Source organism: Artibeus jamaicensis, unplaced genomic scaffold, assembly GCF_021234435.1.
Source record: "Artibeus jamaicensis isolate MK-2021 breed Jamaican fruit bat unplaced genomic scaffold, CSHL_Jam_final scaffold_916, whole genome shotgun sequence".
Taxonomy (NCBI): Eukaryota; Metazoa; Chordata; class Mammalia; order Chiroptera; family Phyllostomidae; genus Artibeus; species Artibeus jamaicensis.
The window spans coordinates 19,543,060-19,687,238 of NW_026522059.1; positions in this window are offsets into that span (position 1 = coordinate 19,543,060).

Genomic DNA, 144,179 nt, shown 5'->3' on the forward strand with positions numbered 1-144,179 from the left:
AAGTCTTGTGCTTAGCAAAGCAAGCGTATGCAAATTCACAGGCAATATGACACCCAGGAGACAATATGGGATATAGAGCAAAAACAAAACAGACTTATGACTGCAACCCGACTGTTTTTAGCTGTGTGTGACTTTTGGGAGGCAATTTTAGATATGTGGGCTATATATGTGTATGTTTACGTATGTATACAGATATCAAATATGTGTATGTATAAAATATATGCATATAATTAAATGAGTTCGGGGATATAAAACACTAGCTTTTCGCAAAGAAAGCATTCAAGTGAAGTCAGAGGTAAATGGAAAATACGTGCTTCATTCATTAAATAGCAATTTGAACTGACATGAGAGTAAGTTAGTGCATATGAGTCATTTCTGTACTTACTGCATAGCCTCAGGCACTCTAAATGCTAAACTTATTTTCATGACACTGTATCTTCTTGTTACCCATCACTTTAAAAGGAAAACATGAACAAATTTTCTTTAATTATATGTGTATTCCATAAGGAGAAATCAATGAATACCTGGAAGTTTGGAAGTGTGGCGTTTGAGTACTAACCCTCATGTGCTAGTGAGCAGGGCATAGTTTGGCTCTGAACATTAATTTCTTCATATGTAAAATAAGGAAAATTGCAAGAATTTGTATCTGGAATAACTTACATCTATTATCATACTAATTTTCATTGAAGCTAGCTTTATATTTCTAGAAATTCTTTATTTACTTGATTTGTTAGAAGAATCAGGTGACTTTAGATTTTCTTTATTGGTAATGTTTCAATCCTATCCCAAATCCCATCAGGCCAATGTGAGGACATGAACCTACATTATCAGAACAGTCTTTAGAAAACATTTTTCTTGTAGCTTAACGTTAACAGACTATTAAGAGGTCACATGATACAACTTATAATGCAATCACATCAGTTTTGAAGAGCAAGGTGAAATTGAGCTTTTCCATTCCAAAATAAGATTTTTAGAATTAATTATGCTCACACTTTACTAAAAATTCTTGCTGCACTTGCTATTGTAATTCTGCTTCGTGCATTTTGCTTTCACGTTTGTTCTCAAAATGCTTGTCATCTCTCAATCCATTCACATTTCCTTCAGGAATTCTTTCATTCCACAAGTATTTATGCCTGCATTTCAAGCTCTTCACCAGTGTTCACTTTACCTTGTAAGTGGTACTTACATTTTTGTACTTGTAAACTCTTTCTTTTAATTTCAAGTGAAACAGTACCCTAACTCCTAGCACTTGGGACTAGTGCTGTTACCTGCCATGTATGGCTTGCTCTCTCCATTTCCCAGTTCTGATTACTAAGCAGTATTTCTGTTTATGGTTCATCACAATAAAAAACAAGCATCATTAATTATTTTTATATTCGATGATTCCAGATAAGACACTTCCCTGACAGTTTCATGAAGTGACTTTAATTAATCAAAGCTATGTGGGAAGAAATATTTGTTTAAAGTTAAAAAGCCACAAGCAGTTTATCTGGGTGGAGGTCCGCTTAAATGAATTTTGTGTCTCAATACCAAGACTATAACTTTCAAATATCAGTTCTTCCTATATTTAAGTCCTCAGATCCTTGGACACCTTCATTCTCTCAGGCTTGTTATTAGGCAACTTTCTTCAAAATTTTTCATCATCTAATATTTAGTGCCCCATGCTAACCTAACTCTAGAATTTCTTTTAATTAATTTTTTTAATGCATATATCAGTTTCCAGATCTGGAACTATATCTAAAGTACATGGAATAAAAAGTTTCCTCCCTTAGAACAACTCTGCTACCAAGTGTTTAGAATTTTTCCTTTTGTCTTCTGATAATTGTCTTACATTTAACACTTATTTACATAAAGGCTGATCATGTAAGCACCTACAATATTCCCATATAAACACTGTGCTCCACTGATACTCAGCAGTTCAAGTCATGCTTTTTACAAAAGAACATACTCTTTACAAGTATATGCTTTTTACTCTTATAAGTCATTAGTTGCCTAAATAAATTCAAAATCACTTGGAGAAATTAATTTGTGCTTAAATTGAAGTATATAGGCACATGAATGTTATATTTTAGGTTGATATCTGAACTTAACATGGTAATTTCATCATTAAATGTAATAGTATGGCAATTGTTATACTAACATAAATTGTTAATTTATGTTATTTTATTAAGGTACTAAAACATATCAAGCAGCTGAGTGTAATGAATAGAAAGATAGTAATGGAAACACATTTCTCTGCTCTTTTCCCCTCTTACTCCTGGGTAGGACAACTCAGCAGCTAAATTAACCATTACAAAATTTTGGAGTCCGAAAATCATTACAAGTTTAGAGATCATACATCTCTAAACTTGAATTCTCAGCTGAAAAAGATACACAAGTGTAGGTGGTTAATATTTTTGGCACTGCGAAAACTACTAAGACTTGGGAAGAGCCTGGGATAAATCCCAACTGATCCATTGATGTTCTGAGCGTATCCAAATGAATGATATTGGCAGATCCATAGCCACTTGTAACTGTAGGAAAGTTATGGTGTTTAAATAAATTGCTTTAGCACTGGGGGAGATTGCATTTTATTGATGGTAACCTATTACAACTTATACTAGAGAAGAAAGAGGTCTAAACAAACAGACTGCCCTAAAAGGTTACAACAGAAATGTTAATAGATGGAAGAGAAATAACAAGGATGAGGATAAATAAAGAAAACTTGTTAAACCAAAGAGATCATTGGTCTTTCAGCTTGAAAATGTTTGCACAAATCATAAATAGTAATTTTGAAAGATAAATAACATACTAGTAAAATTTTTGAAATTTAAAGATAAATTTTGAAATCCTAGACAGAATAAAAAAACAAAAACTGAAATAATATTTTTTTCATTTATTCTATCTGAATCTAGCAAAATTATTAAGATGTCTATTTTTTAGTTAAATGATAAAAGTAAAATAATGTTTTTGGAGAGAAATATGTATGGTTCAAGCCCAAACTTAAAATGATGCCTATCTATTGATGCATGTATGGAAAGAGGCACACCAAAATACTAATCTTGATTTCTTCAGAGAATGTGATGTGAGAAGAGGTACAAAAGATTATTACAAGTAATGAGTTGTTTCAAACCATGTTGCAGAACAAGTCTCTTGTGGAGACAATATTTAGACTCCCTTCTTTTTCTTGCAGGATCAAAACTAACACAGATTGTAACCTTCAGCAATTTAGCTATAGAGGTCAGTTCATTGCTCATCCTTGTCTGATTAAAATTATAACAGGCAACATATAAATTTCCATGAAGATTGTGATTCATTTTAAAATAAATATTAGAGGGTGTATTGTTTTTATCCCTGATGGTTCATTTTATTTCTACTGATTATTTTTCTTAGAAGTGGATGATATGTCATCACAGAAAGCTGTTATACTTATTGCTAATATAGTAATTTCATTTAACTGTCTTGTGTTTAACTTTCTAATGTCTCTAATTTTGTTAAATTATCCTGTTATAAAACTTTGCTTTGTAATCACCTCATTGTATTTGATAAGAAGGAACATTGAGAAATCTATCAAAACAAGCAGAAAGAAATTATAACGAATAATTATAACTGGAAAACAGTAAACCCAGAAGTGCTACATGTATTCTAGATAGAATTTTTTAAATCCTCCCAATCTTTTTGTTTATAAAGAATAAATAAGGAAGAAAATACTCTCAGAAAGAAATATTGGCTATTTCTTTTGCCATGGTAAAAGAGAAAAATACGCAATGGACTGACGTTGACATGTGACATTTTAACAACTTACATATGGTATTTTTGTTCACTTAAGAAATTATAATGGTATAGGAAATGACATCCCTGTCTGGGAAAGCAGCAGTCAGTGAACTTAAAGTACTTTCACTCTGAATCTAATTGAACTAGTATGGACCATTACTCTCATCATAAAATATTCCTGAAATTATTTTTATAAAATACACTAATTCTAGTAAATTATACATTTAGGATGTATTTGACCATATCATTACAAAATAGGGCAAAAGTAAGCTTATAGTCGTTTGTATAGAAAATTATACAATAATTAACAAACAATAATACAAGAATAAACTTTTATGTACTCACAACTATAAATGTACTTTCACCACACCCTGTATTTCTGAGCTATTTCATTAACATCTTAATTTATGTAAATTATGCATTTTATCCCAGACTAGAGTCATAGTTAACTTCGATTATTTTGCCAATTTTAAGAGGAGAAAATCTGAATTGCATTGAATTTTGGCATAAATGTAAAAAGGAAGTTATTGTGTGAAAGGTAATCATATACTAAATTTTGTCATGACTAACAGGTAGATAAACAAACACACATATAACAGCTAATAGTATTGAATATGTAGTAGTTGGTAAACATTTACGTTTTAGTCTACTAGGTCCCAGGACCATTAATAATAAAGATCTCTTTCATTCTTAGAAGTGTCCCATCTGGGGTAATAAATTACATTGCCATTCTGTGTTTAGAAAACCAAGTTTGTGCTTCTATATAGTCCGCCACCCAGTCTTACAACAATACTTATTGATGTACTGCTTAGAGAACTCTCGGAAACCAGGAATCAGTGTTTGAGACGTATTAAGTGTTCAATTTGATGTATTAAAGTTGTGTTTCCCTGGAGACCAACATGTCATCACAGTGCTACCACATACCACGTGAACCTTCTGAAATAGACCTTAATCTCATTTTACAAATAAGATAAGCCATGTTAATTATGCTAATTTAAGTAATACAAAAAATAAATACTGGTGTCTGGGATATTTAATAATTTTATAAATTTACATATTAAATATCAGTGCAAATTACCCATATACTGAAATTATGAAGATGAGTGACACAAAATTCACATACACAGAAAATTTAGTATCTTAATAGTGGTAATATGAATTGAACTGAAGCTTCTAATTGTTTTAAGCTTTATCAAAATAAAATTAATATACAAAGGATTCATATATTAAATGTATACATTTTGATGATTTGGATATATGCAAATGATACATACTATTACCATAATCAACTTTGTAAAAATGTTCATCCACATCCAAAAAACTTTTTGTATTCTTTTTGAGTTTCTTATTTTTGTGATAAGAACACTTAACATGAAAACTATCCTCTTAATATAGTTGAAAGTCACAATACCATATTATTAGTACATGTGCTATGCTATATACATCCCTAGAACTTTTCTGCATTGCATAAGTGAAACTCAGTACCCACTGAGTCCCCATCTCCTCTTCCCCCTTGTCCGTGGTAACCACCATTCCAGTGTCTGCTTCTGTGACTTTGATGATTTCAGATGCCTCATGTAAGTGGAACCATGCAGTACCTGTCCTTCAGAGACTGGCTAATGTCACCCAGCAAATGTCCTTTAGAGTCATTCATGTTGTTGCAAATGATGGCATTTCCTTCATTTTTCAGCTGAATAATATTTTTTATAGACACATGCCACACTTTCTTTATCCCTTTGTCTGTGGATGAATATTTGGGCTTCCCCCCATGTCTCGGATATTGAGAACAATGCTGCAGTGCACATGGGCATGCAGTACCCCTCAAAATCATGATTTTAATTCCTGTGGATATATACCCAGAAATGGAATTGCTGGATTATATGATAGTTCAAGTTTTACTTTTCTTAAAGAACCTGCACAATATTTTTCATAGTGGATGCATCAACAGTGTATTAAGGCTCCAATTTGCCCACATCTTCTCCAAAACTTTAAAAAAATAACAGTCATCCAAATGAGTGGGGGGTATTATCTCATTGGTTTTTATCCATATTTTTATGATGATTAGTGATGTGGAGTATTCTGTCATATACCTAGTGGCCATTCGTGTATCTTCTTTGGAAAAAATTTTTATTCAAGTCCTTTGCCTATTTTTGGATCAGGTTGTTTATTTTTGTTTGTTTGTTTGTTTGTTATATCTACTTAGTTTTAGTACACTCATATTTTAGATTAAACCTTTTATCCAATAAATAGTGACCAAAACAGAAAATCAATAGGAAAACAGGAAACTTGAACAACAGTATAAACCAAAAAGCTCTAGCAGATACACACAGAACATTTTTTCTAATAGAAGCATAATTAACATTCTTCTCATGCCCAGAATATTATTTAGAATAGACCACACTGAGCAAAAAATAAGTTGCAAGACATTTAAGAACATGGAAATCAAGTCATGTATCTTATTCTACTGCAATGATATAAAACAGAAACTAAGAACAGCTGGGAAATTGGAAAAGTCAAGCTTCTCTCTCTTTATTTAGTGCTCTTGTCACCATAAACCTAGCTTCTTGCATTTCTTGCAACATTAATACAATATACACTACTGTTTTTCATTAGTGATAATGTATCTCCATAGGTTTATGAGGTTTAATATCTCCATTTTCTCTCCTCTTATAATGTAGTAATTTCTTCACCTCAGAGTATAAGTCCCTGAAGTGTTTTCAGAAACATATTCATTAAAACTGTGTGTATCATAATGTACCATTATTGAAATATGTACATATTTTTATGATATTTATAAGCTAACTCTCTTTTTAAGGGCTTTATTTATTGATTTTTAGACAAAGGGGAAGGGGGGAGAAAAAGATGGAGAGAGACATCAGTGTGTGGTTGCCTATCCACACCCTCTACTGGGGATGTGCCTGCAACCCAGGCATGAGCCCTGAGTGGAAATTGAACTGGCAGTCCTTTGGTTTGTGAGGTCAGTGCTCAATCCACTGAGCCACACCAGCCATGGCTTTATAAGCTAACTCTTATGCACTTACATGTATGGTGTACATTTTTTACATGAAAAGTGATATTGATTATATATGATAATAATATTTTAAAGTAATCACAATTAGCACTAAAAGAAAAATATGAGACTTGTAATATATAATCTGCAGGATTTATTTTTGTTCTTTCAACTAAGTCACTGATAGCAACGAACACTTATCATTATTTATAAATAAAATATAATTCGACTCTGAGAAATATAGAACTTTTAAATTTCATCTTTTCAAGAGAGGAGCTTTCCTCCAAAATTACTCTTATAGCACTTTTGCACTTTTATTAAGATAGTGAATCACAGTTAATGCATATTTTTCCCCAGAGAAAAGTGTTAAAATTGCTTTAACCAATTCTGGAAATCTAAAATTTTGATCATCCATAACTTTTTGTATTATATGTATTTTTTGTTGTTCAAGTACAGTTCTCTCCATGTCCCCCTCCACTCTTCCCCACCCCACCCACCCCCACCTCCCACCTTCAATCCTACCCGTCTTTGGCTTTGTCTATGAAAAATGCAATTTCTTTGCCTTATTTACATTTAATGGCAAAGACATTAACTACTCATATAAATAACTAATATTGGGCATAAGGTAGAATTCCAAATGGAGAGTATGCATTATTTATAATAGAATGCTATACTGTAACACATGTATAAAGTTGCCTGCAGAATCTTCTCTGAGAAGAATGTATACTCCTCCGCTGATGAATGGACTGCTTGACCTGTACCTTTAGGTCCATTCCACTAAAGCAGTGTTCAGACTCCATGTTTCTCTGCTGATTTACTGCTGGAAGATCTGCCCATTGTTGAGAGTGGAGTTCTAAAGTCACCTACTGTTATTGCTTTGCTTTCTATTGGTGCCTTCAGCTCTCTGTCAGTATTTGCTTAATATATTGAGATGCTCTGATGTCAGGTACATAGATATAGTTGTTATGTTCTATTAATCTATTGGCCTCTTTTTATAATACAATGATCTTGTTTTTTCCTGTTACCACTTTCATTAAAGCCCATTATGTCCAATAGAAATATAGTTCTCACTGTTGCCTTTTGATTTCCATTTGTGTGGATCATCTTTTTTCTGTCCGTTCACTTGGAGGTGATGTGTGTCTTTGAAGCTGAAGCGAATCTCTTGTAGGCATAGAGTTGGGTCTTGTTTTGTTTTGTTTTAATTTTTAACTTTATTTTTATTGTTTACACTATTACAGATGTTCCCCATTTCTCCCTTTTACCCACGTCCACCCAGCCCTGCCCCCCCTTTCCTCTGGTGATCACCTCACTGTTTATCTGTGTCTGCAGGACATGCAGATATAACTTTGGCTCATCCCATCTCTTTCTTTCATCCATCCCCTCCTCCCCACTTCCCTCTGACAGCTGTCAGTCTGTTCCATGGTTTTTTTCTCTCTTCATGAGTTTATTTTGTCCATTAGATTTCACACATAAGTGAGATCGTAATGGTATTTGTACTTCACAGTCTGGTTTATTTCAGCCATTTTATACCTTTTGATTGTAGAGCCCAGGCCCACAGGCAGCTTTGGGGTTCTTGGCTATCTATCAGCATGTACATCTGAGGCTGCAAGATCCTTCCAGGTGTCTGCCCATGATTTCCATTTGCGTGGAGCACCGGCAATAGAGGCCGGTGACAGGTGGCAGGCCAGCAGCGTACAAGTGCGTAAGTGGAGGGGTTGGCCCAGACCACATGCACAGCGGCGGGGGTTAGCTGTGGGGTACAGCCTGGTATTTTGCACTTGCGCATCTCAGAGTCCCGTTATGGCCTCTGGTACAGGTCCAGGGCTCCAGTGAGGATTAGAAAGAGAACAGGGAGGGACTCAGGGGGCTGGCATGAATACAGGTACCTGTGGGGTGAAAACCTGTGCAATTCTCAGGGGCTCTTAAAGCACAGTGCTGGCTGTTGGTTTCTTCAGTTGTGAAAGCCACAGATACCATCTTCCGCAGAACAGGTCACTAGCAAACGTGGCTGATCCTGTCATGTGGCTGCCCTTGGTAGCCTCTGCTTTTCTTCCTTGTCTCTAGTCATCTCTGTATGTCTCAGCTTGCAGGTCTCTAGGAAGAGAGAGATCAAAGCAGGTTTTTCATGCAGGGACCAAAAAGGCTGGGAAAACTAGTTGCTCAGCCCACGATTCCTTCCCTGGTGAGCCCAACTCTTTTTTTCCTTAACAGCCAGCCTCCTTGTAGCTCTGAGCAACGACTTAGGGAATGATATGACACAAGTGGTTATTTTTGAGGTTTTTTCCTACTGCTGAAATTTCTTACTGAAACTCGGAGCTCTCCTGACTCATTTTCGTTAACGCGTGTCTAATTGTTGACTTTGTTGGGGGGTGGACGCTGGGGTCTCCTAATTCACCATGTTGGTGGCATCACTTCCCATCATATATTGAACAACAGCATATCCTTTGAAACGACAAATCTGAATACCAGATTCGTCTTTAATGCTCAGAGAAAATGAGTAAATATTAGATTTTCTTATTATAGAGACATCAATATGATAACATATCTTGGAAAAAGAAGACTAGAAACATATTTTATATTCTATATTCAAGTTATCATGAAAAACATAATTGATTACTAAATATTTTGAATGTTACAGAATGTTACTAATAATACCTCAGTATTTTTATAACAAACAAAATTGGCTGGGGGTATGAAGCTTTTTGAGTATGCCAGCCCTGTCTGATCACCTCTATTGTGGAATTTTGTGACTGTAAAAAATGTTGTGTCCAATCTTGAACCTCTAAATGACAATAAAAATTCATTGAAGCACAACTAGCCAATAACCTGTTATATTCTGTATTTCCCATACAGCCATTGCAGCATTGAAATCACTGCATATATGAGGTCTGCCACCAAAAGTCCAGCCTTTGTTGATACAATGAGAATGATGATCTGTACAACATTGATGTAACCTGGCATCCAAAAAGGGTAGACTGGAGATGCATGCTTGAACAATGACAACTTCACTGTACTAGTCAGTGGGGGTGGTAGACACTGTTGAGTAAGCATGTGTACTGTGTGGCCATCACATTCAAAATGACTAAGCAAGCAGAGCAACAAATCTGCATCAAATTTTGCATTAGGCTTGGCATTCCTTCACAGAACCTATTCAGATGTTTCCAAAGGCCACAGCTATGGGCAACTAGTGATTGGCAGCTTCATCATGACAATGCTCACAGTCTTGCATCATGTCTTGTGCAGGGTTTTTTGGTGAAACATCAAATCACTCAGGTGACTCAGGCCCCCTATAACTCAGATTTGGTGACTTTTGGCTTTTCCCAAAACTAAAATCATGCTTGAAAAGGAAGAGATTATAGACTGTAGTTGAGATTCAGGAAAACATGGAGCAGGTGATAGTGACTGGGACAACTGTGTGAGGCCCCAAGATATCTACCTTGAAGGGAACTTAGGTATCTTTGTCCTTCTACATAGTATCCTGTATCTTCTTCAGTAATTGTCTACTTTTCATATCACATGGTTTGATACTTTCTGGACAGATTTTGCCTTTGCACCCTCAAGTAATCATTGACTTCTAGTGTATATAGAACAGTATGGGTTCATGTATTTCCAAGTGTTAAAATAATGCACTACCTCATATGATACACACACTTTATAGCTGTCATGAATGATTATACTTCAAAAATTGTTGTTAATAGTTGTTTTTAGGGCTTGGTTTTTTATTCAGAAAACTGTTCTGGCCTTGCTCGTATGAATAGGCTCTGTGTGCTGTAGTTCTCCCTTACCTGCCGGTTTGCTTTCTAAAGTAGCAGGTACCTGCAGCTTGAGTTACCTGCAGTCAACCATGGTCCAAAATATTAAATGGAAAATTCCAGAAATAATTCATGAGTGGTAAATTACACACTGTTCTGAGTATTGTGATGAGATCTTGCACCATCTCACTCTGTCCTGCCCCAGTCGTGAAGCACCATCCTTTGTCCAGTCTACCCACATTTTATACACATGCCACCCACCCTGTCACTTAGTAGTCAATCATCTGGGTCATCAGACCAACTGTACACAGGGCAAAGTGCTGGTGTTCAAGTAGCTTATATTTTACTCAATGCTACACTCACCAAATTTTAATTATTGTATATTTTATGGATGTTCTGTTTTATTGTAAGTTGTTAATCTCTTACTTTGGTTATTTTAGAAATTAATCTTCATTGTATGTCTGTGTAGGATAAAACATAGCCTAAAAATGGTAGCATTAGAGCGTGGTGAGTATACTTAATGGGTTCTATACTTCATTCTTGGATATAGGAAGTTTTATTCCATTATCCTACTTTTAATTAATAAATATACTCAAATATACTTGAAACACAGAGACTATGTCGGCAAAATTTTGAAACAGAAATTAAGTGAATATTCTTATTTAAATTTAACAAGCATCAGTATCCAATTATTAATTTTACATATAAATGCTTCTCTTTTTTTGGCAATCCTCAAGGGAAATAAAATGTGTGACCCATCTAAGCTGTGAATTGATTCAGTTTTAGAAGAAGATTATAATATTCATTAATTTATACTTATTTATACTTATTATTATTTTAAAGATAAAATAATAATACATACTCTGGGTATGTATTAATACTCTTGAGAAAAGGATAATTTTTTAAAGATTTTATTTATTTATCTTTAGAGGGGAAGGGAAGGAGAGAAGGAGAGAAACATCAATGTATGGTTGCCTTTCATGCGTCCCCTGCTGGGAGCTGGCCTGCAGGGAACCGGCCTGCAACCCCAGTATGTGTCCTGACTGGGAATCGAACCTCGATTGTCTGGTTCACAGGCCCGCGCTCAATCCACTGAGCTACACCAGCCAGGGCGAGAAAAAGCATAATTTTAAATTTACTTATTCATTTATTTTTTTTAAGTTTGATTTGATGTAGGCCAGACCTTTACCTGGGCTGGTCCATACTGAGACAGATTTTATATGAATTATTCACCAATGTGTTTTTGAACATTCTTCTTATTCCCAAAATTATAAATAAATTTTACTTTTTGCAACAACAAATAACGAGGTTTAATATTTTCCTCATTGAATTTAGATAAAATTCTAACAAGTAAGTCTTCAAGGAGGACATATGAGGGCCCATAGACACAGGAAAGAATGCTCATCACTAGTTGTCAGGGAGATGCAAATGAAAACCACAATGAGATGCCACTTCAAATCTATCAGAATGGCTGTCATTAATAAATCAACAAACAGTAAGTGCTGGCGAGGTTGTGGAGAAAAGGGAACCCTAGGTGTACTGTTAGTGAAAAAACAGACTGGGTAGCCACTGTGGAAAACAAAATATAATTTCCTCAAAAAACTACAAATGGAACTGCCTTTTGATCCAGTGATCCTACTGCTGGGGTTATACTTGAAGAATCCTGAAATACCAATTCAAAAGAACTTGTGCACCCCAATGTGCATAGCAATGTTATTTACAGTAGTCAAGTGCTGGGAACAGCCTAAGTGCCCATCAGTAAAGGATAGGATCAAAAAGCTGTGGTGCATTTACGCAATGGAATACTACACAGCAGAAAGAAAGAACTTCTACCCTTCACCACAGCATAGATGGAACTGGAAAATATTGTGACAAGTGAAATAAGCCAGATGGCGAAAGACAAATACCCTATGACCTCACACATAAATGGAACATAATCAACAAAACAAACAAGCAAGCAAAATAGAACCAGAGAAATGGAAATAAAGAACAAACTGACAGTAACCAGAGGGAAGGGAGGAGGGAGATAACAGGAAAAAAGAGGAAGGATCTAGTCAAGGAACAACTATAAAGGACTTATGAACATGGTGGGGATTGACTATAGAAACAAGGGTGGGGCACAGGGTGGGGAAGGTCAACAGGAAAAAACTGGGACAACTGTAATTTCACAACAATGTAAAAAGGAAAAATTTCCAACTTATTGAATAATTAAATGTTGTAGACAGAAAGCATGTCTCTGGAATGGAAGCAATAACAGTTTAACATAACTGAGATGGTTTGCCAATTTGGTATACTTCATTTCCCCCAAACTACCAACATCTGTGAAAAGTGAAATGGCAGCCGTCTTGTATTAGTAATGCATGGATTCATCACATTCTTAAATATGTCCTAAAATAAGTCTTCACACTTTTCCGGAAAGTCTGCACATTCTGATATTCTTGAGTTATGTTTATTGGAAATTTACATTTATAAAATTTATTGATTGAACGTATATTTGCTCCAAAACATTGTACCTTATTTTCAAAAGAAAATAAAAGCAATGTGAACCTTAGTGAGTAATTCATGGAAAAGGCATGCATTCTATTCTTCTAGAAAATGACTAACTTTGCTTTCTCTTTTTAAGTAAAATATCTACGTGCACAATGTTAAACTAAGCAAATGATACTTATGGAAGTAGAAAAGAATAATGAGAAAAATATATACACACATTTAACTTATAAACATTTATAAAATTTCCTAAATAAAATATAAGCTTTCTGAAAATAATAGTATATTTATAGTCATAGCACATAGAGGGTAAGGTGTTAGAAGAAAAAAACCCTAAAAAGCAGTGGTTAAGCAATACATATCTTTATTTACCTTGCACATAATAATAAAAATGATGTTCCAGCCCTGGCTGGAGTGTTGGGAACCTTACACCTGGCTTCTAGCTAAAAACATTGCATTGATTACAGGAACCTGTGCGCTCCACAAAGCCAATCGGCTACAGGTACATGAGGTGTGCATGCGCTCCCCAAGCCAATCGGCTACAGGCACATGAGGTGTCCACGAGTACCAGTTGCACCCAAGTAATCAATAAGCGGGCCCTTCTTTGTCTCAAGCTAGCCAATAGCAAGCAACCTAATCTCCTTCCTCTCCCTCCCCCCTATATATATACCCAGTTCGGAAAAATAAAGTTTGCAGCTTGATCAGAATCTTTTGTCTTGCTGCCATTCTTCGCGCCTCTTGTCCCCCCAACTCATTTGTTCTAGGTAGGTGGTCGAGCCCCAGTTGATTGCTCCGCGGGCCGGAGCACTGGAGTAGCTCAGTGGATTGAGCGCGGGCCTGTGAGCCAGAGTTTCGAGGTTCGATTCCCAGTCAGGGCACATGCCTGGGTTGCAGGCCAGTTCCCAGCAGGGGACTCACAAGAGGCAACCACACATTGATGTTTCTCTTCCACTCTTTCTCCTTCCCTTCCCCTCTCTCGAAAAATAAATAAAATATTTTTTAAAAATTTTTAAAAAAATTTTTAAAAAAATGATGTTCCAGCTGATGGGGTGTTCATGCCATCCTAACATGTTGATTCCAAGGATGTTCTAAGCATAAGAGACCTGTGGGGAGGCTCTGCCCACAGCACCCCCCCCCCGCCCTGCCCCCAGCTGCCACAGATGAGAATAAGTCTACCAAGACATGATCTGCTTGGAGAGGAAAGGTGGTCAATCTCTCAAAAAGAAGGGTCAAGAGCCTTTTCCTCAACAGGCTTTTATTAGGTATTTTTTCACAGGAGTACAGGTAAAGCTCATTAATCATTCTCAGGCAATAAGGATCAAACAATAGATAACAAAGAACTCTGAGGGCCTATTTTGAGTCAGGGACAGATAGTTAAAGAGCTATAAAACTTTGAGGAACAAACTCACTTTTTGCTTGGACCCTCATTTAATTGAGAGCATTCTAAACAAAGCAGGTTTCACGGGATTTACATATTCTTTCTTAGGCCTGATTGCCCTAGGGAACTGGCCCTTCCCAGCACAGGGCAGTACCTACCACCAGCATTGTTTCAGGCCGAAGTCAAGCAGGGGTAAGTAAGACAGCCAAGAGATTAGAAGACTTCTCACAGAGAATGAGGACTCACAGGTTATGTCATAGCTTAGGGACCATCACCCCCTTTTGCTATAGCCCCCCAAGTCCTTTCTTGGGGCCTCCACATGATTGTGTCTGTCTTAGGTTGTTCCCCCCTTGGGGAATCTTACCCGTCATTAGATAACTGATCAAACATTGGGGGCCAGTTATAAATGAAGAAAAAGGAGCAGAAGCAGCGCTCCTGCCAGGGAGATAAGCCTTGTCTCCTTAGTGGCTTATGGTCTGAAGGTCACTCACTCAGCCTTAGCCATTGGGGGTTACAGCTCCTGAAACCAGGCAGGCAGTACAGGCCCTGCAATAGAACCATTTGAGGAAATAATCAAGACTTTGCTCACATCATTTCTATTAATGTCCTTTGACTTGAACTAGGCCACATGGCTGAACTGAGCTGCAAGAAAAATAAGGAAATATAGTCTTTTGTTGATGATGCAGAGAGGATGGCCCAGAGAGGGAGGAAGAGAGAGATAGAGGGATCCATATGGACCATGTAGATACGAGGCACGAGGACCAAGGTGGGAGTCACTGCTATAAAGAGCACTGTCATTGCCCATTTGAGTGTGACTATTGTAGTTTACTTTTTACAGAACAAATATTCAATTCCTTTCCATGGAAGAAACTCAATAGTGCTATCAGTTATGGCATCCGACTGACAACCAAGGGAAGCTGTGATGCAAAGTTCTTTCCATCATGCCTAGCCATGACTGTGTACGGCCTGGTGTTGTTTAACTGAAAGAAAAATTCTTCTTCTGTCTCCGTCTCCCTCACAGACCAAATGCACGATGTGTGATTAAAAGAAGAAAATTACACTTAAATCTCATATTCGGAACACAAAGAATAAAACCCATATCAGTCAGTTGACCCTATGAACCACGGGGAAAGGCTTATGGAGTCTCCTTGCCCTAGTAATTGAATACATTCCTTGTTTAGCATATAAGGCATCTCAATATTCAGCAATATTAAAGTATTTTTGTCATTATTTTCCATGGTCCATAGCATTAATTTGGGGTCCTTTTCTCTCTTTCTTGTTGTTTTTCAAAACACAAAATGCAGCGCCTTCTCCTAGGCATCTTCCTGAAGGAACAAGTTTGAGAATCTGAAGGTAGCCTTGGGAATGGAAGTTACGCGGGCAAAAATTTGTGATTTACTCATGAAATACAATTATCCTAAAATTTTTGAAAGATTCAAGAATTGTTAGTAAATTCCATGTGAAAGTAAAGTACATAATGTTTTCTTTTCAGCAATTGTTCATGAAGTTGTCAAATGATGTGATAGCTTTAAAGTATGTCTGGACGACCCTTTAGAGAAATAGGAAAAATTGGCTATATGTTTATAAGGCTTTAAAAATGCTATCCAAGTCACTTGGTTTTCATGAGGGAAATAAATATTTCTCTCCCTCTGCCTATGGAGAAAATTTCAGAACTATGACAATATATAAATTTCAAATGCCTGGGATTTTAGAAGTCAGCAAAGTAGGAGGAAGTAAGCTAATTAGTGGTATGGGAATTAGATGGCTTAGTATTAGTATGACATGCAAGCTGTTTATGTTGTAAAGAGTAAAAGCCTGACAGAAAAGAAATGAAAAAACCCACTAGGTTTCCACCGCTCATAGTAACTCTATACCACTCTGAAATTCTTAATAAACCAAACATATTTCTTATATTTTCCAAAATTGTCAAATTTTTATTGAGCTATAAACATGTACTAAAGGCTGATAATGGCAGCATTGTTATATTTGATGGCATTCTCAATTTTTATCAGCATTTCCAAAATTATATTCAGAGGAAATTATGCTCATGTTTCTATATGGACAGAGATTGTAAAATAATATCTAAGCACACAAATTTGACTAACCTTGACTTAGGTTTTGTAAAAAGTAAAGCAGTAAATAGTATAGAGTACATTTTCATTTATTAAAATAAACCTCTCATAAGTTAAGCTTCAACGGCAGGTAAAAACCTGGAATGTGGAACTCAGGTAGGCACACTTAAACTCAACTCTGAAAAATCTCTATTTCAGCATCAGTTAAAAACAGGAGAAACAATGATGAATCTCACTAATGTTAGCACAAACCACTAATTAGAAGACAGTCAATAGACATGTTCAGAAAGAAGATAACTGTACATTGCAAATTAAACTTTTTAGGAATTATAAGAAGAGGAAATAAGAGACATAAGATTTTTACCTTTCATTACAATGGCATGCAGATTGGAGGTATTCATAACACAAGAGGACATTTTTGTATTGATTGCATATTCTTCCTCTATATTTCAAGGCTGAGTTTGGTCTTTCATTACCTGATGGGATTTTTTTCCTATAAATACTTTACACAACATTATTGAGTTACTTTATACAGTATTCTTATATTTCTATGGTAAAACTTAAGCCATAGAGGCATTTTGAAACACTTTAAGAAAAGAGCCAGACAATATGTAAGATGTATGTAACATAAATCTCTGATAGGGGCTTTTTACAAATTTTTGTTTTAGTTTTTTTTTAATAGCAGGCAAAATATGGTTTGAAAGAAGTTTAAAATAATGTCAAGGAACATTGTCAATCTAATAACATTTTAGCTATGGCAGTAACAGCAATACTTTCCAGACTGACAGGAAAGTCTCTCCCACGGAAATGTAACTTTCCTTTGCTATTTCAACTGTAGAGAACAAAGCATGTGTGGTATGTATCTCCCAAGCTATACTGAATTATTTCATATATAAGCATTCTCTAATCGGAGAATGGAGTAAAGAATGAAGAATGTTCTTAGTTGCCACAACATAAATGGTTGTCACAGTGCAAGGGAGGTGTCTAACTGTACACAGTATGTATGACCTGAGGTTGCCCGGAATTTTCCCCCAAGTCTTCCTTTCTTAGAGCAGACCATGTCTAGACACCACAGGCTCAGATCAGTACTTCCAATATGATATGAACAAGTGTAAAGAGCCAGCACTTAAGGCAATATGTATGTGTGGAATTGATCAAGAATATGTTCGATTTTGTATTCTGTGATATAAAAAAGAATGAGAAGAAAAACCAAGTCAAGTGTATCTCCCAACAATTCAATATTTGTCACCATGCTCCAAGCCTATCAGATATGGCATCCTAAAGTTAAACAACGGGATATCAAAAATTCTAACGTAGATGATAGATAATAGATAGATACTTACACAATGCAAAGTAAAAAGCAATTTATGCTCCTAAGTTCTCTATAGTCTACTGATAAAAGCATATATTAAACAGAGAATCACAGAAATGTATAACTACTTAGTACAACAATGACTTAAGAAAAATGATTATATGAAGAAAAAATTTTAGGAACAGAGTTGGGGTAGAATAGATCTACTGGAGGACACAGCATTTATTCTCTAATCAATTTTCTAAATCAAAGTTAACTTTTATTTTGCGGCAGAAATGGCTAAGTGAATTATCGGGGGTTTTTTTCAGCATTCTACATAGACATTTAATTAAACAATTACTGAACTTTTCAGTCAGTGCCCTGAGTTGCAGCAGAGATGCCTTCTAGCAGTCACTGCGGGTGCTGAGAGCTGGGTGGAGGATCTACAGCCAGGTGCTGCTTCTCTGTGATTACCCAGTCAGTACCCCGGGCTGAACCAACTCAGGACAGTGTCGCATTCCAAGCAGTCTGGCTCTGAGTGGAATCTGTTTCTCTTGAAGGCCCTTAATAATCTTTCATCCACCTCAGTTTTCCAGAATCCAGTAAGAAAATTCCTTACTTTGTTACCACAAGGCAGCCCTGATGTATGTACTGTTAGTATATGGATATTGAGACATCTGAACACAAATAATTTGTGTTGCAACTACGAATGGTTGTAAGCATGTGATTAATTATATTTTTCTTCATTTTCTTGTAGTATGAAGTTTTGACATCTTAAAAAAAAACTTTCAGTTTGTGGAGAGATTGCCCCCTTTCTGGGCTAACCAACTGGCCAATTCTTAGATATAGCGCAAGATTCAGAAATCATATCTTCAATATGCAAACTAACCAATAAATAACCCTACCTTCTCTCTCTGGCCTGTGTACCCTAGAAGGCAGTATTCTTCTGCCGTAATTATCTCAGAGCCAGGTAAAAGACAACTAGGGAATGCCCTTGTACTGTTGAAGCTGAGAAATTGTTCAAACAAACCAGCCACAGGTGTTTGGCTGCCCTATCTTACCTGTCCTGTGTAAACCCTAATGAGACCTAAACCTATTGCTCAATCTAGTGTCTGTACCCTGAGCAAAACCTGGAGTTCCTCCTCTGACCCTGAACAAGCTGTGCCTCTTGTTTCTAGGTGAACTGTGAATAACATTAAACTTTTCTTTTAATGCACTGACCTCTCTGTGTTATCACTCAGTCACCTTTATAAATTTAGACCCAGTCACAAAACAGCAGGTTTCAGAGAAAAGTGTTTAGAGAAACTCATTTGTCACATATATTGCATTAAATGAACTTACCAAAATTTCTCCCTGCAAATTTTTTTAAATGGAACTTAGATTTCGCCAAAAAGCACTTTTTCTGACCACAGAAAACTCCAAACTGTTATTGATATAGACAATAGATTTGCATATTTGTACAAACTCTGCAAAGAATTCCCTCAGTGTGGACACACTGAGACTTGGAGACTAGCTCATCCTTCCTAGTTATCAACAATCATGTAAGTTCCATACACAACTGCACAAGTTTTCTTCAATCAGAGTAAACACTACCTACATCAAGGCCCATGGAACAGAATGTGAAAGACAAAGTATTATGCTGTCTGTCATATCATAGATTAAAAGATTTCTATTTTGTTTTCAAAGTCTCCTCTGAATGTAAGAGTATATAAATTTTTGAATGGTTATTAAGGAACTGAGAAGTGTTTGAAAATTTCCATCAAATCTATGGCAGATGCTTGATGAACACAATGCACACATCAGTTTAGAATCTAGTTGACTTCTTTTACTCGAGTACTTCAAGGCCAGGAGAACTTACCGTATCCATAGTTACCTTTAATTTTTGGAAACTGCATTGCTTTCCCTATTAAGCTAAGAGCACATAGATAAAAAGTCATACTGGGCCATATTTGAGACATTTTATGTCATTATTTCACATAATTGGTGACTTAAAGAAGAGTAGTTTGGTGAATGCTGGAGACAAAGGCCAGACTGAGGCAGATTTAAGAGGATATGGGAAGAAATGAGTAGGGAAAAGAGGTAGAAAGTATAGACATCTTTTTGGAGAGGCTTTTCTCTGAAGTGGAGCAAGATAGAACTAAGAAAACATTTGTGTTTATTTTTAAACACAGTGCAGACTTAGTAATGGTCTGTGTCCATATGCAGAGGGTCTGAAATCTGCTATGTGGACCTGGTCACATCAAGGGCGAACATCATGAATACAGCTAAGAGCACTTACTAAGTATGCAGTAAGTGCTTTTCTGGGGGCTTTACATGCATTATCATTTACATTGCACACCAGAAATATACGATAGAAATACCATTGCTTTATTTTTATAGCGAGAAAACAATCTGTAGACAAGGAGGGGATTTACTGAAGATTACAAAGATACATAGTTGGAGACAAAAGGTCAAAGATCACATTGTTACCATAATCTGTATCATTTCTCTATGTGAATGTCTTTCTCCTTTGGGGACTGAGAGAAGAAAAACCCAGAGACCAAATTGGAACACATTGTATAGGATCTAAAATGACTTAAAAGGAGGCTGTGAAGAGGATGTGGTGGATTTTGGAACTTACATGTGATATGAGTGTGGCTTTCACTTAGAAAGCAGCAGTGGTTCCTAAGGAGGATTTGGGCACGTGGAAGGGATATTGATAGTGAAATGGCCAGAATGCACACTCTTGCAATGGTTGATGAAATAAAGGAGTAAGATCTTATTCTTTGAATTATCACATGCATAGTGAAGGGAGAACAAATTCCAGGAAAATGAGTCATGAAATCCAGAAAATGGGAGACAAAATTGTATGAGGGGAGAGAAAAAGGTCCATCTAACTTTCAATTCTAGCTGCTGAAACTGGGTGGCTTAGGAAATATGTTACCAAGAGGCAAAAAAAAACAGAGTTAATTTGGGTAAAAAAAAAATGGTGGGATTGTCTTAAATGAGGTTAACAAAATGGAAAAACAAGTATTTTAAAATATGAGAATGGAACACAGGACTCAGATCCTAGTGGTAATTGCAGCTCTGGGCATCAGGTACATAGAACTGATATTTACCAATTCATTCAGAAACATTTCATCACCTACTCTAGTTTGAGCACCGAGTTAGGTGTTGCAAGTATAGCACTGAAGTAGAAACCTTGTCTGCTCTTAGCAGTTTTACTGCAAAACAAGCAATTACAAACTTACCTAAAGAGATGCTGTTAAGATAAAATCATTATAAAAAGGAAAACACACTGCATAGTGAATCCTTAGGATTAGAAAATCACATTTGCTATTGAATCTTGGAAAGCACAGGCCTGTTGGCCCCAATTTCAACTATATTGACAATTATTCTGCTTCAGCTCCCTTATCTCTAGCATAGAATAATTTGTGTTAAACTTATATATAGATGCAGACAGAACCAAAACAAGAATGCGATTTTTAAAAATCTTCCATTAAGCCTGAAGTTTGAATGGAACCAGCTAAAGAAAATCCTAGCTTATTATTCTATCAGTAATTTGTAAGGATAGAAACCAAGTTTGGATTTAGAGTGAAAAGAATATTGAGACTATTGGAATGTTGGACATATTGGCTATATTTTTCATAATCATTTCCCTCTAGCTTTGGAAATGCGCTCCCAAACAACATTTTGCACTCTCCAAACAACAAGTTATTCATTCAACAGGAATTGATTGGTCATCTGTTCATTGTCGGGCACTCTTCTAGGTAATAGGAGACAGCGAGGACTAAAATCAGACAAAGTCCCTGCTCTTATGGAATGTGCATTCCCGAAGAGATACACAGCAGCAAACGTAAATACACCTGTACGCACACACTCACATAGACAGAGTGGTGGCTGAACGCAACCAGGGACCATAATTCTGAGTGTACCATAGTATAAGCTATGTGAAACTGGGTATCATCTGACTGTAGGTGGAAACTCATGGAAAGATTCAGGGTACAACTTGTTTTCACTTGCAGTTTACTGAAGGTTAAAGGGTCTACACTTGAAACCTATATAATCTTATTACCCAATGACAACTCAATAAATTTAGTTAAAATTAATTTAAAGGGATACAAAGCTGGCATTGAGGAACTTAGTCAAAGAGCAGTCATACTAGGAGGTCTGGGGACATGACAAGCAGATCTTCCATCCCCTCCTCCTGCAATAGAATGACTTTCTCGATAACATTTCACAAAATAATGATAAAGTTTAGGAAGATAGTGTTGATAGAGTAAAAGAAAAAAAGTTGCCTTAGTTTGTCCATCACATAATCTTTAGAGCAGTTATGGCATAAAAAATTATTGAATAAGCATTTTCTAAATTTTACTACTAAAAGAAATTGGACTCCAAGTCTCTTACTACCAAAATCTCTTTGTTTCCACCTTTCATGATAACCATTTTGTTTAAAATATGTATTATTGTTGAAATAGAATGCATATTATTTTACTCATATTCAATTTTACTAGTAATACATCTGTATCTCAACAGTAAGGAATAATCAAATATCATCAACCAAGAAAAAGTATAAATAAATAAAATGTCCGTTTGGTTTTGGTTCACTATCCTCCTGGCACAAAATGTGCCTTTTGAACTATTTATTTTATCAAGAGTATAAAGTAATTTGCCAGTATGACACTCTGTATATGTGGTTATAAGAATATGGTATAAATACTGGAAGCTAGGCATTGCTTATACTGATATGTTTATCTGATACAATAAAGTGGAGTGAAATGAGTTGGAAATGGAATACGCACAAGTACATGCATATGTAGTATCAACATAAGATATATATCACAATCTGTATTTTAGTAGATACCAACACGATTCACCTACATATTAAAGTTGAACAGGCACCTCCCTAGATTATTCATAAATGACTACAAAAGGTCCCCTTCATTCAAGAGCTCACAGGTACTGGGGCTTTTAACCAGGCCTTATGTAGCCTTGGGGCTCGGGGAGCCTTATGTACATGGGGCTCGGGGAGTTTCCCACTTTTGCCTTAACAGTTGACATGGCATGGATAACAGAAGCTGTATGTTATTTTCTCTCTTTTTCAGAAACGCGACAAACGTGTGCCCCAATTTGTTCAGTCGTGCTTTGCCCAATGCCCCTTGTATCCAAGTGATGTATCATCGAGCTTACCAGAGAGTTTAAAAACTGGCTGCATCCCTGGAATACTAAAGTTTACAGATGCACAAGGGGGTGCTTTTCTACTTAATTACTCTATTATAATCAATCGTACTGAGCTTAGGCTTCTGGATGTTACAGTGCCTGACAATCAGCCCTCACATACTTGTTTTATGTGAGTGAGTTCTCTCACCCACAGCGACTTTTAGTTCAGCCAGGAATTGAATTACCACCCACTGCTGCCCTTTATAATCACGCTGCTTTGGGATGAAGTTAAATACTAAACATCACAAACAGAACTTTCTCATAAAAATACTACATCCCTTGCTGTTATTACTTTAGAATGCATACAACCTATACATCAGTGACACATAACTGAAATTTTCTTAGATGTTATCTCTAAAGGCAAATGTGAAATGAGAGAGAGACAAAACCCAACCTAGCACCATAGATTAAGCTTTATTTATAGTGCAGCCTATCTTATGGTTCCACTATCAAAGTAACTCCTTGTGCCAGTCACAGGTCCCTCTGAATTTTGGACATATGACACAGCTGGGTGTCCTGCTCTTACTTGTTCCCTGAGTAACACGTAAGGCTGCTAAAACTGGGGGATGCCCAGAACAGAAAAGCCTCTGCTGCATGTTCATACAGCAGTGAAAGCCCCCATGACGCACAGGCCACATAAGTCTCAGTGTGTCTCAGTGGGTCCCAGGAAAATCAGGATGCTGTGTAGAGACTAAGGGAAGCCTGCACTGCAGAATCGCAGCACAAAGCCTTGGGGTTTTGTGGCCAATTTATGTTCTTCTCCATGGATCGATATTTTCTCCTGGGAATTAGCTCAGCCTGGTACTGAACCCTGTTAAAGATTGAATGTTTCATAATGGAGCATAAAGTGATCCTAAAACCTGAGCTGCCATTACGAGGCACCAAGCCATACTGCATGGCAGGAATTCTCTATCAAATGAACAATGAATGCATATATACACAATAAGGCTAGAGGAGGTTGGGGAGGAATAAACAAGTGGTTTGAACTGGCTCAGGCTCTCAGGACACATCCTCTTGCTGTATCACCCCTCATCTTCTGTACATTCGTGATGCCTAATGAGGAGTTCCCTAAGACCGGTTTTCAGAGGAGGGAAAATAATCGAGCCTGTTTTATGTGGTGTGCTAGCACCAATGGGAAATGGACTGTTGGAACAGCCCAGCTGCTCTCTGCAGCAGCACCGAAGGAGAGAAGGGTAACGTGCAGCCCTCCTAATGGGCAGAACTTTGTCAACTACATTCTAATGACCATTCTTCCTAGAAGGAGGGATACTGAGATTGGCAGAGTGATGCTCCCCAGAGACAGAAACCTGTGACTATGCTAACTTGCATAGAGACTTGGTAAAAGAGACTTTGGAGATGTGTTTAAGGATCTCAAGATGGGAAAATTATCCTGGAGTTTCTGGGGGAGCCCAGTGTAATCCCAAAGTTCTTAAAGGTAAGAGGATGAAGATCAACGTGGGGAGAAGGTGCTGCAGAGGTGGATATGAAGATGGGGGAATGGTCTACAAGTATCTTCTAGAAACTAGAAAAGTAAAAAAAAAAATAATCCTCCACTAGATTGTCTAGAAGAAAAAGAGCCTTTTCAACACCTTGACGTTAGCTCCACAAGAGTCATTTCAGACTTCTGCCATCCAGAACAGTAAGAAAATAAACTTGTGTTTCTTGAAACCACTAAATTTGAGGTGATCTGTTAAAGAAGCCATTGGGAAACTAATGCAGATACTGAATACTTGGCAATGGCTAATGGCTTGATTGGTTGGTCAGATACTTGGGAAAAACAAACAAAAAATGGTTATCTACTATCATATCATCTCTGACTCGTGCACTGGCTTGAGGTGCCTGTGGCATCATGGATGAGGTACGAGACAAACTCACGTGGACTGAGGAGTCCTGTGGAGGAACATGGAGGGCATGGCTACTCCCTCAAGTGGGGAGTGCCTCAGAACAGCCTGGCCACCCTCTAAAGAGGAGAGTGTGCTGACCCTCACCTAGATAGGCTTTTATTGGGTTTAATTTGCTCAGGAACACAGGTACAGCTCATTAATCATTGTCAGGCAGTCAGGATCAAACAGTAGATAGCATACAAAAAACTATTAGGTCTTCTCCTGAGTCAGCTAACAGGCTACAAAACTTTGGGAAACAAACTCATTTCCTGCTCGGACCTTTATCATTTAACTAAGACCATTCTTAACAAAGCAGGCTTCACAGGATTTTACGTATCCTTTCTCAGGCCTGATCACCTGGGGAGCCAGCCCTTTCCAGCACAGGGCTGCACCGCCCTCTGTCATTGTTTCAGGCATAAGTCAGGCAGAGGAGGCAGATAGCCAAGAAGTTTTCTGAGACTTCTGGGGGACTCAGAGGAGTCAGGCTTCATCAAAGCCTAGGGGTGAGGGTCCATCACCCCCTTTCTCCATAGCCCCCAAGTCCTTCCCTGGGGCCTCCATGTGATCATGCCTGTCTTAGGTCGTTTCCCCCTTAAGGAATCTTACCCATCATTGGCTAACTGATCAAGCATTGGGGGCCAGTTATGAAAAAAGGAGCAGAAGCAGAGCTCCTGCCAGGGAAATAAGCTTTGTCTCCTTGGTGGCTTAGGGTCTGAAGATTACTCACTCAGCCTTAGCCATGGGGGGAGTTACAGCTCCTGAAACTAGGCAGGGTGGTTCCCAACATATCTCTATTATTTCTCACCTAATTTTATAATTTGAATTTTCTCCCTATTATACATTGTATTTTCTTTTAATGCTATATTAGCATGTTCTTAAATGTGACTTCAGCATTGTGTATTTTACCTTGCAGAGTGCTGGTTGATTTTTATTGTTCTATTTGTGTTCATAATCTTTGCTGTGAGATGTGGTTACTTAAAATAGTTCAGTCCTCCTCAGGTTTGCTCACAAGGTCTTTAAGTAGGGACAGCCTTTCATTTAGGGCTCATTTTGAATCACCACGGAAGGCGTACCTTTCTGAGAACTCCACTCATTGACTGTGGGATTATGAGATGAGTTATTGTGGATGGTGAAACAGAAACTATTTCAAAACCAGTGCAAAGCACCTGGTATTATTCCCTCTACTCATTTTAGGTAGTGTTTTCCCCTCTCCAGCATTTCATCACAAGTATTTGCTGATTGGTATGTAAATAAGCACTGGTAAGGACTCTGTGATCTCCTGGGCTCTCTCTGTGCAGGTCTGTCCTCTCAGGAACCAGGTCCTGCAGCACAAGCTGACTTAGCCTCCAATCGCTGGGCCAGGCTCTGTACCCCAGCAAAACCACCAGGCTCCACCTTGGTTCCCATCTTTCCCCAGTGACCGGGAACTCTTTGCAGAGAGTAAGATGAGATGAGGACTGGTCTTAACGAATTTGCTTAGTCTCACATTACCTTGCACAATTTGATGTCTAATGACTGAAAACTGATGTTTAATCTATTTTATCCATTTTCAGATGTTCTGGTATTTATGCAGGAGAATTCCATTTATGTTCTTCACCTTTAATAAGAGCAGATAATTTCAAATAATTATTTTGAAATCCTTTCTAATACCTCACAAAAAGGTATTGGAAGTTCTCTTTTTAACAAAACCATCTCATTGCCTTGTTATATACTGTGTTAATAATTCATTTGTCATTTTAATATGTGTGACTACAACTTTATGAAACTGTGCTTATTTTAATAAATTTAAATTCAAGACATTGGTTATCGAAATACATTTTTTCTACATTAAATGCTTTTAGTCCACTGAATAACAGTATTTTAAGTTTGATTTAACATTCTTTCTGTACAGTTTTATTAGTAAATCACTCAAGTAGATTGATTGTAAAAATGGCCCCAATTCTCTCCCTTTTCTCATACTCTCACCTTTTGAGTTATAACTTTCAGTTCCCCCACTACAGAGAGCTGGGGTCTGTTTATCACCCCTTAATTCCGGTTAGTCTTTCATTGAGTTGTGTTGACGAGATATGCATTAGCCCAAAGATTGATGTGGGAATGATATGTTTCCCGCCTATTAGCCACCAAAGGCCTTACATATTTTTGCTCTCTCTCCTTCTCCTCTCCCATTATCATGAAAACAGGTCTAAGCTGTTTGGCCAGCAGATAAAACAACTGGTGCAGAGACAAGTCAGAAAAGTTTTCTTAGCTGGTGTCCCAGGCATGGGAGAGAGCCCAGCCTAGAACGCAGCACACACTGTCCAGCCTGCGGCTTACCACATGTGCATGGCTGACCCTTCAAAGGGCACTGGTTCATGTCAGCAGAAGCACCCAGCTCACCCCACGGTTATGAGAAGTATTGTTTTATACACTACATTTTGGTTGTTGTTATATCACAATAGGTGACTCAATCTCCAACTTCTTCCTACCAGTGCCCCTCTCTCTGTAGTGTGAGTTCTATGAGAAAAGCTTATGAATTCTAATATGTGGGACTTATATTTTCTAACTGGGCTCTTCAGAGATCTAATTGGTATAAAGGAAATTAATTACTATATCAGCAGAGTTGTATAATACATATTATATAATACAAATATTTATAACAAAATATAACTATATAAATATATAGAACATATATTTACATGTTAGTTATATATGTGTATATGTAATTAGCATATGTATGACATGAATTCTGAGCTTCTGCTAAAAGCTGTAGAAATAGGTCAGAATCAGAATTATAAGCATGGACAATACTTTAGTTTAGGGATCTAAACTCAGAAGAAAGAAGAACAATTTTTTGAGTAAACAATAATAATTCAGGAACTCAAATAGACTGTATGTGTCCTCTCATGAAATATTTATAACATGATATACTATTAATATTTGCCTTTTACAGAGTTCAAAAAGATGTTTGATTTCAAACAATAAGTGGTTAAACAGGAGCATAAACTCCATTGTATTTGATTTAAACACTTACCTAGAGGTATTCTAGATACACACACACATTTTGTCAATCAGGAAACTGAAGCAAAGCCTTGTGAAGTGACTATGCAAAAAAGCACAGTTGTATTTTAAATCCCAGGACTGGAGCATGCCCTGATTCCTGTTCTAGTGATGCTGTACTCCTGCTGCCAAGCTGTCAACTGATGGAGGTAAAAAACAAATGATCTAAAAGACATCATGTAGGTGGTGTAATAAATGCACTCTCGATTGATCATCTGAAATTCTCAGATATAGAAACATAGAATTATCTCAATAATATATTATTTATATTTTCATTATGAAATAGCATAAATGGTGGTAAAAATATTTAGTATATTCATATATGAGAGTCAAATCAAGGGTAGGAATGACTTGCTTTGAAGGTTAGCTTTCATAGTTTTTATTTGCCTGCTTATTTTAAGTTTCAGACTGTTATTGAGCTAAAAGAAATAGTATGCAATAAGTAAACTTTTATGATAACTATTTTGGAATATGGCTCTCTCCCCATTTAAGACTTACAAGAATACTGGACATCATTTTAAAAATGAACTAAGAATGAAAAAGCATTTTTTCATTCTTAGTATATGAAGAGACTATATAGGTTAGTTGGGAGCCAGTAGGTAAATATATTCTGTACCACATACAGTCATTTTGACTGGTCTTGGTGAGTGGGAAGAAGATGTGTTGAACAGTGTCACAGAAATAGAGGAGCATAACTTGGACGATACTCAGCTCTCACATTAGGGAGCATGGTCTTCAGGGCACGCAGTGAACAGCTCAGTGTTGTTCTGAATGTGGTGATGATGTCTCTCTCCAATTACTTTTCCAGTTAAGGGTTTTACTTGCCCTTGGGCTACTTTTCACTGGTCCATTTTGATTTGGAAAATATATAACTTTACACATTTCAAAACCAAAGCTAGGAAAACTTGGCAGGTTTTGCTGACTTATATTCTGCATTTGGGGAATCAGTCCAACCACAATTTCAAACAAAATGCAAGAATTGCAAATCTGTCCAAGCTGAAACAGTAACATAATAGTTCACAAGTAGTGAATGACTCCAGGACAGAAAAATGATGAATTTTGCCCATCTTTGGACAAAGTCAAAACTGACAAGTAAACATAAGGAAAAAGGAATGCCTTTAGGCTTTCTATGACAGCAAGGCTTAAAATCATATAATAAATGGCCATTCTAATGGTTACACTGTTACTCTGTAGTGACATACATCTCAGAAACGTTAATAAATGGAGTGTAAGCATAATTATTCACCCCTTTCTATATTATTTAACTGTAATAAAACTTGTGCTTTTAAACCACCCAGATTAAAATGTTTTCTCAGTGACCTAAAATACCATATAACGCCTATTCATCAGTGTTGTAAAAATTACAGAGAATGTAAAAATTAAGGCCTGTAGAATTTTAGGCAATATTTCAGAGTATATAATCAGAGATAAACAGTTTACCCAGGTTTTAGCTGCAAAATTTTATGGACTAAAAAGGTACAACTGTAATCAGAATAAATATGCATAGTATCACTCTATACTTAGAATAAAGTGTGACTTCCACCTTGGATTGGTGACATCATTATCGAATCGCTGCATGTTATTCCAAATAATGTATGAATACATTTTCTGAAGACTTGGAGGCTTCAGAAAATTTTAGAGGCTTTACAATTCAACGCACACTCAGGGAGATTATTTTTCTGATTGCCCTTGAGTAAAGACAAAGAGCTCTGTCACCCTTTCCTGTATAACTAACTGTGTGACAGCATGAACTGAGTCTATTTTCAACTGAGAGAATGACACAAAGCCCTGTATCTCCCTGTTCTGGAAGGACAACCAGTTCAAACAAACCAGAATTGTTTGGGGCCCAGGAGGACCCTCTCAGATTGTGTGTCAAAAGGTAAAGCGATAATACTGAAATCATAATTGTTTGGTAAAGAATATTATGTGAATGCTGGAGGATTTCTTCTGGGTTTTTGGTTTTGGGTTATTTTCATCAAAAGGGTGTTTCTTAGACAAATGAGCATCTGAATATTATGAAGGGATTGGTCACTAAAAGTAATTCACATCAGCCCAAGTTCTAATTTGTCCTTGAAAGCAGTATTTCTTGAATTTTGTGTGCTGAGTCACCTATCATTCATTGTTAGGATTCATATCCTGGTTCAGTAAATATTGGATCGGGTCTGATATTCTGCTTTTCTAATGAACACCCAGCTGATATAGAGCTGCTGGTCTTTATACCATATTTTGAGTAGCAAGTTTGTAAAAGATTTCCCTTCTTTTAAATCTTTTCCTATTTCCCATTAAGTTAACTGTAAGTCTTTTTATACTTGATCTGAAATTCAGAGATGTTTTTAGATTTTTATAGTTCCCATTAAATTAACTATAAACCTTTTTATAGTTGATCTGAAATTCAAAGATTAAAATCAGAAAGAAATATCCCAAAGCAGGAAGAAGTCTAGGTGTCATTCTGAATAGAATGAAAAGTTGATTCTCTCCAAGCCCTGACGATATATATTGTTCTAATAATTCCTAAGAAATAAATCACGTTGTGTTGAAACTATGTAAGACCATTCTTATCTACAACAAGTCCACTTGGAGAAATTTTACTCTATGCAGAACTATAAAGATATTTATGCCAGAATCAAGTATCTTATCTATTTATCAATCTATCAACCACCTGCCATCTGTGTTTACCAAGAACCAGTGAGTGTTTATCCCAGCTATATTCATAATTCTTAAAAACTAGAAACAAGTCATATATCCTTGAACTACTCAAATGTTAGATTATCTCTGGTAGAATCATACAATGGGATACTACTTAGCAATTTTAAAAAATTGATTAATTCACCTAAATACATAGATGAGATTTTAATGCATTTTTAAATTATAAGACAGATACACAAGGCCACATATTGTGTGATCACATTATATGACATTTTGAAATAGGAAAATATAATATTAAAAAGTGAATAGTTGGAGGAGAAGTTGCCTTTAAATGTACATCATGCATGAGTTTTCTGAAACTATTCTACATGGCTTTGTGCTGGGACATACATAATCATATGCACTCACAAAACCCATAAAACTGCACACTACACAGATTAAGTTTTATTAGATATAACTTTTAAATCAACTGGGATGGAATAAAAATTATTAAAAATGAATCTCAATAGATTAAAAATTTGTTAATGATGTTGATGGGCTGAAAAGAAAAAACATGATCCAAGTAATTTGAAAATAATGTTCTGTCTAGATCCTGTAGGCTGGAAGAAAAATAGTCTACTGTTGTGTGTGTTACCCATAAAACAATAACGAGGTCCTATAACAAAAATACTTAGATATAAGAAATATATCTTTGTTGTTAAAAATTGTACAGCACAACAAAAATTTAATAGAAAAATAGTAGAAAATTATAGCGTTTTCTCTGAACTAAGAAAGTAAAAAAAGAAAAGGAAAAGAAGAGACAAAAATAAGATATTTGAGGGACAAACATATATTTCAACATATAAGTTTTAGACCACCTCTTGAGTTTATTTTCCAGGATTCATGCCCTTTCCCACTGCCTATTCTTATTCCAGTCCCTTGCTTCTACTGTGCATTTTTTCAGCCCTGGGGATTTAGTGCTGGATATGCTCTTCCTAAGCCTAGAGCACTAATCCTATTACTTTGCTGTTGCATTTTTTTCTTCATGCAAGTATAATCTCAAACATGTAATTCAAAACAAGTTAATGCAGCATTCTTTCTTTTCTTCCAGTAACTGTTTGTAATATTGGTTTAATTTATTTCCACCATAGCATTGTTCATTCTCTGAAATAAATCTGCTATAATATGTTTGAGGTTAGTCTTGCAAATAGCTATAACACCAATACCTAGAAGAATTCTTGACAATTCCCCCTCAAAAAAAAAAAAAAAGAGAGAAGGGGGAGAGAGAGGTAATGAAGAGGAGTGGGAAGAGGAAGGTGAAGAAAAAAGGAAAAGGAGAAGAAAATAAAGGAGGGGGGAAGAAGAAAGAGAAGGAACAAAGACAGGAGAAAAGGAGAATGGGGGAGTGAAAGAAGGAAGCTGACATTACAGCAATTGCAAGAGACATACACAATGACATACTAGATATTCAGAAATTCTGTCATGTCATCATTGCTTCTTAATGACTCTATTCATTATTTGTAGGCTGTTTTGAATATAATACACTTCCTTGTGCTTTGTCATTATTCCATGTATAAAAGGTATATTTCTATTTTGTAATTAAATCAAAGTTGTTAAGCATATAAAGTACTTTGAGTGCAATAACTAATTAATTTGCTCTTCCCTTTTAAATTCAGTGATTCAGTTTCTCTCTTTGACCACACCCTACATACTTAGAAATGCTCATCTCATGCATGGTTTTCTTCTCCATGGGCTTATTCAACACTATAGTAATGTATTCAAGCTTGGCTATCTTGAAAAGTATAATAAAATAACTGCCCTTCGAACCTGCATTCTTATGTAACCATTGCTTAGTATGTATCATCACTGTCAAACCTAAAATTTTCAAGAGTAGATTTATTCACCGTAATGATTTCTCATACAACACTCACTGATTAGTCCTGCTTATGCAATCTGTTTTTTTCCACAAGATATTCATTGATAGTTTCCTGATTAAGGTCATTTATAACATATCAAATTCCAAGTAAAAAGAATATTTTAAGCCCTGGCTGGCGTAGCTCAGTGGATTGAGCGCGGGCCTGCGAACCAGAGTATCGCGGTTCGGTTCCCAGTCAGGGCACATGCCTGGGTTGCAGGCCAGTTCCCCTCTCTCGAAAAATAAATAAAGAAAATATTTTAAATAAAAAAAATAAAATAAAAAAAAGAATATTTTAAAAAGTTGTTTACTTGGCCATTGCCAAGCTTTTGCCACTTTAGCCAGCGTATCTACCCCTTCTGTAATACATTTGATGAGACACTAATATATCCCACCAAACTAATATCTCCTAGCTTATAATTAGTTTCTAAATAAGAACTTGATTTGTGAAGTTAGCATGAAGGAACTGAAACAGCCTTAGAGATCCAGCATTGGAACAGGGTTAAGAGAATACAGCCGCCCTTTAAAGAGCTTTATATACACTCAGTGAGTATGAGAAGACCATAGTATTTTAAACACAATAAACACAGGTAGTAGGAATGGGATACTTTCTCTCCCGTTTCCTTTTTAAGAAGATGGAAAAGAAGATAAATTAGATGAAAAAATCAGAAAAATTATTCTTTCAAGCCAAGTCACTCAAAGGATATCCACTTCCACTCAAAGTTGAGTCTTTGGAAATAAACTGATCATGCCCCTGACTTCTAAACCACAACGGGAAACTGGATTCTCTACCTGGCATTGAACTTAGTTCCTGCCAGACTGCTAGTGTGTTCACTAATTGTGGTTCAGATGAAGGCTCAAATTGGGAAAGAAAGAAGGAAATGTCAAACATGAAATAAAAGCCATGGACACAAACATAATAAATTAAATCCACAAGAAGTAATCTAAAATTTTAAAATATGAATGTGGCTTTCAGTCTTTCTATGACAATTCTGAAAGTGTATTATGAGATATTGACAATGTTTTGAAATATTTATGTTGCTCCCTCAGAAATGCTATGTAGTCTCACATTTAATTTATCTTGTATGTGTTCAGCTTGTTTTTCAACCATATTATGTGGTTCTTGATGATGCAAAGCATTTTTATTATTTATTTCTTTATTCATGCATCCATCCATTTATTTATTTTCACTGCTTTTGCTTTTGTTTACCACTTAACCTTTGTTTGCATATGAAATGGATCCTTTGTAAATTGATTTGTAATAACTTAATTAAATGTATATGATATTGAAACATACATTAATGAAGTCTTACATTTAGGATACTCATGCTTGTGAGGTTTGCAAATAATATTTCTAAAGTTATGTTTATCTAAGTGTATTTCATGTGTACAGCTATATGTATTTTAGATTCTTGTGCTATTCTTGGCAGCACTAGCTAAAGAAACACTGTGGATATTTATTTTTACTAAAGCTTCCCTTTTTAAAATGTTTTATCTACACTTAATATTTTATATCTTTTCTGCAACAGTTTCCTTATTTTTATTTGTTTTAATATATATATGCAAGGGATTTTATGCCCCACTAAATAAAAGCTCTAGCAAATTCTTACCTACTTTAAAAATGAAATAAAGCATTTCATATTGAGTTTATTTTTATACATCAAATAAAATTTATTTATTTTATCAAGTTACAAATGAGAACCACATTATTATAAAAACATAAACAAAAAACATAATGGAATGTAGAATTTCTCTAGAAAACAATATTAAGTTGCAAAACATCACTATTAATGAAAAGGAAACAGAATTTAGTACCAGACTTAATTTAAGTTCATTACTTAAAAAAATTGTATATAAAACTGTGTAATTTTACTTGGGGAGGTCAATTGATTGAAATATATAGTTCTAGGTATATATTTTCTTGTTGTAATTTTCCCTTTAAGTGCTGGCAAGAATGTGAAGAAAAGGGAACTCTTTTGCACTGTTGGTGGGAATGCAGATTGGTGCAAGCGCTGTGGAAAACAATATGAAGACACCTCAAAAAACTAAAAATGGATCTGCCTTATAACTCAGCAATTCCACTTCTGGGAATATATCCGAAAGAACCCAAAACACTAATTTGAAAGAATATAAGCAACCCTGTGTTCATCTCAGAGTTATTTACAATAGCCAAGATATGGAAGTAGCTCAAGTGTTCATTGATAGATAAGTGACTAAAAGAACTATGGAACACTTATAATGGAATACTACTCAACCATAAAAAAGAAGAACATTTTGCCTTTTGAGACAGTATGATGGATCTGGAAAACATTATGCTAAGTGAAATAAGCCAGTCAGAAAAAGACAAATACCATGTAGTTTCATTCATATGGAATCTAATGAACAAACTGAACAGGGAAAATGGGAACAGATTCATAGATGGAGAGCAGGTGAAATATGGGATGGGAGATGTTAGAGGGTGGAGGGATTGAGAAAAAAAAAGGACTCATGAACATGGACATCTGTCTGGTGATTTCTGAAGGGAGGGGGTTATAATGGTACTAAGGGTAATGTAAAAATAAAATAGAGGAAGAAAGATTTAAATATATATGTACTATATATTAAATATTATATATATACACACATATATGGTACCAGGGCATAACCTATGTTTTGTTACCTTATTAGTTCATATTCTTTTGGTTGTGTATAATTAAGAACTACCTTCAGCTATATCTTGTTATTTGGAAAGTACATTCATTACAATTTATAAATGTTAAATTACTAAGAAATGACTATGACTTTATACATTCTTTATACCCTGGGTATTTTTGCATAAATAGCAAACACTTTCCAATACAGTACCCAGTGGCATATTTCTGCCATTTGGCTTCCCTTAATCCTTGAGAAACTTGGGAAGTTTAAACAGATATCACAATGACATGATGTACTTTAGAATTTGGGTATTAATCACATTCAGTTTTGCATTTACAAAGAGAATCTAATGAAGAGAAACAAAACTAGCTGGAGAAGAGCCAGTATTCTTGAGGCCAGCAGCCTGGGACTTGTCCTTGTGTCAGGATCGTCCGCTGTGGTGATGCAGAGTCAGCACGACACAGGTTATGCAAACAGAGCTGTCACAGGTGAGATGCTTAAAATAGAATCTGAGTTGAAGATGAATCAGGTTTTCCCTTATTGTGGGAAAATGCAAGAGCAGATCTACTTGAGAAGAAGACTTAAATTACTACCAATAAAACATGGAGAAAAGTGGTTCAGAGGGCATTTAAAAATGTCTTACTTATAACGCTAATTTAGTAGTGTTAATGTACTACCTATAGGCAGTCCATTAATGTGGACAATTAAAAAACTCTAAGAAAACTTTTTTAAATGCTCATAATTAACTAATTGAATAAACAATGTAAACGTTGTAAAGGTATATATTGAGTCACAAAAAAATCCAAACTAAAAACAAACAAATATATATTTTATATATTTAATAAAATATCATTTTATTAAAAATGGTAGTTTGTATATAATTTCTATTATTATAATACTTGCCATTATTTTTGTTCCTTATTCACTTGGACTGTACAGTCAAACCTGGGTTTTAAACGTTTCCCATCCCAAATAATTTGGTTCTTGACCAAGTTGTTCATGGGATAAATTGTCTCAGTGTCTAATAAAACTTTGGTTCTTGACCTGACAATGCTTTGCTGATGCTGTATTTTTATTTGGGAAAAATGATTTTGTTTTCAGACAAATCACTTCTTGAACAGCCCTCCAGAATGGATTAGGTCTAGAACAAAGGTTCCATTATAGTGATAATCAAGGAAAATTTCTCTTAGTCAAATTAGAAGTCCAAATTATAGGAGCAAAGAGATAGTAGTGAACTACTTTGAACTTGAACTAATTTCTTATGAAGATAGTAATTCTAAATTCAATACACACTTCATTCCTAGATCAAGTTTATTTTGTCAAATTTTTATTTTCAAGTTGCCAATTTTACCTTCATTGTTTATTGTGACTTTGGAAAAATAATTTAAAATTTCTGAATTTGTATTTATTTTTGTAATGAGAATGTAACATCTTTTTAACTCAAATGATTATTTTGCAGTGCAAATAAAATGCAATAAATAAGGTTCTGCTGATTAATATAAAAATCACCCAATTATCATTACTATGATTATTAATATTATTATTACCATTGGTTGTTTTTCCTTCTTAAGCTATATATAACTACTGTGTTTTGAAATACCAATTCAAGGCATAGTAATTGCTCATTATATCAGGTAACATGTGGGAAAGAATAAGACACAGATGGAATTGCAGGGTCTGACTACTCAAGAGAAACCACCAAGTGGGTAGGTTATAGTAAGTAAGTCAAGAAAGTCACGATCAGTCATAAATCACATCACAGTCAACTCAGAAATCAGTAAATTTGATCTGCTTTTTACTTTTATCACAACTAATTTAGAAACTGAGAAAATTGTGATACAATAAATTAAGGAACCTTGTCAGTCTTGCTCATGGCAATGTGCCTAGTTTACAGCACATTACTTGGTATATAAAAGGTTGTCAATAAGAAATATTGACTAAGTAAATAAAAGAATCAATGAATGAATGACTGAGGGTACATATAAACCCATAGATGCAAGTAAAAACAATTGTGTAATGCGGAACCTGAGAAAACTATCCTTAGCTCCTCTTTCTGCTGTCCTACTCACATGCAATCAAAAATTCCTAATTATTCTTCTTTATGTATCAAGAATCCATTAATTTATTTCCTTTCTCAATCATCCTGATTAAGACATAATTATTTTTCACTATATCATGGCAATGATTTTCTAATTGATTTTATTTTTGGCTCCCTGTTCTAGTTAACCTCTAACATGCACTTCCCAGAGTGTTAATAAAATGTTCTTAATATAATATTCATCATTTGGGTTATGCCTATGCATAAAATCTCCCAACAACTCATCATAAGGAATCCCAAATTACTGTACCTTTCACTCATCCATTCAAACATTATCTCAGCCTTTACTCTCAATCTTCCTGGCACCAATTTTCTATCAGATCTAGATCAGCTTCTTGCAGATTTGCAAGTCAACTCTTCTGTTCATTTCTTTTGCCAAGCTATCTTTCTCTTCATCTTACCTTTATCTTTTCTAGAGTATCTTCAAGCCATTCTTTAAAAATTAAGGTAAAGAAGGGAAAGGGACTAGATAAAAAAACATGCATGAATGACTCAGGATATGCTCAACAGTGAGGGAATTGGCTGTGGGAGTGGGGGGATGAGATGGGATGAGAAGGGCAAAGGGGGGAGAATTGGGACAAGTGTAATAGAACAATAAACAAATGGTAAAAAAATTCCATTTTTACATCTATGGGTACATCCATGGGTAACAATTATAGTCTTAAAACAGTTCCCAAATATTCTACAAACTTTATTTTTTAAATGGTAAATGATAGTAACAATTACCAATTTATAATATCTTTTGACTTTTCTCTTAATTGTAGGGATAGATTAACTAAAAAATACTAAATACTGTTCAATCAGTAAAGTGTCACTTAAACAAAAAATGCATTTCAAATAACAAATAATTTCATATGTAATTTCTAAAATAAACTAGTCCCAATTTTTCATGTATAGTCCTCCGGATATAAGTGAACAATCAAATATTTCTAGCAAGCTCCAAATCCTAGTTGGTACCAACTATTATGTCACTCTGCAGGGTAGGACAGACTAGTGACCTGATCTATTACAAACTCACACTTTCCAGCACTTCGAAATCCCTAATTCTCATTTTAAAATCATGCTTAGTTACTGGTTTTATAATTTTATCCAAAGAATATTTCTAGTTTCTTTTCTGTCTTTTTCATCTATCCTGATTTAAGAATGAGACCAATTGTACTTCTGAAGGTATGTGATGTATCCATAAATAATGAAGAATTTCAAATAAAGTGAACATATTTTATGGTCATCATTTTATTGATGTCCATATGTATGGTATTTGTGCTAATTTGATGGGGATGATAACCACATTAGTAGTAAGAAGCTATCAATGGCGTTTTCTGAAGGGGTGGATTATGTACCTTCTAGGATATTAATATGCACAAGTCAAAGAGAAGGAGGTGCAAAAAAATAATGGCTACGGTTGGACATGGTGCATGACTAAAGAGAATCACGTGATTATTTTTAATCAAAGACAATGATTTATCCTCATAAAGGAAAACAAAAATGTCATAAACAATTAAAAAGCTTCCCAATGACACATTTATGGGAAGAAAAGAGTTCAAATAAATAGGATACGAAGGTACAAGACCTTGTCTACAGACTCCTGACAACTAATGTGGACACGTTAAATATAAAATAATGCAATAATAATATCATCAGCTTCTTTAACATATATCACTGGTCTCATAAACAAAAAGAGTGGAAATAAAAAAGATGAATAAACAAAACAAGAATTGTAATTTAAAGCGCCAGATATCTAAAGAAAACAAATTCAAAATTAAACCTGTTTTCTGTTTGGAATTTAAAGATCTAAAAGAGCAAAAAGTTACTTGAGAAAGGTCAAGGAAATGGCATACAAACTTAAAATCATTTCACTGATAACACAAAACACTTTAAAACGCCGTGGTAAAACAGGCATTAAAAGACAAATTGTCAAAAACGCATAAAATATAATGTGGTGAAGATGATACCTACCAGAATTGATACATTAGCTGTGGAGTAAGAATTATATATATGTTATACAATTTCATTACCATGTTAGAATTATAGTGAATAATTGAAATATAGTGAGAAAAACAGGATTCAAGTTTCTTTAATGCAGGTAAAACATATAGGAGCTTATCTGCTTAGAGAAGACTACAAAATAATGAAATAAATACAAGACACTTTTAGGCAGACACCGGTCTGACTGGCCCTAATATCCCTGCACCGATAAACAGTTACTGATTATATGGTATGAAGTTTAACCAGGGATCTTGAAGACTGAGGTCCTATCTTATAAGGGCTCTTCAAACCTTCCTGGAACCTCCTGATTCTTCTAGAAACCCCTATCCATCATTCTGCCTACATGTCAGGGATAAATAAGAATATAAGTTTTCTCCATATTTCTAAGAGTTTACTATCAGATTAGATGACTCATAGATCAGACCAAGAATTAAGACCAAGCCTCAGGCTTGCTTGCTTGTTTGTTTGTTATCACAAACATTATCACTGCGCTTATCATTAAAGTACCAGTATATTGCCTTCAAAGAAAATGCTTGGTTTTTTTAATATTAAAAAAATGTAAAAAGTATTGGGAAACAGTTTTTTCTTTATTTGGGTAAGTTGAAGTTATAGAGTGATTTTTTAAAAGGCTTTATCTAATCATTTTTAGAGAGAGGGTAAGGGAGGGAGAGAAACTGATATCAGAGTGGGGTTGCCTCTCCCCTTACTGGGGACCTGGCCTGCAACCCAGGAATGTGCCCTGACTGGGAATCAAACTTGGAACCCTTTGGTTCGCAGCCCAGGCTCAATCCAGTGAGCTATACCAGCAATGGCTGGTTTTGGGGTTTTTTTAAAACTTTTATTATATTAACTCATTTAATAAACTTTTACACATTTTGATTACAGTATATTTTGTGGTAGCAATATTACATTTATAATTAATATTATGTTAATAACAATGTTCAAAAACCAAGGCTCATGTTTTTCTTTTTTAGACTATTTAATATTTACTTATGGAGTAATTAAAAATAATTTTAAAATTTTATTTTAAACCTTTTTTCCAATTAAACATAAACAGATTCTCAAAACTTATAAGTGATATACTAAAAATAAGTAATTTTTTAAAAAGTAATTTTGACATTTTATTTCAGTTAGGATACTACTATTTTAAAGCTTTTTTCAAATAAAAGTTATAAATAGTATGCTAAAAACTTATACTTATTTATGTCTTATTTGAAAAATGAAAAATGGTTTTATGTAGGTTTCTTCTTGATAGACTTGTATAGTTTTTAAACATATTCTCTCTATTTAAAGTAGGAAATTATGTTACTTATAATCCTATTAGTCTTATGTAACCAGTGACTATGCCTGAAGGTACTTCCTTCCTCTCTTCCACTAACTTAAATCTTTTCATTGTACGAGAATATGGTGTATAACCTTCAGCCAGTATTACAACCCACAGGTGCCTGCAAATGTATCCAATTTATCAACAAAAAGCATATATTGTGATTTATCTAAGAGCATATATTAGCATATATGCAATGCCGATGTCTGATTTTTTGTCACTTCCAAAACCTCTGAAAATAATTGTACTGTTATTGAAACTTTCCATTAGTGTGTCATATGATATCATGGAGTTCATAGATTATGAATGTTTAAGCTTAAAATAGATAATATGAATGGAAAGTATTTTAAAAATTAAGAATACTGTAATTAAATTAGGTGCCCAGTGAGTAAGACAACAGTATGTTCATGGATATCCAACTGGCAAACGGCAGGTGAGTTTTGCTCTGGCTGGTAGGCTGGGTGGAATGTGAAGGATTGGGAATCAGTGACTGTCCATGTGTGTAGTTTATGAAATTATAACTCTTACTAGATTGGGTTAACATTTTGTATTTAGTGTGATTTGAATACAGATTTCTGACTTGACAACTTTTATGCTAGTTCCTTTTTAAAATTTATGACATTTAAAACAATGTTGTTGAATAGAGTTCCTTTACCTATTCTGAAACACTCATCTGTTAATTTGTCAAATACAATGATTGATTGGGGGCAAATTTATGATCTATGGATACATTTGCGTATAGTTTGCCATGAAGGCAGATTGTAACATTGTTCAGGCTCTCATTTCCATTCCAAAAGTATTTTAATTAGTTCCTTAATGGAAAGGCTATAAAAGTACACGACACTTAGTCTAAGGAAACTGACATTTTTGCAAGAAAATGCACAAAGCACAAAATGTATAAGCATGCCAAAAAGTTATACATGATAGTTGCATGTCATCATAAGTTTGTCTGAATCAAATAAATGTACAGCATGGAGAGTGATGAGTAATGCCAACTTTGGAACTTAGATGAATAGGATCATGTCAATTGGAACAAATGTACGATGCAGTAGGTGGTGAGAGGTATCGGGGGGCTCTCACCTATGGAGCAGAGGTCAGTCATATGGAAAATCTCTGAACATTCTTCTCAACTTGCTGCAAATCCAAAACTGCTGTAAAATGTTTGTCTTTCAAAATATAATTTTTGCAAATAATAAATTTGAACACTCTGAGATTTCAGTTCACTAAAAGTGCCAACACACAGAGCCATGGCTTACACTCCACATGACTCAGAAGTCCCCTATTTTGGAAATTATACTCCCACACCATGCCTGCCAGGTTTACCTAATGTTTCATCAAAATGCAGATATCTCTGACCATCCAGTGTGAGGCTATACAAAAAAGGTATTTTTCAGAAGTATTTTTCAATATGAGATTGTGTGAAAAGAATGATACATTGAAGTCCAAAAAATGTTTCTGTTGACTATTTTGGACCAGATGGAATTTGAGATTTTTATTTGAACATCTGTGGTATAAAAATAACAACATACAGAGATAACCACTGTCCAGAATTTTTTAAAAGTATGAACTTCTTTTCAATTTTTATTCACATAGTAATAAAAGTGTGTACCTTAGATTATTTGGTTTTTCGATTTTTATTCCTTTGTGTGTACTACATGTGAAATACACAGTTCTAGATAAAATATATTTCTTTTATTTCCTAAAAAAAGCACATGTAGTCTATTTGTGTGACTTTCACTTCAGCTTCACTGGAAGTGTGTGATTTTTTTTCTTTGAAATCTCATTCTTTCTTCATTTTGTAATTACTTGGGTTCAGGACACATAAGTTGAATTATTTGATTCTCTCTCAAAAGAGAAGAAACATTTTTAATCTTAAGAAAGATAGCCACGTAACTACATAGAACATTTTATTCGCAGTCTATGGAATCCACAGTCTCTGGTGTCCCTTTCAAGCCTTGGCTTTCTGTAATGATCTCTCGTATCTTATCACAACTTTCCACTAACTGACTTTATTTTTCCTTGTTGTGCTTGCAACTCAACTAATGTAAATTTTATCATTTAAAGTAAATGTCAAGCATTAGCTTTTTTGAATTATCAGCTATGCCAGGCAAATATGAGGGCTAGGAACTGAACTTTTGTTGTAGAAATAGACTATGACCCCCTTAGCACCTTGCCTAAGTTAGTCTTTCCACCTGTGTTACACATGATTTAAAACCTAAATTTAAATGCTAAGACAGACACATAAACACAATGTATGTATTATTGCATATATCTACTTGTTTTTAACCTAACTTTACCAATATAAAAATATTGACATCATGTTTGCATTACTTAAATTTAATTTCAAAAATAGATTAAGAAACATCATTTGAAAATGTAAATATATACAAATTCTTATATGTACAAGAACTATATAATTGTAAAAGGGCTAAATTTTATCTTGAAATATTATGGGTTGAATCGTGTCTCCTAAATGATATACTAATCTTATCACCTGTGAATATAAGCTTAATTTTAAAATAGGGGCCTTGTAGATGATCAAGATAAAATGAGGTTATTACATAGGACTTAACCTAATGGTGTTATTAAAGAGAAAGGTTGGACACAGATATAGAAATAAGAAGGGGAAGCTGATGTGAAGATACTTTGAGAATGCCATCTAATGCCAAGAATATCTAAGACTACCAGAAACGATCAGAGAAGCATGGGACAGAGTCTCCCTCAGAGCTCTCACAAGGAACCAACTCGACTTACACCTTGACTTCAGACCCAGCCTCAGTAACTGTGAGATAGTAAAGTTTTGCTGTTCACACCACCCAGTTTGTAGTGGTTTGTTATGGCAGCTCCAGGAAGCTCATGTATGTTCTAATGTTAAATAAATTTCCTATGGATGAGATGTAGACATACAAAGCCTAAGAGAAAAAATTATATTATCTATAATTTGCATGTGTATTTAGTGTATGTTATTTAATAAATTATATATAGTATGTATGTGTATTATACATATATGTGGATGTATATGTGTATATATAATATAATGTAATATAGTATATAATGTAATCATGTAGAAATTGAAGCATTAAAAAAAACCTTAATCTTTTCACAATAACTTAGCTAATATTAATTGGCAAAGCTCTTATTGTCTTCATGTGGTATAGTTTCAAAGGTTTCCTTCTCAGTCACCAAATTATCCCTGACCCATTTCACTCCTTAAGTGATCCATCATTTAACCAGTTACTGTGCAGGAGGAAATTTGTAAACACCGTTGATGTAAATTCTGAAACAATCTGTAAAAGAACTTTTTCATTGCTATAGTCCAATAGATCTATTTCCAAATTTTCCCACCCCATATGAAATAGCAGCTTTTTTTATATTTAGTGAGTCATTCAAAACAGTTATCGATCAACAAATGCTTTTGAGACATTCCCTAATTGATCAGTCCTAATTAATTTAGTACACCAGTGAAATGACTTTGCATACATTGTCTATTACCATGAGCTCAACTATATTTCAACAAAATTGGGTTTATGTGTGTGTGGGTGTTGGGTCTTTAGACCAGCCTGGAAAATAATCATCTTTATTTCCTGGAGCTTGTACAAATATTTTAAATATGGCACTTCTTACTCTTCTACTTATATGTTAGCAATCATTTTAGTTATCACTCCATGTTTTTAAAAAGAACACATTCGAGGTTCATGGGGGTGGCTGGGGTGGGCAGCAGTGGTGGGAGGAAAATGGAGACAATTGTACTTGAACAACAATATAAAAAAAGAGAAAAATAACACATTTGTCACATGTTTTAACTGCATTATTTGTAAGTAAGGTAGGTCTCACTTACTATCTTCTATTAAACCTTGATTAAGGAATAATAAGACAGAAAAATCTAATCTTGGACTACTCTAATCTGATCTAATCTGATTTAATCTAAAGTAAAATAAGACGATGGACCTTCAGTACTGTCAGGGCACAGCTAGGAACTCTTGTGTGTGTGAGCCAAGGGCATGATACATTACTGCCCTTTAGTGTAAGGGTATGTTACTGCCCTTTAGTCCCTGGGTATGTAATTAAGGGGGTCCAGGATCCAGGCTTAGGGCCCACTACACTTAGTGCTGTTGTCCTCTGGGGTCCAGAATCTGCTGTACTTCATGTCAAGCAAATGTGACATTTTTATATGAAGTAACATTTATTTTTATTGACTCAGTACATGTTGGTCACAGTGTTTAGGAGCCACTTGTCAATTAATAAATGGGTCTTTTGGTACACTGTATAATTGAGCCTTGGAAATGGTGTTATGATTATCTAAACTATTTGTTCTATTTGAATCTGAGGAATCTTCATACAAATATTGCTTTGGAAGTGCTAAATTGTTTTAAAGAGTACTTTTTAAAACCTAAAGTCATTTAGAGTTCTGTAAATTGCACAATTAACTAAGAGCACACCATGAAAAACATATCAAATGTATTAAAATAATATTTGTGAAATGAATTTAAATGGATTTTTAATAATAAAATGTAGGCAGAAAGCAAAAGAGAAAGTGTTCATGGGAAGTATATTAATTCATACATATACAATTATTCTAAGAACATTGGTACAGAAGAAAATAAATATATGTGGAAACTTTTAGAGTAATTAAGTCTATAATATTAAAGACATTTTCTACTTTATGTAATATTTTCTTTATAAAATAAAGCACTTTTATCCATTTATAAAATGTAGTAACAACAGTTGGATAGATAAAATAGGAAATTTTAGAATGTAGTTTGAAGTAGTGAGTATAATTACTAACAAAGTCAAAATGAGAAAGTTTACTATTGCTTAATTGGGCTCTATTTTTGAGTTATTTTCTTTTCTACAGTACAAGCATCATGTTAAAGTGATGTGTGGAACATTTGGAACATGTGATGCATTTTAAATTAATGCATCCTCTCGTGTTGGACCATATTTATCTCTCTTGTGGAGACAGAACTCAGAAAACAGTTTTCTTAATCCTCAAATATACTAATTTAAAAGTTGGATTTTATTGCTCTTTGCATCAAAGCAACACCCCTATGTGACAATTAGAAATTATATTCTCTTCTCCATATCCAAACAACCACCCCACACACTCCTCGCCTTTCTTTTCTCTGTATCCTATCCAGGAACATGCTCTTTCTTAATCTGTAAGTTTATAAGGCACCCTATATAGTTATTCTGTTATTGCTCCCTAAGTTAACTTTCAGCAGTTTTAAATTTTTATTTTTCACACTTTACCTCCAAAATCAGTATTCCCCAGGTAGGAAACACAGAATCAAGTTGCTTTTAGCTACTCTGAAGGTTGTAGCTTAAATTTAGCAGGTCTTTGTAGGGCAGTGGGCCAAATACTTGCCACTGGGAAGAGACAAATAGAGATCTGAATATGTAACCCAGTTAAGGTCTGGCCACGGTTCAGACCTCATGCTATGAACAAGTGTTTTGTTTCTTTTTTTCCCTAGATCTCCATATGCACCTAGTGGATAAATATTTCCTTTGTGGTCAGGACATCTGGTCTTGTTTGCCCCAGAATAACATCTCATGCACTTTAGGAATAGTATACTGAGACTTCAGTGTAAATAGGAACCCTAATTACATAAATAACCAAGCATGGAATTTCTGTCTCAGATGTGAGCTCCTACACAAGACCACTATTGATCATTCGGGAAAACTGCCTGAATTACTGACTTATTGTTTATGTGAAAAAATTAAAGCATTATTCCCAAAAGTGGGGATCATACAAATCATGAAGAAAAGATTGTAAGAAACATATCACTAACTCTGGTTCTGGATAGAATACAGAGCAGTCTCAATTCATTAGCACAAGTAGTGAAGGGAAATCATGACACTCTAGATTTCTGTTGGCTAGTCATGATGGTATCTGTGCTATTACTAACAGCTTCTTGCTATACTTGGATTAATAAAACAGGGTAGGTGGACCAGGCTCTGTATAACCTTAGGGTCAAAGCTATTTGGATTGCTTGTGACTGATGGAATTTGTTCTTTCAGCATAGGTCAGAAAATTGAAACTTCTGGTTCTGAAGCATTCTACAAGACTATTAATTATTTTTCTCATGGTGGTCATAATGTTAGCCCACTGCATTCTATTCAGCATCTTGTATGTTCTTCTACAGCTGTTCCCACATCAGATGATTCCCATGATGACGTAACAACAATCAGTTCAAGAAAATCTTGCAATACAGTTCACCTCTCACACTGGAAAGAATGACCAAAAGAAAGAACTGAAAGAGTAAATACACAAATATACAATGGCCAGACTGTTATGAACATAGAACTTTGACCCACAACCTCTGTAGCAAGTAGCTTGGAAGCTCAAATACTACCCCTACAGCAATGAGTCAAAGAGAACCAGGGCTTGGTAGATAACTTCTGGCTTTCCTAACCTTTGCCCCTGCTTCCAAGATCAGCCAGAGAAAGCCAAACATGCTCCCTAACCACTCACACAGAATCTCCACTTGTATTTAGCCTGCCCCCCAACTTTCTTATGCCACCTACCTGTCATCAGAATATACCTGAAGTCTCTTTCCACTATGAAGTTTTTAGTCTAAGCTTCCCCACCTGCTATTGAGTCTCTGCCAAATGCAAATAATGGTGACTGAGTCCCTTGCTGTAGCAAAACCTGAATAAATAGCTTTATTTGTCTTATTTGGATGGGATTTGTTTATTTCTTAGTGGTAAGATGTCTTTTTATGAAAAACCTATCACATATGAAGAATAGTAGAGATGTTCATTCTAACACTGTAAGCTGAAGGCGATATCTACCTCTGTATAGTATATACATACTACTATGTATAGTATATTCAATTGAATATTCAAATTCATAGTATATTCAAATTCATCAGAGCTAAATGCAATCATTTTACAAATGATATGGAATGTCATATCCAGGCTTGCTTTATACCAGATGATAATGACAGAATCAGCAAATATGAGTTGAAACAAGAAATAAACACCTATGTTGTGACTAGATATTAAGTAATTGAACAGAACATGGACTCTGTTACCACCGGATAGGACAAAATGCCATGAAACTCTTACTCTGGATTCTTGGAGTGCACGTTCTTGCTATCAAAATCCACACTGAACACAGAACTTCAAGGAAGTCTCAAGCAAGGCTAGAGAGATTGGGAGGCATAGGGAGATATACCCTATCATTTACAGATATTTTTAAAGATTTTAGGAATAAGGTACCACTTTCAAAATTGAATATTAACTTGATCTAGGTCCCAGAGTTCTCGCCCTTGAAATAACTGTTGTCAATTTCCAACCGTGGATCCATCCTTTTCAGTCTTGACTTCTCTGTGGTGTGGAAAATTCTGCTGATGGCATGAGCCCTGCCAGGTGGAAACTGAATCAAGGTCTCCACTACGGAATGATTTCTGACTCCCTGTGCAAAGCTCTTTCTAGTGTACCTGGCATTCCAGGGAAGTGGTGCTTGTAAGAGTGGAACAAATTTATGTGTATGATTCAAACCACAATGTCAAGTAAAAGAATAAAAACTATGGGTAATTGCATCATTTGCATAAATCAACAGTATTTTTTAATTAAGTTAAGTAGAAATTATTTTCTGTCTAATGTGGTGAGAGGTATGTAACATTTATCAGACATAACTTTTATGTATCACAAAACCTTTTCTATACCAAAAAGTAATAGGTTTTTCCACATCCTTGAATACTCTTCACCCTGTGAAAACCAGATATATGTGTTTAGTGAACTTAATCCATGAACAATATTATACAGATCTTTTCATTTATACCTGAAGTATATTTTAAACTGAAGAATAAGTTATAAAGCCACAGAATTTTGAAAATGTGTTCCTTATATATAAAGGACTCATGGGCCAAGGCAAAGAGGGGTAGGATTAAGGATGGGAGGTGGAGATGGGTAGGGCAGGGGAGACTGGTGGGGGAAAACAGAGACTTGAACAGCAATAAATGCTGAACTTGAACAATAGTAACAAAAAAGAACAGTTATGTACACAGCTATTAAGAAAAAAGGAAATATGTCCTTTAGATTTAGGAATAAATGGATATTCTATTTATAAATATGAAATTCAGTGGAGTCCAACTTTTCTAATTACTTCTTATGTGCACTTCCATAATGAGTAAAGCATTCAAATTCTTTGTAAAAATGTGATTAGAGATTATGAACACATTTTAATATTATTGAGTCATTTTAAGTTAAAATATTGGAAATAGAGTAATTTCTTAATACAATGATGTTATGTAGATCTCCTAAAAATGGTTATTGTATTTTTTCATGCTTTACATTATAGTGGAACCTTGGTATTCAATCAACAAAATCATCTCCATTTTTACATACTTCAAATGCTGCAAAAAGAAAGAGAATTGAGAAACTTCTAACTCTGTAAACATTCACATTAATTCTTATCAAAATAATTATTTTCTCATGCTGGACAGAACATTAGAACCAAAAGCCAAATACTGAGGAAGAGTATAAATGACAGTTTATTAGGCTGATTTTAACATTAATAGTATTCTGATTGCTGATTACATAAGTTTCAATTCCATCTACTTACATCCTATTTTTAAATTGTAATGTATGTTCAATTCAAAAATAAATCTATTCAATATTCAGGCCAGGTATTTTACGTAGAACATTTAACTCTATGTCTTATCAGCACCACAATGAATTTTAAAGTGTCTCTCACTGAAGGTACTTTCCTTACTTTATTAGAATTCAAATATTTATCCTGTAGACAAAAAACCCTGAAAGTGAAATGCATTACCAGAGAGGGTCTGGGAAGTGAGGTAAAGTCTTGGAGCTGGAAACCCTTAGGGAGAGTTGAAAGGACCTTTGAAACTGTAACACATTGTTACCAATGCTCTCTCCTTACAAGAGGTAATAGGGGATAATGAAGGGGGCACCAAGGAACATGTGTGAAGGACACATGGACAAAGTCAAAGAGGGTAGGTTCAAGGGTGGGAGCGGGGATGGGTGGGGCGGGGACCATGGTGGGGTGAAAATGAAGGCAATTGTACTTGAACAACAATAAAAAAGAGAAAGAGAGATTGTGACTGGTGCCATGGAAACTATTGCAACAATGATTCTCTTCAGTTTCTCACATTGTCTTATCAAACCCACTCAAATGAACCAGTCTCAACCCTCTCTACTTCATGTAGAGTGTGGATGACCCAACATGATATTATCCCCTTAGTCAAAGTTACAAAGAGTCGTGAACCACTGTTTCATGAGAATGCTGACGTTTAGGATCCATTCGAATCTCCTGAATAAGACTGAAATGATTTAAACAATTGCTTTCTGGTTAACTACATTTTTAAAAATTCCCATAATGCTATTGCTTGAATTTTGGCTCTCAAATCTATGCTGGGTATACATTCAATAAATTATAATAAGAACTGAATCAGTACAAATGTTAACCTTACTAATAGGCTTGCCCAACTTCACGCAGAACTGATCAAATCCTTTTCAGGTCTAGACCAAATGATGAGAATAGGATGTTTGCCGGGAAGGCGAAGGACACAGTTTTGGAGGAAAGCACTCTTGGTTCTGTGGTTCGGGTACCTTTCTTTATTTTCAGATTCAGTTTGTAGAAGCAAGAAAATTCAGCCAAATCACAGGAGACAGCAAATTAACTGAGTGAAATATTTTTTTCTACGAGGCACATTTAAACATACTTCTTCCCATTTAAAAGAAAATTAGAGGCATTGTTTCCACTTACGATGTGGAAAGATTCAAGAAAATGGCATTTCCACTGTGAAAAGGAGAAAAATCTGGCTAAACTACAAAATCATGTTATCTGGAGCCCGTCCTAGAGCAGAGAGTACAAGACAAACAAGTAAACTGAATTTTGAGGGAAGCGTCCCTGCCAAGAGAACAGATTGCACCGTTGGCAGGGGCGGCTGCCACAGGAGTGAAAAAAGACAAAATAAGCACAACTTTTAAGAAATTCTTCAAAGCCAAATGTGGATTATCATGTCAGTTTGGAATAGGTAACATCTCCAAAACCAAGGGGAGCTTGTACCTCCCAGCAAGTTTTTCACAAGGTATGGGCTTTATTCTGAGGTGATGAAAATATTCTAACCCTGTAATTATGGCTGCACATATCCATGAATATTCTTAAAATGCATTTAATTGTATGCAATACTCTACAATTGTGTGATATGTGAATTATATCTCAATAAAGCTGATAAAAAGAACCTACGGGCTTAGAAAGCAGGATAATGATTGTCGAGGGTTCTGTTAGCAAACATGGACTGACTGAAAAAGGAAACCCTTTTGGCATGGTGGAAATACTCCAAACTGCAATTGTAGTGTTGATTCTGAAACTACAAACCTGTGCCAAACTATTGAACCTGTATGTTTAAAAGGATTAATTTCTCTTTATGTAAATTGTGCCTCAACAAATCAGACTTAAAAATGGAGATGAGTGGCAAATATAAGGGGAGCTGAAGATAATAGCGATGATTTGAGACAAGCAGAACAGAAATTAGACTAGGTCTAAATTGCTTAAAAGATGATTTTTAAATTAATTTCAAGACCCCTCTGCAATTGCTACATTTCCAGAATTGGACGAACATGGTGGCATTTAAAAAAATGGCTTCTTCTGCTTATAGCCAAAGAGAATATAACCCCCCATATTAAAACATTTGTATTTGCTTTCAAAAACACTGGTGTTTGGGGGGAGTCTTAGCAGGGAAGATTCAACGTTTAACTGAAGGGTGTTTAGTGAAGATATCATCACAGACCTGGGAGTTCTCTCTCCTCCTTGACTTCATGTCTGTCTGAGCCACCACTACTAAACGCAGCCAGAAGCCAGTAAAAAGGGAGTCTGTTGATGCCAGGAAATTAGAACTTCCAAGAGCAGAACATGGATCTGATGGGTAAATGCAAAATGTCTATTCAGGTCTTTTGCCTATTTTTTAATTCAATTGTTTGTCTTCCTGGTGTTGAGTCATATGAGTTCTTTATTTATTTTGGAGATTAAACCCTTGTCTGATATATCATTGACAAATAAGTTCTCTCATATGGCTGGCCCACTTTAAATTTTATTTTTCAATTACAGTTTATATTCAATAAGATTTTGCATCAGTTTTATTTGTATAGCATAGTGGTTAGATAATCATATACTTTACAAAGTGTTACCCCCCATTATGTACCTAGTACCATACATATTTATTATAATACCATTGACTATATTCCCCACATCAAGGTCTCTTGCTATTTTGTGAGATTGTGTATTTTTAATCCATTTTGAGTTGAGTATTATATATTATATGAAGTAAGGACCTAATTTTATTTTTTTACATGTGAATATCTAGTTTTTTTCAAAAACTTTGAAGATCCAAGCTTTCCTTATTGTGTGTTTTTGGCAACCTCATCAAAAATTACTTCATCATGAAGTATGGAATTATTTCTCAGTTCTCTAGTCTTTTCTATTGGTCCATATGTCTTTTCTTGGTAACAATTTTTTAATTACTATTGCTTTTGTAATATATTTTAACATCAATAAGTGTTATGTTTCTGTCTTTGCCTTCTTGTTCAAGACTTCTTTGGCTATTTGGTCTTTTGTGGTTCCATATAAAGTTTAGGGTTGCCTTTTCTGTTACTGTAAAGAATGGCACATAATTTTTATAGGTATTGCATTAAATCTATAGATTAATTTGAGTAATATGAACATTTTCACAATATTCAGCCTTCCAGTCCATGCATTTGGAATATCTCTGCATTAATCTCTGTCTTCTTAAATTTCTTCCATCAATGCTTTATAATTACCAGTGTACAGGTCTTTTACCTCTTCAGTTAAGTTTATTCATAAATATTTTATTTGCTCATTCTGTTGTTGTTGTAAATGAGATTTTTTTCTTAATTTATTTTGGGCAGTTTATTTATTTGTATATAGAAATATGACATGTTTTTGCATATTGATTTTGCATTCCACAACATTATTTATTTATTAGTTGTAACAGGTTTTTGTGTTGTGTTTAAGGTTTAACATGTATATGAGCATGTCATCTTCAAACAGAGATCATTTTACTTCTGCAATTTAAATTTGGATTTTTTTGGCTAATTGTTATGGATAGAACTTCCAGTACTTTGTTGAATATAAATTGTAAGAGTATGCATCCTTGCCTTGGGCCAGGTCATATAGGCAAAGCTTTCAGTTTCCCCAATGACTATGGTATTACCTGTGGACATTTTACACAGGTAATAAAATAAAATGGTTTATTACCATTTTACCTGGGTAATAAAATAAAAGGTTATTTTACATAACCTTTATTGTGTTTAGATGAGTTTTTTCTATGCTTATTTTGTTGATACTTTTAATCATGAAAGGGCGCTGAAGTTTACCAAATTTATTTTCCACCCTTTATGTCATTTGTTGTTTTTTCTTTCATTCTCTTAATATTCTATATCACACTGATTGATTTGCACATATTGAAGATCCTTGCATCTCAGCAATAAATAACATTTAGTCATGGTATATAATTATTTAAATGTGCTTTTGAATTCAGTTTTCTGGTATTTTGCTTGCGATTTTTGCATCTACATTTATCAGTGATATTGGCGGGTAGCTTTCTTCTCTTATAGTGTGTTTGTCTAGCTTTAGTATCAGAGTGATACTGGGCCCATAAAATAAGTGTTCACTCTTCTATTTTTTGGAAGAGTATAAAAATAATTGATATTAATATTTTCAATGTTTGGTATAATTCATCTGTGAAACCGATGAAAAAAATGTTTTTTTGAAAAAAATGTTTTTGTATGTTCTAGTTTAATCATATAGTTTAACTCTAACATTTACATTTATGTGCTCTAGTTTCTAATTTCCATAATTTTATTTTTTGAAAAATCATTTAGTTTTGCCCAAAGTAAGAAAAGTTTTATACTTAATTTTGTAATATTAATTTCTACAATGCCAAGCTATAATTCCTTAAATAAAACTACTTGTTCTTTTAATTTAATAGCATTGTGAATGTTTCAATTTAAATGGAAAACTATTGGCAAAAAAATAAGTTGTGACCAATATCATAAATGTACACCAATCTTTTATTAAGATAACCATTTAAATAAAGAAGAACCCATGAAACTTAAATATGAAGGATGTAAATGAGCTCAATTTCAGAAAGAGCAAAATGCTATCTTTGAAATTACACTGTTATGTTTTGCAAATGTTAAATGATCCATTTCTAAATGGCTCTTAGAAGATATACCAGAAGAGTTTGAAAAATAATAGAGGACTACTTTAAACAGCAAGTGAAAATGAATTTATCAAGCTCTGGGTAATGCAGGAAAGTAGCGAGGGGGGTCTAATAATTTTGCCTATTAGCAATAACTAGTAGGTTAATTTCTCATTCATTTTCCAAGTTGTCTCATTAATATCTTAATTAAATACATAATGGAATTTGATGAGGCATGATCAGGTTTGGCATCCAGATGTCTCTCCATGCACAATTTGAAAAACTAAAGAATAATTGTTTATTTGAATTATGAAGTGATATAATATTAGAATGTTTGAGAACTTGCCATTCAATTCTGGCCACATAAACAGCCATATTCTCTTTCTCTTCTCCCTCCGGCTTCCTTCTCCTCCTCTTCTTCTTCCTTCTCTTTCTTCCTCTTCCTTCTCCTTCTTCCTCTTTCTTCTCCTTCTTCCTTTTTTTTTTTTGATGTTGCCTCTTGTTTATTTGAGACATTGTTATCTCTGCGATTTACAACAACTCAACTTTTTGAGGATGTCAATGCTTATATGTTTCTTGAGAAACATAAAATAAAGGTTTCAAAGTAAAGCCAACTTGAAGTTGATTCTTAACCTACAACACTTACTACCTGAATATTCTTAGTCAAAATAACAATTTAACATATGTGATTATTCAGTGTTAGAGGTGACAGTGATATTAGGATAAATTATCTTAAGCTTTATCCTCTGTTACAGTAGTCTCCATTCTCTGGCCTAGTTCTACTATAATATGTATACTATCTGTGGTCTCCCAGGACTTTATAAGATCATTTGAAGTTTAAGCCATAATGCATATATTGATACAGAGAGAAACACACTCCTTTATTTTTATTATTGCTAACGTGCATCTTTTCTTTTTTTCCTTGCTATCTTGGCTGAAGTTTTACCAATATTACTGATCTTGTTTTAGAATCAATCAACTGTGGTATTAATGATTTGCTTTATTGTTTTTGCTTTTCCAATTGTCTTGATTTCTGCTTTAATGTTTTATTAACTTATTTTCTTCTGATTTGGGGGGTTACTTTACCCTTTTTCTCTAGTTCTGTAAAGTGGAATCATCAAGTAATCCATATTAACTTTGCAATTCTAAATATTACTGAATTCTCAAACACAATTAGCTAGTAAACTTCAGGAAAAAAAGTTAATGGCACATTAACAGTTAATTGGAGAAAATACAAGATTTCTATTTTTTCTTGATGTATTTTTTCAAACAACAATTTTCTTGGACTTTGGTTTATTATTTATTCTGATAAGTTTATTCTGATATTATTTATTTTAAAAACCATTCTAATATTTCTTTAAGAGGGTATTGCTTATTAATTTATCTTTTTAAATTAAATGTATTCGGCCACCATTGGTTAATAAGATTATATAAATTTCAACTGTACAATTCTGTGATAGGTTATCTGCAGACTGTATTGTGTGCCCAACACCCAAAGCTAAGTCTTCTTCTTCCACCACATATTTGATCTCCTCTCCCCTTTACTACCCCACCCTCCCCTCTGGTAACTATTATACTGTTGTTTTTATTCTCTAGGTACAGTTCTGTTTAGTCAGGTACTGTTATTTCAGGACTGACCCCCACATTTCTGTATTTTTACCCTTGTTTTATATTTGAATTTTATCCTAAAAACACATTTATTTAATTTCCTGCTCACTAAATGACTATTTAGCTATGTTCCTTCAGGTACCCAATTATAGATAGATAGATAGATAGATAGATAGATAGATAGATAGATAGATAGATAGATATAGATATAGATAGATATATATGTGTGTGTGTTTCAATGATAATATTTTACCTTTTCCAATACCTATCTATTTCTATGTTGCACTCAGAATCAGTTAGCTCTTATTTGAGGAAATGAAGAAAATGTTGTCCTTGTACTATCACCTGTACGTATTTTAAAGTTTTCTCAATAACTGATTTTCACTGTTTAGGGGTTAGAATTCGTTTATTTCTATTTTCTTTTTGTGTGTTGGTACTTAACCAAATCAATAGTGTTCAGGTTTGCAAGTTCATGTAAGTGACTGAGCTCCTTATTTCCTCACTATGGACACTGTCTACTGGTTATAGCATCTCCCTAATAATTCAACAAGAAAAACTATGTGTTGTTTGTGTTTACTAGTATTGATCTTCTTAGAGGTGCCAACTTGCCTTTCTGACTCCAGTGCCTCTGACTGACGTAAGCTGTATGCGAAGTGACTACTGGTACAAGTTACAGTAAGAACTGCACAATCTGTGTGATTAAGTTTTATATACTAACAGAGTTTTACTCTATTAGGGTTTTCCTTGCAGATTCACCACATCACCCCATATGAATGATGCCAATAGATTCTATATGAATTAATTCTGAGCTTGTTGCTTGCCCTACCATGTTTTCCAAAATACTCTTTGGGTTTTGGGGGTTATTTTCTTCCAATATTCTATATATTCTATCTTTCAGGGAATACTCAAAATTACTGTCAATCACTAACATAATTTCTTGAATTTTAGAATTTATTTATTCTTTTTTTAAATTTAGTTATTTTTCAAGTACAGTTTTTTGTCTATTTCTCCCATCCCAGCCCCCCCACCCTGTGCTCCCCACCTCCCTCCTATTTCCACCACTCCCCCTTAGTTCTCATCCCTGTGTCCTTCCTATTTGTTCCTCCAAATCCCCCCTTTTTTCCCCTTAAATTCCCTTCCCTCTCCCCTCTGGTCACTGTCCCCTTGTTCTCTATTTCAGTGTCTTTGTTTTTATTCTGCCTGCTTCTCTGTTTTGTTGTTTAGCTTCCTGTTAAAGGTGAGATCATATGGTATTTGCCTTTCAACACCTGGCCTATTTCACTCAGCATAATGCTTTCCAGTTCCATCCATGTTGTTGCAAAGGGTAGTAGCTCCTTCTTTCTCTCTGCTGCATAGAATTCCATCGTGTATATGGACCACAATTTTTTGATCCATTCGTTTACTGACGGGCACCTAGGTTTCTTCCAACTCTTGGCTATTGTAAATTGTGCTGCTATGAACATTGTGGTGCATAGGTTCTCTGAAATTGATGTTTTAGGATTCTTAGGATATAATCCTAGCAGTGGAATTGCTGGGTCAAAAGGCAGGTCGATTTTTATTTTTCCGAGAAAATTCCATACTGTTTTCCATAATGGTTGTACCAGTCTGTAATCCCACCAACAGTGGACTAAGGACCCCTTTTCCCCACAACCTCTCCAACATTTGTTGTTTGTTGCTTTGTTTATAATAGCCATCCTGACTGGTGTAAAGTGGTATCTCATTGTGGTTTTAATTTGCATCTCTCTGATAGCTAACGATATTGAGCATCTCTTCATGTGTCTCTGGATGTTCTGTATGTCCTCCTTGGAGAAGTGTCTGTTCAAGTCCTTTTCCCATTTTTAATTGGGTTGGTTGTCTTCTTAGAGTGGAGTCATGTAAGTTCTTTGTATATTTTGGAGATTAAACCTTTGTCTGAGGTATCATTGGCAAATATGTTTTCCCATACAGTTGGTTGTCTTTTTAATTTAATACTGTTTTCTTTAGCCACGCAGAAGCTTTTTATTTTGATGAGATCTCATTTGTTTATTCTTTCCTTTATATTCTTTGCTCTAGGGGACATAACAGTAAAAATGTTGCTGCGTGAAATATCTGAGATTTTCTTGCCAATGTTCTCCTCTAGGATTTTAATTGTGTCATGGCTTATAGTTAAGTCTTTTATCCACCTTGAATTTATATTGGTGTATGGTGTAAGTTTGTGCTCGTTTCATTTTTTTGCACATAGCTGTCCAGTTCTCCCAACATCATTTGTGGAAGAGGCTATCTTTACTCCATTTTATGTTACTGCCCCCTTTGTCAAATATTAATTGACTGTAGAGAGTTGGGTTGATTTCTGGGCTCTCCATTCTGTTCCATTGGTCTACATGCCTGTTTTTATGCCAGTACCAGGCTGTTTTGATAACAGTGGCCTTGTAATACAGTTTGATATCAGGTATTGTGATCCCTCCTATTTTGTTCTTTTTTCTCAAAATAGCAGCTGCTATTTGGGGTCATTAATGGTTCCATATAAATTTTTGAAGTGTTTGTTCTATGTCTGTGGAATATGCCATTGGTACTTTAACAGTTATTGCATGGAATCTGAATATTGTTTTGGGTAATATGGACATTTTGATAATGTTAATTCTTCCAATCCATGAACAAGGTATATGTTTCCATTTGTTTGTGTCTTCCTTGATTTCATTCTTCAGTGTTGTGTAGTTTTCTGCATACAGGTCTTTTACCTCCTTGGTTAAGTTTATTCCCAGATATTTGATTTTTCTTTTTGCTATATCGAATGGGATTTTTTCCTTGATTTCTGCTTCTGCTGATTCATTGTTAGTATACAAAAATACCTTTGAAATCCAGATACTGACTTTGTAACCCGCTGTTTTGCCAAATTCATTAATTAGTTTGAGGAGTTTTTGGGTAGAGTCTATAGGATTTTCCATGTACACTATCATGTCATCTGCAAACAGTGACAGTTTTGCTTCCTCCTATTTGGATGCCTTTTATTTACTTTTCTTGCCTGATCGCTGTGGCCAAAACTTCTAATACTATATTGAATAGAAGTGGTGAAAGTGGACATCCTTGTCTTGTTCCTGATCGCAGTGGAAAACCTTTTAGTTTTTGCCCATTGAGTATGATGTTGGCTGTAGGTCTCTCATATATGGCCTTTATTATTTTGAGGAATGCTCCCTCTATTCCCACTTTCCCGAGTGTTTTTATCATAAATGGGTGTTGTACCTTATCAAAAGCTTTTTCCGCATCTATTGATATAATCATATGGTTTTTGTCTTTGCTTTTGTTTATGTGATGTATTACATTTACTGATTTGCGAATATTGAGCCATCCTTGCATCCCTGGTATGAATCCCACTTGGTCATGGTGTATGATCTTTCTGATATATTGTTGGATGCGATTTGCCAATATTTTATTGAGCATTTTAGCATCTATGTTCATCAGCAATATTGGCCTGAAGTTCTCTTTCTTTGTTGTATCTCTATCTGGTTTTGGAATTAGGATGATGCTGGCTTCATAAAAAGAATTTGGGAGTTTTCCATCCTTCTGGATTTTTTTGAATAGTCTGTGAAGAATAGGGGTTAGCCCTTCCTTAGATGCTTTGTAGAATTCTCCTGTGAAACCATCTGGTCCAAGGCTTTTGTGTAATGGGAGTTTTTTGATTACTGCTTCAATTTCTTTTGCTGTTATTGGTGTGTTTAGATTTTCTGCTTCTTTTCCATTGAGTTTTGGAAGACTATATTTTTCTAGAAATGTGTCCATTTCCCCTAGGTTTTCAAATTTCTTGGCATACAGTTCTTCATAGTCATTTCTTACAATCCTTTCTATTCTTGTGGTATCAGATGTAATCTCTCCTGTTTCATTTCTGATTGTGTTTATTTGTGTCCTCTCTCTTCTTTTCTTGATGAGCCTACTTAAAGGCTTGTCTATTTTGTTTATCTTTTCAAAGAACCAACTCCTGGATTCATTGATCCTTAGAATTGTGCTTTTAGTTTCTATGTCACTTAATTCTGCTCTGATCTTGGTTATTTCCTTCCTTCTGCTTGCTCTGGGCTGTCTTTGTTGTTGTTCCTGGAGTTCTTGCAGGCATAGGGTTAGGTTGTTTGTTTGAAATGTTTCTGTCTTCTTTAGGTAGGCCTGTATTGCTGTAAACTTCCCTCTCAGGACTGCCTTCACTGTGTCCCATAAGTTTTGGGTTGTTGTGAGTTCATTTTCATTTGTTTCCAGAAATGTTTTGATTTCTTCCCTAATTTCATTCTTGACCCATTCATTGTTTAATAGCATACCATTCAATCTCCATGATTTTGGGTGCTTTGGGTTCTTTCCTCTGGGGTTGGTTTCCAATTGCAGTCCCTTGTGGTCAGAGAAGATGCTTGGTATGATTTCAATTTTCTTGAATTTTTTGAGGCTCATTTTGTGTCCTATCATGTGGCCTATCTTTGAAAATGTTCCATGTGCATTTGAAAAGAATGTGTATTTAGCCTCTTTGGGATGAAGGTCTCTATATATATCAGTTAAGTCCATTTCCTCTAGGGTGTTGTTTAATGCCACAATATCTTTGTTGATAATTTGTTTGGAAGATCTGTCCATTTTTTATAGTGGGGTGTTAAAATCCCCTACTATAATTGTGTTGCTGTCAATATCTTTCTCGAAGTCCTCTAAGATTTTCTTAATATATTTGGCTGCTCCTCTGTTTGGTGCATATATATTTGTGATGTTAATGTCTTCTTGGTGGATTCTTCCCTTGAGTATAATGAAGTGACCTTATGGGTCTCTCTTTATGACCCTTTTTTTGAAGTTAGTTTGTCCGATATGAGAATTGCTCCCAATCTTCTTTTTCTTGTCTATTTGCTTAGAAAACTTGTTTCTAGCCTTTCACTTTTAGTCTGTGATGGTCTTTTGTCTTGAGGTGGGTCTCTTATAGGCCGCATATGTGTGGGTCATGCTTTCTTATCCATTCAGCTATTCTGTGTCTTTTGATTGGAGCATTTAATCCATTTATGTTTAAGGTTATTATTGATAGGTACTTATTCATTGCCATTTTTGTACCTGTGTTCCTCTCTGTCTCCCTCTTTTCCTTCCTTTCCTTAAAGCAGTCCTTTTAGTATTTCTTGCAAAGCTGGTTTTGTAGAGGCATATTCTTTTAGACTTCTTTTGTCTTGGAAGCTCTTTATTTGGCCTTCTATCTTGATTGAGAGCCTTGCTGGGTAAAGTAGCCTTGGTTGTAGGCCTCTAGTTCTCATTACTTGGAATATTTCTTGCCATTCTCTTCTTGCTTGAAGTGTTTCCATTGAGAAGTCAGTAGCTAACCTTATTGGGGCTCCCTTGTATGTTACTTCTTTTTTCTCCCTTGCTGCCTTTAAGATTCTCTCTTTGTCTTGGAATTTTGCCATTTTCATGATGATGTGTCTTGAAGTGGGCCTATTTGGGTTCCTCTTGATTGGAACTCTCTGTGATTCCTGGATTTGTGTGACTTTTTCTCTCATCAAATTAGGGAAATTTTCTCTCATTACTCGTTCAAATACGTTTTCTATTTCTTGTTCTTCTTCTTCTCCTTCTGGTATTAGTATTATTCGGATATTATTATGTTTCATATTGTCTTGCATTTCTCTTAATCCCTCTTCATTTTTTCTGAGCCTCTTTTCATTTTCTTGCTCTTTCTGTGAGATGCTTTCTATTTTGTCCTCCAACTCGCTATTCCGATTCTCTGCCTCATCTATCCTACTTTTGAAACTTTCTACTGTGTTCTTCAATGCGGAAATTGTATTCTTCATTTCCTCTTGTTCCTTGCTGATAGTTTCTATTTCCTTTTTCATGTTGATGTAATTTGCAGAGAGATCATTGTAATTCCCCTGTAGTTTCTGGTAGCTCATTGCGAGTTCTTTGAACTTCATAATAACCAATGCTTTGAATTCACTATCTGATAGTTGATTAGCCTCTATTTCATCTGACATTCTTTCTGAAGTTTCTGCTTTTTCTTTCATTTGGGGATTGTTTCTTTGTCTTCCCATTGTTTGAGACTCTTCTTATTAGTCTCAGCTTCTAAAATTGATCTGTTCTGACTCCCTGGGTTTATGGTGTGAACTTCTGTGTATGATACCTGTGAAGTTCAGTGGTGCAGACTCCTTCAGGTATCTTGATGTTCTCCGTCTCCCCCTACTCTCACGCTGGTTCTCGAGCTGGTCCCCGAGCTGGTCACCTACCACTGCTGAGTGTCCCAGCTCCCATAGCTGACTCCCAGGCATCCAGTCCCGTCGCTGTGGAAGCGGCACAGGGGCTGAGAATGTCCTGGCTCCTGTAGCTGGCTCCCTGGCGCCCAGGCCCTTCTCTATGGAGGTGTCACAGGGGCCTCCAGTGTCTCAGCTCCTGCAACTGACTCTTCTGTTGCCCAGGCCCATAGCTATGGCAGCGGCACAAGGGCCAGGAATGTCCCAGCTCCCATAGCTGATTCCTCTGGCGCCCAGGCCCTTTGCTAAGGCGGTGGCACAGGGGCTGCCTGTGTCCCAGCTCCTGTAGCTGACTCTGCTGCTGTCTGGTGTTTCAGCGTTGGTCACAATCTCTGGTCTTTTAATTTCATAAATGGTGGGTAACCGATGGTTTATTGTGCTGTTTCTCTATAGATCTGCCAGGATTTTCACCCACGAGTACAGGAGCTAGAATCTGCTCCATCTTACTCAGTCACCATATTCCAGAATTTATTTATTCTTAAAATATGTTTCTATCCATTTACTGTGAATGGGATTAGAGTGCAGGATGTTATACTTTAGTTTGCCATCCTAAACTAAGGGTATTTCATATTAACTGTACAAAGAAAAATGATATACCAATTATAAATAATGTATTAAATAAAAAGAAAAACTAATGCTTAAGGAGAATAGGTAAAATGTTTTTAGGATAACAAGTTCATAAGTGCATGATATTGTAGATCTATTCCTGAATGTTAGAAACATACAATTATTGAAAATTTTAAAAGATAGCTATATTTAAAAATAACAATGCTTGGAAAGAGTCAAATATGGCTTTAATATTTCAAGTGTGCTTGATTAGGAGCAATTGACAAAACAAAATGTTCAGAAAAAGAAGCGATTCGATAATTTGCTATGGACTTGTATTATTTAGGATCAGGGGAGAACCTTTAAAAAGTAACACTGCAACAGAAACTGAAAAAGAGAGAAGTCACAAAAAAGATCATCTCAGACATCTATATTCCATTTATGTGTCAACTTAGCAAGCAATACGAGTGCCAGCCATATTTTCAGCACTTGGCTCTGAACTTATGAAGACCAAAAGTGTAAAGACTCCTTTTAAAGCCTTCGTGTGCAGTGCTTGACACAAACAAAGAATTCAATATTTAAAGCATAGTAACGTTGTCTGTACTATGCTCCAAAGGAGCTCTGGGATGATGAGGGAAGATCAAATAAGAGGTGCCTCTAACAAACCATAGTGCTTACATGGCAAATAAAAAGTTTGTAAAAGCACATAATGTTAGACATGAAACTGGAGAGGAAAAAGAGAAATGTTATAGGCACTAAAAATAGTGGGTCTCACAGGAGAAAAGAAGTAGATGCTGTGAAAAGTGAATAATTCTCCAGCAACTTGCAACAAAATGTTTGTTAGTATATACACAAAATATGTGTGTGTGTGACATATACACAGTATATATACAGAGTGGGGCAAAGATAAGGTTACAGTTGTGACTACATGAAACAGTTTATTCTTATATTATTATCTATTAACTATTATATTATTTTCCACATGAACAACTATAAACCTGCTTTGCCCCCACCCTGTATATAGTCTGTGTATATATGTTCATACATATTACATGTATTATATGTAAATATATATAACCTAAGATTCTTAATGTCACCAATATTATCTGTCCTACTTAAAACTTAGAATAAAAGGTTTTTTGATCAATTAGAGCATCTACTAGGTTAGAACTTTAAGAACTTTAGACTTTAACTGGAATATGTCAGAAGACTTTGGTCTTATTTTTGAAGACTGAGTCATAACATACCCCTCAATAAAGTCAGTAAGGACAAAGAAGTATTTTGATTTTGTATTTGTTGGTTTGGGTGCTTTTGACCACAGCTTCATTTGTCTTCCTACTTCCTTATTCTTTAAGTTGGGAAGTCACATTCTACTGATTCAACGTAAATATTGTTCGGGTTTGACTTGAAACCTAGACCTACAAACAAAAAAGTCAGTATGTGAGAAAAAATTTAATAGGCTATGAAGAAAGGAAGGAAACTCTTACATGAAGCAAAGTCAATAGTTTCCTTTCTTTCTCACTATCCTCACTGTTCTTCAGAAGTAAAACAAATTTCTCCACGTGTAATGGCATCTTCTATCTCCGAATTTCTTGATGCCTCTTTCCTTTCAAATGTCTTTCTACCTTTTGAATTATATAAAGCACAAAGCAATGATATAGTTATTTTCAGAATGTGAAACTAAAAAGGATGTCAATATTTTCTGCCCATTTTACCTGTTTACTCTAAAAATTAAAAAATATTTTAGACGTAACTAACTACATCATTGTAATATGAGGTCATTTATATAACTACAACACATACAAGTTGTTTAAACAGACAATAATGGTGTTTCTGGATTTTCATTTTTATTTTCATGCTCATATTAGGTCAAATAAAGAATGCTGAGTGAAATAGGCCAGGCATTGAAGGACAAATACCATATGATCTCACCTTTGACAGGAAGCTAAAGAATAAAACAAACAAGCAAGCAGAATAAAAACAAAGACACTGAAATAGAGAACAAGTGGGCAGTGGCCAGAGGGGAGAGGGAAGGGAACTTAAGGGGAAAAGGGGGAGGGATTTTGAGGAACAAGTATGAAAGACACAGAGATGAGGACTGGGGGGGGGGAATGGGAGGGAGGGGGGAGACCGGGCGGGGGGGGGTGGGTGGGATGGGAGAAATAGATAAAAAAAAATGTACTTGAAAAGTAACTAAATAAAATTTAATATTAAAAAAAAAGAATTTTTATCCTCCAAACAGAAGTTTATTTTGTGATATGAAGTTCTAGGATATAATACAAAGAAAAAGCTAAGGAAAAAGAATGATGAAGCTGATTCTAAAGAAGAGTGATAGGGCATGGTACACACAAACTTTGAAGAAAATATCTTTCTGGCAATAGAAAAACAGAAAATAGATATGTCTGATAATGAGGTCAGATACTTCGCTAGTAAGGCCAGACTCTAGTAACAATGTCCTACAATAATTGCTTACTCCTAACAACCAGCATTTGCTGACAAAAGTGTGCATTTATGCTTTTTTTCATAGTTTTTGTCCCTGATTCATGACCTAAAAACCCTTTTATTTAGTAATTTTAAAAATACGGCTTACCTTTTTTGATCAGAAATTTTGCAGAACTGTGGATACATGTTATATATAGAAAGAAATATTGCTACATTGAGTTTTTAGAGGTTTAATTAATGTTACTCTCTTTTCTCTCAAACAGCAAGCACAGCTTTTAAAAAATAAGCACTTATCAAGAACAAATTGAAATTTGTAGAACAATATTCACTGACTCATAAATCTCAGGACAGCTAGCTTCATATATAATATTGAGGTAAAGGGGTCATTTATATTCCATTATTTTACAATCCAAACACTTATCAAGTATTTGATTACATCATAATTAACTGTTTTCCCAGTTAATTATGTATTAACTGGAAATGTATGTTAGGTGTTAACATACTTTCCTGCTTTTTCCAAATACTTCAAGGTAGATCACTTTTATATTGATTAACGCTATTTTCTGGTATAACCATTTTCTTATACCTACATTCTTTTCTTTGTAAGAGGATATTCTAATCACATAAAACATTCAGTGTTTTTATTAACATGGACAGACAGCTTCATGAGAAAGTCATCGGAATAATTGAGCATATAACAAATGCATTTTGGATTTTATTACTGTAATAAAATGACATTAATTACAACTTTAATCTATTTAATAACATAATTAAATATATACACATATATGTATTTGTGTGCATGTTTACATATGTAAACACACTTAAATTGTTATTTTTTAAAAATAGAGGTGCTAGGTATTGATTTTACAAATATGAATAAAACATTCAAAAAATAGTGGTAAGAAGAGAAATTTAATCAACTCAAAATTAGACTATGGTAAAAAGAGGGTGGTAATAAAATAGCAGAATACTATAAAATGCAGCAAAGAGAGAAAACTATTTGTGATGAAACATCAGAGAAATCTTTGGAGAAGAGAAGGCATTTGCATGAAAAAGAATAATGCAAATGTGAACATCCACAGGGAGGATGTATGTATCTGTTTCTTAGTCCACTTCATTATTTATTTCAACATGGATAAGTTGAGAATTTTCCAAATATTTAACTTTTTATTACCCATTTTATTTCAATTCATTGCTCTCCTCTGTCATTTTACTGTGAATATTCAAAAAAAAGACAAGCTGTCCCCTTAACTCTGCTTAGAAATATCTGCAGCTGAACATCCAGTTTCATTGCTCATGAGTTCTACTTTTCCACAAAACAATAAGACACAAACACAATTCAGCCAAGTTTTTTGCCATTTTATTTTGTTGTTTTTAATTAATTTATTTTTTATTGTTCAAGTACAGTTGTCTCCACTTTTCTCCCACTACTCCCTGCCACCCTAGCCATTTTAAATCAAGGGTAGCCTTTCTTTCAGTTCCAATAACATGTTCTTCATTTCCATCTGAGACCTCAACGAAATGACTTTCACCATGCCTACTTCTACCAACATTCTGTTCACGACCACTCTGGTATTCTCAAAGAAGACCAAAGCTTCTTTACATCTTCCTCTCCTTCTGAGCTACCATGGAAATTGTCCTTAACAACCTATTCACAGTGATGTAGGCATTTCCTGGCATGCACTGTGAAACTTGTCCACACCCTGCGCATTATTAATTTTAAAGCTGCTTGTACACTTTTAGGTATTTGTAACAATAGCATCCCACTCTGTATAACAATTTTCTTAGTTCATTCCAGCTGCTATAACAACCATCACTGTGTAGGTAGTTTGTGAACAACAGAAATTTATTCCAGAAATCTGGAAGCTGGAGGTCTCCATCATGGCACTAGAGTGATTGGGGGTGAAACTTTTTCTGCCTTGCAGACTTATTATACCCTCACGTGTACTAGGGATCTTTGTGGAGCTTCTCTTATAAGACACTAATCTCATTAGTGAGGGCCCTGCCCTCATAACCTAATCACCTCCCAAAGGCCTCATTCACCACCTTACCATCAACTTTTGGGATATAGGATTCAATATATGACTTCTTCTCTGGGCTGGGGGGACATTCAGACCATAGTGATGGGGGTATCAAATGAAGGTATCACAGGCTAAATTATTAGCACATGATTTTTTTAAAAGATTTTATCTGCCCTGGCCGGTGTAGCTCAGTGGATTAAGCACAGGTCTGCGAACCAGAGAATCGCAGTTTGATTCCCAGTCAGGGCACATGCCTGGGTTGCCGGCTGGTTCCCTGCAGGCCAGTTCCCAGTAGGGGATGCATGAAAGGCAACCATACATTGATGTTTCTCTCCTCTCCTTCCCCTCTAAAGATAAATAAATAAAATCTTAAAAAAAAAGATTTTATCCATTTATTTTTAGAGAACAGAGAAGGGAGCGAGAAAGAGATGGAGATAAACATCAGTGTGTGACAAATACATCAATGTAGAGTTAACATCCTCCATTGTAGGGATTTAAGGGATGGGAATAGAGCTGTACCACGCAGGGGAAGCTAACGGTTGGATTTCAGGCATTTGTATTACATAATCATGCTGTAATTATGCAAAATATTGTCAGGACATTGAGGCTGGTGTGACCAATACACATTTGTGGCAGTCTTAATGCCCATATAGATAAGGGAATTTTAAAAAAAGATATGCCATCTGGGCTCCCAATATAATGAGGCAATGATGTCATACTTGTTGTATCTTATGCCATACATCTTTCAATAAAACTAAGTAAATGTGACATTATATTGTATTGATATCAACTGGTGACAAACTCAGACTGCTACCATAGGTGTGTTGCCTCATAGAGACCTTAGATGTTGAATAATATAGGTATAGGTGACAGGCCAGAGAGTTCTGATGAGAATATGACAGCTCAGTGGCTGCTTTCCTACTCCTGGTTTTATGTACTAAAATCACTGTAACAAATGATCAATGATACATCTTTCCAATGGAATACAGGTGACAGATTTCTCTACTAGGGAACTGGTGAAATTTGAGGTCAAGAAAAAGCAAAATGAGGAGTCAATCAGCCAGTAAATCTCTTTGATTACTTCTTGAAACTTTGTGAAACTGCAAACTCTTGGAGAAGAAGGTAATAATTCAGAGCAATTAAACAATCAGCTCTTTTCTGGTACTTGAGATGAAAACAGATCTAAATTTTAAACCAAAAACCACTGTGTAGCCTGTGGAGGACATTGTTGTTCATCTTGATGTCATCCCCGTTGATTGCTGGTTCTTAAATAAATCATTCATGTGTTATGAGAAGATAAATCTGGAAAGCAGGGGCTGTAGTATATAAGAGCTTATTTCGCTGAGAAATACCAAAGATCCCTAGGCAATTTCTACCTGCCTGTATTTTCAGGTCAACTGACTTGAGCTTTTAATTTATGTCTATACACTGAAGAATGAAAAGAAATGTTTGGTATGAATATTAGTCCATAATGCTCCGTAGTATTTGGTGTTGAGCAATGTATAGGTTAATAGTCATTTTGTTGTTATTGCTGCTGCTGCTTTGAGTAGTGGTGAAGGGAGAAAGATGAGTCTATGTGAGGAAAGGAAACTTGCACTGCTCTCACTGGCTGTGAAAAGGAATCCCCCCTCTATGCTTTATGTAAAGACTTGAGCCTGCGCTGGTGTAGCTCCGTGGATTGAGCACAGGCCTGCAAACCAGATGATGGTGGTCTGATTCCCAGTCAGGGCACATGCCTGGGCTGCAGGGCAGGTCTCAGCAGGGAACACACAAGAGGCAGCCATACATTGATATTTCTCTCCCTCTCCCTTTTCCCTTCCCCTCTGAAAGATAAATAAATAAAATCTTTAAAAATAAATAAATAAAAATAAAATAAAAGACTTGAGATAGTGATCCTTCATGTACCTCTTCAGCTAACATGCTACAGGAAAATGATAACATAACAGAGACAGCCCACCACAGAAGCATGGCTCCAGCCGATGGTGCATGCTCTATCCCCTGAACAGGCCTAGAGCAAAGGCACCCAGACAGCCTCCAATAAAAGAGCTTATAGAAAGTGCCTGACAAATACTTCTCAACACCGTACAGGTCATCAAAAACCAGGAATGTCAAAGAAACTACTATGGTCTGCAAAAACCGAAGGGTTCAGGCCTAATAAATGTAATGTGATATCACCCCCTTAAAAAAAGCCCACCAACACTTCCAGCCAAGATGGAGGCATAGGTGGAAACACTGTGCCTCCTCACACAAACAAGTGTAAAGACAACAAAGTTTTAGTAAAAAAAAAACCGCAAACAAAACACAGAAAATTGAACTATTTGGAAGTCTGACAACAATAAACTGCTCAGCCAGACGGGTAAGGGGGGTGGAGCCAGCAACTGGCGGAGCAGGGTTGCCCAGGAAAACTTGGCCAGACCTATGCAAGTGTGCAGGTGGCAGTTGGTGGATCCCAGGTGTGGGGTTGCGACAGGCAGACCCAGTGAGGGCGCAAGGTGGCAGGCTGACCACAGTCACACATTCATACACAGATAAAACAGTGAAGGAGTGAGCACTGAGACAGACCACGCAGGCCCCGGTGGTGAGAAACAGCAGAGGGGACCACTATTGCCCTGCTCTGACATTGCCCCCACATACAGCTTCACAAACCAGCGAATGGGTCACCCAGCCCTAGTGAACACCTAAGGCTCCGCCCCTCATATGTAACAGGTGTGAACAGACCAAATTATTATACTCAAGAAGAACTCAAAGCCCCAGAGCCCATAACTCTAAGCAACCAAGAAATAGCCAACCTATCAAATAGCCACAGTTCAAAATACTGGTGATCAGGATGCTCACAGAACTGGTTGATTTTAGTCACAAATTAGAGGAACAAATGAAGGCTAAACTAACTGAAATGAAGGGAAATGCACAGGAAATGAATAGGAAAGGAAACTGGGACTCAAATCAAAGGAGTGGACAAGAAGGAAGAAAAAAATGACCAAACAGAAAAGTATGAAGAAACGAGAATTCAAAAAAATGAGGAGAGGCTTAGGAATCTCCAGGACATCTTTAGAGGTTCCAGCATCTGAATTATAGGGGTACCAGAAGGGGAAGAGGAAGAGCGACAAGTGGAAAACTTATTTGAACAAATAATAAAGGAGAACTTCCCCAGTCTAGCAAAGGAAATAGATTTCCATGAGGTCCAGGAAGCTCAGAGAATCCCAAAGAAGTTGGACCCAAGGAAGAACACACCAAGGCACATCATAATTAGCCAAGATTAAAAATAAAGAGAGAATCTTAATAGCAGCAACAGAAAAGGAGACAGTTACCTACAAAGGAGTACATGTAAGGCTATCAGCTGATCTCTCAAAAGAAACCTGGCAGGCAAAAAGGGACTGGAAAGAAGTATTCCAAGTCATGAAAGGCAAGGACCTACATCCAAGCTTACTCTGTCCAGCAAAGCTATCATTTAGAATGGAAGGTCAGGTAAAGTTCTTCCCAGACAAGGTCAAGTTAAAGGAGTCCATCATCACCCAGCCCTTATGATATAAAATGTTAAAGGGACTTATATAGAAAAAGAAAATAAAAAATATGAACAGTAAAATGACAACAAACTCACAACTATTAGCAAACATACCTAAAACAAACAAACAAACAAACAAAAAAAACCCAAATTAAGCAAACCACTAGAACAGGAACAGATCCAGAGAAAGGAAGATCACATGGAGGGTTAGCAACAGGGGAGTGGGAAGAGGAGAAGGGGAGAGAAAGTACAGAGAATAAGTAGCATAGACCATAGGTAGAAAATAGATAGGGGGGAGGGCAAGAATAGTAGGGGAAATATAGAATCTAAAGAACTTGAGACACATGGACATAAACTAAAGGGGGGGGAATGGTGGGGGAGGGAGTGTGCAGGGTGGAGGGGAATGAAGAGGGGAAATAGGACAACTGTAATGGCATAATCAATAAAATATATTTTAAAAAATTTAAAAAGAGAACTCCTACAACTCAACAACAAAACACCAAACCCTCCAATTAAAAAAGGGGCAAAGGTATTGGAACATCAATTAAAAAAAGAAAACAATTTGATTAGAAAGCAGGATGTTCACACTGCAGAACACTTAGGAAATCTGCACATACCCAACAGGTCTTGGTTCTTAGATTATTGAACACATAATCTTTGATTATCAATATTCTTGTAACTTTACATACAAACACTGGGTGTTCTAAATAAAAACATTTAGGGAAAAAAAAGCCCACCAAAGCAATTTTTACACAAATGTATATATCATAAAACAAGAAACTCCCCATATGCACCAAACCTCTTACATTACTATTTTGTGCCTATTTTCCTCTTTAAATATAATTCTGCTTTTTTGATTCTAGATTGATTTGATACTATCAATCAATATATAAAATGTTCGTAATGGAAGCAGAGGAGTATGATTGAATGATACCCAATCATACATATTCCTGGTCTGAAAACCACATCCAATGAGAGCTGATGGCTCTAGTTATTGATTAAGATATACATATTACCCTAGCACCTCAAAAATATAATAAATATGTGAGTGAGCCAATAAATTCACGATTTATTCTCTTTGAACTTGCATATTAAATAGCATTGAATTAGAATGGAAAATTACATAATCAGTGTAAAGCTGCCAGTTTCACATTAAATTTTTAGCTATCATTTTTAGAGGGATACACAAATTGACCAATCTTTTAAATTAAAGGTAAAGTTGGTTGGTATAGCAAATTTATAGATAAAGTATAAGCAATCAGTCAGGTTTGGATATGCCTGGCAACTTGCAGAGGCAGGTCACCAAATGTGATTTACAATAGGGCTCAAAATTTTACTGAGAAGTACACTATTTATGAGCCAGTGAAAAAACTTTGATTGACAGAGGAGAGAGAAGATGCTGAGTTCATTATGGTGTTTTTAATTTATACCATAACTTGATCCAGTGCACTGGACTCACACTTTATATTAGACCCTCATGAACCATATTTATAGAAGAAGTGGAAATACTTGTAAGTAGACAACTATAAAGAGACACCGACTTAAAGCATGACCCTGATTTTGATCTATGACTCAATAGACATCACCCGTGAAATCAACAAACAATCATATATTTCTAATCAGAATGTATGCATATAACTGTTTTTAAAATATTTATAACTGTTTTAATTTTTTTAGTATTCTTAGTTATAGGTTAACATTTCCTGCTAATGTTTCTCAAATTTTAAATAAACATTCTTCTTTATATACTTTTGGTTCAGAAATTCTTGAAATTTTGCCCACTGGGATCATGAAAGAAAAAAGAAGAACAGAAAGTGACATTTCACAAATAATGTGTAGTGAGGCACATACTACCTTTAATAGCCCAAGGGAAAAGAAAGACATATATTTAAGAAAGAGAAGAGAGAGGGAGGGAGGGAGGGAGGGAAGGAAGGAAGGAAGGAAGGAAGGAAGGAAGGAGGGAGGGAGGGAGGGAGGGAGGGAGGGAAGGGAGGGAGGGAGGGAGGGAGGGAAGGGAGGGAGGAAGGAAGGAAGGAAGGAAGGAAGGAAGGAAGGAAGGAAGGAAGGAAGGAAGGAAGGAAGGAAGGAAGGAAGGAAGGAAGGAAGGAAACATAACAGCTTTGTCATCTTGGAGATTCATAAGCTAGTGGTTCAGCAGTTGAGATGCTCTTGGGTAAGATTGCCCTTAGCTCACGCTCTTTAGAGCATCATTCAATCACAGAAGAAGCCATGCTCATTAGGACATGTAAGATGACCCAGAAAAATTTAGAAAGATTATTTTGAGAGACTGCATTTCTTATAACTGAGGTTATAGGAAAGAAACTGTGATATCTTGGTTAGTACTGTTATGAAATCCTATCTGTAAACACAGGTGGAGAGGCCTGAGAAACTTATTGTAGACTGTACTTAATCACTGTGGGGAAAAATGTGTTTCTCTTGGCTCTACAGAAAATATATTGAAAAAAATGCCCTGATTCTTTTAAAAAATGCTTCCTGATTATTTATATCTACAAGCTGTTGGGACAGATAATAGCTGGCCCATTTAATCCTTCATTCATTTTCACCACCTCAGTATAACTCTCCCTGAACATATTGTTTGGCGTGTTGGAAGGCATTAGAAACAGTTCTAGAAAAATTTTACACATATTTAGGCATCATTAATAAACAACATTTCCCCTTAGAGGCTGACGCTTAAAATTTAAGCAAAACGAGAAATTAATGGAAGGGCCAACTGTAATACAAAATAGCCGAACCTGAGTGTTTTGCAAAGAAAGGTAAGGCTAGATTATGATAATTTTACTTGATTTGTTTCTTTTCACCTCACTCTTAAGTCTTACCGTTTGTGAGAGCCTTGCTGTTCTGATCATAAAGGAGTGGGGCCTGGGTGTGTTTTTGGAACTCCAGAGTGCTGCACAGCACGCTGCTGAGGCCTGGGGCTCTTATCGCCAGACACGCGCTGTCAGTTCTGCAGCACCGCTGAGAAGGAGCCTCTCAGGCAGGAGGAAATGCAAAACAAGCACTTCACAGGGTAGAGGGGCAGGTACGGCTGGAAAACTTATTAACGAAGGATTAAGTGTGTGTGAATAATGCTCTGATTCCATGAAGTGTATTTACCACTCAAAAATATAGGATTAAAAGTAATCAGGTTGGTACAGTCTGAGAAATTATGGAGGAGTGTTTTGTTTTCATTCAACTGATAAATATTCTCACTTTATCTTTTCTTAATCATATTGAAATTACATAAACAAATAGAATGTACATATCTTTAGCACTTTCAAGTATTTTTGCATCCAAAGGCATTGTGATATTTTGAAATGCTAAGCTGAAGCTTGATTTATTTACAGAGAAAATAAATATGAAGATGGCAAAGGTTATTCTAAAAAATAACTTCAGAAATAGAAAAAATCTAACATATTATTTAACTTCTGAAGCTTTCCTCTCGCCCATTTTTTCCAGTTTTGTTGAGAAGTAATTGGTATACATCACTGTATGAGTTTAAAGTGTATGTGATAGTTTGATTTACATATATTGTGAAATGGTTATCACTATAGATCCAGCTAACATTTATCTTCTCAGATAGATCATTTCTACTAATAGAACTATCTGCTACTAATTTTTAATAGCAGGAGAAAAGTAGAAGTTATCTCTGAGGATTTTGATGTCTCACACACATGGAGTTTCTGATGTTGAACAATCTATGCTGATATTTGTCCATGGACTCATTTTTCCTGATAACTTTAGTTATCAACTGGGAGGATAGGAAAACAAATCCAAAAATCAAAATTGAGTTTTGCCATCCCTTTGGCTTTTTGTGGCTGTGTTGCTGTTGATTAAAGCAAGAGGAGAAAGAAGGCCCAAGGGTAGAAAATAATTCAGTAGAAAAAACATGTCAGTTAGGGGGGAAAGTACCCCCTCCCTTTTCCCTTATCTTTATTTGATACTTTCTTATGAGATATGCTTGACTTGTGTGTATTTCTGCTATGGGCACTAGAGTTCTCCTAAAACTGTCATTTTCTAGCCCTCAGAGTGTTTCTACAGAATCAGAGGTTTTAACAAGGAACAGTCAGTCACTGGTGGGTGATCTGCCTTCGCTAGTCTCATCTGCTTATCTCAAGTATGTAACAATGTTCAGAGAAACTATTTTATCAACACTCTTTTCTTCTGACTAGATATCATCTGAGACTGGAACATTATATGCATGCACTTTATATTTACAGAATGAATGAATCACATCTAACACATTATGGAAATCTAAGCAGTTCATTTAAATTTAGTAGTGTTGATTTCATTATACATAATGCTATCAAACCTTCTTCCAAATGTGTTATATTTGTCAGGGTCTGAACAAATTCATATAGACACATTCATATGGAATTCTAAAGATAATTTAATGACTATAGTATATACAGAATTGTGGAAAGGATTAAAAGACAAAAAATATATATTGAATAAACCAAGGACTAGCTAAGCCAGAAGCTATGTTCTTCTCTAGTCTGAAAACTAGGGATAATAGGAAAATGGTTCCAAGACTGGCTGGAACCATGGAAAAGGGACACAGCAAGCCCTTTACCAAGGCCCAAAGTGAAGAAGTATCACGACAAATTCAGGTGGTTTTTAAAATCCTCAGCTACCATCAGTACTGAAGCATTCCTTCTTCCAGCTGCTGGGCGGGTATTTCTTAGCTGAGTCTCCCTCTGAAGAAGCTACTCTAGATTTCAGAGTCACCTTTCCACGATCATGTATCCTGGAAATGCAGCCCAGATTCAAAGACTGACCAACACTGGGGTGGTCAGGTAAATTGGGGGTGAGAAACTATTGTAAGTTTCAGGACCTTTTCCTCCATTCATGACAAAGCTGAAGGATCATCTCAGCTCGAGTAAGATTGCTGGAGGTCTTTGTTGCAATGGTATGCAGTTTTAACTATTCCTCTGCCTGGTCTTGTTCTTTAACTTCTCGTAGATGTTATTTCTGAAACAAAAAAAAAATTGTAGAAGAGAATATTTCCGAGAAGCTGCCTAGTGATATATCTTGTTTAATGTAAGACCATGCAATTCTATTCTTTTCCACAAAACACTGAAAATAATTTGTTAAAAAAGCATCCAGCATTGTATTCAGGATGTGAAATTATAGTGGACAGAATGAAACTATTTGTCCACTTTTGGATAGCATTGTCTCAAGGACTAAGTGTATATTTATTTCTTTGATTACATTATCAGCAGGGAGGTGGAAGAAGAGAGTGGGAGGAAAAGATACAGGAAATAAAAAGCATAATAGGTAGCCACAAAATAGGAGGAGTTTAAAAATAGTACGGAAATGGAGAAGCCAAATCACTTATATGTACAACCCATTGGCGTGAACTAAGAGTGGGGGAAATGCTGGAGGGTGAGGGGGGCATTACAGGGAGGAGGGAGATAAAGGGGAGAAAACAATTGGGACAACTGTAACAGCATAATCAATAAAATATAATTAAAAAATTTTAAATAAATTATAATTATGAACTCTGAAGTACAAAATGAACTAATGTTGAAGCTTATGTTTATGTTTTGTGTATAGTCTCTCAGTGCTAAATCATTTTTAAATAATGACACAGATTTCAAATAAGTTTTAAATGATAAAATATTAAAGTTGATTAGCACTCCATTCTTTAATTTTATTGGAGTGATATGGGGCCAACTTTGCCCACAAAGTCCCCTTGTCCACCATGGATAAAAGTGAAACTACCAAGACATGATCTGCTTGGGGAAGAAAGGTGGCCAATCCCTCAAAGGGGAAGGGCCCTGGGCCCCTTCCTCAAGGGGCTTTTATTGGGTTTGTTTGCACAACATTACAGGTAAGGATCAAACAATAGATAGCATTCAAAGAATCATGAGGACTTATTCTCAGTCAGGGTCAGATAGCTAAAGAACCATAAAACCTTGAGGAACAAACTTCTTGCTTAGATCCTTATCATTTAAATGAGAACATTCTAAACAAAGCAAGTTTCACAGGATTTTACATATTCTTTCTTATGCATGATTTATCCCGGATACCCACCCTTTTTAGCACAGGGCTGCACCACCTTCCCCATCATAGGTGTTTAGGCTTAAGTGGATTAGAGCCAGGAGGCACTTCTCCCAGAAGGAAAAGAGCACTCTGGCTATGTCACAATAGCTGGGGGACAAGGGTCCATTGCTCCCTGTTTGTCTCAGCCCCTACAAGTCCTTCTATGATGGCCTCCCAAGCGATCGTGTCTGGCCTAGGTTGCCCCTCTCTGTTGGGTCGTACCCACCATGGACATGGAACAAGCTTTGGCGGCAGGGGAAGAAGTAGAAGTAGCGCTTTGGTGCCAGAGACAAGCTTTGTCTCCTTTGGCTCACATTCTGGAGGTCGCTCATTTAGCCATGGGAGGCAGTTACAATTCCTGAAACCAGGAAGTGTTATTCCCAACAGAGGGACATTGGTTAATAAGATTGTACAGGTTTTAACTGTACAATACTATGATATGTCACCTGTATATTGTGTTGTGGGTCCACCACCCAAAGTCAAATCTTGTCACCATAAATTGAACTGCCTTTATCCCTTACTAATTCTCCACTCCACTTCCCTGTGGTAACCACCACACTATTGTCTACATCTATGAGGTTTTATTGGTTTGCTTTTCTTATTTTTTCATCCATTGCTTTTATATCCCACGTATGAGTGAAATAGCATAGAATTAAGTCACATAGCAGTATACAAAACAACAAAAGAAGAAACTAAATGCTTTGCCATCACTCTTGGGATGACAGGAGTTTTTAGAACAAAATACAAGATCTGCAAGAGAAAAATGCCCTGTATTTTTAGAGAGATTAAAAGATCAAAATAAGAAATTATGATGTAGAATGTTCACATAAAAATATCATGCATAATTAATGGACAACATATATCTTTAACAGTCATACTTTCCAGAGGAAGGGAGTAATTAAGCCCCAAAACACTTCCAATTTCTCTCTCATTTGACAAATTCATTGTCATATAGCTGTAGAGCCTCTATTTTACCTAAAAACAATGAGCATATCATACCTATAGATTATTAGGGTGAAACACTGGACCTCCACAATGAACATAATAGTGAATGGAGAAATAGTGCCACAGACAGAAGATAGGAGGAGCACAGATCCACAGCACTCTGTTTCAGCTATGCCGTTATGAATGGGTCATTTGTCCATACAGCATAGAAAGAAATAGGTAATTTGTAATGTCAAAAGTAGAGACAAAAATGTTTCTATGCATGTGTGTCTATACATTGGTATATGTGTCTGCTCATTCATAAATATAGACAATTGAGCTAGCAGTAATGTGGGGGGCATTGTCTTCTAATCTCCTAATCTGTGTCAATATTGGCTCCAAACAGACTGTTTGTCACTGTGAGCAGCTGACTGCATTCATATGAAACTGATTAACAACTGGCTAAAATGCTGATGTTCTAAAGTAAAGTTTATGATGTTCCATTTTTTAACTTTTGTGCACTTGTGTGCTATTAGCCGTGCTAGGCAACTTCCCTCATTTGCTTGGATTAAAACAGAAAAGACCAGCATAATGGGAATGTAAGTGTGAAGGAGAAAAATGAAAACACGAAAACTGAGTATTACCTTTTTGTCCTCTACTCTCTGCAAGTTTTGCTGTGTTTCCATTGAAAATGTAGGAAAAACAAATAAATGCCCGGGCCCTATCTAATTACTGACCTAGCCACCTGTCTTCCTTATCATTTAAGGATCACACAATATAGATATTCCCTGGGCATGAGCATTTTAAATCAAAACCGTTTGTACTGAAAACAGGATTAACATGGGCAACCTAAGACATACGCATCATTCAAGTTTAAGCCCATTCCACAGGCTGTGTCACATGGGCTTCTCTAAGGTTTTGTGGATTTTCCTCCCCACTTTCTCCCATCCTCCCCTTAGTCCTCTGGACTCACGTCTCATTCTGAAGTAGTGTCACAGTTATCGTACAGATAATATAATGAAAGGAAAATGAAAATTCAACCGAAACATCTCATTTAAAACAATTAAACCTCATTATCCATTTTCCCAATACTTAGTATTTCCAACTCATCATAAAAAGGAAGTAAAGGTCAGAAAGAGAAAACAAATCATACATAAGTAATGGTGACATTTGTTACATCTACTTACAATGTTTTCCGCTTGTGTGTGTATGATATATGCGAAAGAAGATATTCTGCAGTCAAAGATGAGTAAAGTAATAGAGGATAAAATAATCCCTTCTCTCTGAAAACGACCCTCTCCAGGACTGGGCAGAGACCACTATGCTTGTGCTACTGGGCTGGTCACAATCTCTGGCCGTGGTTTATGACGACAGAGAATAAGGGTAGTGATTCATGCTCTGGTGGTTTGAAAGTGCAACCGTTTCTAGTTTCTTCTGAAATATTTTTAAGCCATACTTATAGAAATGTGACATGCCATCTTTCACCATATGCTCCCAGAAACCCAACTGTTTGCACTACTGAGAAAGTACAGGGAATAGAATTTTGACAGGAGACCTCAAGAGAAGAAAACTGAAAGATGGCATTCTGAACACAAGACCACGTTCCCCCCATTTCTGTTTTTGAAAATGAGAATGCTCTCTTATGTTTAGGTTGATAAGCTTCCCATCTGAAGTGTCATGTTCTGACTAAAGTATTTCAAATGCATTTCTTTACTTGGAATGAGGTATGTTTTACTTGAAACTGTAAAGACATAATTTTCCCCAGATCAATGTCAACCCTGAACCACAGACCCAGGAGACTAAGGTCACATCAAGCAGGAAAAATGTCAAAAAGGCTGCACTTAGATATATTCTTTCCAAATACATAAAATCAAAGAAAAAGAAAAAATCCTGAAGGAACAGCTTACCTATATAAGAACAAAAACGAGTATCACATCCTACTTCTCAGAAACTATGCAAGCAAGAAGTGGAATGAAATACAACATTTGGTGTTGAGAGAAGAGAACAACTAATCTAGTATTAGTTGGCCTGGCTTAGAATCTTATTGATTGTATTCATCTTTTCAAAGAAACATTTTTTGGTTTTGTTTATTTTCTTTTTTAAAGCTTAAACTTTATTGTATTTTTCCATTACTATTTCGTCTCCTTATACACCTCCCCATTACAATCACCACACTAGTGTCTGTGTCCATGAGTTCTTTTTTCTTTTTGCTCAGTCCCTCAGTCCCCAAACTCTACTCCCCCCACCTTAGCTGTCATCCTGCCATCTATGAGTCTGTCTCTATAGTGCTTGATATAGTCCAGTTTGTTCATTAGATTCCATATATCAGTGAAATCTGGTATTTGTCTTTCTCTGACTGGCTAATTTCACTTTGCCTAACATTCTCCAGGTCCATCATGCTGTTGCAAATGGTAAATTTTTTCCTTTTTTTTTTTACTGCTGAGCAGTATTGCATTGTGTAAATGTTCCATAGTTGTTTTATCCACACATCTACTGATAGACACTTGGGCTGCTTCCTCTTCTGGTGATTGTATATAACCATTGATTGTAAACATAGGGGTGCTTACATTCTTTCAAATTAGTGTTTTGCGTTTCTTTGGATATATTCCTAGAAGTGGGATTGCTGGGTCAAAAGACATCCATTTTTAATTTTTTGATGTATACTGCTTTCCACAGTGGTCACACCAGTCTACATTCCCACCAACAGAGCAAAAGGGTTTCCTTTCCTTCACATCCTATTTCATTGTGGCGTAAGGGCAGTCAGTGTATGATTTCTGGTTTTTAATTATGTTAAGGAGTGTTTTATGGACCATAATATGCTCTGTCTTAGTGAATATCCCATGTGAGCTTGAGAAGAATGTGCTGTCTGCTGTTGTTGAATGAAGCTGTCTGCCAATGTCAATTATATTTGGTTGATTGATAGCTATGTCTACAATAGCTAGATGTCCAGATGTTTTGTCTACATCTGGATCAGTCCATTTCTGATAGAAGGGTATTAAAGTTTCCAATTTTGATAGTGAATTAATCTTCCCTTCTGTATGTCTATTAGTGTTTACCTCATATGGCTTGACTTTCTTTTGCTAAACTCATATAATTTGAGGATAGCTATGTCTTCTTGGAGAATGAAGCCCTTTATGAATGTGGGATGCCTTTCTTTATTCCTGTACCTTTCCTTGCTTTGAAGTCTACTCTGTGTAAAAATAATAAAGCTACTCCTGTTTTCTTTGACTACTGTTAGCATGGTATATGTTTCTCCACCCATTTTCTTTTAATGTATGGATTAAAGTGGTTTCACTATAGACAGCATAAAGCTGGGTATTGCTTTTTGATGTACTTAGCAATGTCTTTTAATCAGTGTATTCAAAACATTGACGTTCAAGTTATTTCTGATGTAGTTGTATTAATGTTTATCATATTTATTACTGTTTTATAATTGTTGCCCTTTTTTTCTACATTTGGCTTTCACTGTATTTCTGCCTTTTGTGGCTTTTAATTCAGCTTTTAAAATAAATAATAGTCTCTCCCTTTTTACTATATTTGTTATACTTTCTTTTCACTATTTGTAGTGAAGTGGTTGCCTTAGCATTTGCATTTACAGTTAATATGAGTCCACTTTTAATTAATACACTATCTCTTCACAGGTAGTATAAATACATACTTCTTTTAACATTTTTTGCAAGGCAGGTCTACTGGCGACAAATTCCAATTTTTGTTTATCTGAGAGAATCTTTTTTTTCTATTTCGCTTTTGAAAGGGAATTCACAGGTGACACAGCATATAATTATAAATTATTAGACTCAAGGTATCCCATATAGTTATGAACTTGCTTTTAAACTATCGTGCCGTAAAGTACATATAGTGTGTTTTATTATTTTTTTATTCAATTAATCCCATTTTGCTTAAGGTCTCTTTATAGTATTAATCATTCTTTTCTTCATGTATTTCTTCATTGTTTCTCCCTGCTTTTGTGACAGGGCATAGCCAAGAGGGGGGCCCCAGAAAAGGATTTGGGATGGGGTCCAGAGTCCAGGGTGTCCAAGAAATATTAAGATGTCCTCACCACCCCCCAGGGGGAAGGAACAAGTGGAGCCAGGGCCATTGAGAGCTGCTTTGCATAGCAACAGTTTTGCAGCTAACCTCTGGAACAGTCATTTAACATATCTATAACCCTTGACTGGTTTCATAGATATGTTAAATAGCTGTGGCCATGCTTTGAGCCAGGAAGAAGGGAGAGGCTTCTACCCAGGATGTAACTAGGGGCTGCTCCCCTGAGTTACAGTGCCTTCGTGAGAGCTTGGAGTTGATTTTCTCCACGCCATGGGGCCATATCTGCTCAAGCTAATGATGGCAGCCCAGTAAAGCTCGGAGGGTATGAGAGTCCTAGCACGTGTAACTAATTGTAGGAGGAGTCAGAAATGGGGCTGCAAAGGAAGATGAGTGCAGAGATTTAAACGCAGACTCAGCAGCCCTTGTGAAGAGAGCCACGCAGTCTCAGCTGAGTTATGACCCCCTCTTGCCGGGGTGAAAAGGAGAGAGAGAGAGAGCCACGCGGTTTCAGCAGAGTGAGGACCCCCTCTTGGTGAGGTGAAAGAGGGAGCCACGTGGTTTTGGCAGGGTGCGGACCCCTCTTTCCCAGGTGAAAGGGCAAGACCACGCAGCTTTGCCAGAATGGAGATCCCTGCAGCCAGGTGAAGAAAAAAGCCACATGCTTTTGGTGGAGTGTGGACCCCTGCAGCTTTGGTAGAAGAGACCCCCGTGGCTTAGGGGTGCCCCCATTGGCTGCGTGACCTGGAAAGCAGGAGACTTTGATTGGAACTGGGTACAAAGAACTCTTGCCAGTGGACCATGAGAGGGTACCACATGACTTTGGATTAACTAGAAAGAGAGATCCTGCCTGACACAGTGATACAGCTGTTGGTGCCAGTGGCCTGAAAAACAGACGTGTATTCCTTACCTGATTTACGGTACCTGGAGTTGGGACAGTGGGAGAAGCGAGAGCTGTGTGGGTGTAGGAGTATACCCTAAAAGACTTTGATATTTTAGTGGAGGAATTAAGCCTAAATAGCATTAAATAAACATTTCGTTTCCTTTTCACAAATCTCTGGCATTGAGAGATGTCTTTCCAATTGGCGGCAGACAGAAGAGCCCAGTAGATATTAGTATTCTGTCCTTGGGACGGGCCCTGTTCTGTAGCACTTTTTGGCATCCCTAGGTGGGCCAAATATTGCACCCCCCCATCTCTTGTTCGGTAACACTTTGGTATTAGTGTTTCGTGTTATTAAGGAATTTGTGTTCATAAGTGCTTTCATGGTGATTAAGTAATAAAGTTCTTAACAAAATTGTCTGTATGAAGGGTCTTAGCCATGGGATCAAATCCAAAAAACTTTGAATGACATGTTCATAGTAGCAAGTATAGCAAACATAAAGAGAAAGTACTGTTGCCAGTTGTATTTTCCATATCGTGTTAACATACAGAATATGGCAAAAATATTTCTGAGGAAAAGGCCCACCTGGGAACTTGTGTTTGTGTTAAAGAGACCTGACTTGAGAGAGCTGTAAGCAGTGTGTGTGTTTAACATGCAGACAGAATCTAAACAGTCTGCCATATGTTTACTGGCAGTAATAAAGGTAATACTGGCAGTAACAAAATACATTCAAATCATCAACAGCATTTCTGGCAACATGACATTGAAGTGATGCTATATAGAAGTTATTTATCACGAAAGCTATTTAGAAGGATATTTAATCTCAAGTTTTAGAAGTTAGATACCAACTTGTATTGCAATGCTAAAAATGGAATGATACTCTAAGGGTAAATGTATGTTATTCTCTGGTATTTTAAAGAATATAAGAATGTTTATTATGCGATAGTTTGTTGTTTTTTCCTCAAAATTTTGTCCAAGGTGTCACTTAACTTATAAATAAGAAATGTGGTAAATTACTCCTAGTGGTTAGAAGATTGCTTTCTTCCTCCTCCCTCCCCCTTAATTATTGACATGACAGGCCGGGACCTAAAAAGTTACTGCCACCTTAAAAGCATACACTTTAAACTCATTTCCATGATTAAGACTGTAACTGTCTTCTTTCAAGTTTCAGTAAACTTTTAAAAGTAATGTATTGCTGTTTGTTAAGTTAATTTTTTCTATCCAAAAATAGATTAAATGTTATATGCAAAATTGTGACATCATATTAAGAGTTGTTGATTCATGGGGTCATAAAGCAGAACTATTTTTTAAAGTTTTTAATTCATTATTTTTTTAGAGAGGGGGAAGGGAAGGATGAAGAGAGGGAGAGAAACATTAATGGGTGGTTGCCTCTCACATGCTCCCTTACTGGGAACTTGACCCTCAACCTAGGCATATGCCCTGACTGGGAATCAAACCAGTGATCCTTTGCTTTGAAGTCTGGCACTCAATCCACTGAGCCACACCAGCCAGGGCTGATTTTATAATCATTTAATAACCAATATTTTATTAGTAAATACTTTAAATTTTCCAGGCTTTGGCTCTGTATTTGACTTTTGCAAAAGCTTCTGCCACTGCCTTTTAGAATCACTACCCATGAGGTTTCTGCTTTATGAATTTAGAAATAAATATATAATCATTTGAAAAGCTAAAATGTTATTACTAATTATTTAATAGAAGCTGAATGAAGAGGTTAAATTAAAAATGCCAAAAGTCAAAGATGAACTATATGTTGTTAAAATATACAATAAAGTTAATTCACATGTAATTTGATGTTATCACTGATCATGAAAGTAGACTATTTAAGACATTACTCAAATTCAGCTGAACTTACTAACTAGAAATACTACATGGGGTTGGGTTGTGCAGACACCTTAGGTTATTACCTTTACTGGATTTATTAAGATAGTCAAACAAAAGTTCAATGTAAACATATTTTTATATAAATTAGACAGTTTTCAACATAACTATAATTTTTTTCTTTTATCTTTATATTTGCTTGTGGAAGAAAATGAGAAGAGAAGTAAAAGGAAAAAAACATTCATTCTGACAGGCAAGATTATATGTTAATGTTAGACTAACCAGTAGAAAATATTTACAGAGCAAAAACTTTAAATTCTTTGAAATTCAAAAGCAAAAACTACCCAAGATCTTGCAAAGTTATTTTAATAAAAAGCATTTACAGACTAACACTGAATATGCTAGTTATAAGCAATTGTGACCTAATTCTTAAAGCACCTAGTTGTTAGAAGACTTAAGACTTTGAGCAGACTTTCTGCTAGTTTGCTAGAAATATTGTCACATATATATATATATTCTCTTAATTTATGGTCATGTGCCCATAGTACAAAGCAACATATTAGAATAATTAAAATTACATTATGAAAATTTTGGTTGATGTTCGACAGTGTCATACATAATGGCTATTTAGAAAATGTCTATACAATTATACACTTTCAACAGGGTTTGAGGGCTTTCTGGAAAGAAAAATAGGGAAATAAATGAAAGTTCCAATTAACTAAGGCTGTTTCATGTAACACACCTTGCACTATAAGCAGATGTCCTCTACCTTTCTGTGCAATAGTTACCTAACAAAGATTATTATTTTTTAACTATTTTATTGTTGTTCAATTACAGTTGTCTTCATTCACTCCCCACTATTCCCCCTACCCGAGCTCAACCCTCCTCCCTCCCTTGCTTCTACTGCCCCTGGCTTTGTCCATGTGCCCTTTATAATTGTTCCTGAAAATCCTTCCTTCCTTTCCCACATTATTCCCTCCCACCTCCCCCCCTGGTTACCGTCAGATTGTTCTTTATTTCAATGTCTCTGGTTATAATTTGTTTGCTTTTTTTCTTTTGTTGATTGGGTTCCACTTAAAAGTGAGATCATATGGTATTTGTCCCTCACCACCTGGCTTATTTCATTTAGCATAATGCTCTCCATTCCATCCATGGTGACACAAAGGGTAGGGACTCCTTCTCTCTTTCTGCTGTGTAGTGGTCCATTGTATCAATGTACCAGTATTTTTGACCCATCCATTTATTGATGGGCACTTAGGTTGCTTTCAGCACTTGGCTATTGTAAATTGTGCTGCTATGAACATTGGGGTGCATAGGTTTTTTTGGATTGGTGTTTCAGGGTTCTTAGAATGTAATCTGAATAGTGGAATTGCCAGGTCAAAAGGCAGATACATATTCCCTAGTACTATGAAGATTCTGATTCATCTGATTTCTCATTCTCTCTCTCTCTCTCATGGACAGAAATGTCTTAATCCTCACACTCACCTTATAAATGTAATTTGCCTTGGCTAAAGATGAATGAACTGGAGTTTAGAGAATATGTGTCCTATACACAATAAGTACTAAGTGTTAAAATTAGAATCCAAATCCGTGCCTGCTTGACTTTTCATATGTGTAGTCTTCAATCCCAGTCTTTCAATCATATGTGCATCTTTTCACTTTTATCCTTGCAGCCATATAGACTTACTGTGCAAGGACATGAAAATGAAAGTCCATAGCTACGGGTGGGGGGAGGTAAGTGGGAGGGGTTGATCGAAAAGGAAAAGGGGCGCATGGACATTGACAGCAGTGTGGTGATTGCTGGGGAGGGGGGATAAGAGGACTAAAGCATAATGAAAATAACATAATAGAGGTTCAATTTAAAAAATAAATGGATATCTGTTTTCATTTATAAACAAAAAAGTGACCAAAGAAAAACAGAAAAGTGATGGAATTAGAGCTGCAGGCAGTGAAAGATAAATAAGAAACATGTCCCTGGCTGGTGTAGCTCAGTGGATTGAGCGCGGGCCTGCGAACCAGACAATTGCGGTTCAATTCCCAGTCAGGGCACATACCAGGGTTGCAAGCTGGTTCCCTGCAGGCCAGTTCCCAGCAGGGGATGCATGAAAGGCAACCATACATTAATGTTTCTCTCCCTCTCTCCTTCCCTTCCCCTCTAAAGATAAATAAATAAAATCTTAAAAAAAAAAAGAAACATGTCATATGTTCTTTTTTTAGAATAAATATTATTACATGTTTTCTGATTGAATATTCTCAAAGAGCTAATTGTGCCCCTTAGCATCTGACATACTTGAGATATGCACTAGAAGAGAAAATTTAGGTAAGTGTCTAGTGAAATATGAAATATCTTGTGTCTAGGCTAATAAAACAATATCAAAAACCTAAGTTATACTAAATTATTACATGCACAAATTCTTTTTAACTGTAGGGAGTAAAGCAGAGAGGTGGCAAAAGTTAGATGTCTTAAAAGAAACAATGTTCTTACTGATATTAAATCTATAAATCAATATATAATGATTTTCAGAAGATAGAAGCAAATCTTCTAAGAGGAGCAAAATAGCTCTAAGATAGTGACATCTGAATTAACCTGCTCCAGTATATTACTATCTGCAGAAAAAACATACCAGTGAGAAAGAAAAACAGGATGAGGTACAGAAAAGTCTTAGCATACAAGTAACAGTTCTTTTTCAAGCAGTGTCTAAGGAAGAATGTTCTCCATCCAAAGAATTTACTATTACTGTTCAGATTTTTTCCTTGATGTTATTAAAAGTTTAATCATAACTTGCTCATGCCCAGCTCTACTGGGTAGTATTTCACCCTTTATCAAAACACCTTCTAAATAAAAGTTGGTAATGTTGTTTCCATAGCAACTTGCTTGCTTGGAAGTACCATGTCTCCTTCTTTCTATAGCTGTCATAAATTTTCAATTGGTTGAGAAGGCATCCAGTGAAAAGTGAAAAATGAGTGCATCAGGTGGTGCTATCTGCTGGGGCCAGCATATAGACAGTCAGCCATCTACCCCCAGGGAAACTGCCCTACAGACCACCAGGTGCATGCTTGTGGTTAAATAAGGGGGCTTTATTCCTCATTCCAGTGAGGGAAAGACCAAACCATGGGGACCACGGGATATCTTCAAAGGCAAGTATTGCCAGGAATCTATTAAATGTTTGTGCTTTTGTTGGGTAATTTTTGTAAGGGCCCACAGAAGCAGGGCTTCACTGTGACTTGAGTGTTGTCAGAAAGCTGGGGGGAGTCTGTCACTGTGGATCTCAATCATTATTTTTTTTCTCACAAAAATGTTATGTTTGGGTATTTGCATTAAAAAGCAAAGTATATATAAGACTAAAATTAGGAAAGCACACAAATAAAAAATGTGTAGCATAGGAAAGAAAATTAGTATGTATGGCAAAGTATTCAACCCCACAAGTTATTTATACAATGGTAGCTAAATAGCAATGATGTACCATTTTATAACTAGGAAATCGGGAGTATTAAAATGAACAGTCAGGCTGACTAGGTTGTGCTCAACAAGGAGTTAATATCTCTTATTGATAAGCACAACAGCCCTGGCTGGTGTAGCTCAGTGGATTGAGTGCGGGCCTGCGAACCAGACAATCACGGTTCGATTCCCAGTCAGGGCACATGCCAGGGTTGCAGGCTGGTTCCCTGCAGGCCAGTTCCCAGCAGGGGATGCACGAAAGGCAACCGTACATTGATGTTTCTCTCCCTCTCTCCATCCCTTCCCCTCTAAAGATAAATAAATAAAATCTTTAAAAAAAAAAGATAAGCACAACAAACTAGAAGGGTCAAGTTGAAATAAAAGAAAGAGCAGTCATTCCCTTAATGAGGGAGGGAGATATTTGGTACTTTGTGGTTTACATAGTGCCTTTGTCTGAAGTAAGTGCTTTGTGAGATTGTTCATTTTCAGCAGGAGAATAATATGGCCTAGTGGTATGAGTTGGATAAATTTGTTAAAACACTGAGGTTCAGATGTGAGCATCAGATCAGTTTCCGGAAATCAGGGACTGTGTTTTTTATCAAACCCCAAAACATTTCTAACCATGATACACTATGTTTTTATATCAGTCAGAAACCCATACAAGGCCCGAAGCTTTATTTTTTAATGTGACATACTTTTTATTTTTTCATATAATTTTCTTAAAATTATTAAAGAGAGATATCAAACAAATGGGACTACAGGGATACATTTGACAGGGTTTTAAGTAACAATTGATAAAATATCACATTTTATAAGTTTATCTACTTCTGGGAGTTACCCTTTTATGTGAAATGTCTTTAATTCACTAATCAGAAAATAACTTTAAAAACACATTTTAATAAATATATGACTGGTAGTATCCTTAGGGTGTCTTGCATTACAGTTGGAGAAACATGTATTTTACACCTACACATGCTTCCTTAAATCATGGTCACTCCAGGATTAAGCGGTTATCACAGTTTATCTAACTGCATGTCTTTACTCATTAGAAAAGACTAGTGCAATAACCCAAACTACATTAAAATGCTGCGTAGTTTTATCCCACTTTAGTGGCTCTGAAACCATTGTCTGTAACTAGAACAGCAAACCCCACTCAGGGAGCTCCTGACTTAATTTGTGTAGTTAGATAGCTGAAATCATTATTTTATTTTTTATCTATTTAGGTAATTCTAAGATGCGACCAAGGTTAAAGAATCCATTTCCTAGAGTTTATACGATACTTTTAATTTATCAGCATTTGGCCCTGGCTGGTGTGGCTCAGTGGATTGAGCCCAGCCTGCGAACCAAAGGGTAGCCAGTTCGATTCCCAGTCAGGACACGTGCCTGGGTTGCAGACCAGATCCCCAGTTGGGGGACACATTGATGTTTCTCTTCCTCTCTTTCTCCCTCTCTTCCCCTCTCTCCAGAATAAGTACATTTTAAAAATCTTTACAAATTAATGGATCAGTGTTTTTATATTAATCTGTTGATGCCAGATATGGAGAGAAAACCAGTAATAATATTTCTGGTGAAGCCTAGATCATTAATCAGTCCTCATAAATTATATGTAAAAATATGCTAAGAGCTTAGAGAAAGTGGGAAAGAGTGTTTTGTGCCAGATGCTGTAATGCATGTACTTCAGAGCCCATTTCATGTCATGTTTTTTTTTACTTTTGCTCTTCAGAGAAAACACAGGTTAATTGTTCTTTTCTGGAAAATGACTAGAATTGGAATAATGAGTGACCCTAAAGCAAGCAGGCTCTGAAAGGAATTACCGTATTCTTTAATATACTTTTGGACTTTATAAGCTTCCCACACACAATATTTTCATGCTTTTGTCATTGTCATGATAGTGTTTTAGATCTGGATTTTCATTAGCTCTTGGAAGTAAAAAAGCTATAATGGCAAACTGCTTTGCAGCAAAGTATTTTATCTAACAGAGACTGTGAAAATAAACATCAAAGATATTTTCAGATAATTTACAATATAAACTGTCCTATTTTCTTAGTTCTTAGACAGAGACAAAAACTGAAGTATTCAAATTGCTAAATGCCTCTTGTTCATTAGGTTCCCATTGCAAACCCATCATGTTCTTCTGTAGAATGATAGATGAAAACCAGTCCATGATATGTAATCAATTGACTCATAGATTACTTTATTTCCTTTGATTTTTTTTACCCCTCCTCTTGATTGTAGTTTGGACATTGATTATTTAGTAGTACCACTTTCAAAGCATGAATAAGCTTAAGAAACCTTGAAGAAATATGACTATAACAGTTCTCCTGTTTTTTAATATTTTTAATTTAATCTTTATTGTATTTTTCATTACTATTTGGTCCTCTTAGCCCCCTCCAAGAAATCAGCACCCTGTTTTTTATGTCCATGTGCCCTATTTCCTTCTTTGCTAAATTTAGCATAAGATTTCATTCTGAGTAAAATAAAAAGTTTCTATAGCAATTCTGAATGTCATTTTCTCATTCTTCCTCCCCAGCCCCCATAGGTTGGTGAACATGGCAGTGTAAAATAATAGCTATGATGAGATTGCTGGAATTACAAAACATAGGAGATTCAAAACACCTTAAATATCACCGATTCCATCACCACATTTGATATATGGAAAAAACATAGACACATGAAGACATGCTCTAGTGAAAGAGTATTCTTCAAACTTTAAACCACAGCTCTAGACACTGCTTAAGGGACAGGAGCCATGGTGTGAATCGTGCAGATGCTGTCTTGTTCTTCGACTGAGAGTGTTTGGAAAAGTTGTATTAATACCAACACACAGTCTTACTTCAGAAATAGATGCACCACCACTTTAAGGAGTTAGTTCGTGCCCCAGTTAACCAAACTATTAGGCTATGGAAGAATGGTTGAAATCAAAACTACTTCCGGTCATGTGAATAATGAGTGAGTAAATGTACTAATTAATGATGGTGTAAGTTACTTTACTTAAATTTTGGATGCCAAGAGCTGCACACAAGTGATTAATATTCACTCTATAAAGTCAATATGATTTATTTTTAATATTAGGAAATCCAATTTTACACTTTATAAGCAGAGAAGGAAGTGAGACTAGAGAAGTTTATAATAACAGGGATATGATTGCAATGCAATTTCTATACTCTGATTAGGAAAAAATAATTAATTTCATTATCATGGAAGCAAGATCAGAAAGATTTTTTATTTTACACATAAAACATATTTAATTTAATTGACATAGTGGAACCATGGATTGTACATAACCGTTTATAAGAATAATTTTCAAGCTCGAGACATTTATTTATAGGTTTTAAATGTTATATAATGTTGATGTGTATTTAAGGTTTAATTCCTTTAATAGAAATACAACTCTTGAGATTTCACAAAAGTTCTATTTATGAAGCACTTAGACAATTATTCTTTTTTTTTCCTTTCACATCTCTTCAATTTCTTGCTCTCCATATTCATCAAGGTCAGTAAGCACACACTATAGTACAGGGACCTGACCCCCTCCTATACTCATGTTTAAGATTGTGTTCAAGGAGTTTCTCAAAGCCTGAACTACAGCCTTAGGCTCTCGTGGCCTCTTCTGTTCTCTCTCTGTCACTAGGTCTTTCTTTATTTCTCTCTCTGTCTCCCTTTCTCATAATATTGCATTAATTAAAAAACAACAACAATAACAACAACAACAACAACAAAAATGAAGCCTAGGAGAACATATAACACTGTAGAGCTGAAACACCCAGGTAAAAAGCCACACATTTATTACTCAACTCAATATATAGCGTAATGAAAATTAAGCCTTCTCTCCTTTACCCAACATTTTACACTTGTGTCTTGTGAGACAAACCATGCAGATGCTGCTCCTCTTTTACTCATTGAGTAAAAATTACACAGATTCTAAGAAGCAAACACTGGGGCCTTGGGTCACTAACCAAAGACTAACTGACCATGAACACCTTAATTACATAATGAAAACACACCATAAAAATATGCATCTACTTGCAAATGTACTTTTAAAACAACATTATTAAAAAATACTACATTTTCATAATTCTTAAATAATAACTTAGCTGGCTTCTTGAAATGTACAGCATTTACTATTTGAATCAGTCAGTACATATGCATTGATGGCCATGTATGTGTCAGGCTCTGAACATAATTTCTCAAATTTCTGATTCTCTTTCTTAAAATATCTCTAAACTCTCACATCTCCTTTTCCTCACCTAAAATATAGAAGAGCCCCATCTCTTTTCTGACATGTATACTTCTAAAGGTGACTGTCCTCACTTTCTGTTTTAGATGGGGAGTGGATCTGTAACTATTTCTCCACGCTTTTATTTCCAATTCTTCCTTTTTATGTAGTTGCATCCTTTGTGTCCTAAGAGCTTTCTCATGGGTCCATACTTCCCCAATCATCCAGTATTGCTACCCTTAGGAATTGAACTGAGCAGTAATTCAAGTGTTAAATTGTGAATGAAAGGTGCGTTGAAAAGCTAAGATTTCTCATCAGTCTGGATAATGCCTCACTGTTTCTGTTTTAATGAGAATTATTTTATTTTGATCCTATGTGATGGAGAGAGTATGAATACAAAACTGGAAATGAATTGACCCATATAGCTGTATATTTTGACTTAATTTCCATAAATCAGACAATCTTTTCTTCTTTAAATTACTCTAATCTCAGTAGGCTTACTTTATCAATAGAAAGATGCTTTTCCTGATCAAGTCTTCATTTTTATAATAAGAACAAAATCATATATTTTAGTAGCCCCCTTTTTCAGATTAAGTTAGATATAATTGACATGCGACACTGTAATTTTAAGGCCTACAATGTGATGATTTGAGACATGTGTACATTGTGAAATGTTTAGCACAAGGAGGTTAGGTCCACATTCTTCACATCATTTAACTACCATTTTGTTGTTATTGCTCTGAAGAGCTCATTGAAAAGTTACTCTGATAGCAAATTTTAAGCACACAATACAATGCTGTTAAGGATAGTCGCCATGGTGTACATTACATCCCTGGAACTTATTTCTTTTCTAACTAGAGGCCTGTAGCTGTTAACAGTCATCCCCCACTCCCCCACCCCCATTCTCTCACAACACTGTTCTACTCTCTGCTTCCCTGGGCTAGCATGTTAGATTTCACATACAAGTGAGATTGTACTATATTTGTCCTTCTCTGCCTGAACTTACTTCATGCATTGCTATGATGCCCTCCAAGTCAGTCCATGTTGATACGAATGAAAGGATTTCCTTCGTTCTTGTGGCTGAATAATATCCCTTTGGCCCCTGTCCATTTAGAAATTTAAGATGAGATCACCCTGAGAGGTTACTTGTCAAAGAGCCCCTCCCTTTTCTGTAGAGTTCCTGTTTTGTAACATTCCTCACAGGACAACACTACGGAGAATGGATTAGAAATCAGCAGGAATTGACAAGGGGAGGTGAAGAGAGATAGGTTGCTATGAATTGAAAGAAAAGTTCTGTCTCTTGATTGTGGAGGTGGTGGCACAAATCTATACCCATGATAAAAATGCATCGAACAACACAGATACACACACACAAGTGAATGTGTGTAAGGCTGGTGGTATATGAACAACTGCTCAGTGTATCTATGTCAAGTTTCCAGTTTTGATGTGGTATTTATTGAAATAAATGTTATTACAAGATGCATATAGAAGAAAGGTATACAGAAACTATATTATTTTTGCAACTTTTTGGGAACGTATAATTATTTCAAAATAAAAAGACTGAATATCATAGGGTTATAAATTGCTGTCATTAATTGGCATTACCTATCTGTATAAAATAACATTTTCAAAAATGAAGTATAATAAAATTGCATTAGAAATTAGTATTAAATGAACTTTTGCAATAGATTTGAATGATAGTGAACTATTTTCTCCCCCAACATAAATTCCATTCTTCTCATTAGTAGACATGTATTACATAAAATATTGTTAATGTAAAAATAATTGCCAGAGTGAGAAGCGGCAAGCACGTATTTGAGAAACACTAATTCAAGCACAGACCCAAGTTGTGTTTTAATTATGGGGTAAAGGTAATAGCTTTTTATGAGAGAGCAAAGAAAAATTATTACAAATATAGAAGAAAGGAATCTCTATGAGTGCTAATAGGCAAAGTAGGGATTTTTGCAGGTGCAAGTAAGCTATGTTACTTTTTAGCTGTGTATGCTGGTGTGAATTTTACGGAGTGTTATCATCATCTGTCTTTGCAGCCAGGAGGTCTGTTTTCCTGTTGTTTAGAATACAGTGTCCGTTTGCCTCAATCCGAAGGCTATTTTGCCCAGTTCAAACTTTTCAAAGGTTTTAGGAGTAATACATGTAAAGCAGTTTCTTTAGAATAGCTGCCCTAGCTCTATTTTTAAATGGTTTTACTTATCACTATATATATATATATACATATATACATATGTATATATATATATAGCAGTTGACAAAAATAGGTTATAGTTGTGACTAAGTAAAACACAGTTTATTATCATATTGTTATTTATCAATTATTGTGTTTATTATATTAACCAGCTTTTGCCCACCTTGTATGCATATATAATTATTTATTATTATTTTTGTTATAATATTTGGATTTATATTGAATTTATTGGGGTGACATTTGTTAATAAAATTGTAGATGTTTCAGGTTGGATTTTCATCTATGAAAACTTTGTGGAAATATTTTTTCTCTCATGCTATATAAGCAACTGTATAGTCACCTTTATTTTGCTTTTTAGACTTCAAAATCTAAAATATTCACTGTTTGGGCTTCTTCAGTAAAAGTTTCACAGCCCCCTGACTAGCTCTTCCATTTGAAAATCCTATATCTGCTATACCCTTCAAGGTTTGATTTGCTTGTTTTTTTTTTCAGGGGGTGAAGGGGTGGTTAATTATCTTCTTTCAATTGGTTTACACAGAAAATCTCCAATTTTTGCCTTAGATTAATATTCTAGTAGCCAAAGAATAAAATTAGTCTGAACAATCTCGCCACATGTGATGTGAAGACATTCATGTGAATACTTTTCCTTTGCATCCTGATTTCCCTGTGTTCTAAGTTGATTTTCATCAATTACTTGTAAGGAGTAATTTTCAGAGTTTTGGGGAGGGTTTGGTGGGTGGTATTTAAGGGGTAGCTCAATGAATTAGCAGGAAATGAGGTGGAGATTTAGTGTTTCAGCTGCTTTTTTTTAGAAATCCCATGCAATGATCCATGTAGTAAGCACACTTTATCCTTAGCTTTTAAAGTTTTTGCTGTTGCTCAGTGCTGAGCTTTTCTGGGATTCCACAGCAAGGATCAGCCTTCTCCTCCTTGCTACAGCCTTCTGTGGGCATTGAGGTTGCAGCACTTTCACCTCGATAAGCCCATTACCAATATCTATCTGCTTTTGATCTTTCAGAAATGTTTGACATCTCTCGTCTACTCTCATTCTGTCCCTCTTTCTCTTCATCTATGAAGATTTATGTTATTTTTGTATATTCATATTTTAGTGAAAATTTATAACCTATTGAATATTTTGTGATTAATTCAAATGTATAATGAATAGTCTTTTTTCCTTACAATTTAAAATAGCTAAATATGTATGGAAGACTATAATAGCTATTACAATTTTCTTCCAGTGAATTAAAACATGTAATCAAAGTGATTGCAGAGAATAATCAAATGCTTTGTGGTTTTGCAACTAACACTGAACAAAATGAGCCTAAATGTCAAATGGCATGTATATAGGCTCAGATTGTCAGTCCTGGAGGCAAACTGAAATAAAACTTTCCTTTCTTTTATGAAGTCTCATGTGAAACAATTCTGTTACTGCTACCTAAAATTCAAGAGCCTAAAAAATTCACCAGATTTTATATGCACACTTCTGACTCCACCTTCCATGTTTAAAAAATAAGAAAATATATGGAAAGGTACATCTTTAATAATACTTATTCTGCAAGTAGAAGATATCATCTTGCTATATTACTCTTTATTATTGTTTGAAAAATAATATGCAGACATAAAAAGGTCAGAAAACACAGAATGGGCCTAACACCTGGAATCGATAGACAGTCAATGGAGACTTACAAGGCTTTGCCAAATTTCCTTACATTGCTCCTATCCAGCTCAGGGCCCTGGGGCTTTATACTGTCTGAGATACTCACAGAAAAATGCTAGAATATGTTCAAGTGTAACTGTGTGCCCAATTAGGCACAGAATTGTCAGTTTCAAGCAGCAAGTTAGACCCATCGTACTGAAAATGAACCCTACAAAATCTATCTTCTGAGACAGTTTTTACAGGAGCCTAGGTATGCATGGACTATTCTGCTCCATGGCTGTGGAAGAATTATGCACACCTTTGAAAGCTCTGCCTCCAAACACTGTTGAGATATAAAATTTAAAGATCAAGGGGCAATGGGGCAGGTTTTTAAAAAAATCACAGCAGAGGAATTAAATAAAAAAACCTCTCCTCTGGCATTTTTTTTCATAGAGTGATGTTGCAAGATTTTGTTCCATAGACCATTAAGATGGAAATTTTAACCTCTACAAAAATGATACTCATCAATGATCTGATATTTTAAAATATTAAAATTTTCCCCCTGAATTGAACTAATTTGAAGAGATTAATAAAAAGCCAAAAGTTAATGTTTGTGGAATGAATTTAAAATATTTTTATGAAATATTACATTCAACATTAATATACTCGTGCCCAGCAATCAATCAAACATGATATTGTTAACTTAAAAATAAAAAAGCTTAAATGAAAAGCATAAACATTTATTTGGTGTCAAAGAGTTTCAACTTGGGTAACATTGAATCAGACAGAAAACCAAATAGTGCCTTGATTACATGGTGATGGCAAGTGGTTGTTATTTTTTTAGAAAGGAAGTGACTAATTACATAAATAGAATAAAGAGATTCCTGTTGGTGCTGAAATGCTGAGCTCTGCTTTAGCTACACATGGCTGGCTATTGGTCCTTTACTCAGAAAGAGGTGCTCTTAATCACCAGTTCTCATGGTCAAGATGCCTGCTCTCTTGTCAGCTTTCTGAGTAGTTGTTTGGGAGACAGGGTGAGTTTGGCCCAGTCTAAAGGTCTGGCCCAGGCCACACACTCCCAAGGTCCACGGAGCAGAACATGCAGCTGTGGTTCTGAAATGGCTGCTCTGGATCCATTTTCAAGAGGCTCCACCTATGTCAGTTTTTCATAATATTCTCAAATTGACAGTGAGACATGAGTCATGTGAGCTAAATTGAGTGGTTTGAACAGGAAAATTAAGTTAGGTGTGGGGGAAGAAGCCATACATACTGAAATTTGGCAGTGTCTCTTAGACAATGGGAATATTTCTATAAAAGAAAACACTCAAATCAGTAGAGTCCAAAGTTAATTTGAAAAGCAAAGTTATTTGGAACTGCTGTGGGTTAGCTCAGTTGATTAGAATATATCAGTAAAAAAACCTAAAAATTAAACCCCTGTGGATCAGGGTTTATGGATAAGCTATTATTCTTAGTGATGGTCAAAATGACACCAAAGAGGTTATTTTGGAACCAGGCTGTAGCATAAATGAATACGTAGATGGAGAAGTAAATCATTTAAATGAGCAAATAAATAAAATTTAGCATTATTACTTCCAAAACTGCCAAGAACAATGTTTTGTCAGTACATATCACCAGTCTTTCTACGTGACCCTCCACTCCGGCTTACCCGAGACAGCCAATAACCAACTGTAGTCCTGGTATAAGCATTAATGGCGTGCATTTTCGCTCTCAAAAGTGTCCCATTATGAAATAAATGATATAGGTACACTATTTATTCATAATTATGAAAGTCATAAACCCCAAAATATTAAATTTTTTGGTAGCTTTGTAGCAACTGCATTGTGTATATAAATCATGACCTGAAACAAGGTAAAGCAATTTGTCGCTTTAGTATAAAGAGTCATGTTTCAATTCAGAAATACGAATGTGATTGTCACCAGGTCTTTTTTCAGACCCTTTGGAGGTATCTCCAAAGCTGGATAGATCATAGACCTAATATAAAAACTATGTAAATATATGACAATGTGTGAGTTAAATGAATGCATATGAATTGAATTTATTATATCTAATGCACTTCTTCTTGGTAATAATTGTGATGGTCAACATTGTATAAGGATTTCTGCTCTTTGGTGACTAGTTCGTTTATAGATTAAAACTATGTGGTCTTAGAGTGGTTAGAATGTTTGTTCAAGATGACATTAGGGGCAAATAATAAAGCTTCCAATATTTAACTGCACCAAAGCCAGTGTTTGGACAGTGATATGATATATTATACTACTTATTACCTACTGCACATTCACAAGGTTTTAATCTTATTCACAACACTTAAAAGGGGGTTTTGTATCTTTAATTATAATTAAAATGATTAAATGTAAACTCAAAGAAAAAGTACTATAGGCAAGAGATATTTTGGATGTTAGAATAGACACAGGCAAATTCAGATTTGAAAATCTCAACTGAAATTGTTTACAGTTGTATTCAGGGTATTAATACTCACTAGTGAAAGTGGACTAAATTACTTCTAGGACTCATCGACATTGGCTATGTTTAGTATTAATAGCTAGGTGATCTTATTCCTTCAAAGCTGCCTCTCTTGTTTAATTCTCATAGGCCTCTAGAACAAACAATATTGTCATTAAATTAATGTGTTATTTGTGGAATTGAGCATGTGGTTAACTCAAACATAATTGAAGAAATCATTTAGCATAAGCCTGATAAAACTAAATTTCTATAAATACTACTATAATTAAAATTCCTATTTTGTGAAAGGTGTACAGAAATGTAAATTCATTAAGATGAAATAATTAGATTACACTTGGAAACCATTATTCCAGAAAGCAGAAGTAATGCAAGATGTGCTTTCTGTAGTTATTTTTGCAGAATTAGTCCAAAAAGAAAATACAAATATGAACAAAATTTATATGCAAAGCTTTCATACGAGTGGTTTATCACTTACTGGTGTCCACAGTTTACTCATTTTTTGAACAATTTTTTGAGTTCTTAACTTATAACAAGAAAAACTTTTCCTCAATCTTCTTAGGTTTAGTAGCTGAGGGGCCTGTGAATTAAACTGAAAACAGAAAACTTAACAGCAGAAATAAATACCAATTTATTGGGCTTTAATAGGTGAAAGGGACAGAGAGAAAAGCTACCTATGGGAAAGCAAATAATTTGTAGGAAAGATAAATGGGCTCTTAGGAAATAGATGGGAGATACAATGTTTGTGGCAGTACCTGTCTTGGTGCCAGTTTTATCTCCTTCCCTTTAATAGAGTCCATTTTCCCTGGTTGATACAATTCCCACAAAGGGGAATTTTGACAATTCAATTTTTTTTGGAGGATATGTTTTTTTGGCAGAAAAGGGGAGTGCAGAAAAAGTCTCTTTCTGCGTTTGTTGATTCTCGATTGTCTTAAGCTCCAACTAATCCTTATGCCAGCCAGACTAGCATATTTGGGGGTGGCATACTTTCACCTCCTTTATAACAACATCATTAATGTAGCTATTTCATCAAAATTACATTTTCAAAAATCTACTATGTGCCAGATATCAGCTCACAGAATCATTTAGAAATATCTCTAATAACCAAGAGGTTCATTCTCCTTCAATATATAAAAAGTCAACTACAAATCTCAAATTTTCATAATGAGCCAATGCTATTTAACATTTATTCATGACACCTATCCCAAGGTTTTGATCTATCTAAAGATGGAATAAGAGAAGTGAGAGCTTCAAAATTGTTGCTTGATTGCTACTGTCATTTAATGTCAGGGTCCCCTTTACTCCCCCACCCCCCAGAACAACCAAGCAGTTCTCAGTCTTTTATTTCTCTAAGGGACCAGAAAGAATGTTTATGAATTTTGGTCAGTACTTACTATCTTTGGTCTCTCAGTTTTCATTAATGACTGAACTTTATTGAGGCTGATTTCTATTTTTCTTCTTCTCTTCTTTTTTTAAGAGGTCTCTATACCAAAGCAAGAGCTGAGACTGCTCTTGTTTTGTGATTTGCCATTTGACTTAAAGGTTTATAACTTTCCTTAATAGGAATAAATAATCTTTAAAATCTTTCCCTTATTTTATTGTTCTCTCTTTCTAAAGGCTTTATTATATTTTTAATTTTTGATCTGTATATAGCCGCAATGATAATAACAATAATAATAAGCATAAGAGTTTTCATATCCCAGTATTCCCCTCTTAGCTCCAAATATTTTTTTTTGTTTGTTTCTTTCTGTTGCAATCAAAAAGTGTGCAGTCTCCTGGGAATGTTTGTTAATCGAGTGTCTCAAAACAAACTAACATTGCTGTGAACAAATAATTGAGCACATGGGAATTTTATAGGATGATAAAATTTACAGACGGGTTAACCATAGATCAATGTGGTAAATCGCTTCCATGATTTTTGGCAGGCATCTAGCACAAGTATAAAACTATTAACAGGTTAATATTTATGTAGAAATTTATATAAGCCTTAGCTGAGCTTTCTGTTTAGAAGAGTATTTTACTTTCCACATAAAATAATAAAAAAGAAGAAAAAAGAGATAATTAAAATACTTATTTTATTACTTTGATAGAATTATATCTAAAATATTGATGATGGCTTAATGAATTGAGTAAGAGAAGTTTATTTTACCTATGAACATTAAAAAAGATATTAATGTTACTGCCTTCTCTATTAATATTCATCAACTGATATAATAGCTCCTTACTTGTGGAAGTTATTGTAACTGGTGGCAATAGAGCTGACAGAAAATAAATTACTCACGTTATTATATGTCATAAGGATGAGCCAATTAGTTGCCATAGAATTGTTCTGCCCCTGTGCTCTTTGCAAAATCATGCAACTTCAGCTCGTCCCTGATGCAACGATTATAACTTGTGTGAAAGCTTTTAATTCGTATGCATATGTGTTACTCAGATTGGTGAAGGGAATGATGAATAGAATGGGAAAATATGGGACTAAAGCTTACTGCTATATAGTTTTTCATATTCAAATCATAATGCTCTTTAAAGGTGTATCATTTAGATCATGGGTCCCCAACCTCTGGGCTGTGGACCAGTAACTGCTCTGGGCTTGTTAAGGTTGGAATGTAATACTGTAACAATTGAATCATCCTGAAACCAACCCTCCCACCCCGATCTTTGGAAAAATTGTCTTCCACAAGACGTAGTTTCTGTTGCCAAAATGCTTGGGGACTGATCCTTTATATGACCACAAGATGAGAATGCTGTAACATAAAAATGATGAGAAGAAAAACAGGTTTTCAGACCACATTGGAAATAAGCATAGTTGATATGCCAGTAAGAAAACGTGATAGAAAAAGTTGCTGTGATACTGCTTATGAAATGTATTTCGAATGTAAATGTGGCCTATGATTTTGTAAGTGGACGTGTTGGGAGAAAAGTAGTTATGGGAAGAAAAGGCTGTATAAGTAGTGGCTGTCATTAATGAAAGCAGGTGAATAAATAAGTGGGCAGAGAAGGGTATTCTCAAAATCCTCAGGAAAGTCTGCTTATTGAAAGCAGTATGCATTTTTTATTTTTTGGAAACTGAACAGACATTCCTTGATAGTAAAGGGAGCCTAAACAGCAATTCATGAGTGTTCAATTATACAGCAAAATCTTGGGCCAAGGCCTTCTTTGCTTTGTTATAACCATACAGGAGAGATATCGAATAACATTTATCAGAGATTAATGACCTAGATAACATCTAAGTTTTTCTGTTGTTTAATATGTCCTAGTTCATAATCACTGTGGCAGTTGAGAAAGTTAACCTGGTAGTTTTTGAATTTAGGAAGATATGTCTCATCCTTGTCAAGAAGTTTGAATATCTCATTAAATACTCATTTATTCATTCTGTTGTTGTATATTGAATCTTCTCTCTACCATGCTTTTTTTAGATACTGGGAACAGAGTGGCGAACAAAAATTTATAGTCTAAAAAGATTAAAATGAGAAAACAAAGTGTTTAGCTATGGAAATATGAACAGGAATGGTAAGTTTTGGTGATATTTATCTCTGCCCCTGAATATTATTAAAAAGGGTGTTATAGAGCCCCTAGAATCAGTAAACTAAAAGGAAAAATCCCTTGATTCAAAAGTATACACTCTCCTGTGGTTGTCACATACCTTTAAACTAGTGTCCTTGAAACCTGGGAATAGCTAGAAAGTCATATCATCATAATAGACAAGAAGAGGTTCAGTTTCTATGATGAGGTTAGGGGAAACAAGGAACTTGCCTTTGAATATGATTTATAGGAAAGTACGTCTGCTCAGGATTCCAATTGAATAGCTCCAAAATACATTGTCTAGGTTTTTTTTAAATAGCCTGTCTTGTTTTTGATGAATCTAAAGTATTTATCATGTTTCTGTAATTGCAAAATAACAACTGATGAAGCTGTATTTATCAATGTACCAACCATGTTAGAATTGTAATAGGATATAGTTAATAAGTCAATAAACTGTGTCAAAACAATATGCAGAACTATGGTTTTCCTGCAATGTTAGAAAAATATTTAAAAAAAGAAAGGATTTGAAGGCCAAAATGTAATACAGTCATAACTACCAAAAAAGGACAGAACAGCTGACCAGAAGAGCAGAAGACACACTAAGAATCAGACGTGTATTTTCTCTTATTGTGTTTGTGTCATCATAAAAACCAAAGAGCCAAACAAAACAACTCTTACCTGGCACCAAGCTTTAGCAGTGATTAGCAAATATGCAAAGCAGTATCTCTAGCATGTATGACTGTGGTATCTCTAAGCCCTGAACTTAACAAACACCAACATCAGACCTTAAATTGAATATTTACAACAGACAATGAGACATAATAGTATATGCATGCTGAATAAGCATTTCTGGATCACTATAATGCTCTCGTTTGGATCTAAGTCAAATTCTCTCACTGGATGTTTGCAAAAAGAGATGCTCAAAGTCACACTTGCATTGTAGACTCTTCTATTCCCAATACCAAAGATGAAAAACACCAAAGCCTTGTGAACGCAGAAGGTAATATTATAAAAGCAACACAAAATCATTGTCACATTAGGAAGAAACAATGGGTACTCTATATACAGTGAAGAGTGTTACTGGCAAAGTAACATTTTCTCATGCTTTCCTATGCTTCAAACTTTTTTTATTAAGGTAATTTATTATGGTTTTCGAGAGTGCTAAATACCGTATTGTTTGGACTATAAGACGCACTTCCCCCCAAACTTGAGAGGAAAAGGGATGTGTCTAAAAGTAGCTTACCTGGCTTGCTGGGGCTGGGGGTGGCCTATGTTATTTATGCTATTAAATACTTTACCACATTTTTTGCTTCAAAATTTTTTTTTCTATTTTCCTCCTCTAAAACCTAGGTGCATGTTATGGTCCAGTGTGTCTTATAGTCCTAAAAACATACTAAGTTTACGTAAAAATATATTTCCCAAACATATGTAATCTAAAGTATACCACATTCTTCTGCTTTCATAATTAATTTTCTACTTGTAAAGTTCGTTAATTTCAATATGTTGAAAACTCGGCCACAAAATTAACAAAGAATATGTCTACTACCTTTGTATTTTACAAGGCACTTATATTTCTTTTTTGACACAATACCTCACTGTGAACAGTTTAAAAACTAACAACTATTATATGAATCATTATAATATTAAAGGCATATAAAACTATTTGTCTTAGGACATGACAAATGCATTTTGCATTAATGCACTATTGACTTATACATTTTTCTATAGTATAAGAAAATATTAACTCGGGTTTTCACCATAGCTAATATCAGTTTCTAATGCCATATCTTGGTCTTCTCCCCAAAATCTGTGCATATATTCACAATTAATGATTTAAAACCTTTTCGGTCTGTGTCACCTAGAAGCCAAAACATGTGCAAATTTTGACCTTTCAAGGTACTCTGCAGTGACATATTTTTAAACTGAAGACAAAGTAATAAGGAAAAATCACTCACTGGAACATTAAATTATCTTCAGTGTTTTGTAATTTTTGTTCCTTTTGATAAAGTTTACTTTATGATTATTTACTTTCCCAAAGAGAGTGGAATGGGACTTAAAACAATATTGCATCTTACTCCTGGCAGACCATAGGAAACAGACATATAAAAAAGAAAAGACACAATCAATAACTCAGAAACATGTTTCCAGTCCTCTTATTTTCTTTTAGTCCCACTAAATCAGCATGTTTTTCCCACTGTCTTTCCATGCTTTTCTTATCAAGGTCTCCAGTTGCCTTCATGTTTATTACCCAATGGGCATTTTTAGGTTTCACTTTATTGAAGCTGTTTACAGCATTTGAGAAAACTCAAAAAATTATTGCTTAAAAAAATAAAATCTTTATTTTTATTAAAGAAAGATATCTGATTTTCTTTTTACCTCACAGAGAACTCTTTTAAAATCTCCTTTCCTAGGAGACAGTTGCAAAGGAGCACTCATAGATTATCAGTGATGTCTCAAAAGAAACTCGACAGGCAGGAAGGGGCTGGAAAGAAGTATTCTAAGTCATGAAAGGCAAGGGCCTACATCCAAGATTACTCTATCCAGCAAAGCTATCATTTAGAATGGAAGGGCAGAAAAAGTGTTTCCCAGACAAGGTAATGTTAAAGGAGGTCCTCATCACCAAGACATCATTATGAAATGTTAAAGGTACTTACCTAAGAAAAAATAGATTAAAACTATGAACAGTAAAATGACAACAAACTCACAACTATCAATGATGGAACCTAAAAAAACAAAACAAAAAACTAAACCAACAACTAGAACAAGAACAGAATCACAAAAATGGAGATCATATGGAGGGTTATCAGTGGGGAAGGGGAGAGAGAGAATGGAGGAAAATGGTATAGAGAATAAGAAGCGTAATTTGTAGTCACAAAATAAGGGGATGTCAATAATAATATAGGAAATTGAGAAGCCAAAGACTTTATATGTATAACCTATGGACATAAACCAAGGGGTGGAGTGGAATGCAGGAAGGTGGGGGGGTACAGGGCAGAGGGGGATACATGGGAGAAAAAATTGGGACAACCATAATAGCATAATCAATAAAATATACTTTAAAGAACTCCCTTCCTAAGTTCTTTCTCATCTCCCCTTCTTAATAAATGCTCAGGAATTTTTCTTTAGACATCTTCTCTCTTTTCAGCCAACACTCTTTCCCTTGGCAATATCAAGAAGCCATGTGGCTATAAATATGACCACTCAAATTTAACTTCCTATAATAAAGACTACTACATGCAGCTGCCACTTCACCACTTCCCATTTCACAAAATCCTCAAACTTCCCGTGTTTAAAGTTGCACTCCTGATGCCCAGCCTCAGCCCCACCACATCTGCTGTTCCCACTGTTTACCCAGTGTGGGTGGTTTGCTCTTCACAGACTCTCTGTATCCTTTCATTCTCTCCCATTCTTCACTCAATCGTTCAGTAACCGCTGGCAGCTCTATCTTTAAATACATCATAACTTTGAATATTTTCACTACCTCTCTCACTACCATAGTCCCTAGGATCACATTGTATTTAGATAGTTGGAATAAATGCCCACTCTTATAGCACACCTGTCTGTTTTCAAAGCAGCAGTGATACCATTAAAACTCTATGGAATTTATACCTGTTCATCCCATAGTCAGAGATGTCTTCCAGGCACTGACATTGTTTTATACCTGATAATCTTATGATTATTTGAGAGGTGTCAAAAAGCCTGAGAAGTTGAGGTACACTTTAGATAAAATCAAGGCTCTAAGAAAACCCAAAATTTAATTTTAGAAAAATGATTATAAACACCGAGACACTGAAGATACGTCGCAGCTCTGAATGACTTCATCCCTGGACTGGATTAGGATGAAACTGGATCAATAATGTCTCTAAGCTACCTGGTAGAAGCAAAAGCAAATCATCCTTGACCTCAGCAAGCAGGAGAAGACATTCCATACCAGACACCCATAATAACTAAAGTAATGTGGCCATTGGCACAAAAACAAAAATAGAAAATAGAATGTCCAGAACAACCATTTGATTTAGGACAAAGATGGTATCATTACATTCTGATGAAGAAACAAAGTCTTTTCAATAAAAGGTGCTGGGTAAGTAAATATTGATGTGGAAAACGATGAGACTTGACTAATACCTCACATCAAACATACAGATCAATTCCAGGTGGATTGAAAATGTAAATGTGAAATAGAAAAGAGAGGCAAGCAGGAACGTCATGATAAAAGTATCAACATGGTTTTACCATATGTATAAACAGTTTTAAATATTCTAAGAAAGTAAATAAATACACAAGTACATACCGTTAACTACACACTCTCCAGAGAGGCTACACAAAAAAAAAAAATGAAAAAAGAATAAAATAAGACAATACAATGGGTTGGCATAATGTGAAAAAAATGGAACTTCATACATTGTTAATGAGAGTGTCATTGTTACAACTTATTTTGAACCATGTATGGCATTACTTACCAAAGTCGAACATATTCAGCAATTCTATTCCTGATAATGTGTCTGTCAAAATGCCATGTGCTCCAAGAGATGAGTATGTATGTATTTGCAAAAACACTCACTGTTCATAATAGGTCTAATTGCAAACAACCTATCTACCAACAGTACATTAGATTTTTAAAAGCAATTCATAGAATGGAGTAATGAAATGCAGTGAAAATAATAAATAAACCAAAGCCATAAACAAAAATCTGCACTTATTACTCAAATTATGAAATGTTTGGAAACAGGCAAACTTAATTTATAGTGCTAAATCTTAGATAAATTTCAAGAAGGAAAGAGAAGAGAGTATATAAATATTTTTATTTACTGATTTTGGTTATATTTACAGGAGTATATTCACTATGAAATAATGAATCAAACTCAACACATGATGTGTACACATTTCATACATATTCAAAAGTATTTTAAATATACAAAATATTTAGCTTATGATGTATGCATTTACCACAGGCAATCTTAAAATATTTTAGGGAAATATTTAATAATTGATTACACTCATAACTATTCCAGAACTTCTTTGTAAGGATCTACTCTTATATTAGAAAATGCACTACCATATTAATGCACAGACATATCAATTACATGGAAATTAATTTCCATTAATTAGAATATTCTGTGATGCTACAATAGACATTTTGGGGTTGTTTACATTTTTAGCCATGATTCTACTACTTTATTGTACAAACATATTAATTACATGAAAATTAAAGATGTAAACATCCAAAAAATGTCTATTGTAGCATCACAGAATATTCTAATAGTGTGTGACACAGAGAATACTCAGAGAGGAAGCGATTTCTTAGTTTCAACCAAACTACTGAGTATAAAATTTTCTTGATATTATAATCCTTTAAAAGAATATGAATTTTTGCAGTGTATCAATTTGTTTAAATACAGAGCAGAAGAAAATGAACCCAGAATATATAAATGAAGAAAAATCAGGACCCATGAACTGAAGCTATTTACACTTTATTACCTGGGAGAATGTATGGACTTCTGCATCTGATGTAACAAAGGAAAAAAATGCAGGAACTTGTGTATATTCCAGTGAGTCTTTGGGGGCAGATGAGTATTTTTATTCAGCATTTATGAATAAGATACAAACCAATGAAAAGAAGACTACTAAACTACCTGTAGGAAAATAAAAGCATTACTAATATCCTGAATTTACTGAGTATTGAATTGCTATGACTAAACTGATTAAAGTAGCAAATTCTAAATTAAGAGCTTTATAAACTATAGTCCATTCAATACTAAGGAACTCTGCAGCTGGCTCAGTATTTTTAAATATATGCCTTGTTGAAAGAGTTTAATTTGGAACTATATACATATTTCACATAAATATAAAACAAAGCAAAATTTTTAGAAAAGAAATTTCTACAAAATCAAAAGCAAAAGGAAATAGAACTATCTTTTGAGACGTGGAATGGTTGAACAGGAATTGTTTCAAGCAAATTTAAGATTCAGTAATTTCTTTAATTCTCTTGGGATATGGCCTGAGGGCAAAAAGAACTTAAATGTAAATTGTTTTCACTATTCCCCTTGCTGCTGCTGATGTTTGTATTACTCTTCTGAAACCACTGTGTGCGTGTTGCGGAACAGTCATGAGTTTTAATGTTTAAGTCACTGAGAACATTGTTTACACACACACACACACACGCACCCACACACATTTCCTTGTTTTGACAATAAAAAAACTTAGAAAAAAATGACCAAAACAGTAGGAATATTCATCCTGTGCCCACATTATAGTTAACAAAAGACATTTCCCATGTCAAAGATCTGGGGCTCCTTGGTGTAATTTCTGCTTCCACATTTCAGGCAAGGATTGTCTGAAACGATTGTAGGGTATATCATTGTATCAGAAGCTAAAGACTTTTAAACACTCCGTCATGTCTAACAAACACTTTAAAAGTCAACTGTTTGCTGTGCCATGCAGAGGACATGGGGCGCAAAAAGGACTTCGGTCTCCACGCCTTGCCACAGTTCACCCTACCACACGTAGCCCATATTCTTGGTAAATATATATTTGGTGATTGAGCACTCTTCCTGAACCAGGCCCTTTATCTAAAATATTTTAGGCAGTTGAGGAGGAGGTAAAACACGCTCCCTGAGGATTTTTATTCTTAAAAACAATCAGTCTAAAATAATCCTCATGCCAGAGAGACATACTTTGGGGTGACAAATACCTGCTTTCCTACAATTGCAAGAAGAGACAAATTAGGGCAAGGGAAGAGATATTAATGTATTTTATATAACTTAAGGAATAATCCACCAATTTCAATATTGGGATTTATTTGGAAATGTCTGTAAGGACAGACAGAAAAAAAATGAAGAGCAGCTGATAATTAACTGTGATTTATCTCCTTGGGAAACAGCTTCACCAGAACTCCTTGCTTCCTCAGGCTGTAATTGGCCTGTGTGTATATGTATGGAACTTTGTACATGTATAGAATTTATGGAAAATAGCTGCCTACAGAGGCAAACTAGTCATATAATCTCTTTAACCTTTTTAGCCCTAAGCAATTAAACTATAACCCCTGAGTAATACCTAAGAAGCAACCAGCCTAACTACCTCTTTCTCTCTGTCTGTTTATACTGACTGCACATGTGGTTAGTAAAATTTATAATCTTGTACTCCCGAACTAAAATGTGTATGAGTTGATAGGGAAGGGACAATTATGAAGTTGCATGTGAAGGTCACTCCCTTCAAGAAAGAGGAATGGTCTTTATCAGATTTTACTTTCATCACTCAAAGTATGAGTAAAGTCTGGCATAATCTATGCCATAGAGTAAAATTTATGTTTGCTGTGAATCTATTTTAACAAACCAACTCAATTGATAATGAGGAATGGGAAAATTTGCACAGTTCTTTTCTTATATTAAGAAATTTTAAGGACACAGGCCTGGGTTGTGGGCCAGATCCCCAGTAGGGGGCACTTGAGAGGCAACTGCACATTGATGTTTCTCTCCCTCTCTCTCTCCCTACCTTACTCTCCTTCTAAAAATAAATAAAGGCAATCTATATTAAAAACTTTTTTGGCTTTTACATATAATTTATTATGCATGGGTTTAAAAATATTTTAAGGGTTATATACTAAAATATCTGTAAATAAAATAATGTAATGAAGGATATAATAAAAAAGAATATATAGGAATGTGGGGGTAAGTATGCTTATAGATTAAACCAAACTAACTAAACACTGATGCTGGTTAAAGCTAAGTAATGGATACATGAGAGTTCATTATGACAGTCTCTCCACTCAAAACTGTTTCAACTTTTTTCATAACTATACACTTAAAAAGAAAAATATTAGAAGCTATGAAAGTATTTGTTAATCACACAAATAAAGAAAACAGGTCTGGAATGGAGGTCATGGATTTTGTCAGATATGCAGGCATGATATGTCATGTAAATATGGATGGTTCTAAAACTCTGAGCACCAGTACAATTCAGAGCAGAGTTTGTTTTGACAATATTTATCTGATATACTGAATATACACAAATAAGCTATATATGAAACACAAGAAAACAGTGAAGGTTCTAGTAAGAAAGCTAATGCAAATTGACCTATGAATGTCTAATATTAGAATAAAAAATATTTTAGGAATATTAGTTCTAAATATAATACATATTTGTGAGTCTGGCAATAATATAAACTTTATCAAGTTTTACCGTACTTACTAATAGTTATCATGTGCCTCGGCCCGCGAGGCAGTCAACGGGGTCCGCCGATATACCTGTAACGGATGAAGGGAGATGGGACAGGAGGCGCGAAGAATGGCAGCAAGACAAAGGATTCTGATCAAGCTGCAAATTTTATTTCAAAATGGAGGGAGTTATATAGAGGAGGGTAGTAGAGGAAACGCAGTAGATAGGGGGCTTCAAGGCGTGCTCTAGCCCACGATTGGCTGGGGGTTGCATGGCGGGCGCGTGATCAAGGCACTGATTGGTGTGCCACCCGCATGTCCAGGAGGGGGAGTTCTATGGCTCCTAACCGCAGCATCCTGTTATTCAGGCACAACCTTCAGGTCGGATTGTATCAGCCTGTTTCAGGCTTATCCCAGCCCCCAACATCTCCTCCCTTATTTTTATTTTTAAGGTGAGGAGTGGACATTAACTGGCTAGGGGAGGCAGAGGTCTGGCTCCTCCGGAGCTCGTCCCGAGCTCTGAAGCACTCTTTTCGGAGGAGAGGGTTGGGGCGCTGACCTCTATGCAAGCCGACTTGCCTCTCAGGAGACATGGCAGGGCCACCTTCGGGGTAGCTTCTCCTTGCGATGCTTTGCTCTGCACCTAGCGGTATCCATTACAATTGATATGTAAAGTATAATGCCAAGAGTTATACTGTTCCCGTAGGAGGTGGGGGTGTAAAAGGGAGTTTATGCACGGGGACATTCTCAGAGAAAACGCTGAGAGTCAGCGCCAGGTTCATTCATTTCTAGCTGGTGATAATGTATCTGGATAGGCTTGCCAAGAAGGGAGTTAAGTTGGTCTCGGATGAGGTTTGTGGTGCACCTGAGAACCCAGGGAGCAAAGGTCAGGAAAAGAATGATAGCTATTAAAGGCCCGAGGAGAGGGAGAAGAAAGGGGAGCAGTCCGTTGAAGGCTGTAAGGAAAGGGCTCTCAGTCAGAGCTTTTTGCCGTTTTTCCAGGTCTTCTTGAAGGGTCTTGATCTTGTCCCGGACGATGCCCGACTTGTTGGCATAAAAGCAGCATCGTTCCTGTAAAGCAGCATCGTTCCAGGGAGGTAACAGATACCTCCCTGCTCTGCTGTGAGTAAGTCTAGACCTCGTCTATTCTGTAGGACTACTTCTGCTAGGGAATCTAATTGATCTTGAATGTCAGTAATAGTATTTGATAAGGCTTGTACATCATCGACAAGTTGTTTGGAAAGTTTTGTATAGGAGTGAATTGCGACTCCTAATCCTGTAGTTCCGGTAGCTACTGCTCCAGAGACTCCTAGACCAACAAGCAGGGGAATAACAGCTAAGGCTCTTTTGTGTCGTCCTGCGAAGTGGTCAAAAGCAGGAACGGGGACAGGCTCATCTCCTGGGATGATGTCTATGTCAGGTAATAAGGCAGCTAGGGCACATAGCCCTGTCCAATTGGCGGGCAAGGCGGTGAAAGCTAGATTATTACCACACACGAATGCTCGCCCTGGGCCAGGACAGAGGGATGTGCTGTAATTAAGCGTGTGGCTACAATTGGTAAAGCTGGCGAAACCAACAGAAATATCAAAAGAATTATTTTGTGAACCTTTATAGATACAAGGGGAGGAGTAAAAGAGCATAGGCTGAACTCTAAAGGGTATGCTGAGGGTGCAGTTTTGTTCGGTGATATTTAGGGCTGATATGTTGGTGGAGACAGCTAGAGGCATGGGGGTGCCTTGCACGCCGCGGGCGAAATGGCGGACGCGCCATGCGCTGAAGGCAAAATGGCGGCGGCGGGTGCGTGAGAGGTACTATAAGGAGGCGGTTTGAATGGCGGAAGGACTGCCGCCACAAGTGGTGGCCAGTCAGGATTATTGTAGCGAGCGGCCTCGTCCTCTAACTCTGCCTGTTCAGAGGGGTTTAACTGGTCGCCGGGGTCCTGGGAATTGGGGGGTGGAGCAGAGGAACAGAACTCCTGAAGGGGAGGGTACAGAGAAGGGACTTGAGGGTCTGTATCTATTCGGATGGAGACAGAAGGACAGTTTGAAGGCGCTCGTGAGGGAGGTCGCGAAAGCGAGTCAGCACGAACGTCGGGAAGGCCGTGGACTGAGGGGGCTTTGGAGGGGGCCGGGGAGTGACTGCGGAGAATTTCTTGACCTTCTTTGCAAAGGCGCTGTATGTCAGGGGAATTATTGTGGTTTTTAAGGATGTCTGTTATGAGGTTATAATAGTCAAAGGCAGTTATAGGGATAGTCTCGGGGCCAAAAACCTTATGATAGTCATTTAGACAGTCGCCTACACGGCGCCAGACGCGGGAGTCAATGCTACCCTCCTGAGGAAACCATGGGCAGATTTTAAAAACGAAAGTGAAAAAGGAATTCAAATCTTTTTTACGAACTCTTATCTTGCGCACCTTGAGAGACTCTTTTAATTGAGCAACGAACAAATCATGTTGTGAACATGCCTGTCCCATGGCTGGGTCTTACCTTTGAAATGCCGCTGTCGGGGAATGGGGGTCTTCAGGGAATGCCGGCGCGCGGTGGAGTAGTCGCGGTGAGCCGGGCGAAACGCTGCGATCGAAGGGGACAGCGGTCCGCACAGGCGATCAGCGGGGCCCCACGTTGGGCGCCAGTTGCCTCGGCCCGAGAGGCAGTCAACGGGGTCCACCGATATACCTGTAACGGATGAAGGGGGATGGGACAGGAGGCGCGAAGAATGGCAGCAAGACAAAGGATTCTGATCAAGCTGCAAATTTTATTTCAAAATGGAGGGAGTTATATAGAGGAGGGTAGTAGAGGAAACGCAGTGGATAGGGGGCTTCAAGGCGTGCTCTAGCCCACGATTGGGCGGGGGTTGCATGGCGGGCGCGTGATCAAGGCACTGATTGGTGTGCCACCCGCATGTCCAGGAGGGGGAGTTCTATGGCTCCTAACTGCAGCATCCTGTTATTCAGGCGCAACCTTCAGGTCGGATTGTATCAGCCTGTTTCAGGCTTATCCCAGCCCCCAACAATCATGTGGTCTGACACTAATATAGTACTAGTGTCCAGGACTTCCTGGAAAGCGGCAAGAGCAAAGAAAATGAAATGGCTTGGGACATACTGATGTTGGGATGCAGGGATGCTTTCAGAGATTTCTGTAGGCTGGTGATGAAATGGATGATGACCAGAAAGTAAGTAGGACAGATATTCCAATGTGTGGGAAAGCAATAATAGCATGAGTGAGATTAGGGATAGATACGTCCATGTGGGGCAAAGTGAGTCTACAAAATTACTTTGAGTCTATGATTATAAGAAAACACATCAATTAACATTAAACTCTACCTAAGCATAGTTAATCGGAGCAGTTTATTGGAATATCCTAAAAATCCCTCATGTTAATTATCATAATTTATGAGATAAAAAATAGAAAGTACACTTCAAACCTGAGTGTTCCATTCCCAAATGTTAGTATGAATGCCTTCCTTACCTGTGTTAGGACCATACTCAAATGCCACCTTCTCAGTCAGCTTTTCCACATCCATTGTGTTTAGAATCTGAAATCCCAATGGTAGCACATCCTCTTCATTCATGTATTTCTGTTCATGGGCATCCACCAAAATAAAGTTTTTCATCTGTTTTTTTTCTCCTCTCAGTAGAAAAGAGGTTTCATGGCAGCCAGAGTTTGTTCAGTTTTATTCACATCTATGTTTCCAGCCTCTAGTGCAATGCCATTGAGGTACCATATAAATTTTTAAGAATACCCGTTGAAGGAAGACAACAGCTACAAATATCTATAATCATATTTTTCAATTGGACTTCCACATTCTCTTCTAAATGCTAGAATAGCTTGCTGAGATATACAGAATTAAATTTATATCATTATGTAATTTCACTGAATAGCAAAGGAAAATGAGGCATGCATGAAACCTGAATCTAAAAGGTTTCATTTCAGATGATTGAGGGTATTAGTTTGTCCGCAGTTGTCTTGTTTCTGTGAACAAAGAAGAAACAGATATTGCTCCATTTTATTTCATGTTCTAAGGAAGGAATTGGTCTCCCTTCTTTGATGAAACAAAATAAAGGCAATTGATTAATCCCTTGTAAGCAACTGCTTTCATATTTCATATTAAGAGAAAAAAGGAAAAAATCTTGAAGAATTTATGCTCCTATATGAGCTGTTGATTCTGGTGGTAACTATTGAAGGAATGTAATACAATCTGTCCACAGTATTTCTATCTCTCTTATTCAGAGCCACGGGCATTGCCTTATTTTAAGCCTGACTCTGGCTACTGGCTCTTTATGCCTTTAGTCTTCACAACTTCAAGCTCTATGTATGCTCTTTACAAAAGCTAAGAGTAATGTTTCCAAAGCTTATAAGATGAAGTGTGCTGATTTCTAGAATGGTATGCAAGGTCTTCATAATCAATCTAAACATCTAACTATATTTTATTACATGCCATTGTATCACAGTCTTTGGTCCAGTCCAATAAGCTACTTAGTTTCTGAAATACTACAATATCTATATTTTCTCTCTGGAAGGAATTCCTTTCACCTTATCTAGTAATGAACATCCGATAACACTGCAAAGCCAATATAAAACATTTTTGTTGTGATGCATGCATTATTTTATTAAAGTTGCTTTAATATCATTTTAATTTTCATACACTTATAAGCATCCATCTCAATACTGTCATAACTTTTTTGGCAGGGACTATTGTATACCATTCTTCAAACTCTACTTCTTCTCAGAGCCTATTTTCTTAACACTTTAATTCAACAAACAAATAAAATAATTTAATAGCACTTGCAGTCACTAAAATTATAAAAAGTAATTTTGGAAAAATCAGAATTTTTATATTTCTTATTTGTTTGTTTGCATTGGGAATCTTATCAGTTTCATATTTTCTTTAAAATAACTAAATGAGAATCTGATTTTTTAAAGCTGACTCTTAGATTTTTCTGGACTGTTATCATACTCATATCACTGAAAACTATTTTTTTTGTTAATTTCACTTTCCTTTAGATGGGCAAAGTTGTCAAATTTGCCAATTGTGAACTTAAAAATGAACCAAACAAGTTTTTATACAACTTTCCGCTCACTTGTAGTTCATCATATGTTGTACGTTGCTGACAAGGAGAAGCCCAGAAAGTTTTCCAAGAGTCTTCATCCTAGTGAAAGCTGACATTGTCAAGGAGTCAAGTCAAAATTTTATCAGCTGCTCAGTTTTTTACAGAATATAAGTTCCTTTGGTGCTTCTTTTTAAATTGTATTGTCTATGGAAATAAAACTCAAATATTCTCTTTGTATGGCGATGCACATAGAAACACACCATATATATGTGTGTGGAGATACATATATATATATCTCCTTCCTGCTGACTTTTTAGGGTATTTTTCCAGTCCCATATTGTTTTGTTAGATCTTCTAAAAACAGTTCCCCAGTTCCTACTTGATCCCACAACCGAGGACCCATACCGCCTTACACTTGGCAGGAATATGAAAGTCTGTGGTACTTGACTAGTCTATGTAACGTCCGCTGGAAAAATCTCAAATCTCCCAAGTGAGAGTTTTCTCTTTAGTTGAAAAGAAATGTAAACTTTATAAGGGCTGGAAGACAAAAATGGAACTTTTGTTGCTTTTTCCAATTGGCTCAAAGTCTGCTTCTTGACATATTACAGAACATGTACCTCAATTTCCCAATGAAAAGTTCTTCAAGTATTTGAAGAATGTTTTAATGACTTACTTCATTTTCCTTTTCATTTGTTCTTTATTTTTAATGTTAAACAAATTTTCAAATTTTAGCAAGGAACTATGTAAACATTAGCTTGTTCTATTACTGAGAAGAATGCTATAGATATTTTAATAGAAATTGCACTGAATCTGTTTATCGCTATAGGTAATAATGACATTTTAACAATATTCATCTCTCCAACTCATGAGCAAGTTATATTCTCTCACTTATTTGTGTCTTGTTAAATTTCTTTCTTTAAAATTCTAGAGTTTTAAGAATACAGGTGTTTTACCTTTTTAGTTAAATTTATTCATAGGTATTTTATGTTTTTCATGTAGTTGTAAATGGGATTTTTTCCTTAAATTCTACTTCTTATCATTTATTACTGATGTATAGAAATGTAACAGATTTCTGTATATAGTTTTTTATTGTGTGACTTTACTGAAAATGTTTACTTGTGAATTAAATGCAAAATGAATTAGAGTTAATGTAAGACCAAAAAGCATAAACCTCCTAGAAAAAATAGAAAATAAACTCTTTGACATTGCTCTTAGCAATATCTTTTTAATAGGTCTCCTCTGGCAAGAGCAACAAAATGAAAAATAAACAAATGAGACTTCATTAAATAAAAAGATTTTACACAGCAAAGAAAACCATCAACAAAACAGAAAGATAAGCTACTGAATGGAAAAATAAGTTTGCCAATGATATATCCAGTTTGGGGTTAATATTGAAACGGTATAAACAACTAATACAACCTAACATCAAAAACAAGCAAATAAACAAACCATCCCATTTAAATAATTGACAGCAGACATGAACAGACATCTCTCCAAAGAGGACACACAGATGGTCAACAGACAGGTAAAAAGACATTCAACACCACTAATCATCAGGGAAATTCAAATTAAACCTCAATGAAGTATCACCTCACAGGTATCAGAATGACTATCATTATTAAATTAGAAAATAACAACTATTGGCAAAGATGTGGAGAAAAGGGTTCTGCATGATTAGCTGCACATTTGTACATGACTAATGTTAAGTTAGTTTATGACTAATGTTAGGTTCTGACAGGTATCTCGTGAGGGTGTGTGATATTCGAGACATGTGAATCTGCTGTAATTTTTTTTTACCATGACCTCCGAAGAGTTAAATACAAATCACTATGAATCTCTTCTGAAATAACATAATTCCTCACAATATATACCTTTGGGCCTTATTTGACTTTAATGTGTAACAAAGTGTTATTTCATTAAACAGATGCCACAGAACTATTCACTGTTTCATTTTTCATCTTCACAAGTGCATACTGGATTTTTTGTTTTACTATTTTTTCACTTTTCTATTTTATGGAGGAATTTTTATATATACTATGCATGAGCCATTCATCATTTATAGGTAACAAGAATTATCTAATAGTTGGAATTTTTCCAATGGTTTCATATTTTTTTCAATTACTCAAAAGTTATAAATATACTAGTTATAGAGAAACTTGTGTAGAATATAAAAACAACCAAAGTATCCTACGTATCATTAATATAAATGAGAAACCCAGTAGCATGCTTGTATTCCCTAAATTGAATATTTATTAAATCTATTATCATTTCTGAAATATAAAATAAAGAACAAATACAATAAGCTATAATAAAACTTTCTAAATATGTACAACTATGATAAAAAAAAAAGAGTGAAAAATTTAACCAGTTATCCAAGCAATTTCAGCTGAAAATTGTCTTGAGTTTCCAGGCTATCTCAAGTAAATGAGCCTTTTAGTTCAGTTTGTACAAAGTGGCCTTAATACTTCATGACATTTTGTGCAAAGCCAGAAAAAGTCTGTATTTTATGTTTTGCTGAAGTAAAAATATTATAATACAGAGGAAGCTAAATCTATAGTATATTTCATGAGACATATGCAAATTTGTCTCTAGACCACTGCTGAACCATTCCCTATCAAAACAAGCAAAAGTCACTTTAGGAAGGTGTGTACATTGTTCATATATATTTTATAATGTGACTCTTTCCCTATTCCTTGATCATGTTTTTTATACCTGACATCAAATGTTACCTTATTTTATAACTTCAGGTAATAGTCTGATCAAACAAAAGGAGAAGATATCTATTCATTTCTCAACAAGAAAACCGAACTTGGAGACTGTGAAAGTCAGAAGTAGGTAACAATAAAATGAATGTCTTCCTTTCACCCCATTTCCTAAAAAATATTTTGGTACTTGAAGAGTCCAGTGCTTCTGAGACTATGTAGTTATAATTATCAACATATATAACATATAATAGTATTATCCTTTGCTTCTGATATTTTTAAAGAATTTAGTTTTTTTTGTAGTTGCTTTAAAAATGTTCCTTGAAAATTTTAGATGCATCCGACACCTCTGTCCTCAGATAACTTAATTTAGTTCTAATTTAAAATTTACCTTCCAAATAAAACTTTCTTCCTAAAGAAGCTAAGGATCTATTTGTCCATATACCATTATTCAGCATGACAACCTCTCCAAATAAGACCCGGTGCCCTTCCTCCATTTTCAGGATATCAATTAATATTGAGGGAAGTTTAAGAGGTAAAAGATTAAAAAGTGTAGCTGGCAGTCAGAAACAGGATTTTAATGTAATCATTGATAATATGACATGAATTTATTTACCTTCATTTTATAATGAAATTGATATTTAAAAAAATCATCTTCTCTTAGTGATATCTTAACCATTTTTGGAAACTCCGAACAGTAAAAAAAAAAAACAAATGGTATACCGTAGTTCAAAACTAGGTTGGACTCATCTCAGTTACTAAGCACAAAGCAATACAAATTACTCTAGGGCTGGAATTATTCAGTCTATGTAGTTTTGTGCTCTGGGTTCCTTCTCAATGTCTAATGTCAACTAATTAAAAAACCACCCACAATTTCATAGGTTGTGCATAGAATCCAAAAGATAAACTGGAGGAAGTGCGGATCAGCACCTTCTAGCACTATTTACACTAGTCAGAAGGTTATCACCCTATCTAACCCAATTCTGTCTGGATTTAACCTGTAAACATTACCCTGACCATAAGAACAGAAGCCTATCTTGTAACAAAGCTTTGAAGAGAAGCATTCGATAGATATACAAAGCTTAGGTATTTAGTAGTAGTACTCTTGGGAAATGAAGAGGAAAAAAAAATACTGTCCAGAAAAAATATGAAGGAATAGTGAAATTCATGCAATAAAGTTTCCAGAAAAAAAGTTTTGTTTTAAAATTCAAAACTTAAGTTATTAACTTTATTAGGTCTCCCCACGACAAGCTATTTGTACATGTGGCCTTCAGCTACTTTCAAGCTGAAGGCAACTGAGGTGCTGCAGACACAAGAGAAATGTTTACCTCTCACTTCCAGAATTTAAATTAAGGACCTTGCCCATAATAAGAGTTATCAAAAGAGATAATTTTTAATGACATCTATATGGTGGGGTAAGCTGCTAGTTAGTGAACACCTGAGCTCATGCCCTGTGAATTGTGCTCCTCCCCCCCCCAACCCCCCAAAGCCCCTGAGCACCTTACTTCATCCCTGGCTCAGGATACCAGGTATATACCTCGTTTTAACTTTCTGTCTCTGAACCGCTTATGGATGCTAGTTCCCATATTTACATATGAAGTGACATTTGGTCATTTCCTTCTATTAATCTATCTTATATTGGTTTTATTATTAGACCAGCAGAAATAACCTAAAAGTAGAGGACAATTTCTTCCTCCCCTGTTTCAGTTGACTGCTCTGTTGCGTTATCATTTTTATATTTAAAAAACCCACTATGTTTAGGAAATGACCATTTAAATGATATCTGAGAATAATATAACTCACAAAGAAAAATAACAGAATAACATTTAAAAATTATTTATATCACCATCTTATTATTAAAAGGATTCAAGTCAGTAAATTTATGTACATCGATTATGGTTACCAAAACATCATTGCCATACTAGTTATTTTTACACATGAGCATTCATAATTTAGTTTGCAGTTTATGTTTATTTTGGTTTCCTTAAAGAAATATATATATGTCCTTCAGACTTTTGGTCTGTGCTGTATTGTTACTCATATGTACCATCTAAAGGTTAAAATGAACAGTTAAAGCAAAAAGAGACACACCCACACTCACACACATAAGCACATGCACCTTCCATATCACCTAACTGATTCTCCATTGAAGTTACAGGGTTTTTTTCATAGTTTCCAATTTCACATTTTTCAGTTCCCTGGTATCTGTCCAATGACTTCCCTTTCTCAGAAACCTGGTTTTCACTGCCTCATTGTTTACCATGCATTCAAATTATCCAGGTCTTTTCTGCTCATTCTGCTTTTCTGGCTTTCATTTGTAAGTAAATGGAAGGCCTTAAAGGTTTCCCTGTAGTATAGTGCTGCCTTTAGAAAGTGTCTTCCTAAGGACTGAGAGACTGTTCTTTTGGAAATTTCTATTCCCCTCCATGAATCACCCTCTTCAGCATTCCTTTTTGTTTTGGAGATGCCTTTGTCTAGGAGCTCATATAGAGCAGTGTAGCCAACTGGAAAGTGGTTGAGCTGAAAGTCAGTGAATTGAGGTTTCTGCCCTGGCTCTTGCTCAGCCTATATCCTCTGTGGCCCTGAATTTCCTTTTGTTAGTTTAAAATCAAATCATCTCCTTTGTTTTCCACCCCCTTTTCTCTTTCCATTCTTATCCTCCTTGTTTTTTTGCCTTCTTTTTTGCCCTTCAAGGTGGTTTAAAGGATAAATTATATACTAAGCAAAAAACTTTGTATAGGTCTTGACATATTCCTAGCTAATAAGTGACAATCAGTATATTGCAAAAATAGAGTCTTCTGTTCTACATACCATAATAGACATATGTAAAGAAGTGTGATATGGAAAATAGTATCTATACTCAGGGTCTGCAAGTCCCAGGCATTTTCCCAGATGTCCTATATATATTATTTCATTTATTCTTCAAAACTAAATTTTAGCATCTTGCCAAGATGGAAGCATAGGAAGATATGCTTTGCTTTTGTGCACAACCAAAAGAAGAAAGACAACAAGTTTCATAACAAAAACAACCACAACTATCAGAAAATTGAACTGTATGAAAGTCTTACATCCAAGGAATTAAAGAGGAAACATTCATTCAGACTATTAGAAGGGGCAGAGATGGGCAGCAGAGTGGAAAGGTGGTACAGCAAGGCAATAGCTGGTGGGCCAGAAGGTCACACATTTATGTGCAGAAAAATCAGAAGGAGCAACTGGGGAGCAAGACAGACCACACAACCCAGGGTTCCAGTGCAGGAAAAGAAAGCCTCAAAACCTCTGGCTGTAAAAACCTGTGGGGGTTGTGGCCCCCACAGGAGAAACTCAGCCCAACAGGATAGTCCATTGGAGAGACCCATTGGAGTCCTAGAACATACACAAACCCACCCACCTTGGAATCAGCACCGGAAGGGCCCAATTTGCTTGTGGGTAGTGGGGGAAGGGACTGAAAGACCAGCCTAGAACAGAGCAAGTGGCATTGTTCCCTCTTGGGCCCTGCCCCACATACAGCATCACAATGCAGTGCTGTGGGTTGTCCTGTCCTGGCGAATACCTAAGACTCTGCCCCTTACAATGTAACACATTTCTTTCAAGACAAAAAAAATATGTGACAAATGAAAGAACAGATCAAAGCTCCAGAAAAAGAACTAAGCAATAAGGATATAGCCAACCTATCAGATGCAGAATTCAAATCACTGGTAATCAGGATGCTCACAGAAATGATTGAGTGTGGTTGCAAAATAGAGGAAGATGTGCAGGCTATGCAAAGTGAAATAAAGAAAAATATACAGGGAACCAATGTTGAAGAAAAGGAAACTGCGACTCAAATCAACAATTTGGAACACAAGGAAGAAATAAACATTCAAACAGAACAGAATGAAGAAATAAGAATTCAAAAAAAAAGTGAGGGGAGGATTAGGAACCTCTAGGACAACTTTAAATGTTCCAACATCTGAATCATAGGGGTGCCAGAAGGAGAAGAGTAAGAGCAAGAAATTAACAATTCATTTGAAAAAATAATAAAGGAAAACTTCCCCAGTCTGGCAAAGGAGACAGACTTCCAGGAACTCCAGGACACTCAGAGAGTCCCAAAGATATTGGACTCCCAAGGAAATGGAGATGTGGTGATTAGCAGAGACTGAGTGAGAGGTAGCAGGAGGTGAAATTTGAAGAGTTGGATTTAAGTTAGCTGCCATGGATCACTGGAGAGAGAGCAAAGCTGGGAAACTGACAGACCATCACCCACCTATGGAAATATAGTGTAATTTACTTTTCAAAGTCGCCATATTTAAAAATAAAAAGCAATTGTTGGAATTCATTTAATGGCACCCAGCATATCCCAAATACCATAGTTTCAAAATCTAATCAATATACCAAAGCTATTAATATTATGTTTTATTTTGTACTGTTTTAAAATATCAATATGCATTTTATGTTACAAACCTAAAAAGATTGAAGGAGTAAGACATTCAAAGCAGTTCCTCTGGAATGGCTGCCTTGACTACATTTTTAAAAATTTAATCTTTATCATATTTTTTCATTACCGTGTAGTCCCCTTACGCAGTGGCCCCCAGCAGTCACCACATTGCTGTCCATGCCCATGAGTCCTTTCTCCTTTACTGACTACATTTTAAATTGGCTCCACTTTGTGCCAGCTTTTTATATCACCCACCCAACCATGACTCCTTGGGGAATTGACTTACACAGCTGTGTCATGGAATATTTATCCTGTTGGGGAAATGTAATTTAAAAAAATTTTACCCCGAGCAGAAAACTTCTCCACAAAAGTAGCAGAGGAGGAAAATTGTTTTGTTAGTGAATAAGCATTAAACCAGGACGTGCTGCACATCACTGGCAATCCCTCGGAGACAAAAAGGAATCTCATCACTTTATGGAGCTGTCTTAGTCCTTTCAGTGTGAACAGACTACACTTGAAATGGCTTACGTGAACCAGAAATGCTTTCTTACCGTTCTGGAAACTGGAAGGCTGAGTGCTAGCAGAGTGCTGCTGCTGAGGAGAGCCTTCTTCTGGGCAGCAGACCACTGCTGACGTGTCATTGCATTTTCACATAGCACCAAGCAAAGCAAGTAAATGAGCTCAGTCATGAGGGCGTCACTCCACTCAGGAGGGCTCCACACTTGGATCTCATCTAATCCTAAGTATCAGCCAAAGGCTCACTCACCTAATGCCATCTCACTGCAGGATGGGTTTCAACATTTGCATTAGGGAGGGATACCAACATTTGATTTATATCAATAATCAAACAGATACAACCCTTTAAATGAATGTTTTCAAGGTAAACAATCACTAGTCCTCAAGTAAAAAGACTTAGCTGTGCCATTCCCAATGTACTTGATGGTACAGTGGTATGTGAACAGTACCACTCACTGTTCATCCCAATTGTTCTTTATCTGATAGTTGGGGTAAGTATCTGTGTTTGCTAATGGGATTTATTAGGAGAAAAATCAAACTTTTCCAATCTTCATGACAGAAGGTAAGCTTGTGAGTAGGAGCAAGATGCCGGGAACCGGGAAGTTAGCTGCCTGATGTACAGCTTATTTGTTATAGCAGCCAAAATGGACTAAGACAGTTTGGTAAGGACAAGATTTCTTTCTGTCTTTACAATCTCTTAGCACATTACCTTTGATGTGCCTCACATTCTGGTTTAATGCTTATTCAGTAATGAAAGTATTTCCTTTTTTACTACAATTGTGGAGAAGTTTTTGGATCAAAAGATTTTTTAAGGTTTTATTTTCCAAACATGATTTCTCTTTGACAGGAATTTTGCCACTGACCACTAATCTTATTTCTTTGTCACATAAGACAATCCAAGGTAACTATCCATTTGTTGTGCAGGCTGAAATATTGAAGAACCCAGCTTAGTATGCAATTAATCTTAGCTCAACTTGCAGAAATTGGAGAAACACAATAAAAGAAAAGTCACTCAGCCAGAGTGATGCTGCAAAAATTGCAAAATAGGGAACAATTTCTGTCAAGGAATTACAGAGTATAGTACCCAGTCTATTCTCTACCTTATGAAGGAGAACAGGCACCTTATGGAGGTGCCTACATGGAACTATGGTGTGAAGCCAATGGAGCAGGGCAAGAAAAGTTATTCCCAGAAATAAACTATTGTTAGAACTTCCACGGGAAACTAGTGCCATCAGTAGAAGTCAGTTCAGTTGGATCCTTCTAGAGCAGTCTTGCCGGTAAAGGGATAACGATGGGAAGCAGATAGCAGAATACAAGAATACAATGATTTTAATTTGCCAAGTGGGCAAAAACAAAGGAAAACCATGAGGAGAGCAGAAAAATTGAGAGTTATGGTGAGGAGTGATTACAGTAGTAATGAAAATATATTTACAGAAAATTTTAGGCAAAATGAACTCAAGTTCCAATAAGAAATAGATTCTTACCTCAAGTTCCAGAAAACACAGTAGAAGAATAAGAACCAAAAAGGTGTGTAAATAGGTTGGTCAGGACAAAATACGGATTTCAGAAGGTGCAATAGGAGAGACTCACTATGTAAATATATGAGACTGAGATTTTGCATCTTTTAGAACACCCACAGCTAAGTTTGGAGGTAAGAGCATAACCAAAGAAATTCAAACATTTTTAACAAGCTGACTGAGAAATTAAAGATGTCACGATTGTTACGGTAGTAAATTCAAAATGAAATTACTCTGGAGTGGCAGAATCATGGGGAAGAAGTGACCTCATTTAGGTTTTAAGAAAGGATAGAGCCATGTTGGCATTCAAATAAGACCGAAGATCCACACACATGCACACATATTTTGGAGGAATTATGTTCTCTAAACCAAACAGTTGAAGAATGCCAATTGTCAATTCAGGGATGATTTGGTGAGGCTTTGATTAACAAAGAAAATGAAATACCACTATAAATTAAAACATTTCATTCTGATGTCTAAATTTACTGTCCTTCATTGGCAGGTTAAATATAAACTAAACAATATGTTTTATGTTAAGAATGTGCAATTTTAACCTATACCTATGACATGCACTCATATCTATCAGAATAGCTCAATTCAGCCATCAAACAAATTCCAAAATATCACTGATTTAAAACAATGAGTTTGTTTTTCCTGAAGTGATGTTTACTGCAGGTCTAAGCAACTTTCCCAGGACAGCTGAGTGTTGTTTTCATATCAGCAGGAGTTTCCTTCGTTACTGGATGAGGAGATGAGCAGGACAGAAAGCTGAGTGCCATCAATCAAACACTTCCACCTGGAAATAAAATGTGCCACTTCTGATTATATATCAGTGCCTGGTGGAGGTCAAATGATCATGTCCAAGTTCAAGAAGGTGCAGAAATACAAATTCTTGTGTTCCTGGAAACTAAGGAGAACAGAATATTGTGAAGTGTAGATATGCCCAATTCAACATGCCTTGTTATTTTCTTTATTCCTGCTTTATTATGAGAGACGTTTATAATAATGCTCTAAATATTTAGCCCAGTGGATCATTTTTTCAAAGTAATGGCAAAAGCTCAAACATCAGATTTAAAAGAAATAATTTTGTTTCCTCAAACCCATTGTTAAATGGCTTAGTAGGACAAAGTGGACATATTAAAAGTCATGTTAACCAAGAAAATGCACTCTGAAAAAGCTTAATAATGATTTTTGAGTTCACTTATCTGAATTCCATATATTTAATATTCTTTAGAAAAAGCAACACATTCCTAATGTATTACAAATTAAAAATACTTTTTTGGTTTGATGATGCCATTTTCAACCTAGCAATAAAAACAGTAAAAGACTGAAGATTCACCATGAAAGTATTTTAAAAGATTATTTATTTCCTATTAAGAATTTTCTTCTCCCTGTTTTTTCTTAGCTGTTAATTTGGTTTTTCTGCCAAATTCATTTAGAAAGTGACAGAGTATGAAGGAGGAGTCAGAAAATACAATTATGTTTCTATCTTTCTTCAATGCTTCTGAGTCAGCTGACTTGAAAAAATTTTTTTGTTTTTGTTTTTGGACTAAGCCTTGAAAGATGATACATTACATATTTTCAAAGAAGGGTTTTACTATACATGCCATTGGAATAAATCTATGCAGATTAGCTTAAATTTAAGAAGAATTAAAAATGTTCTATTTGTGTCTAGCACAGCATCTGTGGGTACCCAATAACTGATAGATGATAATGATGGCTAAAATATTGTGGGCAAAGCTATTTAGTAGCTTCTTACTCTGAGAATGGATGCGATGTATTAAAATAATACTCTTGTTATCTGCATTGAGAATGTATTTATCCTCTTTAAAAACTGTGAATAGAGAAGTTAGAAATCAGACTGTGTCTACATAAGACTAATCACCCAGATATAAAGTGAAAGATCCCCTCATTTATTCTGGCATTTAAAGACATCAGATATTTTAAATGCATTTAAGGGAATCGTGCAGTCTGCGAAAATTATCCAGATGTTTAAATCAGGCAAATGTGGAGATGAGTCCAATTCTGATTCTATTTGCAGTATGGTACATGGTCTTTCACATGCTTGAAACTCAAGTCCCATATGAATCTCAGATTTTAGTTGTTTATTTTAGGATCCTATGAAATAAAAGAGCAAAACTATTATTAGTTCATGAATATCGTATTTCATCTTTTAGAATAATGTTAAATTTTATAAAAAGAAAGACTAAAGAAGATAAAATACACATACACGATGGTGTATTCTCTTCAATTCTATTATTCCATATTTGCATAATAATTTTTACAGCTCTAATTATTGTAGAACTACCCATGGGTATTGTTGACATGCTTATGTGAAATGAAAGATGGGTTGTGTTTAAATACGCGAACACTATAAACTTACTGCTTATGGGAGTTTATGTGTGAAAGGAGGTAAAAAGTACACATATTTTGCTAAAAATTATATATAACTGGCCATTTCTCTTGACATAAAGTTTATTATAAAGTGTACAGTACTTGAATACCTAACAAAAGAAAGGTGAATATCATAATGACATGATTTCAATAACAGTATCTGGAATAAGAAAGAAATTACTACAATTTTTTGACTACTCAATATAAGGAAAAATAGTAAAATAGGCTGAATCTGGTTCATGTCTCTAATTTTAAATTAATGGTATTCAATAATCACATCTAAAAGACATATTTTCAGTGCTTACTACTACATCTCCTAACTTCAACATGGGGCCTTTTAAATGGGTTATTGTGAGGCCGTTTAGAAGTCCAGGTGATCAGTAATTATGAATAGATCATATTCACCTCAACAGAGGAATAACCCAAGTTTTGGGGCAAGGCTCAGATGCTTTATAAAAAATTGTGGCATCTTTTGGATCCACAGGTGAAAAGACCATGGTTTGACCTTCCCTCTATGTCCAGAGCTCAGTGTGTCCACTAATGTTATAGAATAAATTAATAAATACTTTTGTATTTAGTAAAAAATTAAATAATAAATCAATTAATTCACATTCGTACTAGAATTAATGCATTATTTTTCTAAAATACATTAAATTTAAATGTCTCTAATTAATAATTAAACAGCTTATGTTAGATTAGTAAAATAGAAACTGAATATATGATCCTGAATATACTCATATATACAAGGACCAGCAGAAGTAATGCCTGCTTCAGTGTGACTGATAGGGTAATAATATGGGTAATTAGTTTTAATTTGAACATTTCACCTAAAATGTCATGTGGTGTGCTTAAGTGTGATATTGTTATGTTACAGAATTGCATGCTTATGATTTTGTAATAAAAGATTTTATAATAATAAAAGGGGTGTTATTTGTGCTGGACCCTGTATTTTAAAGCAATGAAAGTTGCATATAATAAATATATGATTAGTCATTAATAAATGATTATACTTATTAAAATGGCTCCTAAATTTTCTTGACCTTATGTTTACATTTGAATTGATTTCAGCTAGACTAGTGCTTTAGAAGATACTAGGAAATATCTGTGGCTTTAGCTGTGTGTGTGTGTGTGTGTGTGTGTGTGTGTGTGTGTGTGTGTGTGTGTCAAAATGACCAGGAGGGGAACCACTGTCATTTAAAAGCCAGGGGCCAAAAAAGCAACTCTCCAGCAATGTTGAAACCAGTCTTGAGTAATATTAAAATTGCCCTTCCTAAACGGCACTCCCTCCCCCACCTTTTTTTAAAATTCTGGGCTAGAATAACACTCCTGGCCTCTCCCTAAGTCCTGATTAGCAAATTTGGTGAAGGAAATAGCTTCGTCCGCGTTAGATTTTGAGACTCAGGACATGACTCAGGCACTGCTTCTGGAGAAAGCTGCACTGAAACAATTGTCTGAGTATGCTGGAAGCACTGCATTCTTAGTAACACCAGTGTGATGTAAGAGACTTACGTGTGGTGGAACAGAGAAGAGTTTCACAAATAAATGTTCTTAAATATGTAACACTGTGTATATGTTAAGAAAAAAGCAAGATACCTGATCCTATGCAGAGCACACTTTGATGCATTCTGTTGTATGTATTACCAGGACATAACAACCATTAAGTAAAGAAGACTGGAAGTGCTACATTTTGCATGAAGGTTTTTTGTTTTTGTGTGTGTGTTTTTATATTTCTCATAGGATGAAAAGGAAATTTAAGATAACCTATAAAGAGAGGTAAAAAACAGAATTGAATAAGGAAAAAGCACTAGTTTTATGAGCCCTTGGCTTATTGATCACTCTGAATAAAAAGGTAAATTATATGAGAAACAAAAACCTTGTTTTAGGTATTCATAATTATTATGCGAAAATTGAGGGAAATGTATGAAAGTAATCACACTTAAAATCACTGACTATATGCTAGGTTATTCTTCTTTGTACTTTAAAATTATTAACTCCTTGTGATAATTCTATTTGAGTAGTTATCATTTTTAACTATTATAAAAATTAGGCAATAGTAACTCCAACTGAGTACTTACTTTATACCTAACACTATGCCAAAAATTTGAAATATGTTAGCTCACTTAATGTTTGCAACCAGCCCCAGAGAAAGATACAATGTTTATGCTGAATTAAAATACTGGGCTGAGCAAAAGTAGATTTGCAGTTGTAATACAGATAATAATAATACAAGAATAAACTCAGTGTTTCACATACTCACAACTGTAAACCTGCTTTTGCCCACCCCTGGACAATCAGATTGAATTGGCCTATATACTGATGTCCTTGGAAACAAAAAGTATAATGATGTGAAAATAGAAAACCAACAATAATTATTTTGGGTGCTCACAGTATGCTAGAAGTCAATTCTAAAAGTTTAGTTAAAATCACAATATTTGAGCCCTGGCTGGTGTAGCTCAGTGGATTGAGCACAGGCCTGCAAAGCAAAGGATGGCAGTTTGATTCCCCGTCAGGGCACATGCCTGGGTTGCAAGCCAGTTCCCAGCAGGGGACACACGAGAGGCAACCATACATTGATATTTGTCTCCCTCCTTTCCCCTCTAAAGATAAATAAATAAAATCTTTAAAAATCACAATATTTGATTCTTTCAGTAACAAAATGCATTGTGTATTTCAGTAACAATATATTATTACTATTTTTATTACTCATTTGCATATAAGTAAACTATGTTCCCAGACATTAGCTGAGAGGCATCACTCCTTTGGAAAAGATTTGTCTCACTGTGGAGGCTGCCAATTGCTTAACCTGGCTAAGTTTTTGAAAACTCACTGAGAAACCCTGTGTGAGAATCTATGGGTGATGCTAGGAATTCAAATAAGGATGAAACATAGTTTTCATGGCAGCTTGTCTCGAGGAGTTTAAAAGGTAGGTAATGGTACATAAGGACTAAGTTCACCTAGTCAGGGATCAGCCTGCCAATTGAAAGTGGCACAATTATTTAACCCTCAATACCCCATTACCTGTAAAATCAGGACACTGGTAGTTCCCAACACAGGGGGTTATTCTGAGAATCCGATGGCATAGTCTATACAAATCACTGAGGACAGTTGCTGGCATGTAAAATGTTGGATCTTTAAGAACAACTAAGAGCAAAGTAGGCAATGGAAGCTGGGGGAGAAGGACGACATTCCAGAAAACCAAACAGGCCTTGAATTGTGCGCATAGGAATATTTATAGAAATGGAAATGTGTCCTGTGTGGCTGGTGGTACAAGGTTGTGAGTGGAAGATGGGTCAGAAGAAGTCGTTGAGGCCAAACAGGGGTGTCAAACTCGTCTTCACCGGGGGCCACATCAGCCTCTCAGTTGCCTTCAAAGGGCCCGATGTAATTTTAGGACTGTATAAATGTAACTACTGCTTAATAGTTAAGGAGTAGTCAACTGTTGCAAGGAGCTTGCAGCACCAGTAGAAACAAGGCGCTGGACCAGATAAAACAAGGTGGAGAGCAGGGTTTGGCCCAAGGGCCCTGTTTTTTCCACCTATGGGCTAGAGTATGAAGGCCCCGGAGGCCAAATAACTTTACCGTGTTTGTATATTAAAAAAAAGAACCATCAAATAACTGTTGCAGAAAATTCTAAGCATTGTGGCAACTATAAACTGGAGAAGGGGAGAGGCTGAAGGTTTAGAAAATTATGAAGGAACCCTAAGCCTTAGGAGTGGAAGCGGGATTGATAGAGTTGTCCAGAGTTGAAAGTTATTTAGGACGTATCAGCCAGGGGATCCGGTAAGTTTTTTTGCAGAAGAGAGGTAGCAGGGAGAAAAATCAGGGAAGACTCTATGCTTTTAAACTTACATCACTGATTTATCAGTGATGCCACTGAGGAGAGAGAAGACAATATAAATGAAGATATTTTAGGTGAAAAATAATATGGTTTTATGTATTACAAGTTTGGTGCCTAGAGAATGTACATAGAGGTGCAGTATTTAGTGATTAAAAATAAGGATAGAAATATAACTTTGTAAGTTTTGTGTTTGTGCGTGGTAGTTGAGATCATGGGAGAAGGTGAATAAACCTAGCAAGGATGTAGGGTGGAACTAAAGAATCAAAACTAGCACATTAGTCTATATCAATATTTAAGAAATGGGAAAGATAATCTAAATTGAAAAGGTTCTGAAAGGCATGAGGGAAAGGAGCCAATTGAGAGGAGTTTGAATAAAGAGACAGTGGTCAGTAATCACAAACAGGACAAAAAACCATCACGCAGGATGAACACTGAAGTAGGATATTAAATTATTTCTATACTTAGGTTCTAAACATGAATCCTTATTAAAGCAACAAATCGATGCTTATGTCCATTGTAATCGAATAAGCAGTCACCAGAGCTCATAAGTTATGAGCAATACCCCTGCATTATTCTCATCCTTATATGCCATTTCCCAAGTGAAAATGCTTCTGTCTTAAAATGAAAGTAGAAATATGGATTTCTCACGGGAATGCTGCATTCTGGAATTTTGAACAACACTCATACCCCTGAATTTTTGTTATTTATTAACATATTAAAGGAGATCATGACTGATAGCACACAAATATAATTTGAAACTGGTTAATGAAATTGATACAGCCTACCAGACACAATGTATCTAAACATGTGAATACTTATTTGATGCCCCATATTCTACATGGGTAAAAAAAGCAAACAAACACAAAACTTTAACAGCTCAAAATTGCCTCTATGATGCAATAAGACCAGTAGCACACAAACCTACCATATTTTACCTTTAGTGTTTAAATTAGCTAGTAAAATTGAAGGGAGACATAAGAAATACCATACTGTGTGTGTTTATGTGTATGTGTACATATGCATTTGTAAATTGGAAGAAGGAAGTCACCCCCGCCCAGAAAAATGATACCTGGATAATGCATTACCCTACTCCTCAGCACTGCTCAGCTTCTGCCAGGCTAGACAAGGAACATGCTGTACATAAGGTCTTCCATCCTGCTCCTTCCCTTTTCCCCAAACCCTGCTGGCTGTGGGAAATTAGTCTGTTTAGCAGTACTCAAAAATCCTGTCTGTCATATTCTAGCATACATATAAATACCAAAATCTCATTGAATAAGTCTTGAATAAGTCTCTTTGTCTCCTCTTCTTCCTTCCCTCCCTCTCTCCTTCCTCTCTCTCCTTTCCCTCCCTCTTCGAGGGCATCAGACTCCAAGAGTCAGCACTCAGGACCTCTCAGCTAAGAACTCCCTCGCTTTGCTTATCCTTCAGTGAGTGATGCACCTTTCAATTACTTGTGAGCACGGGCTTTGTTCACCGCTTTTAGACATGATGTCATTGAAAGAGGAAAGAGATGCAGACCTAATGCAATCCTGATGAAACTAACAAAAATTGATAGAATGCTTATATTAAATAAAATACAATCAATATATTTTAAATAGCTCCATAGTTGCTTATTTTTATATAGACTAGAAGAAACCTTCTGAAACACTATTTTTGGAAATTAGTATGTATCTTTTCATTTGTTTTCTTACCATGGGGTTCTTTCAAATGCAGACAACTGAATGAATACAAGTTAAAGATTTAAATTTCACTTCATTTGCCAGTAAAAACAATCAATAAAGCCACAATACTTTTCTAAAAAGTTGTATAGAGTTGGGGCCAATTTCTTATTAAAACTTTTTCACTAGTACGGGTGGATTCAAATGTACTGGTAGAGTGATCATGTGGCATTTTTATTAATACATCTTTCAAGTGCAAGATATTTCATGGATTTAGCCTATTTGCTTGATTTTTATATATTAAGAAGTTCCCATAACAAGCAACTTGAAGGTCAATGTGAAACTAAGAGATAACAAATAATCATGTGTTTACCAGCAATTAAATCTAAAAGTCCATATTTCAGGGGCAGGTTTAAGAGAAGAGTTTTGAAAGCTATTGCCTGGTTTTAAGAAGCAATAAGGCTACCACAGTTCAACTGCATTCCTTATAAACTGTGGCCCCTGCCTGAATAATCAACTATATACATAATGTTTAATTAGAAATGAGTCTCACAGCCACCTGAAAGATTAAAGAAAACAAAGAACAAGAAAAAAATTTCATGAACTAGTTAAACATGTAAATAAATAAACATAGGAGAAAACCCTCAAGTAAAAAATAATTTCAACACTAAAGATTCCAAGTTATTTTCATGAGCATAAATTTATCTATCAAAATAAATTGTTTATTCTTGTGTCATCACATTCAGCTTGAATGTTTGCTGGGACTGTGAATATTATGGATCTGTTTCTTCAGTGGTGATAGTATGGATAAGAAAGTCCTTTGTCCCTGACCCAGGACCCTGCCTTCTATCAACACCCCGGAATCTGTAGCAGGATGATGTATTAGCTCACCTATACAGTAAACCCCTAGATCTTTAGCAGCTCTTGGAAATTCTTGGATGCATCTCATAGTTTTTGAAAGTTCTGTGATTGCACTCATAATCAAATCCTCAACTAAATAATTTCCTTACTCAGAGAAATAATGGAAAGAAAGTCATTCACTTCTTTGGTATCTCATAGATCTCCTAATTGGCATATAGTCCCTAATCAATAAATGTTCAAGGAATAAAATCTAAATGTGCTTCAAATAGATAAACATATTTTTTAATCCAGCTGTGTCTTAAATATTGAAGATTTAGCTTAGATATTTGCCTTGCCAGTTGACTCAATTTCTTCAGTCAGAATGAGCTGGATTGAATACAGGGATATAGGATGTTCAGTTTCAGTTACTATATTCTGTTGCTCATATATTTTTTTCACCTAACAAGAAGTTACTCAATTAATCCTTCAGGTGTGGAAGAGCTTTTGTTGTCAAGCTAGCTGTGGCCAATGGCAATTTCTCAATTTGATTTCCCCTAAATACGATACTAAATCTCTTAAAAGTAAGATAAACATTATTTTCTCCATAAGATTTATAACCATGAAAAAATGTAGAGATAAGAGTATCACACAATAGAGGGGCAATTTTCTTCAGCAACCTCAGAACCAAACTAAAAGGCAATGGTTTTCTAAATACATTGTATAATTCATACATTATACATATTCTTAATTATGTGAACTTTTTTTCTGATTCTGGTAAACTACAAGCCTAGATTATGCTTCTATCTAAAGACTTTAAATTATTCATTTTTATTGTCATTCTGTCTAGTAAATAGTACATAGCCAATAAATATTGATTGAATATTAAGTAGTAATTCAGTTATATATCATTTAAGCTGCTTTGAAAATGTATTAAAATATTCTTGATCACGATACTTAATAAAATGGTATACAGCCCTGTCTCTAAAGGTCGTCAGTAAACAATAGAAGAAAAGAACTTGACCTAATGCCACCAATGTTGAAAAATGTTGGCTGTGAGAGAACCAGAGGATTTTGGAAAAAATGTACAGAGATTTCTAAATTAACTTTCTATAAGCCTCACTGGCCTCCTGAGACACACAGGAGGAATTGCTTATGGTCTCCTGGAGTCAGGCTGGGTCACACCTTCAGTTCCTAGAACAACTTTTACATGCATTGATGACTAAGCTTATTAGCTATTCGTTAAACTAAAAATTTTCAAGTTTTGAGCCCCACATTATTCCTTCACTGTTAATTTAAACTATCTTGTATCTGTGAGATTAGTTTCTTGGAAGTGCTCATTCTGCTGTTGAGCATGTATCTTAGCATTAGACCATCTTGTGGGAGGCTTAGAAATACACTTAATTGCAGATCTGTATAAACACCCACTGTATGCAATAGTGAGCTATGATACTGAAAAAAATTAAAACAATAAATGCCTCCCTAATACCAGTAATACTAGGCAGCAAGGAGGTTAGTTTAGATAAATCAATACCTAAAAATTCCTCTCTCTGTTTTAATTGGAAGCTTATTTTCTTGCTTTTTTTTATGCTCTATGAGCTGTGAATTATCAGTCAGGTTGAAACAGCAGAGTCCTTTAAATTCATCATATCCATGATTATGTCTTAAATAGAAGGTAGTCTATAGCTGCATGATTCTCCAATACGGCCTCTCCTGTCCTAGTTCTTGACTAATGGCCCTGATAGTTTGTGAGGTGGCATTCAAAGCTTTTGTCATGGCAAAGGCCAGTCTACTTATTTCTACATTCAGATGGGGTACCATGGCTGGCATTACACGTATAGTCAAAGATACACACTCAGCAGGGCTAAACAAGGAAGAGTTTCCATGGAGTCCTCATAGAGTAGGGCTTCAGAGGCATGAACACTGTCAGTTTTTCCAGAGAGCATGGTCCCCCAGAACCATTTGCTGGAACATAGGAGTAAGCAGTCCTTCCACCTATTAGAACCATCCTACGGGCAATTTAATGTGAGCAAAACATAAGGTACATTAGTGGTGGTGGTGTAATTCATCTTCACATCTCCTGAAAACACAAAACAGTTTTTAGTACAGGTGGCAAAAGTTGTACGCTCGTTAGCTGGGGCTACATTAGCAACCTTTAAGGAAAACATTTCCCTGCTCTTTAGAGTTACCACAGGTGCCCAATGATAAATATCAGAATAGGTCATCTTCTTATAGATATGCTCAAAGACAGTATAACTTCAAAGGCTTTCTAAGGGAGTACAAACACATACAAGACATGAAGTGAAAGCTTGTTCAACATAAGTTCCTCCTGCAAGACAAAAAGACATTTTCTTAAGTATTTTTAAACAGTGTCCCAATTTTACGCAATTGAATGGTACATGCTGAATTGGAAATACTAGACTGACTATTTGGTTATTTTCTGTTTTATCTTCATATTACATATATATATGAAGATATATATTTATATTCATATTATATATACACGTCTATATCTATAATAGATTTTAAAAAGATTTTGTAGTTTTTAATATTCAAATGTGCCTTTTGTCGGTGTTACATGATTACATACATTGAAAGTAAAAGCACTATTTGTCCAAGGATTTTAATATTGTTCTTAATTGCATATAATGAATGATTCAATCAAATTTTAAAAATATTTTATTAAGTTCCTAAAAAGTATATACTATATGTTTCACTTAACATTATATCTGTAATTATAAGGTAATATAGTTTAAAGCACAAAAAAAGTCACTTTCATTTAAGATCCAGTGCAATCCAATCATTAAAATTATGAGAGGGTAAATTTAAAAGTGATTATACCATCACCAATAAATCCATGTCTCAATTCATTACATTATTTCCTGCAGGTCACTGCCTTTTATTATAAAATAAAAGAGTAATGAATAGACATTTTTTATCATTTGTTATTTAAGTCACAGCTTGAGATGCTTAGAGTCATTAAGAGTATTCAAGTACATTGTTTGAGTCTTCGTGAAATCACCACTGTACTTCTTGTACTTCTTTTGATTGTTGGTGCTGTACTGGAGTGTCATTTGTGCCAACAAAGGAATAAAACAAACACTGAATGTTTACCTTCAAAAGAAGAAACTTGTTAAGCCTTTCTTTTCATTTGGAGCAACTCACTTTGAAAATTACAGAACTGTATTTAATTGAACACACATGAAAAGTTGGGAAGTCTTTCAGATAATTAGCTGGAAAATAATCATTTAACCCTTTTATACTGCAAAGGTTTTCCTTGAGAGAGTTTCTAGTATTGGGGTGGATATAAGTTAGTGTCAGTTACTTTTTACCACACAGCAAACCAGACCAAACCTTATTGGATTAATTAGCTTTACAAGACAGAGAGAGAAAAGTATTCAAGGTCTCTAGTCATCAGATCTGGTACCCTATGCTTTCTAATGTGTTCAATTAGTGAAATGTTAATCAGTCTTTGGTCCTGTTTACAAGGTTGAAAAAATAGACTTGACTTCTTTAAATTGCCCACCCCCCTTTTAAAAGTTTTTAAAGGTATAAATGATACACAAAAGCTTTACATATTTAATGTGTATACAGTTTGGACATATGTATACACCACTATACACCATCACCGCAATCAAGGAGTAAAAATACTCATCACCTCCAAAAGCTTCTTTGTGTCCCTTTGCTTTATTGTTGCTGTAAGACACTTAACATGAGAACTACATCTAACAAACTTTTAAGGGAGCAAGAAAGTATTGTTAACAATAGGAATGCAACACATATTTTTACAGCAGACATCTACAGTTTATTCACCTGGTATAACTCTAACTTTATACCCATTGAACAATAATCTTCTCCTTCACTTCCCCATTCCCTGACCATCACCATTCGATTTTCAGCTTTGGTAAATTTGCCTGTTTTAGATAACTCATAAAAGTGGAATTATGCACTATTTATTCTTCTGTGATTGCCATATTTTATTTAGCATAATGTCTTCAGGTCCATTCATGTTATTGTACACGATAGAATTTCCTTCTTTTTAAGGCTAAATAATATTCCACTCATGTGTACACATTTTCTTTATTCATTTGTATGTTGACGGGCTTTGGGTTGTTTCCGTATCTTTGCTATTGTAAATAATGATGCTGCAATGAACATGGGATCTTTTCAAGACCATGATTTCAATTCCTTTGGCTAATAACTCAGTTTGGAATTGCTGGAGCATATGACAATTTTATTTTTAATCAAGAATAGACACAGAGAAGAGAAAAATTTTGACCATTTTTTTGAGATCCACTCAATAATGGTACAAAAGATAAAAAATTATTACAGTGAGATTTGGCCTTAAAATGCTTTGTGTTAATATAATTTCATTTGTCTGCATTCATAAACTTGAGCAGTGAAGTTCATAAATATTAATCTACATAGAAGAAATTGTTATTGGCACCATGGAAGTTTTAAGTAGTTTTAATATTTAATATTTAACTACATTTCATATTTAGTATTTGATATTTAGTATTTGGTATTTGCAGTAAGTATTTGGTGACCAATTTTAATACTTTTGCTTTCATATTTCTGTGTGCACATGTGTGCACATGTGTGGTGGTAGTAGAGCAAGGAGTGATATGTCACCCAAAGGGAAATCATGCCCTAGGAAGAAAGTATACAATTGAAAATATATTTTATTGGTATTGTAAGGGAAACAAATCATATCATGGCACCGTGGTGGCTTTGCGCATGTTCACACAGGCCAGGCAGGTAAAGGTTTGAACAAAAGCTTTTTTGAGCACTTGTGAAAAACCTTTTGATTCTCCTGCAAGGCAACAGCTGGAAAGCTTATGAGAAGCTGCTATGAGACCAATGTCTAATCGCCTTATATTCCATGGGAAGCTCAGCTTCTTATCATCACCCGAGTTCCAATGAGACATGCGACTTTCGGCCCTGTGCTTCTTAGGGTATAACTGTGGTCTGCAAACAACATCTACTGGCTCTTCAGACACAGGGCGTCCTACAACTTGTATTGTCACCTAGCCCCCTTTATTTCAGTTCCATCCTTTTCCATGTGTGAGACAAAGAACTGGTGAGTTGTTTTGTTTTGCTACTTTTCCTTTTTTCTGGCAGCGTGAATAGTAAGCTGTCTGGACCTAAAAGCAGTTTGTGGTATTTTACTGGCTAAATCCGTCAACTGGCCTGGCCGGCTGCTGTGTGCTGGAGGGGCTCTTATTCAGAAACATGGATGCAGCTGTACTCACGTTGGCTTGCCTTCTCTTACTTTTGCTGTTTTTTTCCTCCATTACCAAAAAACAAAAATTGCCGGTAGTGTTTCTCCCTAACAATGTTAGATAGCACGCTTCGTTGAGTTTCCGAGAAAGTAATTGTCTCGGTTTGCAGAGCCCTGCTTCTTGACGGGGACAAGTCCCACGGGAATCCTTTGAAGCCACATGAGCAACACTATTCTACCCAGCTCTTCAAAAAGATTCTGCCCATAACCTATGAATAGATATGATAAGAAACAGCCTTCAATGTTATCCATCTGTAAGTGGCATGATCTCTATACCCTTCCCGGCATCGAGGAGAAATCTTTATTTCCTTTTGTGTGAAGAGCAGTCATCCCAAGTCCAAGGCTGCTCAGTGTTAGCTGTGAAAACTTAGTTATCATTCTGGAAGTCTTGAGTGTGAACAGTGTCTGGTCTGAAACACAAGAGGCCTTAAGGTGTAGACACAGATCACCGCCCACTCTATCCCTCACTATGAATGTAACAAGTAGCCCCTGTCAGTTGTGTGCTGGTGAGCCTCTATTATTGTCCAAGCATTTTATGATTGGGTGTTACTGTAAAAACGTTTCAGCCTGAGATATTGATTAGAATAAGTGCATTTCTCTGAAACGCTGGTGGTTTACTAGCCGCCATGGACTTTGTTCCATGATTCTTAATGGCAAAGTTTAAATCAAGGACATACACTCTTAGTTAATGTAAAAACACATCTGTTATCTAAATACCATTTGTTTTGTTTGTTTTGGGAACTTTCAGTGTCTTTTATATTTAAAAAATGGTCATAGGTTTACAGTGTGCTTTGACCAAACCTGGAAAATATTGAGAAAATATTTTATTACAAAACTCCAAATTCACTTTTAAAGTGAAGTTGTTAATACTTTCCTTCACTACATCTAGCATATAGGTTTTCTAAATATCCAGAGTTCTTATTTAAACACAAATATTAACAGAAATTAGTGTCTCTGATAATTCAAAAACTGTTTTAACATAAATTGACTCATTCTTTAGATTATTTTCAAGAATAAAATGTGTGCACTTTCTAAGAATTGTGAAGAATATCATTTCTTGTAAATTTATCTTTAACATATTTGTGCCTTAAAACCACAAGCCAATGTATTTAAATATTTGAAATGATGAATTAGATTATTATTCACACTGAACATAAAATTGAAGTTGAATATTTATATACAGGAATTGTCCTCAAATCTATCAGCTTTATTTTTTCTTTCAAGAAAATCAGTGATTTTTTTTAAGCCCTGGCTGGTGTAGCTCAGTGGACTGAGCGCGGGCCTGCGAACCAGACAATCGCAGTTTGATTCCCAGTCATGTCACATGCCAGGGTTGCAGACTGGTTCCTGCAGGCCAGTTCCCAGCAGGGGATGCATGAAAGGCGACCATACATTGATGTTTCTCTCCCTCTCTCCTTCCCTTCCTCTCTAAAGATAAATAAATAAAATCTTTTAAAAAAAAAGAAAATCAGCGATTTTTTGACAGTTGTGAATTTCAGCAATGATACAATTTCCCTCAGAACATTCAAATTGATTTATAAACAAAAGTGATTCATCTTATTTGAAACTAAAGTACTGTAGTATTATAAGATAGCACTGAGATTTTCATTCAGGAAAATGAATTTGAAAAGAGAAGATACATCATTTGGAAACTTAAATGCATAGTCAAATTCTAATGAATAAATGCGATGCTACGAACATCAAGACTTTTTTCAAAAATAATGAGCACTTACTCATTCCACCTGAAATATCTACACATTTCTAAACAGTTTTGTGCTTGAAAATGATTTATAATCATACAAAGAATCATGATACCTTCTAACTATATTTTAAACAATTTTATGAATATTAATATTTATGCCTTCTTTTCATTATTTTAAAGATATTTTCTCATTCTATATTCTCATTTTATATGCTAAATTCTCTCTTTAGCATTTATTATAAAGAAACATAAAAAGCTTTAAATTCTTAATTGTCTGTTGAAGTATCTTAAGGATAATTAATTACTCTGAAAATTATTTTTAGAAAGCCTACATTTTGGAGAGTTTTGTGTTTGGACATACATGTTTTATTTTTTACATTTTTAATAGCACTCAGAAACTCCTAGGACTCAATGCCACATGTTGCTATCACTTCATCTTTAATTTCTATATGTGGTTATTGCAGTAATATAATTGCATGCTATTGGTTTTCTAACAATTGCCATATTTAAAATCTAGCATTTATCCTTATTGTAATCAAACTATGGGCAATTTTCTGGGGGATTATTCAGTGTGATTCTATAAGCCTAGTAAGTAATGTAAGAAAGAATTTTTTTTTACTTAAGGGACAGATTAAAAAGAGAAAATATGCTCAGAACATAGAAATTGAGTATATCTTTATAAACCTTTAAGATACGAGATGACAAATAATTTTATGAATGACTTTGAAAGTCAAAAATGTCCTCAACTCTTATATCCAGGAAAAGAAATACCCTCATAATTAAATTATATAATGACTTGGCTTACTTTTTAGAGGTTAACAAAGAAAAATCAGAACTGAGAGAAAAAAAATTACTTATTAAGAAGTATAATTTAAATTTGGAATCAATCATGACTATTAGTCTAAAATACTAACCATCGTCCAAAAAGAGCCTATTCTTCCTTCAGAGTTTAGAAAAGCATATAAGGGCCCTGTCTGATTTGGTTCAGTGCACTGGGCATTGTTCCACATGGTTCAAAAGTCACTGGTTCAATGCTTGGTCAGGGCACATGCCTGAGTTGCAGGCCAGATCTGAGGTTTGAGGTGCATGAGAGGCATCAGATCAGTGTTTCTCTCACACATCCATGTTTACGTCCTTTTCTTTCTCTCTCCCTCCCCTACTCTTGAAAAAAATAAATAAATAGAATCTTTTTAAAATAAAAAATAATCCTCATTTGTGTTGGCTCAGTGGATTGAGCATGGGCCTGTGAACCAAAGGGTCACAGCTTTGATTCCCAGTCAGGGCACGTGCCTGGGTTGTGGACCAGGTCCCCAGCAGGAGGCGCACAACAGTCAACCACACATTAATGTTTTTCTCCCTCTCTTTCTCCCTTCCTTCCCCTCTATAAAATAAATAAATGAAATATTTTAAAAAATAAAATAAATTAGTTTACTATAAAATAATACATTAGGTAAAAATTAAGTCATCATCTCTCAAATTCAATACTGCACACACACATGGGACATTTTATCTTACACTATAATTTTCCAAATAATTGTGTTTATTTTAACACATTAAAAACTTCAGACAATAAGGTTGAGTAAGGTAAATAAGATTAGGAATTGCGGACCTCTCACTTCCATTTTGCTTCTTGCTCAGTTTATAGGCCAAAAAATCTGGGGCTAACTTTTCTCTCAGCATTAAAATCCTGAAAGTGTCTTATTTAATTCCATTGTGTTCTAAGTCCCCCTTGATGTCCAAGTCAGGAAATAAATGCAATTCAATATCACATTCTGCAACTTAAATAATCTAAGAAAATTTTGAACCCCAGAAAGATTTTTATAAGAAATATACAATGTAAGATCAAGCACAAATGAAACTTATAGAAAGTTCTTAGATTAGAAAGAAAGAAAATGATTGTGTGAAAGGTAAAAGCACTCCATTACCAACAGTATGTCAACTTGTTCCTTAGGTGAGCTTTCCAACTGAAAAAAATTGAAATCCAGAATATTGAATTAGTATAAAAATAAATGTTAAAAATTAGAAGTAATGGTCACTCTAAATACTAAGTCAATTGCAGCAAATTAGAGTGATAAATGGAGCTTGAAATGAGCTTTCAACCTTAGAGCATTTACTGAGTAAAGTTAATGTTAGAAAAATGTGTACGTCCTTGGAGGACATAAGGTATGGAAGACAAGATTTGGCTTACAGCTCAAATTGAAAGTTATAATAAGAGATGAACCACAAACTTCTACACCCTCAGTGTAAGTATGAACTAGAAAGGGAAAGAGAAAGACAATTTGCTTTATTGAAACTTTTGTGCTGAAGGAAAAGGAAAAGAAGAAGGAAGGAAAGAAAGAAGAAAGGCAGATAGGGAGGGTAGAGAGAAAGAAGTCGATTTAGCATTCATGTGGATTTGTAGCCTAAACTGTAACTGCCTAAGTAATATGTAGAACTGGTCTTAAACTACTAGCAGACTCAAATATTAAAAAAAAAAGACAAAATAGGGGGTGAGGTGGGAACGAATCAACAGAGCACAGGATTTTTATGGCAGTGAAAACAGTATGTATGATACCATAACTATATGTACATGTCATTATGTGTTGTCTAAACCCACAGAATGTACAATACCAGGAGAGAATCATAATGAGAATCATAATATAAGCTGCGATCTTTGGGTAAATACTATGTGACATTGTAGCTTCACCAGCTGTAACAAGTTTACTATTATTGTGGGATCTGTCCATCAGTTAAGAGGCTCTGCATATATGGGGAGCAGAGTATCCATGAAAAATTTCTGTACCTTACTCTCAATTTTGTTGTGAAATTTAAATTTCTCTATAAAAATAAAGTCATAATGAAAAGACAAATATTGCAAGTGCAAACTCACTTAAGGGAAACTATTTACAAGGGCTGTAAAGAATACCACGGTTAAAGTTCCAAAGAAAATGACTTTAGTCAAATATGGCAAGACATATCAGTAAATAAGCTATAATAAAGGGAAAATGGTAAAAACAACTGAGTATAATTAAATCCAAAGCCCAAAACTAGAATTATAAAACAAAGAATAAAAATAAGTGTGCCTCAAGAAATATAGATTTAAAATGAGTAAAGAAAAAGCAGATTATTTAAAAAATGTCAACAGGCACTTTGGGGGAGCAAAAGAGACTTTATTGAACTTTTGGTAATCTATTAGACACCACCGAAGAGAAAATTAGGTGAGTGGAATATAAAGCTGAAGAAATTACAAAAAATATATAGTTCAGAGATAACAAGAAGTTGAAAGAAAAAAAAACAGTTCACATATGGAATAACGGCTGATTTCTCATAAGGAAGAAAATCCACATGACAAGAAAAATGATAAATACACTCCATTAAAAGAAAATGGCTGCTAAGTTAGAATCTTAGATCCAGGACATGTGATGATCAAAAAAGAGAACAAAACAAAGACATTTTCAAAGAAAACAACAGAGATGTTTCACAGCCAGCAGACTATCACTAAAGGAAAGTTTTTTAAAATGTATTTCAGGCAAAAAGGATAACATAGAAAGTGGTATTTGGATATATCTATACAAATTAGACACATTTTTAGAAAATAATGTCTTCCATGATTAAAAATTATAAGGCTATCAGGTTTCTGTACTCACCCCAAATACATCTTAATTGAAATTTTAAATATTTTAGCTATTTGAATATAAAATAGCAACATATCAAAAATGTGTGTGATACCACAAAAGCAATGGCCAGTGATGCACTGTATTTAATGAATCTATCGAAAAAGAAGAATGGTCTAAAATAAATAATCTGAAGTTCTACCTTAATAACCTGATGATAGAACAGCAACTTGAATCTAAAGCAAATAGAATTAAAAAATAATGATTACAAAGCAGAGATCAATGAAAATCAGAAAAAGTACAGAAAAACAATAAAACCAAAAACTGGTTCTTTAAAACTGTAAATAATATTGACTAATGTCTAGCCAGACTAACCAAGCAAAAAAAGGGGGAGGAGAGAGAGAAGACAATTTACCAGTATTTTTCCTGAAAACTATGTCATCACCACTGATTTCGTGTATATCAAAATGAAAATAAGGGTAATCATAAACAACTCTGTGTCCACATTGATGAAAGAGGTAAATTCCTTGAAAGATGTGAACTACACACACTCACAAAAGTGAAGAGAGATCTTTCACCAACTGGATTACTAAACTGTGTTATACCATACAATAAAATATTGTTCAGCACTAATGCATCTATCAAAGTATGAAAATACCTGAAGAGCCCTGGCTGGTGTAGCTCAGCAGATTGAGCAGAGGCCTGCGAACCAAGGGATCGTGGTTTGATTCCCAGTCAGGGCACATGCCTGGATTGCAGGCCAGTTCCCAGCAGGGGACACATGAGAGGCAACCATACATTGATATTTCTCTCTCTCTCTCTTGCCTTCCCTTCCCCTCTAAAGATAAATAAATAAAATCTAAAAAAAAAGAAAATACATGAAGAAAACTTCAGTACATATTGATAAGTAAAAGAAGCTAATATTAAAAAGCTACATATTATACAATTGCAATTATATAATTTTCTGGAAAACACAAAAATATAGAGACAATAAAATGATCAGTGGTGAACAGTGGTGGGGGAAAGATAGTGTAAGGATGAGTAGATGAAAGATAGGGGATTTTTAGCAGAGTAAAATTATTCTCTATGATACTGCAATAGTTGATGGAAGACATTATGTATTTGTCAAACCCCACGGGATTGTACAGAACAGAGAGTAAACCTTAATTTATGTTAATTTAAAATCCTTTTAGGTAGAAGAGGGATCCCAGGAAGAAATGCAGATTGTTCCAATAGAATCTGACTGCATTACGAATTTATTAAACAGCCTCACTGAAGAGAACAGTGGTGAAAGGAGGTGACTTGAGTGTCTTTGAAAATGAAT